The sequence below is a fragment of the Notothenia rossii genome, assembly GCF_949606895.1.
Source record: "Notothenia rossii genome assembly, chromosome: 1".
NCBI classification, from domain to species: Eukaryota; Metazoa; Chordata; class Actinopteri; order Perciformes; family Nototheniidae; genus Notothenia; species Notothenia rossii.
This window is the reverse complement of record NC_136912.1, coordinates 90,760,458-90,904,636: the sequence shown is the minus strand read 5'-3', so window position 1 is coordinate 90,904,636 and position 144,179 is coordinate 90,760,458. Positions and strand designations below refer to the sequence as shown.

The 144,179-nt window shown below is 41.0% G+C and overlaps 7 protein-coding genes and 1 long non-coding RNA gene across 20 annotated transcripts; 4 read left to right on the top strand and 4 right to left on the bottom strand.

The window, feature by feature from the left end:
• Positions 1-9,164: 9,164 nt before the first annotated feature.
• On the bottom strand, positions 9,165-10,614 carry LOC307020386. Its single transcript, XR_013802860.1, has 2 exons — positions 10,294-10,614; positions 9,165-10,221 (listed from the first exon to the last, which is right to left on the bottom strand). It is a non-coding gene; the product is annotated as an uncharacterized lncRNA (long non-coding RNA).
• A 16,489-nt stretch (positions 10,615-27,103) lies between these two features.
• Positions 27,104-28,717, bottom strand: LOC307019814 (general transcription factor II-I repeat domain-containing protein 2-like; the record flags this gene model as incomplete). Its single annotated transcript, XM_079650921.1, has 1 exon — positions 27,104-28,717. One exon carries the CDS (start codon positions 28,715-28,717, stop codon positions 27,104-27,106), a length of 1,614 nt encoding a protein of 537 aa, XP_079507047.1.
• A 23,862-nt stretch (positions 28,718-52,579) lies between these two features.
• LOC307021575 (calreticulin-like) lies at positions 52,580-58,792 on the bottom strand. Its single transcript, XM_079653788.1, has 9 exons — positions 58,549-58,792; positions 57,931-58,032; positions 56,469-56,672; positions 56,033-56,127; positions 55,520-55,729; positions 55,248-55,361; positions 54,740-54,883; positions 54,536-54,628; positions 52,580-54,317 (listed from the first exon to the last, which is right to left on the bottom strand). Exons 1-9 carry the CDS (start codon positions 58,640-58,642, stop codon positions 54,081-54,083), a joined length of 1,293 nt encoding a protein of 430 aa, XP_079509914.1. The 5' UTR covers positions 58,643-58,792; the 3' UTR covers positions 52,580-54,080.
• Positions 58,793-60,896: 2,104 nt separating this feature from the next.
• On the top strand, positions 60,897-65,885 carry fam32a (family with sequence similarity 32 member A). Its single transcript, XM_079656611.1, has 4 exons — positions 60,897-61,051; positions 62,253-62,388; positions 65,488-65,541; positions 65,658-65,885. Exons 1-4 carry the CDS (start codon positions 60,978-60,980, stop codon positions 65,724-65,726), a joined length of 333 nt encoding a protein of 110 aa, XP_079512737.1. The 5' UTR covers positions 60,897-60,977; the 3' UTR covers positions 65,727-65,885.
• Positions 65,886-66,002: 117 nt separating this feature from the next.
• Positions 66,003-68,105, bottom strand: fh (fumarate hydratase). The gene has a single exon (XM_079656504.1). The coding sequence runs from the start codon at positions 68,033-68,035 to the stop codon at positions 66,536-66,538; it is 1,500 nt and encodes a 499-aa protein (XP_079512630.1). The 5' UTR covers positions 68,036-68,105; the 3' UTR covers positions 66,003-66,535.
• A 1,057-nt stretch (positions 68,106-69,162) lies between these two features.
• On the top strand, positions 69,163-80,301 carry hdgfl2 (HDGF like 2). Of its 9 annotated transcripts, none has more exons than XM_079642663.1 (20): positions 69,163-69,423; positions 69,876-69,952; positions 71,343-71,484; positions 71,771-71,800; positions 71,955-72,137; positions 73,678-73,794; positions 73,874-73,948; positions 74,047-74,151; positions 74,251-74,361; positions 74,459-74,563; positions 74,662-74,842; positions 74,966-75,065; positions 75,664-75,961; positions 76,054-76,187; positions 77,104-77,171; positions 77,327-77,397; positions 77,497-77,598; positions 78,103-78,259; positions 78,350-78,467; positions 79,187-80,301. In XM_079642663.1, the coding sequence occupies exons 1-20, from the start codon at positions 69,352-69,354 to the stop codon at positions 79,284-79,286; spliced, it is 2,346 nt and encodes a 781-aa protein (XP_079498789.1). In that variant the 5' UTR covers positions 69,163-69,351; the 3' UTR covers positions 79,287-80,301. The 9 variants fall into 9 exon arrangements, with proteins under 9 accessions (XP_079498789.1, XP_079498794.1, XP_079498791.1 ...); XM_079642668.1 differs by having other exon boundaries at positions 71,768-71,800; positions 74,050-74,151; positions 74,254-74,361; XM_079642665.1 differs by having other exon boundaries at positions 71,768-71,800; positions 74,050-74,151.
• Positions 80,302-80,906: 605 nt separating this feature from the next.
• Positions 80,907-121,989, top strand: ap3d1 (adaptor related protein complex 3 subunit delta 1). Of its 5 annotated transcripts, XM_079664927.1 has the most exons (35): positions 80,907-81,234; positions 85,280-85,375; positions 86,229-86,309; positions 87,115-87,195; positions 87,322-87,429; positions 87,933-88,062; positions 89,296-89,435; positions 91,701-91,774; positions 91,871-91,920; positions 92,081-92,130; positions 92,510-92,558; positions 94,296-94,441; positions 94,697-94,845; positions 95,814-96,044; positions 96,670-96,892; positions 97,837-97,982; positions 98,516-98,657; positions 100,001-100,072; positions 100,704-100,779; positions 101,911-102,113; positions 102,424-102,497; positions 103,736-103,759; positions 106,310-106,475; positions 107,827-107,970; positions 109,437-109,490; positions 111,256-111,384; positions 113,229-113,399; positions 114,091-114,138; positions 114,809-114,829; positions 115,670-115,859; positions 116,466-116,554; positions 116,910-116,995; positions 117,354-117,475; positions 119,124-119,203; positions 119,323-121,989. In XM_079664927.1, the coding sequence occupies exons 1-35, from the start codon at positions 81,139-81,141 to the stop codon at positions 119,416-119,418; spliced, it is 3,837 nt and encodes a 1,278-aa protein (XP_079521053.1). In that variant the 5' UTR covers positions 80,907-81,138; the 3' UTR covers positions 119,419-121,989. The 5 variants fall into 5 exon arrangements, with proteins under 5 accessions (XP_079521053.1, XP_079521055.1, XP_079521057.1 ...); XM_079664929.1 differs by lacking the exon at positions 103,736-103,759; XM_079664931.1 differs by lacking the exon at positions 109,437-109,490.
• A 1,007-nt stretch (positions 121,990-122,996) lies between these two features.
• cdc34a (cell division cycle 34 homolog a) lies at positions 122,997-142,109 on the top strand. Its single transcript, XM_079665997.1, has 5 exons — positions 122,997-123,438; positions 135,419-135,505; positions 136,179-136,276; positions 138,356-138,490; positions 139,568-142,109. Exons 1-5 carry the CDS (start codon positions 123,256-123,258, stop codon positions 139,782-139,784), a joined length of 720 nt encoding a protein of 239 aa, XP_079522123.1. The 5' UTR covers positions 122,997-123,255; the 3' UTR covers positions 139,785-142,109.
• The last annotated feature ends 2,070 nt before the right edge of the window (positions 142,110-144,179 follow it).

Here is a 144,179-nt window from a genome sequence, read left to right as displayed (position 1 = left end):
CAGACGGCTGTTTTCTTTTGCAATGCATTACATGTCACTTGTTAGACGCTTTTATCCAAAGCGACTTACATACTCAATACTGAGGGCAATCCCCACAGGAGCAATTTGGGGTGAAGTGTCTCAGGGACACAACGACATGCTGACTGCAGTGGGGTTTGAACCTGTACTCCCTTGATCTGAACACCAACGCACTAAGCCACTGTGCCACACGCCTCCTTCTTAGTCTTGTTTTTCTGTCTCGGTGAAGTCTAGTGTGTGTGTGTGTGTGTGTGTGTGTGTGTGTGTGTGTGTGTGTGTGTGTGTGTGTGTGTGTGTGTGTGTGTGTGTGTGTGTGTGTGTGTGTGTGTGCACGTGTGTGTGCGTGTGCGTGTGTGTGTGTGTGTGTGTGTGTGTGTGTTATGATCATTAGTTTTACAGTTCCGCCAAACAAAGTCAGTTAGTCCTCGACTCAATCCAAACACCAGAGAGAGGGAGGGATGTTTTTTTGATGAATTTTTCAGAGGACAGACGTCTGCAGACTGGAATTTCCCAACGGTCAGAAACTCAAAACAAACTCCCCTCCCTCCCTCGTTGTTGTCTCCACCCGGCCGTTTGTTTGATTCCCGCCAACAGAGCAGGAAAACGTCCTCCTCAGCTGGTTCCTGCGTCAGGGAGGAGAAATATCTTTCTTCTATTCAAGAGAAATTCAAACTTCTGCATTGACTCAGAGTTTCAATCCTTACAGGGCTAGGAGTGCTCTGTAATCCTGCAGCCGGTTTGGTAAGAGATAATTACAAGTGCAACATACCTTACATAATGATCAGAGTGTGAGCAGGTGAGGAAGAGGAGGAGGAGATTTCTTGGTAAAAATAAACCTGAGATGCAGGATTCTCTGGAAACAGCTCAGAGGTTATTAGAAGAAACCTTGTGACTTGTAGGATCCTTTGTTTACTTTGTGAACATTATATAACACTTGCACTTGGTGTTCCAACACATTGAACGCTAAGGGGCTGGACATCTCTAAGCGGTTGACCAATCACAACAGAGCCGGCCAGCTAACCAATCAGAGCAGTCGGGCTCTGGTTTCAGACAGAGGGTGAAAATAGGTGCTGCAGCACAGGCAGTATGAGAAAAATAAAGAGCTTTTTGAGCATTAAACCATGGAGGCATGTCCGAGTCGAGCCTCGAAATATGTAACAGAAAAACTTCCAAAGTAGTTTCTCTTTTCTCTTCCGAGCATGCATATTTACCTAAGCCTTGCAAACCGTGGGATATGTGTTGCAAGTAAACATCAACTGAGTTTGAATTGTCCAATGAATACTCCTAACACCCGAATGAATCAGCATTTACCACATGTTTAATCGGAAATCCTGAATAATATGGCGTAATATGACCTGTACTAATGTCATAATATTGTCATATTTGGAGAAACAGTGGAATATGAGTGTGCCTGTAAACATCGTCAGGGTTTGTTGTTTCCCCCTGAGCTGCTGTAGCTTCCACTCATTCCTTCCTTGGTGTAGGTATGTCAAGTTATTCCGGGCGGTGTTGAAGCTACATTCCTGCGTGGTGACACTCCTCATGTGACGGGTCGGCGTGTGCTTAACACCAAAGCAAAAGCCAGAAACTCCTGCAGGAAACGGCAGAGACACGTTCCTCTGGTTTGAATGTGCTGACCTGATTACAGACAGTCCCAACAAACACAGGAAAGATCATTTCTGAGAACATCCAAATTCCTCAAATGTTATCCCTCTTTGGTGCAGAGACGTCCTGCAGCAGGAACACAAAGTGTCCCCTGAGGTTGAGCCATTGACCTGGACAAGCACATTACTTTAGACCTGACAGCCAATCAGTGAGCAGAGATTCCTGTCTGAGGCTGAGCTGCTCGGAAAACATCATCCAGCTGCCGAGCGTCCAGACATAATGTCATTGTGTAAGACGGACGGTTGCAGCGCTGCTTCCCTGGAATGATCAACACCTCAGACACCCCTACAAACACCCCTACACACACACACACACACACACACACACACACACACACACACACACACACACACACACACACACACACACACACACACACACACACACACACACACACACACACACACACACACACACACACACACACACACACACACACACACACACACACACACACACACACACACACACACACACACACACACACACTCTACTGTCTCGCAGACTTTTCCTCCCACCACAGAGACAGAACATTCTTTCCTTACATGGAGACTCTTTCCTCAACGTCCAAAACTTTATCTGCATCATCTCAACACTTTTGACTACACTTATGATAAGGTACATTAACTCAAGTAGTGTTCTTAGGTAGTATTCTAATTAGGGTTAGGGCTTTTATACATACTACAATATTCTACTTGAGTATCTATATCTAAACAACTTTGTATTTCAACTTCTACTACAGTTTTGTTTACAGTTTAACAAATCATCATACATTATCCTGTATTCATATAGATTATGCTGATTTCAGATATACACAGATTTCAGCCATTGCAGACAATTTAGATGCAAAAAAAACAAACATCGAACACAAGCAGGAAAGGGAAAACCCCACAAACCAAAACAGGGCCTCTTTAAGTAAGATTGCAAGTATTTTTGGATACAAATACTTTTGTATTTTAGTGAATCATCTGTGTGTGCCCCCACCTCTGATTAAAATAACACTTAAACACTATTCAAGTTGCCATTCACAAATCAGACCCTCTCAAAGCAAACCAAGCTGTTTCAAGGGGATTTATTTCCCCGACACTTGGTCTTAGCAGTGAAAGTGTATTTGCAGTATTTGGCTGCAGCTCAGGTTTATTTTTAGCTCCAGCTGCTTTCCCATTAAGCCAAGATCAGTATTTCCTGCAGCTCGTCCAGCTGTAACCCACAGCTTCTGGCGGAGGCCAAAGTATGGAAGCAAAGAAAGGCCTACAAAAATGCATGTATTTTTAGGTAGTAGAAAAAACATATCCTGTCATTATCCATTTTTCTCAATAAATACATTCCAGATATCTGACGATATGCACAGGTACTCTTGCAGTAACACGAGTAGTATTAAGACTAGCGTATGTGTCCAAATGAGATTAAGTACCTGATAAGAGAGTGATTTATGACCCTCATAAACCTTAGTCCCGCCCTCCAAATCCCTTTGAAGTGGCACTTGTCATCTTTGACCTTCTTATCTTTTACAACTTGTTTGTTTATAGCCCCTGATAAGGATATGTACAATGTGTTTCCCTGGATGATGGAAACCTGTTAGAGTGTTTTTAATAGGTCATTATTTGTCAATGATAAAACCAGATATAGTAAATGATGATAGTATGATTTATTTAGCTGTTTTATAGCCCCTGATAAGGATATTGCACAATAGGGGGTGATAAGACTTTATCACCCCTTTGATGTTAAACCTGTTGAGTGTCTTAGTAGGTCATTATGTGTCAATGAAAAAAACAAATATAGTTAATGAAGATAGTATGACTTGTTTGAGCTGTTTATTGTTGTATTGCCCCCCTCATAAGGATGTTGCTCAATAGGGGGTGATAAGACTATGGGCCCTTTGATGTGACACCTCTTGTAGTATTCCCCTAGTAAGCTATTATAGTCATTGGTGATAGTATGACTTGTTTCAGTCACCTGTTGTGGTTGTAATGGCCTATATAAGGTAATGTTCTTTAATAGTGGGTTAATATTACTTATTGACTATTTTGTGGTAATAAGGTTATATGACATTTTATTTTTTAATTACTTAATTAACTATAAGGAAGCCCCTTTGAAGTTGTGTTTCCCTGGATGATGGAATTAGTCTAAGTGCCATGTTAGGGGGACATTACGGAGCTCAGGAGTCCGCCCTTTGAGGCTCTTGGAGCGCATAAAGAGAGGTGTGTTTACTGGTGTATTTCCCTGGATGATGAAAATAGTCTAAGTGCCATGTTAGGGGGACATTACGGGGCTCAGGAGTCCGCCCTTTGAGGCTCTTGGAGCGGATAAAGAGAGGTGTATTTACTGGTGTGTTTCCCTGGAGGATGAAAATAGTCTAAGTGCCATGCCATGCACTTAGACTATTTCCATCATCCAGGGAAACACAACTTCAAAGGGGCTTGCTTATAGTTAATAAAGTAATTAAACAATAAAATATCATATAACCTTATATTACCACAAAAGAGTAAATAAGTAATATTAACCCACTATTAAAGAACATTACCTTATATAGGGCATTACAACCACAACAGGTGACCGAAACAAGTCATACTATCATCAATGACTATATTAGCTTACTAGGGGAATACTACAAGAGGTGTCACATCAAAGGGCCCATAGTCTTATCACCCCCTATTGAGCAACATCCTTATGAGGGGGGCAATAAAACAATAAACAGCTCAAACAAGTCGTACTATCTTCATTAACTATATCTGTTTTTTTCATTGACAAATAATGACCTACTAAGACACTCTAACAGGTTTAACATCAAAGGGGTGATAAAGTCTTATCACCCCCTATTGTGCAATATCCTTATCAGGGGCTATAAAACAGCTAAATAAATCATACTATCATCATTTACTATATCTGGTTTTATCATTGACAAATAATGACCTATTAAAGACACTCTAACAGGTTTCCATCATCCAGGGAAACACATTGTACAATATCCTTATCAGGGGCTATAAACAAACAAGTCGTAAAAGATAAGAGGGTCAAAGGTCAGATGTCAGAGTGACAGGTGCCACTTCAAAGGGATTTGGAGGCGGGACTAAGGTTTATGAAGGTCATAAATCACTCTCTTATCAGGTACTTAATCTCATTTGGACACATACGCTAGTGTTAATACTACTAACACGATAACTGCAGAAAAAACAACACCATGAATCGTAACAGTATGTACACAAATTATTTCAGTCTGCGACAGAATGTGCAGACTTTGTTGACTTGTTGACTACCAGGCAGGTCGGTCAAGTTCAATAACAGTCCCTGGAGGACGAGAATGTTTAGTTTCTCTGACCGGCTTCTCTGGTTTCACCGCTGCACTTTAAATTCCTCACATTCCTTTTTGCTTCATGCTGTCTCATGTTAAGCCACTATATTGTTTGCATTTGATCGATAGAATATGCAAAGCACTGATTTATTATTAGAGGAGCAGTTTCAAATGTTTACATTGTCCTGGGTGGATCAAGTTTAAAGGGCTGTTACATGAGGTTGTGTCTTGCTGGTATTGTTTTCATCTTGTAAGCTTGTGTGCACGGATTCCAATCTGCTCCCTACACCCTTTCACCCAGTGACACTCCGTCTGCAGTCACACCCTCAGCTGAATGAGACGTCTTATTTAAGGTGGAGGGTGTAAACACAGCGGCAAGCCTTGGGACATCATTTGCAAGAAACAGGAACTTTTTTAACCATCGCTTTGTATCAGCATATCTTGGGGAAAAATACATATTGAAACTCCTACAGTTCCTCAAGACATTTATTTGAACTGTCTTAGTTACATGAGACACTGTGAAATCATCTTTGGAGGTCATTAAAATAATAACTTGCAAATTAGACTGTACTGAAAGAACAGGGCAATCTGCGTCCTGCTCTGACATAAAATGAAACTTCTGTTTGTTTCTCTGTGGCAAACAAAAATCTATGATACTTACAGCATGGTCACATGATTTAACGTCACCACCGCTAAGCTAAAGGCGGCTAATAAGGAACTACATCACGGTCACATGACTTCACGACACCACCGCTAAGCTAAAGGCGGCTAATAAGGAACTACATCACGGTCACATGACTTCACGACACCACCGCTAAGCTAAAGGCGGCTAATAAGGAACTACATCACGGTCACATGACTTCACGACACCACCGCTAAGCTAAAGGCGGCTAATAAGGAACTACATCACGGTCATATGACTTCACGACACCACCGCTAAGCTAAAGGCGGCTAATAAGGAACTACATCACGGTCACATGACTTCACGACACCACCGCTAAGCTAAAGGCGGCTAATAAGGAACTACATCACGGTCACATGACTTCACGACACCACCGCTAAGCTAAAGGCGGCTAATAAGGAATTACATCACGGTCACATGACTTCACGACACCACCGCTAAGCTAAAGGCGGCTAATAAGGAACTACATCACGGTCACATGACTTCACGACACCACCGCTAAGCTAAAGGCGGCTAATGTTGGGCGTGATGACGTTTAGTCGTTTCCTTTAGACACTTGTAAGCAACCGCCATTTTTTAATCCACCAGTGGGGTATTTACTGACGTACTTTATGTTGTAGAACAAAACGTTAAAATCTCTTCAGCCTGTGTTAACCACAGACCGTATCTCAGGCTAACAACCGAAAACACATTCAGAAAAACCATTGGCTTCCAGACGAGGGGAGAGGAAGAGATAAAGTGCTGACTCATTTCCCTGTTTTACCCCGACTCATTCCTGTACCCCTCTATGAGACATATTGGTTGAAACAAAGAACATGTTGGCTCATGAAATATGTGCCCAATTCTCTTTTTTGGAGACTATGTTGGAAATAATAAGTCATATTCTGTGCTCATGTTCAACTATCCTGTTCTGGACTCAAATATATGTGCTGTCTCTTTTCTTAGGCATCTATGCCTTCGTCCAAATGCACCTTCTTATGAACAGGTCTCTGCAGAGGTTTTAGTGTATGTGTTGGGGTGATGAGCCGCTCTGAGATCATCCCACCACTCATCCACCTGCTGACTCAACTCTGCAGTAACCTGAGCTGGTAAGTGCTGCTGCTGCAAATCAGATCCTTCATACAACAAACTCCATCGTGACCTCGAAACACTGAGAGCAGAGAACGAGGTTCTGTAGTAGGCTACTAATACCACAGTGTAGGAACACTGACGTTAAGTATGAGCATCAATAAAGACTTATAAGAGCCCTATAATGTTTTTGGGGGTCACAGTAGAGGCACTAAATACAAATGAACCTGACAATGAGCAGAATATGTCCTCTTATATATCATGGAACGTAATGGAACAAATTAAATGAAATGTAACACAAACTGTCCTGTAGCTCTTCCCAGGCTAATGTGTTATCTAACGCTGATGACTCAGTCTGATGTCAAGCTTTTATACGGTGTGTGTATGTGTGTGTGTGCGTGTGTGGGTGTTTGTGTGTGTGTGTGTGTGTGTGGGAGTAGCATCAATGCATCAGAGTGGAGGAGGATCTGCTCACTGCACGATCAACATGTGGTGGATCTGAGTCGGAGCCCTGTAAACTGCTAACTGTTTGTCACTATTTTAAAATCTCCAAAACCAAAACTGAATTCATCTAACAGCCTGATATAGTTATAATATCTCAGCAGTTGAGTCGTGGTTTCCAACCTCTCTGCATTGTGACCTTGTAGAGTCAAACAATGCAGACATAATGAAACATTTTAATAAAATAAGCTAAACCTTTATTCATTCAGAGGAAATTCAGCTGTTGCAGATGCACAGAGAGTCAATAAAAAGGAAGTATTGATGTAAAATATAACATTTTCAAGTGCAATTAAAGTGTGTGTTCAGTGTTTTTTCAAGACACCGACATCATATAACATTTTGACATAATATACTATGATGAAGTACATCATAGTATGGGATATGAGATACAGTAGGTGCAATTTCCAATAAAAAATAAGGAGATTTATATAGATAATTTGATTATATATGTATTTTAAAGTATAAAAAACACTTTTTCACGCTTGCATCCATCATCCGTTGGTTTTCCATCCTAATTTAGATTTAACCGTATGATGCTACAACATGACACACATCAGCCCACATTACTCTCTCTTCACATCAGGACATCACAGAGTCGAAGTGACGGAGCTGATGGTTCCTCTGCTGGTGTCTCGACCTCCATCTTCCCACAGAGAGGCAGAAGCACCGGGCGGGGTTTCCCCTCCGAGCTGTCTCTGAGATCCTGCTGACAGTTTCAGGTTTGGTTTTAACCACACAGAAACGTTTCCTTCATCTTCCGTCGCCTACTGCTGTCGTCATGTGAAATCATCTTTTTCCCAGGCTGGTAACTTATAGTTGGTGTATTGAAATGTGCAAAGTCAGTAGTGTGTGAATGGCGATGTCTGTCTTGTGGGAAAAATCTGCTAAATGCTAAATAAAATCTGCAGATAGATGCATGCTGGATGTTTGATCTTTGGCTGACAGAGTTAATGTTCCTCTGTGGGTTCAGAAAGATTATACACCATGTTTCTGCACAAATCTTATCTTTCACAAGCTGACTTGTGTTTCTTCCCTTGGGATAAATGAGTGGTACCACAGGGGTCTGTACTTGGTCTGTTACTATTAACAATCTACTTTTAATATGACTTTTGATATCTTTTGCATTGATGTCTATGCATTTGAGTTCTCTTTAACATAAACTAAATCAAGATTACAATCTGCCTATAGAATCAATATTTGTATCCCTAACCCTAACACGAAGCGTAATATAAAATGTAATAAATTAAATGAAATGGCTTGAATTCCCATTAATTACAATTAATATGTAATTATAAAATACAATTTAAAAATAGAATAATTTACAAAAAAAGCTAGAATAAAATGTCAATTAAAAATGAAAGTGAAATAAAAGCTTTTTTATTTTTATATTATTATTATTATTATTATAGAAAATGCAAGTATCTAAAACAAATAAAACCACTATTTAAATAACAATAACATATATATTTGTCTTATCATTGTAGATAGTTAAAGTATCTTAATTAAAATAAATGTTACAATTATTCAAATAAAATATAATCTTTTTTTTAAGTGGAAACACATTTATTAATTACATTTTATAATATTTTTTGTGATTAAATAATTAATTATTGAATCTTAATTAAATAAAATGTCGATAATAATTAACAAACAATGTCAATAATAAATCAAAGCAATTGAAAGTGTACATTTGATCATTTATTGTTTTTTAAGTCTGGAGCGGCAACTACGTGGCAAAAATCCAATCTCACGCAAACACCACAAACACCTGCTGACTTTCAAACAGCTTGTAACAACTAGCTCAGATACACAAGATAAAAACTGGTTTCCTATATCAGAATAAAGTGTGTGTGTTAAAGAAATGATTGCATGTTATCAACTTGGACATTTCTTGATTCTCATGCTGCTGGCTTGGCCTAAAAATGACTTAATGCCGTCAATGTTTTGTGTTTTATTACAAGAAATAAATAATCTCATCCATTTTGGGAAGTAAAATGTCCTCGGCTCAGTCTGAAGGGAAGCTCGACTCCCTGGGAAACAAGTTTGGGCTGAGTTTCCTGAGAAAACACTCCCAGTGCAGACTCTCTCATGTCTTTATCTGCTAACCGACAGACAGACTGGCCTCAGATCAGATCAGAGGGAGAACATGAAGCTGGGTGGAGCTCAGTTTCTCTTTCTCTGGAAAATTAGTAGGCTGCTTCCAGGGAAACGATTCCTCTTCCCTTCATGTGAATCCCCCGAGCTGCACTTTCTCCTCTGCATCGTCCCTCCCTCCCGCAGGAATGTGTGGAGGTGAAACCAGCTCAGCCCAACAGGGACAGCATGACCTGATCCAGGAAATGGTGCAATCTTCATTTTCATCTCCAGCAGGGGCAGCGGAGGTCCAGTCGGTACATGCTGTGATTTCCTCTTTGCAGCGGCAGCAGTGTTTACCTGTTGGTGAGTCTGCACAAAGAAAAAAAACCTGGACTCTGATCCGAGCAGAGTCTGATGATCACAGCCGGGAAATCACACAAACAAGAGGCCGGGAAAAGAAAGATGGTGCAACAACAATAACATGTGGAGGGTCAAAACCGTCAAAACACACAGCAGGAATCATTAAGGTTCATCCTCTGGGGAGAAGAAACATGATCAATGCAAAAACTCTCCGGCTTATCAAGTCAATTCTTAGTACTCTTAACCTTTTGCTATGGTTGAGGGGTAGCCTATCTTTGGTATTTTTCAACTTGAAAATATTATTGAGTGGTGCATAAGTCATAAAACTAAGAAATTAGTCAGCTTTTTAGCATTTCCTGTTCCCTCATCTCAAAATCAATGGTTCTCTAAATGTGTTTTTAGTTGTTATCCGGAATTAAGGTCTGTGGTTTACACAAACTGCAGAGATTGTTATTGTACGACATAAAATACCTCAGTAAATACCCCTCTGGTGGGGTATATAAACTGAGGTTACTAACAAGAAGAGACAACTAACTTCATCACACCGAATAGTAGCCACCTTTAGTTTAGCGGTGGTGGCGTGAATGCATGTGACCGTGCTGTAGTTCCTTCATAGCTCAACATTAGCCACCTTTAGTTTAGCGGTGGTGACGTGAAGTCATGTCACCGTGCTGTAGTTCCTTATAGCCCAACATGAGCCACCTTTAGTATGGTGGAAGTCATGTCACCGTGCTGTAGTTCCTTATAGCCCAACATTAGCCGCCTTTAGCTTAGCGGTGGTGTTGTGAAGTCATGTGACCCAGCTGTAGTTCCTTTATAGCTCAACATTAGCCGCCTTTAGCTTAGCAGTGGTGTTGTGAAGTCATGTGACCGTTCTGTAGTTCCTTATAGCCCAACATTAGCCGCCTTTAGCTTAGCGGTGGTGACGTGAAGTCATGTGACCGTTCTGTAGTTCCTTATAGCCCAACATTAGCCGCCTTTAGCTTAGCAGTGGTGTTGTGAAGTCATGTGATCCTGCTGTAGTTCCTTATAGCCCAACATTAGTCGCCTTTAGCTTAGCGGTGGTGTTGTGAAGTCATGTGACCGTGCTGTAGTTCCTTCATAGCCCAACATTAGTCGCCTTTAGCTTAGCGGTGGTGTTGTGAAGTCATGTGACCGTTCTGTAGTTCCTTTATAGCTCAACATTAGCCGCCTTTAGTGTAGCGGTGGTGTTGTGAAGTCATGTGTCCCTGCTGTAGTTCCTTTATAGCCTAACGTTACCTTTTTACTTCAGAAATCATAAAGTGGTGTTAATATGTGGAGATTATCCTGCTGAACAAAAGGAGTAAGTATCATAAACGTTTGTTGGACACACAGAGATTATTTTCTGCAATAATCCCAAATCACATGGAGAAATCCCATTGGCTTTTTGTGCAGGGAACCAGGGAAGGAGATGTTAACTTTAAAATACATCATCACTGCACTGCTCTGTAATATTAGGCTCTGTAGAAAAGGGCACTCATTGGCACAGATTTCATGAATGTCTGCAGTTGTTGAGATGTGTCACTGGAACAAAGTGTTGGACAGATGAACAGCACACCGTCCTCTCAGCTGCTAACAGTGCAGAAAGCACAGATGGTAAAATAATGATCTTCCAAACTGCAGATTAAATGCAGATTGTGCAGAACAGTAGGATCAGAACATGCTGAGACGAAGTAATGCACAAAAAAAAGAAACAGAAGACCAGACAAAGTGCAAAAAAGCTGGTATGAAAGCACAAAATGTGATAAAAAAAGCCCCGCAGATAGACAAGTTCATAATAACAGACTGATTCCAGTAAGACGAGAGGAGAAGAGGAGGTCAACAACATGACTCAGCACACACTCACACACTCAGCTGCCAGTCTGCACAGATACACTGACAGTGAGTTCACAGAAAAATCACTGAAAAACAAAGCACACTTGTATGGCTGTGCAGAACAGCTTTAAGGAGTATACAGATAAAGACATGAGAACACAGATAACAACTCAACAACAAGCTGGTATTCATCTACAAACACCACCTCCAATACAGTGTGCATTTACACATTTAAGTGTTAAGGTCAAGTTAATAAATAAAAAATAAATAAATGAAAATTATATTGTTGACCTACAATTCATGCAACCTAACCCAAAAAAGCATTATTATTATTATTATTATTATTAATTTGTTCTCATCTTATTTAATTTTTAAAGCAACTAATAATTATTTGCTATCAATAGTATTTCTATAAAGTATAATGTTTATATTTTCTAAAAATACATTCGTTTTATTTCAAATGAAATAACATATGTACTTAAATTAGTTATTTAGGTTTAAATAGTAGTAGTTTTCTTATTTTTGGTGATACGTTTGAATATGGATATTTCACCTGTACTGTATGGGAACCCATTTATTTGTATTAAGGCAGAAATGATGCTTAAAAACTGTAAATGTCTTGTTTCGGTGACAGTTGGTGCTGAGCTGCGAAAGTGAAGTCAGCGGAAAAAAGTGTTTATGAGGGAGAAAGTGTGTCTGAGATTGACAGACAGTGAGTAGTCTGTCTGTGTTTCTGTCTGTGTGTGTGTGTGTGTGTGTGTGTGTGTGTGTGTGTGTGTGTGTGTGTGTGTGTGTGTGTGTGTGCGCGCGTGCGTGCGTGTCTGTTTTGTGTGTCTGTGTCTGTATGTCTGTATGTATGTCAGTGACTCATGTTGCTGTCTGGTTTCTTCATAATAAACTCTCAGCAGGTAAACAGCTGATCTGTGGAGTCACAGCTCCACCTGCTGGTCACTTACGGTATATAATTGTATACATTATTTTATATAAAAGTTTGTATCCTAATGCTGCATTAGAGATGACAGATTGTCTGCCTCAGGTAAGACTATGACATCTGGTGCATTCGGAGTAACATACGGTTTAATTTGTACATGTATTAAACTGTTTTGTAATACTGTAAAGTAAACCTGCACAGGGTTTTGAGGGTTACTTTAAAAATGTCTTCTGTTACTTTACTAGTTACCTGTCAAAAAAATACTAAATTTTAAGCAGGCTTTGAAGAAAGAGAATATTTATCCTCAGGAATGTATTTATTTATTTATGTATTAATCTACATTGCATTTTCTTGCATGTTGCTTTCATTCAAGACAACATTTTTACAACTATTTTTTGCTATATTTCAAGATTCTTTGAATATGTTCTGCATTTCCCCTCAGGTTTTTGTTTAATATACACCTACGTCATAATTTATCCACTAAGTCAAATTTACTTTGTATTTTGCTGCATGTTTCTTTCATCGATAAACAACAGTTTACACCTCTTTTACCCTGTGCAAAATCAAAACATCAATAATATAATTTTTGCACATTTTCAGCATTTCAACTCAGGGTTTTTCATGCACACATTTAGAAATGTGCATAACAACAGGAGCATGAAAACAGCTGTTAAAGCAGACATGTTATGCAAGCATTGAAGAAAGTACTTAATCTCTCGGAAAACTTGTGTCTTTTTTGTTGTTTTTATTTATGTGTTTAAATTGATATTATATTTGTACCTGTCATCTTATACAGTCAAATACAACAGAGTTAAAGGTCTTCTGAGTAAGAGCATAAAACACTGAGTCATGATGCTGCAGGACCAGTTACCACACACACACACACACACACACACACACACACACACACACACACACACACACACACACACACACACACACACACACACACACACACACACACACACACACACACACACACACACACACACACACACACACACACACACACACACACACACACACACACACACACACACACACACACACACACACACACACACACACACACACACACACACTTCCCGGAAACAGTGAGCAGAGGGGAAGGAGGTGGTGATGCTCGGCTCCTTCCTTCTCTTCCCGGCAGTCAGACCTCTTATCAGATGCAGCACCATCACCATGGAGCGAGCTCATTGGCTGCCCCAGAGCCAGACTACGGCCAATCAGACGCAGTGCAGCTCTGAGGTGTATCGACCAATCAGACGCAGAGTAGGGATGAAACTAAATGGAGAGAAAAATACATTCCTGTCATCAATGTCAGAGAGGACAGAGTGTATCCTGCAGTGTGTATGCGCCTGTGTGTGTGTATGTGTGGGTGTGGGGGGGGGGACAGGTAAATATTAGTGTGTGACGATAAGGGTTGTGTTAGTGTTTGATCTGATGTCCTGAGGGATGAGCACACGCTGAACACACACACACACAAACTGTACCACCTGTCCCCAAAACATTTTTGGGACAGTATGTTGTATTTACTCCATTTCATGCACCTTATTTTCCTTCTATCATTGCCTTTAGCAGATAAAACTTTAAACATAATATTTCAAACTGTTTTTTCCCTTTCAATAACCCTGAGCAATGTAATATAATATAATACTTTTTAACTCATGTGCATTGATATGGTGAGCCTCATAGAACAAATTACTAATTTGGGGCTAAAAATTGACAAACAGAGGTTATATAAACATTATTGATGAATGCATTGATCTGCAGGTCAGGAGGTGCTGATTGGCTCTGACAGCACATCAGAACTGGGGTGTGTTTCTGTAAATGTTTTGTGTTTCTCTCACTGTTTTCAGTAAGAAGGAAGATTTCTGAGCTCACTGGTTCTTTTTAGATTTCCACTTTTTTTGGAGGAAAATACTGAAAGCCTTGTTGCTGTCGATCTTTCCCTACAATACAAATTCCACTCCTTCTTCTGTAGAATATTTATCTTTTTAAAAACCTCACATTTAGCCTATATTAAATATGCATGTACCTCTTTGTATTTCACCTTAATTTAAATATGAGTGAGCAGAACTTCAGCTCTGACAACAATCAGCTCTTGTTAAATATTACTAAATGTTTAAAAGTGACTCAATAACTAGGGTGACTTTCTCACAGGACAAACTTCTTCTTTGTATTTCCTACAAACACTTTGACTTGGTTGAAACAGACTGTGTTGCATATTCACAGCTCTGACGGCAAATCACAGAGACATAAGCAGAACATTCAATTACAATATTTATTGGTATTACTTTGATGCATATTAGTTAACACATTTCACATAACTGTATTAGTTTAGTTGACAGACAATAATATAACATTAAAATAAAAAAGAATAGGTTCAACTTAATACTATGGCTGATCACCCAGAGGAAACCCTGAATGCATATTCACAGCACTGACGTCAAATCACAGAGACATAAAAAGAACATTCAATTATAATATTTTTTTTTTTACTTTGCGTAATGTGGGAAAAACCGGAATCACCCGGAGAAAACCCTGTCTACTGAATAAACTAAAAAGTTGACTTTAAATGTTTTAGGTCAACAAATGTCACAAACTGTATAACGTTAGTTGACAGCAATAATATAACATTACAATTTAAAAAACAGAAACACCCAGAGAAAACCCTGTATGCATATTCACAGCTCTGACAGCAAGCAGAACATTAAATTACAATATTTTTTTTTTTACTTTGAGTAATGTGGGAAAAACCGGAATCACCCGGAGAAAACCCTGTCTACTGAAAAAACTAAACCTCGACTTTAATTAAATATATTAGTTAACACATTTCAAATAACTGTATTAATTTAGTTGACAACAATAATTTTACATTTCAATTTTAAAAAACTGAAACACCCAGAGAAAAAACCCTCTACCCTGAGTGCTAAATAATAAATAATTCCCCTAAATAGTCCAAGCAGCTGCAGGAGAGCGTCTGAAAGGCTTCATGATCGCTCGGCCTACACCATGGAAGAACCTGCCGACGACGCCTCTCTTCTTTGGTTGGTTCATCAGGTGGTATTTGAAGATGGAGGCCACTAAATCATCCGCTAATTGTTCTCCTTCTTTCACTATAACCAGCACCCTCGCCGCTCCGTCCCACTGCTTGCACAGTTCTTTGTAAACGACCTTGTCTATATTCTTGAAGGTTGCTGGGGTGATTTTGAAATCTTCTCCCTCCACTTTGGCCCATACTCTCTCAAAGAGGTTGTCTGAGACGGCCTTTGGATCTCCAAGTGAGCTGTTCTCCTTTGATTTGTTATACATCCGTGAAACCAGCTTCATCACAAGTACCTTCACCGACATTTTGATTCTCTCTACCTCTGGAGATGTCTCCTTCCCCATTTGTGCACTTGAGTACGCAGAGTGACTGGCTCCAACAGATACAGTGTCTGTCATTAAGTCAGGTGCATTCAACGCAATCTCCACCCTGTCGCTGAGGCTGCCAGCCTGGTGGGTCATCCACCACCCGAACAGTCCAAAGAAGTGCAACAGTTTTGCTCTAATTTCTTGCAGCATGGCTTCACGCGGAGGGGCAACGAATATTCGTCTTACCCCTGGGATAATCTCTGGTTCTATCATCCCCTTTGTGGTGCTATTGAAGAGGAGATCGCTTAGCATTTTATTGAACATCAGGCTTTTTCCCTCTAAAAGGTTTTGTAGTCCTAAATACACCTCGACCTCATTGTCTTTTTGTTCCTCAGACTCGTTCCTCAGCAGCTCCTCTACCTCCTCAGTGAAGGACCTTATAGACTCCACTGTCTCAACGTGGGATTCAGGGCAGAATTGTTCCTTCATGTCTACCGCCATCCGATAAATTGACAGTTTGGCAAACTGTTTGGCAAAAAAGTGTTTGATCTTTGTGCCGACTCCTATCAAGCACAGTTCGGGCATATCTTCAGGCTCTAAAATGGGACTTTCAGAATCTCTAACCTCCAGACTATTAACCTCTTCAATGATGGACCTTACTATTTCTCCTGAAATACTATTGATCCACTCGGAGGTGTCAGATTTAAGAACCTCAATCTCCATGTCTTTCATATTATCTAGAAGAGGTTCTTCTATTCCACAGAACTCTTTTATAATGATATTCTGGACAGCTTCGGTTTCAATCGCAAAGCTTCCTTCTGACCCTGTTGAGACGTTTAAGTTCATGGACAGAACAGATCTGCTGCTTAAAGCTTTGGACTGAACAGATTCAATAACTGAAGCTCTGGACTGAACAGATCCAGTGACTGAAGCTCTGGACTGAACAGATCCAGTAACTGAAGCTCTGGAGTGAACAGACCCAGTAACTGAAGCTCTGGGCTGAACAGTAACTGAAGCTCTGGACTGAACAGATCCATTAACTGAAGCTCTGGGCTGAACAGTAACTGAAGCTCTGGACTGAACAGAACCAGTAACTGAAGCTCTGGACTGAACAGATCCAGTAACTGAAGCTCTGGACTGAACAGATCCAGTAACTGAAGCTCTGGAATGAACAGATCGATCCCCTGAGGCTTTGATTGAGCCTTTGGCTGAGGTCTCAGGCTGCCAGCTCTTGTTGCTGGTAACTTTCACCTCTAAACCGTTATCGCTTACCTCAATCAAGGCCTCCTGGCTTTCTGTTCTTTCTGGCAATCGGAAAATGCCTTTCATCTTAGCCAGGAAGGCTTTCAACATGTCGCAGGCATGACGGACCATAACACCAAGTCTGTTGGGGGGAGTGACACGCCTATATACTTCCTCAGAATTATCCGCAGTGGCATTGAGTACAGAGTTGGCGTTTTCCATAACCTCCTGGACAATCATTTCGGTCAAGCTTTTTGCGCTCTCGCAGTCGTCAGGAACTTTCACATCCAGGACATCAGCAAAAGTCTGAGGGAGTATGTTGCCCACACAGGACCGAACATTCTCCTCAGAAACGCCCGTTTTTTTTACATTAAAAATAGCTAGGAAGGCTTCTGTCACCAAATTGACACACTTCAAAATCAGCTCTGCCACAATCATTTTTACGGCATCGTCCGATGATCCTTGATCCAGCAAATCCCACTGCTCCACACTCATCCGTTTGCAAAAGTTAACAAACAATGGACGAATGTCGTCCACTGCGATGTCTGACATCTTCACTGCCAGAGAACTTCCTGCTCTAGACATGGTAATTATTTAAAATGTGTTAATAACTAACAAATTAATAATGTTATTAATTAATTCTATGGATTATCTGTGGATTCTGTCTGTAAAATGGTCTGCTGCTTAATTAATAATGCTAATAACTAACAAATTAATAATGTTATTAATTAATGCTGTAATGCTGGATTATCTGTGGATGCTGTCTGTAAAATTGTCTGCTGGGTAGAAATACGTCTGGCCCTCTCAGTAAATTGAGAAGAAGTGAACTGCAGAGGAACCAGGGTCTATTTGCAAACTCTGTTGTGACGTCATTTACACCTCAAAGCCATTACAGAACTGACGTCAGAGATCAAAGAACCAAAGAACGTTCGCTAGGCTCCGCCCCCAAACGAGGCCTGTCTGTTGGTTGCTAGGCAACGGCAGAACCATATTATTTTTTTCAGAAATCCAAGAATCTTATTTTTATAAAAATTGATCTTTGATTATGAAGACAAATTTCAATATAACAGATAATAAATACATATAACAATTACATCAATAGATAGATCTGTAATTATTTATTATTTTGAGTATTTTCATTTTATATTCTATATTGTTTTTGTGAGGCATTAAAGGCTTCTGGTGCACCCAATTGACCAAATCGTTAACTATTTCGAAGCGATACAAATTTAAGTAAGCATGGAAATGTAAAGTTTTGGTTTCAAATACTTCAATAAATAATGTAATAAGAGTAATAATAAATAATAATAAAGTAATCTTTCCCGGGTCGCCGAGGATGCTGGCATTGTTTGTTCGCCGCTCCTCCGCCCCAAATATTGTTATTTAGTCCAGATTAGAGCCTCTCCTGTCTGGCTCTCTACTTTGAAACGTCAGTCATCAGCAAAAATAGCAGCATCTCTATATCGAATCGACACAGATCTTTGTGTTGTCATCTCCTACCTACTGGCTCTTTCCTGCTCATCGGTCCCTAGCCCGCTTGCTAGCTATTATTATCGGACCTAGCAGGCTGCAACCTAGATGCTCCTCGGCTCCCTGAAGTCTGCCGAGCTAACAATTCTGTCTTCACCCCAACTCCACCCTAACTCCAGCCTAACTCTACCCTAACTCCGCGGCTCGTGTGGGTCTTCCCATCCCGCTGCGATCAGCCGGCTTCCCCGCTGACGTCGTCTCTCCCTGCCGCCTACAGCCGGTGGCTAACAAGCTAGCTAACAAGCTAGTAGGCTGGTCACCCGGCTCCCACTGCACCAGGTTGTCAGCCCCTCCTACGATTCTCCTCCGGAAACCACTGGAATCATTCTCCTGATATGCTGTTGATTATCACTCTCATTTTATCTGGACTCACACCGCTCCTTCTTCCACGGTCATCCGGCTCCTGGTCTCTGCTGCCCGGGTCCCCAGCATTAGCTAGCTCCGTGCTAGCGCCACTTCACGGGATCATGCCGCCGCTCTACTCCCTGTCAGATCTCCACTCCTTTAATAACCGCCTGCCTCCGGACTCCATGGACATCCTCGCAGATAATGAAATACTCCGCAAACGCCGTCCTCCACGCAGAGGCTCTGGCCGTAAGTTTTTATTTCATTCCACGTCTCCACACTCCATCCCGTCCATTCGGTCCTGTCACGCGCCCACACTACGCCATCACAACAAAAAACACGTGAATCTGGGGCCGTATTCACAAAGGATCTTAGGGCTAAAAGTAGCTCCTAACTGGCGAATTTAGGAGAAACTCCTAAACATAATGGGCGTGTCAGTCTTAAATTTAGGACTCCTAATTTTATTCACTAAGAGCAATTCACAAAGTATTTTAGGCCTAAAAGTAGCACCTAAGTTTAGGAGATCTTAAAAGTCCTCGAGAGGACTCCTAAATCAGTAAGACCTATTCACAAATAATCTGAAAATGGCTGCGAGACGAAATGTTTTGGAGACAATGGAAGACTGAATTGATCAAGAGATATAGGCTAAATCGTGAGGGTATCAAACTTGTTGTGGAATTAGTGCGGGATGCAATAACATCCCCGACTAACAGGAATAACCCGATTAGTCCGGAAATAAAATGTTTGGCAACACTGCGATATTTAGACTGCGGTCAAGCCAGCCGTCTTTCACTTTTGCGTGGTCAAACCAGCCGCCCCTGTATTTTGAGTGCGCGATTAGTTACAGGTTTACGGTAATGCAATAAAACAACTCTGGGAAACTGGATTTCAAAGTAAAGGATGGCATGTGGTCCATTTCTATTATTTGCGATTGAGGAACAGGGTAATTTATGAGAATAATTGTAGGACTTATTGCTGCATAAACTTGTTGCACAAATACTATGAACTACTTTTACTGTGTACTTTTTGAGAATGGCAAAATTCCCTCCAGAGAACAAGAAGGAGCATTTTTGTCTAACTTTGACGTGGGATAAAAAACATTTCTTCCATAAGTACTTTATGAAACTGCCATGTTTGTACTTAATACTTCTAGGACTACTTGCAAACATAATATGAACTACTTTTACTGTGTACTTTTTGAGTAATTTGAGTTTCAAAGTCCCCTCCAGAGAAAAAAGATTGAGCATTTTTGTCAACTTTAATGTGGGATAAAAAACATTTCTTCCATAAGTAGTTTATGAAACTGCCAGGTTTGTACTTAGTACTTCTTAGACTACTTGCAAAAATAATATGAACTACTTTTACTGTGTACTTTTTGAGTAATTTGAGTTTCAAAGTCCCCTCCAGACAACAAAAAGGAGCATTTTCGTCTAACTTTGATGTGGTCTAAAAAACATTTCTTCCATAAGTAGTTTATGAAACTGCCATGTTTGTACTTAGTACTTCTTAGACTACTTGCACACATAATATGAACTACTTTCACTGTGTACTTTTTCAGTAATCTGAGTTTCAAAGTCCTCTCCAGAGAACAAAAATGAGCATTTTTGTCAACTTTAATGTGGGATAAAAAACATTTCTTCCATAAGTAGTTTATGAAACTGCCATGTTTGTACTTAGTACTTCTTAGACTACTTCCACAAATAATATGAACTACTTTTACTGTGTACTTTTTGAGTAATTTGAGTTTCAAAGTCCCCTCCAGACAACAAGAATGACCACATTAAAATGGACAAAAATGCTCATTCTTGTTCTCTGGAGAGGACTTTGAAACTCAAATTACTCAAAAAGTACACAGTAAAAGTAGTTCATATTATGGTTGCAAGTAGTCTAATAAGTACTAAGTACAAACATGGCAGACTCATAAACTACTTATGGAAGAAATGTTTTTTAGACCACATTAAAGTTGACAAAAATGCTCATTCTTGTTGTCTGGAGAGGACTTTGAAACTCAAATTACTGAAAAAGTACACAGTAAAAGTGGTTCATATTATGTGTGCAAGTAGTCTAAGAAGTACTAAGTACAAACATGGCAGTTTCATAAACTACTTATTGAAGAAATGTTTTTTAGACCACATCAAAGTTAGACGAAAATGCTCCTTCTTGTTGTCTGGAGGGGACTTTGAAACTCAAATTACTGAAAAAGTACACAGTAAAAGTAGTTCATATTATGTGTGCAAGTAGTCTAAGAAGTACTAAGTACAAACATGGCAGACTCATAAACTACTTATAAAAGAAATGTTTTTTAGACCAAATTAAAGTTGACAAAAATGCTCATTCTTGTTCTCTGGAGAGGACTTTGAAACTCAAATTACTCAAAAAGTACACAGTAAAAGTAGTTCATATTATGTTTGCAAGTAGTCTAAGAAGTATTAAGTACAAACATGGCAGTTTCATAAACTACTTATGGAAGAAATGTTTTTTATCCCACGTCAAAGTTAGACAAAAATGCTCCTTCTTGTTCTCTGGAGGGAATTTTGCCATTCTCAAAAAGTACACAGTAAAAGTAGTTCATAGTATTTGTGCAACAAGTTTATGCAGCAATAAGTCCTACAATTATTCTCATAAATTACCCTGTTCCTCAATCGCAAATAATAGAAATGAACCACATGCCATCCTTTACTTTGAAATCCAGCTTCCCAGAGTTGTTTTATTGCATTACCGTAAACCTGTAACTAATCGCGCACTCAAAATACAGGGGCGGCTGGTTTGATCACGCAAAAGTGACAGACGGCTGGCTTGACCGCAGTATATTTAGCAATGTGGGAAAATGCAACTTTGCAATGCCGACGATTTAGGAATATTGCAACCATCAGTCAGCCGTGCCATAAACCAAACCATCAACGCGCTCTCTAGACCACATATCATCCAACAGTTTATCCGGTTTCCTTTGGACAATCAACAACTACACAGGACCAAAGCCAACTTCATGGCAATTGCAGGTATGCCCCGGTGTGGTCGGTGCTATTGACGGGACGCACATAAAAATAATTGCGCCATCAAAAGATGAGGACGTGTTCGTCAATAGAAAGAAAGTACATTCCATCAACACGCAGATTGTTTTCATTCATCATGATAGGGGGACTTGAACGGCGGTATGGGCTGTTATTGAAAGTGTTTAAGTGCTGGAAATATGCTCATTGGATAATAGTTTGCAGGGTGCTTTTAATTGCCTTCTTGATCTAATGCAATTTACGTATTTTTATTGTTTGCTCTCTCTCTCTTTAACGTGCATAACGTCATTATCGTGGTCTGCACAAACTTGTCATCATGCGTGTATTCTGCTAACTGCACTGTCCATAACTATTTGATAGGAATACATTTCTAGCCTAGGCTATTTCCTTGTTTTTCGGTGATTTAGTGGGCTCGTTTGTGGGATGTTGCGGATGAGTTTCAGTGAGACCGCCTGCTCTGAACAACCAATCACCGTACTGACCGCTTCTAAATTCATGCACGAGAATCGACGTAATCCATAGCAACGGCGCGTTGCTTTAGTGATTTATCCTTAGCAGTGGCTGCCGGCCCATAGGGGCGCTAGGGGCGCCGCCCCACCTCTTCCCAAATACAAAAAAAAATATTTAAAAAAATATTAAATTAAAAAAAATATATTAAAAAAAATATATATTTCAAAAATATATATATTTTATATTTTTTATTTTTAATGAACAAGGTAAATATCATACAATTGGTATCAGTAAAATGTATAACCTACAATAAAATCTTGTTTAAAATTGTGTTACGATGTCTAAAGTTACTGATAAGTCACATGTTTCCTGCCTGGCCTTGCCCTTGGCATTAGTTTATCATTACGGGGCGCTGCCCCCGAGCCAAACAGCAGCAACCAGCACTTTGCAAAAAAGTCTCAATAGTAAACTGTGCCGCCGAAACATAATTTCAGCAAATCAGCGCCGTCAAATATTTTGGTCACGAGGGCGCTCACTCGGCGCCCACGTTGCTTACGTGCGTTGACGTGAGTTGTTTTTTAGACTCGTGAGGAACTGGGGTAGTATCTATAGTAACGCAGTGTAGGCGGAGCCGTGACGTCATCTTCAATGAGCTCCCCAGAAAAACAACACAGCTGTTAGCTCTTAGAACTCAGAGCTCACAGCTCTTCATATCTGTTCAGAAACTAGACAAAAGTTAAACAAGTACAAACCACATACTGTCTGTGTCATGGCGAATACAGTCGCTGGTTTATTTATGTCTGTATAGGCCGTTGTTGTGAGTGTGGACGGTCGGAGCATTTACAACGTTAGCTTAGCCAAATCTCCATTAGAAAACACGCATTTTAAAAGGTTTTTCGCCTGCCGTCTGTCTGCAGACTTGTCAAAGCCTTAATTCATGGTTTTTACTATCCGGTATCAGTATGTTGTTACTTCGGCATCATTTTGAAACGTGTATTACAATTAAATCACGTTCAAATATGTTCATCTTGTTGTAGTTGTAGCCCCCTTGACAGCGATTCTCTCTCTAGTTTAGACTGTGGTCAAGCCAGCCTCCACTCGGAAAAACCTAGTCAAGCCAGCCCTCACGTGATATTGCGGTGCGCGAATATCCTATGCATTACGGTAGAGTAAAAAAAAAATCCTCCCTCTGTGTTTAGATGAGAATAAAACAAAAACTGTCCAGTATCAAAGACTAATTTCACTTCAGGGTGATAGCAGGACATCCCATCTAGTCACTCAGAAAAAATCAGGACATTCTGATGTAGAGTTTCAAAATAAAAGACCTTTGAAATCTCTATTGTATGAGTTATCATCCATGTTTTTAGATGAGAATAAAACAAAAACTGTCCAGTATCATAGATCCATCTCAGTCCAGGTTGATAGCAGGACACCCCATCTAGTCACTCAGAAAAATCAGGACATTCTGATGTAGAGTTTCAAAATAAAAGACCTTTGAAGTCTCATATATGAGCTATCATCACTGTCCCCAAAGGTCTTTTATTTTGAAACTGTACATCAGAAACTGTACATCAGAATGTCCAGAGTGACTACATGGGGTGTCCTGCTATCACCCTGGAGTGAGATGGATCTATGATACTGGACAGTTTTGGTTTTATTCTCATCTAAAAACAGGGATGATAGCTCATACAATAGAGATTTCAAAGGTCTTTTATTTTGAAACTCTACATCAGAATGTCCTGATTTTTTCTGAGTGACTAGATGGGATGTCCTGCTATCACCCTGAAGTGAAATGAGTCTTTGATACTGGACAGTTTTTGTTTTATTCTCATCTAAACACAGAGGGATGATTTTTTTTTTACTCTACCGTAATGCATAGGATATTCGCGCACCGCAATATCACGTGAGGGCTGGCTTGACTAGATTTTCCTGAGTGGAGGCTGGCTTGACCGCAGTTAGTTTAGCATACTCAGCCCGACTCAGCCTGGTTGTTCCTGGCCCTAGAACCACGATTTTATGGGGCCATTACATCACCAGAAGTCCCAATTTAAGGGGTTATTTCTCCCCAAAAAAATGTTTTTACTCACTATATCAACAGCCCCACCACAAATATTTTCCACCAGCCGCCACTGATCCTTAGTATGAGTAGGTCTCAGCGGCTTTGTGAATAACTTTTAAGAAAAAACTCCTACGTAAAATGTTTTAGCGCGAGTTAGGAGCACTCCTAGCGGTAAGACAAAATGCTTTGTGAATACGGCCCCTGATCTTTAAACTCTCTGGTCCCACTCCCCTGGTCACAGCCATCATCTACCGTCCCCCGAAGCCAAACCCCTCCTTTCTCTCCGACCTCTGACATTCTCACTCAGCTTTCTGCCATATCCCCATCTGTTCTCCTCTTAGGTGATTTTAACATTCGTATTGATGACCCGAGCTGCAACTGTGCCTCTGAATTTAAGGAAACCCTTCATTGCTGCAACTTCTCTCAACACATCAACTTCCCAACACACAGCCGTGGTCACATCCTGGACTTGGTCTGCTCCACTGCTCTCACCATCCATCATCTGTCCAGCCTCAATCTCCACGTCTCTGATCACCGGGCCATCATCATGGACATCAACATCCCCATCCCCGCCCAAAAGCAAAAACGCACAATAACCTACAGAAACCTCAAATCCATCTCACCTTCAGCAATCACTGCCTCCATTACCTGCAAGATGTCTTTCTCCCCCCCCCCCCCCCCACTTTCTGAAAACCCATCTGAACTTGTGGACTATTATAACAGCACCCTCTCCTTCTGTCTCAATGAACTGGCCCCCACAAAAACTAAAAATGTCTCTTTCATACACTCCGCCCCCTGGTATACCCCCGAACTCCGCCAAATGAAATCAAGGGAACGTCAACTTGAACGCCAACACAAGAAAACCACACTAACAGTCCATCTTCAAATCTACAAAGACTATCTCCAGCAGTACAGTAACGCACTCAACGCAGCCCGGTCTAATTACTACTCACAACTCATTCAGTCTGGCTCCAGCAACCCCAAGCGTCTGTTCTCCACCATCAGCAAACTTCTCAAACCCTGTGACAACGCCACCTCGTCCTTCACCACCGAACAGTGCAACTCCTTCCTTTCGTTTTTCCAAACCAAAATCAACATTTACAGCAATCTGACACCCTCATCAGCACCCCCCCACCTCCTCTCCTGGCTCCCCCCCCTTCACCTCACAGCCCCTGTCCCACTTCTCCCCTGTGACCCCCATGCAACTGTCCCACTTCATGACTGGAATTAACTCCACCTGCACACTTGACCCAATGCCCTCCAAATTTGTTAAAGAGAGCCTCCCTGCCATCTCCCAGCTCATCGCCACCATCATTAACTCCTCCCTCAGATCTGGATCAGCTCCCCCCTCTCTCAAACTGGCTGCTGTCACACCCATTCTCAAAAGACCTGGACTCACACCTGACATCATGTCCAACTTCCGGCCCATCTCAAATCTCCCCTTTCTGTCAAAAATACTTGAACGTGTCATTGCTTCACAACTAAAATCCCACCTCAGCTCCAATGACCTCTTTGAGCCATTTCAATCCGGTTTCCGATCAAAACACAGCACAGAAACAGCTCTTCTGAAAATCACAAACGACCTCCTCCTCTCCTCTGACTCCGGCAACCTGAACATCCTCATCCTCCTCGACCTCACCGCAGCATTCGTCGCCACAACCTTCAATTTCACTGCTACGCCGATGACACCCAACTTTATATCTCAACAAAAACCATCACCCCCACGACACACTCCACTCTCACCAACTGTCTCTCAGAAATAAATGCATGGATGCAAACAAACTATCTCCAACTGAACAGTGCCAAATCAGACATCATCATCATCGGCCCCCCATCCCGTATCAAAGACATCCAGAATTTCAACTTCAGCATTGACAGCCACACTCTATCTCCCCCCCCTCACATCCGCAACCTCGGAGTCATTTTGGACAGTCAGCTCAAATTCAACCACCACATACATCACATAATCAGGACCGCCTTTTTCCACCTCAAAAACATTGCCCGTCTCCGCCCGTCACTCTCCTCCTCTGCTGCTGAAACACTGATTCATGCATTCATCACTTCACGACTCGACTACTGCAATAGCATCCTCTATTGCAGGGGTGTCAAATTCAAACTTACTGAGGGCCATTCTGACGGTTGTGAATAAAATCAGGGGCCATGACATTCATTACAGTGATTCTTGTTATGGTTACAACTCATATACATGACTCAGAGATAACGTCAATGCAGCCAAACTGGCGTGTTTATTCACAATCAAACCAAACACATGACTGGCGAGAACCTGCCAGGAGAGGGCACATGGATGACAGGACCATAACAAATATGTTTAGAACTAGGCTAGCAAGTGGATTAAATAAAATAAAAATAGTGTGTTCCCCCTTCATATTTGTGGATAATTCTTTATATCAGCAAAATAAGATGAAAGTGCTGTCAATAGCATCAAGTGCAAAACCAATGCTGTTTTTAAAGATAATAATAATTTTAAAAAAAAAGAGAAGTGCACAATTAAACAAACTACATTAGCAGTCTAGCCTACAGTAGGTTCAGTTTATAACAAAATAGTTCACAATTAAACAAAACCATTAGGACTACTACTGTATCTTTCAACACAACAAATGTTTTCTGTGATAACACAAAATAGTCAGTGCAACAAGGCCTATCTGAAATGCATTGTAGTTTAACTTTTACCAGACACTCTGCACCTTTTCTTACAGATGATCTCATCTATTCTAGGCTTAATGTCCTTTGCTGTGGCCACTTTCAATACCGACGTCAGATGCTGGTCAGTGATCCGGGATCTGTGGGATGTCTTATTCAAGTTCATTATAGAGAACATCTGTTCGCACGAGTAAGTGCTCCCGAACATGGACATGATGTGTGCAGCATGAAGACGCAACTCTGGCACAGATTCAGGGAGGAGAGGTGCAAACTCAGCAGCCCCGACTGACTGGTACTGGGTCTTCAGAGCGCTGTTACATTGCAGTTCAATGAGTTCCAATTGCAGGTGCTCAGGGGCAGTGTCGACATCAATTGCAAAAGGATTTGCGAACAGGTCAATGTTGAATTTCTGTGATTCAAAATCAGCAAACCTGCTGAATTCCTCTTTGAGTGTGTTCAGTTTGTCAGCATACACTTGGGTCGGGAGTGGAATGGTGACGGTGGCGCTTATTGTTTGACAGGTAGGAAAGTGGGTCAAATTACCTCTACGCATCTGCCCCTCCCACAGACGCAGTTTCAGTTCAAATGCCTTCACGGAGTCCCGCATCTCTGTGATCAGCTGCTTTCTTCCCTGGAGTTTCACATTCAGTGAATTGAGGTGCTCAGTAATGTCACACATAAACGCCAAGTCGCCCAGCCACTTTTCATCCTCAAGCTCGGGGACGGGCCTCTGTTTGCTTTCCATGAAACGAGCGATCTCAGTGCGGGTGTCGTAAAACCTCCTCAGCACTTTCCCCCGACTCAACCAGCGCACCTCTGTGTGATAGGGCAGATCCTCTTGCACGGAGTTCTCCTCCTCTAAAAGAGCCCTAAACTGCCGATGATTCAAGCCCCGTGCACGAATAAAGTTCACAGTTTTAGTCACAACAGTCATGACATGTTCCATGCCCAACACCTTACCGCAGAGGGCTTCTTGGTGGATGATGCAGTGGTAAACTACCAAGTTTTCTCCTGTGTCCCCCATCGCCTTTCGGGTCAAACCGACCAAACCCCGAACTTCCCCGCACATCGCCGGTGCACCATCCGTTGTCAGTCCAACAAGTTTACTCCAGGGTAGCTCCATCTTGTTCACGCTCTGCTCCACTTGGGTGAAAATATCCTTTCCCGTTGTTGTCCCGTGAATCGGTTTCACGTCTAAAAGTTCCTCAGTGACGGACAGCTGACTGTCAACCCCGCGGATGAATATGGACAGCTGGGCTGTGTCCGTCCTGTCTGTACTCTCATCTACAGCTAGTGAATATGAAATAAAGTCCTTGGCTTTTGTTTTTAGCTGGCTCTCTACATCGGAGGCCAGTTCATCAACGCGACTAGCCACAGTATTACGGGACAGGCTGATGTTTGAAAATGCCTGCTTCTTGTCAGGGCATACAACGCTGCACACTTTTTCAAGGCAGTCTTTAATAAACTCTCCCTCGCTAAACGGCTTGCTAGCCTTTGCGATTTCCTCTGCAATAATAAAACTTGCCTTGGTAGCAGCCTCACTTTCACTACTGATGCGGGTGAACATGCTTTGCTGATGTTGAAGGTTGCGTTTCAAGTCTTTGGCTTTCTGCAGCCGCTGCTCCATGGACATGTTAGCATATTGCTCGCCATGTTTCGTTTCGAAGTGTCTGCGGATGTTATACTCTTTGAACACTGCCAGCGACTCTTGACATACGAGACACACTGGCTTTTGTTTTAATTCACAAAACAGGTATTCAGCTTCCCACCTCTCCTGAAAATGTCGATAATCTTTGTCTACTTTTTGTTTTTTCGCCATCGTTTGTTTATGCTAGATTTCAATCTCCTTTGCAAAGCGTACCTTCAGAGAAGGTTACTCGGCCGTTACTGACGTAGTGAGACGTGCGACAGCGCCCTCTTGTGTTTCAGCGTTGCATTGTCACAGACACAAGCTCGCGGGCCACATTAAATTGATGACCAGGATTGACAGGAGGGCCAGATTCAATATTGCAGAGGGCCATGTTTGGCCCGCGGGCCTTGTTATTGACACATGTGCTCTATGGCATACCATCCAACCTCCTCAATAAACTCCAACATATCCAGAACTCTGCTGCCCGCCTCCTCACCCACACCCGCTCCCGAGACCACATCACTCCCATCCTCCAGAACCTCCACTGGCTCCCCGTCCGTCAAAGAATCCACTTCAAAGTCCTCCTCATTACTTACAAAGCCCTCAACAACCAGGCCCCCCCCCTACCTCACAGACCTGCTGCACCACCACACCCCTTCCCGCTGCCTCCGCTCATCAGAAGCCAACCTCCTATCCATCCCCACCCGCACCAATCACCGGACCTGGGGGGACAGAGCCTTCTCCGTCGCTGCCCCCTCCCTCTGGAACTCACTCCCACAACCCATCAGAGACTGCACCGACCTCACCACCTTCAAAAAACTCACAAAAACTCACTTCTTCAATCTGGCTTTTCCTGTGTGATTGTTTTTGTATTATTTGACTTTAACTTTAACTATATATTTATTTGTTGTTCCTTTCTTCTCTTTTCTTTTTTCTTCTCTATTATCTGTAAAGCGTCTTTGAGCACCTGTAAAAGCGCTAACAAAATAAATCTATTATTATTATTATTATTAATAAAGAGGTATTTTTAGCTGCTTTGTAGGTCTTGAAGTTACCTGATCACGTTTTGAAACACACACAAAGTACTGCAAATGACCAACATACCTCATAATATTACATATTACATATATTGCAGAACATTCAATTACAATATTTATTGGTATTACTTTGATGCGTATTAGTTAACACATTTCAGATAATTGTATTAGTTTAGTTGACTGACAATAATATAACATTATAATACAAAATAATAGGTTCAACTTAAAACTATGGCTACATGGAGCAATGGGGTGAAGTGTCTTGCCCAGGGACACAACAACATGCTGACTGCAGTGGCGTTTGAACCTGTGATCCCCTGATCCGAACACCATAGCACTAATCCACTTCGCCACAGCCTCCCCGGCTTTTATTGATCCAGGTAAAAAATCTCATTGAGATCAACAATCTCTTTTACAAGGGAGACCTACTGTTTAAAACTCAGTTTTAGCTTAAAGAGGGAGATAATGTCTGTTCCTCTTCAAATGTTAATCAGGGTCCAACCTGTATTGAGGACAGCAAATTACGTAAGAATACAAAATAATCCAACCAAAACCAATACACAAAAGTAATATAAAAGTTGAATCCTGAACAGGGGCGCCGCCAGGGATTTTAGGCCCCATAAAAAGATATCACATTGGGCCCCACCACCAGGCACAGGCCGCGCCAACCAAGCACAATGCTGTAACCACACCTCCAGAACCCAACCGACTCATTTATGCTTTAAATAACTCTACCTGTACAGGCTTGTTGCATCTGTCTTGTAGTCCAATCCAGAGGGATGAGCACACGCTGAACACACACACAAACAAACTGTAACACCTGTCCCCAAAACATTTTTGGGACAGTATGTTGTATTTACTCCATTTCATGCACCTTATTTTCCTTCTATCATTGCCTTTAGCAGATAAAACTTTAAATATAATATTTCAAACTGTTTTTCCCCTTTCAATAACCCTGAGCAATGTAATATAATATAATACTTTTTAACTCATGTGCATTGATATGGTGAGCCTCATAGAACAAATTACTAATTTGGGGCTAAAAATGGACAAACAGAGGTTATATAAACATTATTGATGAATCTGCAGGTCAGGAGGTGCTGATTGGCTCTGACAGCACATCAGAACTGGGGTGTGTTTCTCTAAATGTTTTGTGTTTCTCTCATTGTTTTCAGTAAGAAGGAAGATTTCTGAGCTCACTGGTTCTTTTTGGATCTCCACTTTTTTTGGAGGAAAATACTGAAAGCCTTGTCTTTCCCTAGAATACAAATTCCACTCCTTCTTCTGTAGAATATTTATCTTTTTAAAAAACTCACATTTAGCCTATATTAAATATGCATGTACCTCTTTGTATTTGACCTTAATTTAAATATGAGTCAGCAGAACTTCAGCTCTGACAACAATCAGCTCTTGTTAAATATTACTAAATGTTTAAAAGTGACTCAATAACTAGAGTGACTTTCTCACAGGACACACTTTTTCTTTGTATTTCCTACAAACACTTTGACTTGGTTGAAACAGACTGTGTTGCATATTCACAGCTCTGACGGCAAATCACAGAGACATAAGCAGAACATTCAATTACAATATTTATTGGTATTACTTTGATGCATATTAGTTAACACATTTCACATAACTAGTTTAGTTGACAGACAATAATATAACATTAAAATAAAAAATAATAGGTTCAACTTAATACTATGGCTGATCACCCAGAGGAAACCCTGAATGCATATTCACAGCACTGACGTCAAATCACAGAGACATAAAAAGAACATTCAATTATAATATTTTTTTTTTTTACTTTGCGTAATGTGGGAAAAACCGGAATCACCCGGAGAAAACCCTGTCTACTGAAAAAACTAAAAAGTTGACTTTAATTAAATGTTTTAGTTCAACAAATGTCACATAACTGTATAACGTTAGTTGACAGCAATAATATAACATTACAATTTAAAAAAACGGAAACACCCAGAGAAAACCCTGTATGCATATTCACAGCTCTGACAGCAAGCAGAAAATTAAATTACAATGTTTTTTTTTTTACTTTGAGTAATGTGGGAAAAACCGGAATCACCCGGAGAAAACCCTGTCTACTGAAAAAACTAAACCTCGACTTTAATTAAATATATTAGTTAACACATTTCAAATAACTGTATTAATTTAGCTGACAACCATAATTTTACATTTCAATTTAAAAAAACTGAAACACCCAGAGAAAAAACCCTGTACCCTGAGTGCTAAATAATAAATAATTCCCCTAAATAGTCCAAGCAGCTGCAGGAGAGCGTCTGAAAGGCTTCATGATCGCTCGGCCTACACCATGGAAGAACCTGCCGACGACGCCTCTCTTCTTTGGTTGGTTCGTCAGGTGGTATTTGAAGATGGAGGCCACTAAATCATCCGCTAATTGTTCTCCTTCTTTCACTATAACCAGGACCCTCGCCGCTCCGTCCCACTGCTTGCACAGTTCTTTGTAAACGACCTTGTCTATATTCTTGAAGGTTGCTGGGGTGATTTTGAAATCTTCTCCCTCCACTTTGGCCCATACTCTCTCAAAGAGGTTGTCTGCGACGGCCTTTGGATCTCCAAGTGAGCTGTTCTCCTTTGATTTGTTATACATCCGTGAAACCAGCTTCATCACAAGTACCTTGACCGACATTTTGATTCTCTCTACCTCTGGAGATGTCTCCTTCCCCATTTGTGCACTTGAGTACGCAGAGTGACTGGCTCCAACAGATACAGTGTCTGTCATTAAGTCAGGTGCATTCAACGCAATCTCCACCCTGTCGCTGAGGCTGCCAGCCTGGTGTGTCATCCACCACCCGAACAGTCCAAAGAAGTGCAACAGTTTTGCTCTAATTTCTTGCAGCATGGCTTCACGCGGAGGGGCAACGAATATTCGTCTTACCCCTGGGATAATCTCTGGTTCTATCATCCCCTTTGTGGTGCTATTGAAGAGGAGATCGCTTAGCATTTTATTGAACATCAGGCTTTTTCCCTCTAAAAGGTTTTGTAGTCCTAAATACACCTCGACCTCATTGTCTTTTTGTTCCTCAGACTCGTTCCTCAGCAGCTCCTCTACCTCCTCAGTGAAGGACCTTATAGACTCCACTGTCTCAACGTGGGATTCAGGGCAGAATTGTTCCTTCATGTCTACCGCCATCCGATAAATTGACAGTTTGGCAAACTGTTTGGCAAAAAAGTGTTTGATCTTTGTGCCGACTCCTATCAAGCACAGTTCGGGCATATCTTCGGGCTCTAAAATGGGACTTTCAGAATCTCTAACCTCCAGACTATTAACCTCTTCAATGATGGACCTTACTATTTCTCCTGAAATACTATTGATCCACTCGGAGGTGTCAGATTTAAGAACCTCAATCTCCATGTCTTTCATATTATCTAGAAGAGGTTCTTCTATTCCACAGAACTCTTTTATAATGATATTCTGGACAGCTTTGGTTTCAATCGCAAAGCTTCCTTCTGACCCTGTTGAGACGTTTAAGTTCATGGACAGAACAGATCTGCTGCTTAAAGCTTTGGACTGAACAGATTCAATAACTGAAGCTCTGGACTGAACAGATCCAGTGACTGAAGCTCTGGACTGAACAGATCCAGTAACTGAAGCTCTGGAGTGAACAGACCCAGTAACTGAAGCTCTGGGCTGAACAGTAACTGAAGCTCTGGACTGAACAGAACCATTAACTGAAGCTCTGGACTGAACAGTAACTGAAGCTCTGGACTGAACAGAACCAGTAACTGAAGCTCTGGACTGAACAGATCCAGTAACTGAAGCTCTGGACTGAACAGATCGATCCCCTGAGGCTTTGATTGAGCCTTTGGCTGAGGTCTCAGGCTGCCAGCTCTTGTTGCTGGTAACTTTCACCTCTAAACCGTTATCGCTCACCTCAATCAAGGCCTCCTGGCTTTCTGTTCTTTCTGGCAATCGGAAAATGCCTTTCATCTTAGCCAGGAAGGCTTTCAACATGTCGCAGGCATGACGGACCATAACACCAAGTCTGTTGGGGGGAGTGACACGCCTATATACTTCCTCAGAATTATCCGCAGTGGCATTGAGTACAGAGTTGGCGTTTTCCATAACCTCCTGGACAATCATTTCGGTCAAGCTTTTTGCGCTCTCGCAGTCGTCAGGAACTTTCACATCCAGGACATCAGCAAAAGTCTGAGGGAGTATGTTGCCCACACAGGACCGAACATTCTCCTCAGAAACGCCCGTTTTTTTTACATTAAAAATAGCTAGGAAGGCTTCTGTCACCAAATTGACACACTTCAAAATCAGCTCTGCCACAATCATTTTTACGGCATCGTCCGATGATCCTTGATCCAGCAAATCCCACTGCTCCACACTCATCCGTTTGCAAAAGTTAACAAACAATGGACGAATGTCGTCCACTGCGATGTCTGACATCTTCACTGCCAGAGAACTTCCTGCTCTAGACATGGTAATTATTTAAAATGTGTTAATAACTAACAAATTAATAATGTTATTAATTAATTCTATGGATTATCTGTGGATTCTGTCTGTAAAATGGTCTGCTGCTTAATTAATAATGCTAATAACTAACAAATTAATAATGTTATTAATTAATGCTGTAATGCTGGATTATCTGTGGATGCTGTCTGTAAAATTGTCTGCTGGGTAGAAATACGTCCGGCCCTCTCAGTAAATTGAGAAGAAGTGAACTGCAGAGGAACCAGGGTCTATTTGCAAACTCTGTTGTGACGTCATTTACACCTCAAAGCCATTACAGAACTGACGTCAGAGATCAAAGAACCAAAGAACGTTCGCTAGGCTCCGCCCCCAAACGAGGCCTGTCTGTTGGTTGCTAGGCAACGGCAGAACCATATTATTTTTTTCAGAAATCCAAGAATCTTATTTTTATAAAAATTGATCTTTGATTATGAAGACAAATTTCAATATAACAGATAATAAATACATATAACAATTACATCAATAGATAGATCGGTAATTATTTATTATTTTGAGTATTTTCATTTTATATTCTATATTGTTTTTGTGAGGCATTAAAGGCTTCTGGTGCACCCAATTGACCAAATCGTTAACTATTTCGAAGCGATACAAATTTAAGTAAGCATGGAAATGTAAAGTTTTGGTTTCAAATACTTCAATAAATAATGTAATAAGAGTAATAATAAATAATAATAATAAAGTAATCTTTCCCGGGTCGCCGAGGATGCTGGCATTGTTTGTTCGCCGCTCCTCCGCCCCAAATATTGTTATTTAGTCCAGATTAGAGCCTCTCCTGTCTGGCTCTCTACTTTGAAACGTCAGTCATCAGCAAAAATAGCAGCATCTCTATATCGAATCGACACAGATCTTTGTGTTGTCATCTCCTACCTACTGGCTCTTTCCTGCTCATCGGTACCTAGCCCGCTAGCTAGCTATTATTATCGGACCTAGCAGGCTGCAACCTAGATGCTCCTCGGCTCCCTGAAGTCTGCCGAGCTAACAATTCTGTCTTCACCCCAACTCCACCCTAACTCCAGCCTAACTCTACCCTAACTCCGCGGCTCGTGTGGGTCTTCCCATCCCGCTGCGATCAGCCGGCTTCCCCGCTGACGTCGTCTCTCCCTGCCGCCTACAGCCGGTGGCTAACAAGCTAGCTAACAAGCTAGTAGGCTGGTCACCCGGCTCCCACTGCACCAGGCTGTCAGCCCCTCCTACGATTCTCCTCCGGAAACCACTGGAATCATTCTCCTGATATGCTGTGGATTATCACTCTCATTTTATCTGGACTCACACCGCTCCTTCTTCCACGGTCATCCGGCTCCTGGTCTCTGCTGCCCGGGTCCCCAGCATTAGCTAGCCCCGTGCTAGCGCCACTTCACGGGATCATGCAGCCGCTCTACTCCCTGTCAGATCTCCACTCCTTTAATAACCGCCTGCCTCCGGACTCCATGGACATCCTCGCAGATAATGAAATACTCCGCAAACGCCGTCCTCCACACAGAGGCTCTGGCCGTAAGTTTTTATTTAATTCCACGTCTCCACACTCCATCCCGTCCATTCGGTCCTGTCACGCGCCCACACTACGCCATCACAACAAAAAACACGTGAATCTGGGGCCGTATTCACAAAGGATCTTAGGGCTAAAAGTAGCTCCTAACTGGCGAATTTAGGAGAAACTCCTAAACATAATGGGCGTGTCAGTCTTAAATTTAGGACTCCTAATTTTATTCACTAATAGCAATTCACAAAGTATTTTAGGCCTAAAAGTAGCACCTAAGTTTAGGAGATCTTAAAAGTCCTCGAGAGGACTCCTAAGTCAGTAAAACCTATTCACAAATAATCTGAAAATGGCTGCGAGACGAAATGTTTTGGAGACAATGGAAGACTGAATTGATCAAGAGATATAGGCTAAATCGTGAGGGTATCAAACTTGTTGTGGAATTAGTGCGGGATGCAATAACATCCCCGACTAACAGGAATAACCCGATTAGTCCGGAAATAAAATGTTTGGCAACACTGCGATATTTAGACTGCGGTCAAGCCAACCGTCTTTCACTTTAGCGTGGTCAAACCAGCCGCCCCTGTATTTTGAGTGCGCGATTAGTTACAGGTTTACGGTAATGCAATAAAACAACTCTGGGAAACTGGATTTCAAAGTAAAGGATGGCATGTGGTCCATTTCTATTATTTGCGATTGAGGAACAGGGTAATTTATGAGAATAATTGTAGGACTTATTGCTGCATAAACTTGTTGCACAAATACTATGAACTACTTTTACTGTGTACTTTTTGAGAATGGCAAAATTCCCTCCAGAGAACAAGAAGGAGCATTTTTGTCTAACTTTGACGTGGGATAAAAAACATTTCTTCCATAAGTAGTTTATGAAACTGCCATGTTTGTACTTAATACTTCTAGGACTACTTGCAAACATTATATGAACTACTTTTACAGTGTACTTTTTCAGTAATTTGAGTTTCAAAGTCCTCTCCAGAGAACAAAAATGAGCATTTTTGTCAACTTTAATGTGGTCTAAAAAACATTTCTTCCATAAGTAGTTTATGAAACTGCCATGTTTGTACTTAGTACTTCTTAGACTACTTCCACAAATAATATGAACTACTTTTACTGTGTACTTTTTCAGTAATTTGAGTTTCAAAGTCCCCTCCAGAGAAAAAAGATTGAGCATTTTTGTCAACTTTAATGTGGGATAAAAAACGTTTCTTCCATAATTAGTTTATGAAACTGCCATGTTTGTACTTAGTACTTCTTAGACTACTTTCAAAAATAATATGAACTACTTTTTGAGTAATTTGAGTTTCAAAGTCCCCTCCAGACAACAAGAATGACCACATTAAAGTTGACAAAAATGCTCCTTCTTGTTGTCTGGATAGGACTTTGAAACTCAAATTACTCAAAAAGTACACAGTAAAAGTAGTTCATATTATGTGTGCAAGTAGTCTAAGAAGTACTAAGTACAAACATGGCAGACTCATAAACTACTTATGGAAGAAATGTTTTTTAGACCACATCAAAGTTTGACAAAAATGCTCCTTCTTGTTGTCTGGAGAGGACTTTGAAACTCAAATTACTAAAAAAGCACACTGTAAAAGTAGTTCATATTATGTGTGCAAGTAGTCTAAGAAGTATTAAGTACAAACATGGCAGTTTCATAAACTACTTATTGAAGAAATGTTTTTTATCCCACGTCAAAGTTAGACAAAAATGCTCTTTCTTGTTCTCTGGAGGGAATTTTGCCATTCTCAAAAAGTACACAGTAAAAGTAGTTCATAGTATTTGTGCAACAAGTTTATGCAGCAATAAGTCCTACAATTATTCTCATAAATTACCCTGTTCCTCAATCGCAAATAATAGAAATGGACCACATGCCATCCTTTACTTTGAAATCCAGCTTCCCAGAGTTGTTTTATTGCATTACCGTAAACCTGTAACTAATCGCGCACTCAAAATACAGGGGCGGCTGGTTTGACCACGCAAAAGTGAAAGACGGCTGGCTTGACCGCAGTATATTTAGCAATGTGGGAAAATGCAACTTTGCAATGACGACGATTTAGGAATATCGCAACCATCAGTCAGCCGTGCCATAAACCAAACCATCAACGCGCTCTCTAGTCCACATATCATCCAACAGTTTATCCGGTTTCCTTTGGACAATCAACAACTACACAGGATCAAAGCCAACTTCATGGCAATTGCAGGTATGCCCGGTGTGGTCGGTGCTATTGACGGGACGCACATAAAAATAATTGCGCCATCAAAAGATGAGGACGTGTTCGTCAATAGAAAGAACGTACATTCCATCAACACGCAGATTGTTTTCATTCATCATGATAGGGGGACTTGAACGGTGGTATGAGCTGTTATTGAAAGTGGAAATGGGATAATAGTTTGCGGGGTGCTTTTAATTGCCTTCTTGATCTAATGCAATTTACGTATTTTTATTGTTTGCTTTCTCTCTTTAAAGTGCATATACAAAGTCATTATCGTGGTCTGCACAAACTTGTCATCATGCGTGTATTCTGCTAACTGCACTGTCCATAACTATTTGATAGGAATACATTTCTAGCCTAGGTTATTTCCTTTTTTTTCGGTGATTCAGTGGGCTCGTCTGTGGGATGTTGCGGATGAGTTTCAGCGAGACCGCCTGCTCTGAACAACCAATCACCGTACTGACCGCTTCTGAACTCATGCACGAGAATCGACGTAATCCATAGCAACGGCGCGTCACTCTTAGTTCACTTTAGTGATTTATCCTTAGTATGAGTAGGTCTCAGCGGCTTTGTGAATAACTTTTAAGAAAAAACTCCTACGTAAAATGTTTTAGCGCGAGTTAGGAGCACTCCTAGCGGTAAGATAAAATGCTTTGTGAATATGGCCCCTGATCTTTAAACTCTCTGGTCCCACTCCCCTGGTCACAGCCATCATCTACCGTCCCCCGAAGCCAAACCCCTCCTTTCTCTCCGACCTTTCTGACATTCTCACTCAGCTTTCTGCCATATCCCCATCTGTTCTCCTCTTAGGTGATTTTAACATTCATATTGACGACCCGAGCTGCAACTGTGCCTCTGAATTTAAGGAAACCCTTCATTGCTGCAACTTCTCTCAACACATCAACTTCCCAACACACAGCCGTGGTCCCATCCTGGACTTGGTCTGCTCCACTGCTCTCACCATCCATCATCTGTCCAGCCTCAATCTCCAGGTCTCTGATCACCTGGCCATCATCATGGATATCAACATCCCCCCATCCCCGCCCAAAAGCAAAAACGCACAATAACCTACAGAAACCTCAAATCCATCTCACCTTCAGCAATCACTGCCTCCATTACCTGCAAGATGTCTGTTTCCCCCCCCCCACTTTCTGAAAACCCATCTGAACTTGTGGACTATTATAACAGCACCCTCTCCTTCTGTCTCAATGAACTGGCCCCCACAAAAACTAAAAATGTCTCTTTCATACACTCCACCCCCTGGTATACCCCCGAACTCCGCCAAATGAAATCAAGGAAACGTCAACTTGAACGCCAACACAAGAAAACCACACTAACAGTCCATCTTCAAATCTACAAAGACTATCTCCAGCAGTACAGTAACGCACTCAACGCAGCCCGGTCTAATTACTACTCACAACTCATTCAGTCTGGCTCCAGCAACCCCAAGCGTCTGTTCTCCACCATCAGCAAACTTCTCAAACCCTGTGACAACGCCACCTCGTCCTTCACCACCGAACAGTGCAACTCCTTCCTTTCGTTTTTCCAAACCAAAATCAGCAACATTTACAGCAATCTGACACCCTCATCAGCACCCCCCACCTCCTCTCCTGGCTCCCCCCCCTTCACCTCACAGCCCCTGTCCCACTTCTCCCCTGTGACCCCCATGCAACTGTCCCACTTCATGACTGGAATTAACTCCACCTGCACACTTGACCCAATGCCCTCCAAATTTGTTAAAGAGAGCCTCCCTGCCATCTCCCAGCTCATCACCACCATCATTAACTCCTCCTTCAGATCTGGATCAGTTCCCCCCTCTCTCAAACTGGCTGCTGTCACACCCATTCTCAAAAGACCTGGACTCACACCTGACATCATGTCCAACTTCCGGCCCATCTCAAATCTCCCCTTTCTGTCAAAAATACTTGAACGTGTCATTGCCTCACAACTAAAATCCCACCTCAGCTCCAATGACCTCTTTGAGCCATTTCAATCCGGTTTCCGATCAAAACACAGCACCGAAACAGCTCTTCTGAAAATCACAAACGACCTGCTCCTCTCCTCTGACTCCGGCAACCTGAACATCCTCATCCTCCTCGACCTCACAGCAGCATTCGTCGCCACAACCTTCAATTTCACTGCTACGCCGATGACATCCAACTTTATATCTCAACAAAAACCATCACCCCCACAACACACTCCACTCTCACCAACTGTCTCTCAGAAATAAAAGCATGGATGCAAACAAACTATCTCCAACTGAACAGTGCCAAATCAGACATCATCATCATCGGCCCCCCATCCCGTATCAAAGACATCCAGAATTTCAACTTCACCATTGACAGCCACACTCTATCTCCCCCCCCCTCACATCCGCAACCTCGGAGTCATTTTCGACAGTCAGCTCAAATTCAACCACCACATAAATCACATCACCAGGACCGCCTTTTTCCACCTCAAAAACATTGCCCGTCTCCGCCCATCACTCTCCTCCTCTGCTGCTCAAACCCTGATTCATGCATTCATCACTTCACGACTCGACTACTGCAATAGCATCCTCTATGGCAGGGGTGGGGAACCTTTTTCCTCTCAAGGGCCATTTCAATTTTTTCAACATCGAGGGCCGTACAAATGATTGACCTCTGCTTAAAAATACTAAAATCACAGCCCATTCATTTGGCCTTTCTTTCATGCTGTGCAAAGAAAAAGCAACGTTTTAATCCAGATACCTTACCATGACTCGCGCATGCATGTACGAGTGCCCCCGGGAAGATTTTTTTTAAATATTGAAGTTAAAAGCATAAACTGGTGCACTTTGAGAGCAACATTAAGCGATCTATGGATACATCTCTCAACAACACCCATATTAAACAGAACAGTAAGCAGATTTTATTTTTCTTTATGGATATTTTACAAATCACTCTCCTTTCAAACTGTATTTTTGTTTATTAATAACAACTTTTTTTTACTATCATATAGTATTTTATACCCGTTTACTTTATTCTCTTATTTTTTTTATAAATATAATGATCATATAAAGATGTGTCTTTACCTCACTGGTTGGAGGAAAAGCTTCTTATATTCGTTAGCATAGTTAGCTAACCAGATGCTAATAACATCAAAGTTATTGACTGTATGATCATTATGACAGATGAACAGATCGCCACTGGGCTTTCAACTAAAGACACAGCCACGCAAAAACTGCAGCATGTGTATGGCTCCTTATGGGTACTGACATTTGTGAAGTCCCGTCCCGCAGCGGCGTTCTGGTGCTCTCCGGCAGCTCTAAACCCCTGTCGGACGAGACATACCACGTGATGACACGTTAGGCTCTTGTTGTGTTCAAGGACCCTGACCTTGGCCAGGAAAAACAGGCACTTGCTTGTTTAATTATTTTGCGGTCTAGATTTCTTAATTTTTTTTCTTTTTTGCGTGTGTTACCTCGAGGGCCGTATCAAATTGTCTCGCGGGCCGTATACGGCCCTGGGGCCGGAGGTTCCCCACCCCTGCTCTATGGCATACCATCCAACCTCCTCAATAAACTCCAACATATCCAGAACTCTGCTGCCCGCCTCCTCACCCACACCCGCTCCCGAGACCACATCACTCCCATCCTCCAGAACCTCCACTGGCTCCCCGTCCGTCAAAGAATCCACTTCAAAGTCCTCCTCATTACTTACAAAGCCCTCAACAACCAGGCCCCCCCCCCTACCTCAGAGACCTGCTGCACCACCACACCCCTTCCCGCTGCCTCCGCTCATCAGAAGCCAACCTCCTATCCATCCCCACCCGCACCAATCACCGGACCTGGGGGGGACAGAGCCTTCTCCGTCGCTGCCCCCTCCCTCTGGAACTCACTCCCACAACCCATCAGAGACTGCACCGACCTCACCACCTTCAAAAAACTCACAAAAACTCAACTCTTCAATCTGGCTTTTCATGTGTGATTGTTTTTGTATTATTTGACTTTAACTTTAACTATATATTTATTTGTTGTTCCTTTCTTCTCTTTTCTTTTTTCTTCACTATTATCTGTAAAGCGTCTTTGAGCACCTCTAAAAGCGCTAACAAATTAAATCTATTATTATTATTATTATTAATAAAGAGGTATTTTTAGCTGCTTTGTAGGTCTTGAAGTTACCTGATCACGTTTTGAAACACACACAAAGTACTGCTAATGACCAACATACCTCATAATATTACATATTACATATATTACAGAACATTCAATTACAATATTTATTGGTATTACTTTGATGCGTATTAGTTAACACATTTCAGATAATTGTATTGGTTTAGTTGACAGACAATAATATAACATTACAATAAAAAATAATAGGTTCAACTTAAAACTATGGCTACATGGAGCAATGGGGTGAAGTGTCTTGCCCAGGGACACAACAACATGCTGACTGCAGTGGCGTTTGAACCTGTGATCCCCTGATCCGAACACCATCGCACTAATCCACTTCGCCACAGCCTCCCCGGCTTTTATTGATCCAGGTAAAAAATCTCATTGAGATCAACAATCTCTTTTACAAGGGAGACCTACTGTTTAAAACTCAGTTTTAGCTTAAAGAGGGAGATAATGTCTGTTCCTCTTCAAATGTTAATCAGGGTCCAACCTGTATTGAGGACAGCAAATTACGTAAGAATACAAAATAATCCAACCAAAACCAATACACAAAAAAAGTAATATAAAGGTTGAATCCTGAACAGGGGCGCCGCCAGGGATTTTAGGCCCCATAAAAAGATATCACATTGGGCCCCACCACCAGGCACAGGCCGCGCCAACCAAGCACAATGCTGTAACCACACCTCCAGAACCCAACCGACTCATTTATGCTTTAAATAACTCTACCTGTACAGGCTTGTTGCATCTGTCTTGTAGTCCAATCCAGAGGGATGAGCACACGCTGAACACACACACACACACACACACAAACTGTACCACCTGTCCCCAAAACATTTTTGGGACAGGGTGTTGTATTTACTCCATTTCATGCACCTTATTTTCCTTCTATGATTGCCTTTAGCAGATAAAACTTTAAATATAATATTTCAAACTGTTTTTCCCCTTTCAATAACCCTGAGCAATGTAATATAATATAATACTTTTTAACTCATGTGCATTGATATGGTGAGCCTCATAGAACAAATTACTAATTTGGGGCTAAAAATGGACAAACAGAGGTTATATAAACATTATTGATGAATGCATTGATCTGCAGGTCAGGAGGTGCTGATTGGCTCTGACAGCACATCAGAACTGGGGTGTGTTTCTGTAAATGTTTTGTGTTTCTCTCATTGTTTTCAGTAAGAAGGAAGATTTCTGAGCTCACTGGTTCCTTTTAGATTTCCACTTTTTTGGAGGAAAATACTGAAAGCCTTGTTGCTGTCGATCTTTCCCTACAATACAAATTCCACTCCTTCTTCTGTAGAATATTTATCTTTTTAAAAACCTCACATTTTGCCTAAACAAACTGTCCGACACCTCAGGAGGGGGAAGCAGGGAACCATCCAAGCTGTGTACAGTAAGGATGGGACGTTGTTGACCTCAACTGATGGAGTGTTAGGGCGTTGGAAGGAGCACTTTGAGGAACTCCTGAACCCGACAACTCCGCCCTCTATGTTAGAGGCAGAGCTGGAGTATGAAGGGGGATCGACACCAATCTCCCGGGGGGAGGTCACTGAGGTCGTCAAACAACTTCACAGTGGCAAAGCCCCGGGGGTGGATGAGATCCGCCCAGAAATGCTGAAGGCTCTGGGTGTTGAGGGACTGTCATGGTTGACACGTCTCATCAACGTTGCGTGGAAGTCGGAAACAGTACCGAAGGAGTGGCAGACCGGAGTGGTGGTCCCCCTTTTCAAAAAGGGGGATCAGAGGGTGTGTGCCAATTACCGAGGCATCACACTACTCAGCCTCCCCGGGAAAGTTTACTCTAAGGTACTCGAAAGGAGGGTCAGGCCGATTGTCGAACCTCAGATTGAGGAGGAACAATGCGGATTCCGTCCTGGTCGTGGAACGACGGATCAGCTTTTTACTCTCGCAAGGATCCTGGAGGGGGCCTGGGAGTATGCTTATCCAGTCTACATGTGTTTTGTAGACTTGGAGAAGGCGTATGACCGGGTTCCCAGGGAGTCACTGTGGGAGGTGCTGCGGGAGTATGGGGTGAGGGGGTCTCTACTCAGGGCCATCCAATCTCTGTACTCCCAAAGAGAGAGCTGTGTCCGGGTCCTCGGCAGTAAGTCGGACCCATTTCAGGTGAGGGTTGGCCTCCGCCAGGGCTGCGCTTTGTCACCAATCCTGTTTGTAATATACATGGATCGGATTTCGAGGCGTAGTCGTGGGGGAGGGGGTCTGCAGTTCGGTGGACTAAGGATTGCACCACTGCTTTTTGCAGATGATGTGGTTCTGATGGCTTCATCGGTCTGCGACCTTCAGCACTCACTGGATCGGTTCGCAACCGAGTGTGAAGCGGCTGGGATGAGGATCAGCACCTCCAAATCTGAGGCCATGGTTCTCAGCAGGAAACCGATGGACTGTCCACTCCAAGTAGGGAATGAGTCCTTACCCCAAGTGAAGGAGTTCAAGTATCTCGGGGTCTTGTTCTCGAGTGAGGGAACAATGGAGCGTGAGATGGGTCGGAAAATCGGAGCAGCGGGAGCGGTACTGCAGTCTCTTTACCGCACCGTTGTGACGAAAAGGGAGCTGAGCCAGAAGGCAAAGCTCTCTGTCTACCGGGCCATTTTCGTTCCTACCCTCACCTATGGTCATGAAGGATGGGTCATGACCGAAAGAACGAGATCGCGGGTACAAGCGGCCGAGATGGGTTTTCTCCGCAGAGTGGCTGGCGTCTCCCTTAGGGATAAGGTGAGAAGTTCGGTCATCCGGGAGGGACTCGGAGTTGAACCGCTCCTCCTTCGCGTCGAAAGGAGCCAGTTGAGGTGGTTCGGGCACCTAGTTAGGATGCCACCTGGGCGCCTCCCTAGGGAGGTGTTCCAGGCACGTCCAGCTGGGAAGAGACCAAGGGGTAGACCTAGAACCAGATGGAGGGATTATATCTCTTCTCTGGCCTGGGAGCGCCTTGGGATCCCCCAGTCAGAGCTGGTTGATGTGGCCAGGGAAAAGAAAGTTTGGGGCTCTCTGCTGGAACTGCTACCTCCGCGACCCGACCACGGATAAGCGGCAGAAGATGGATGGATGGATGGACATTTTGCCTATATTAAATATGCATGTACCTCTTTGTATTTGACCTTAATTTAAATATGAGTGAGCAGAACTTCAGCTCTGACAACAATCAGCTCTTGTTAAATATTACTAAATGTTTAAAAGTGACTCAATAACTAGAGTGGCTTTCTCACAGGACACACTTTTTCTTTGTATTTCCTACAAACACTTTGACTTGGTTGAAACAGACTGTGTTGCATATTCACAGCTCTGACGGCAAATCACAGAGACATAAGCAGAACATTCAATTACAATATTTATTGGTATTACTTTGATGCATATTAGTGAACACATTTCACATAACTGTATTAGTTTAGTTGACAGACAATAATATAACATTAAAATAAAAAATAATAGGTTCAACTTAATACTATGGCTGCATGTAAAGTGTGAAAAACCGTAAACACCCAGAGGAAACCCTGAATGCATATTCACAGCACTGACGTCAAATCACAGAGACATAAGCAGAACATTCAATTATAATATTTTTTTTTTTACTTTGCGTAATGTGGGAAAAACCGGAATCACCCGGAGAAAACCCTGTCTACTGAAAAAACTAAAAAGTTGACTTTAATTAAATGTTTTAGGTCAACAAATGTCACATAACTGTATAACGTTAGTTGACAGCAATAATATAACATTACAATTTAAAAAAACAGAAACACCCAGAGAAAACCCTGTATGCATATTCACAGCTCTGACAGCAAGCAGAACATTAAATTACACTTTTTTTTTTTTACTTTGAGTAATGTGGGAAAAAACCGGAATCACCCGGAGAAAACCCTGTCTACTGAAAAAACTAAACCTCGACTTTAATTAAATATATTAGTTAACACATTTCAAATAACTGTATTAATTTAGTTGACAACCATAATTTTACATTTCAATTTAAAAAAACTGAAACACCCAGAGAAAAAACCCTGTACCCTGAGTGCTAAATAATAAATAATTCCCCTAAATAGTCCAAGCAGCTGCAGGAGAGCGTCTGAAAGGCTTCATGATCGCTCGGCCTACACCATGGAAGAACCTGCCGACGACGCCTCTCTTCTTTGGTTGGTTCGTCAGGTGGTATTTGAAGATGGAGGCCACTAAATCAGCCGCTAATTGTTCTCCTTCTTTCACTATAACCAGCACCCTCGCCGCTCCGTCCCACTGCTTGCACAGTTCTTTGTAAACGACCTTGTCTATATTCTTGAAGGTTGCTGGGGTGATTTTGAAATCTTCTCCCTCCACTTTGGCCCATACTCTCTCAAAGAGGTTGTCTGCGACGGCCTTTGGATCTCCAAGTGAGCTGTTCTCCTTTGATTTGTTATACATCCGTGAAACCAGCTTCATCACAAGTACCTTCACCGACATTTTGATTCTCTCTACCTCTGGAGATGTCTCCTTCCCCATTTGTGCACTTGAGTACGCAGAGTGACTGGCTCCAACAGATACAGTGTCTGTCATTAAGTCAGGTGCATTCAACGCAATCTCCACCCTGTCGCTGAGGCTGCCAGCCTGGTGGGTCATCCACCACCCGAACAGTCCAAAGAAGTGCAACAGTTTTGCTCTAATTTCTTGCAGCATGGCTTCACGCGGAGGGGCAACGAATATTCGTCTTACCCCTGGGATAATCTCTGGTTCTATCATCCCCTTTGTGGTGCTATTGAAGAGGAGATCGGTTAGCATTTTATTGAACATCAGGCTTTTTCCCTCTAAAAGGTTTTGTAGTCCTAAATACACCTCGACCTCATTGTCTTTTTGTTCCTCAGACTCGTTCCTCAGCAGCTCCTCTACCTCCTCAGTGAAGGACCTTATAGACTCCACTGTCTCAACGTGGGATTCAGGGCAGAATTGTTCCTTCATGTCTACCGCCATCCGATAAATTGACAGTTTGGCAAACTGTTTGGCAAAAAAGTGTTTGATCTTTGTGCCGACTCCTATCAAGCACAGTTCGGGCATATCTTCGGGCTCTAAAATGGGACTTTCAGAATCTCTAACCTCCAGACTATTAACCTCTTCAATGATGGACCTTACTATTTCTCCTGAAATACTATTGATCCACTCGGAGGTGTCAGATTTAAGAACCTCAATCTCCATGTCTTTCATATTATCTAGAAGAGGTTCTTCTATTCCACAGAACTCTTTTATAATGATATTCTGGACAGCTTCGGTTTCAATCGCAAAGCTTCCTTCTGACCCTGTTGAGACGTTTAAGTTCATGGACAGAACAGATCTGCTGCTTAAAGCTTTGGACTGAACAGATTCAATAACTGAAGCTCTGGACTGAACAGATCCAGTGACTGAAGCTCTGGACTGAACAGACCCAGTAACTGAAGCTCTGGGCTGAACAGTAACTGAAGCTCTGGACTGAACAGAACCATTAACTGAAGCTCTGGACTGAACAGTAACTGAAGCTCTGGACTGAACAGATCCAGTAACTGAAGCTCTGGGCTGAACAGTAACTGAAGCTCTGGACTGAACAGATCCAGTAACTGAAGCTCTGGACTGAACAGTAACTGAAGCTCTGGACTGAACAGATCCAGTAACTGAAGCTCTGGACTGAACAGATCCAGTAACTGAAGCTCTGGATTGAACAGATCGATTCCCTGAGGCTTGGATTGAGCCTTTGGCTGAGGTCTCAGGCTGCCAGCTCTTGTTGCTGGTAACTTTCACCTCTAAACCGTTATCGCTCACCTCAATCAAGGCCTCCTGGCTTTCTGTTCTTTCTGGCAATCGGAAAATGCCTTTCATCTTAGCCAGGAAGGCTTTCAACATGTCGCAGGCATGACGGACCATAACACCAAGTCTGTTGGGGGGAATGACACGCCTATATACTTCCTCAGAATTATCCGCACTGGCATTGAGTACAGAGTTGGCATTTTCCATAACCTCCTGGACAATCATTTCGGTCAAGCTTTTTGCGCTCTCGCAGTCGTCAGGAACTTTCACATCCAGGACATCAGCAAAAGTCTGAGGGAGTATGTTGCCCACACAGGACCGAACATTCTCCTCAGAAACGCCCGTTTTTTTTACATTAAAAATAGCTAGGAAGGCTTCTGTCACCAAATTGACACACTTCAAAATCAGCTCTGCCACAATCATTTTTACGGCATCGTCCGATGATCCTTGATCCAGCAAATCCCACTGCTCCACACTCATCCGTTTGCAAAAGTTAACAAACAATGGACGAATGTCGTCCACTGCCATGTCTGACATCTTCACTGCCAGAGAACTTCCTGCTCTAGACATGGTAATTATTTAAAATGTGTTAATAACTAACAAATTAATAATGTTATTAATTAATTCTATGGATTATCTGTGGATTCTGTCTGTAAAATGGTCTGCTGCTTAATTAATAATGCTAATAACTAACAAATTAATAATGTTATTAATTAATGCTGTAATGCTGGATTATCTGTGGATGCTGTCTGTAAAATTGTCTGCTGGGTATATACGTCTGGCCCTCTCAGTAAATTGAGAAGAAGTGAACTGCAGAGGAACCAGGGTCTATTTGCAAACTCTGTTGTGACGTCATTTACACCTCAAAGCCATTACAGAACTGACGTCAGAGATCAAAGAACCAAAGAACGTTCGCTAGGCTCCGCCCCCAAACGAGGCCTGCCTGTTGCTAGGCAACGGCAGAATCATGTTATTTTTTGCAGAAATCCAAGAATCTTATTTTTATAAAAATTGATCTTTGATTATGAAGACAAATTTCAATATAACAGATAATAATTACATATAACAATAACATCAATAGATAGATGGATAACTATTTATTATTTTGAGTATTTTCATTTTATATTCTATATTGTTTTTGTGAGGCATTAAAGGCTTCTGGTGCACCCAATTGACCAAATCGTTAACTATTTCCAAGCGATACAAATTTAAGTAAGCATGGAAATGTAAAGTTTTGGTTTCAAATACTTCAATAAATAATGTAATAAGAGTAATAAAGAGGTATTTTTAGCTGCTTTGTAGGTCTTGAAGTTACCTGATCAAGTTTTGAAACACACACAAAGTACTGCTAATGACCAACATACCTCATAATATTACATATTACATATATTGCAGAACATTCAATTACAATATTTATTGGTATTACTTTGATGCGTATTAGTTAACACATTTCAGATAATTGTATTAGTTTAGTTGACAGACAATAATATAACATTACAATAAAAAATAATAGGTTCAACTTAAAACTATGGCTACATGGAGCAATGGGGTGAAGTGTCTTTCCCAGGGACACAACAAAATGCTGACTGCAGTGGCGTTTGAACCTGTGATCCCCTGATCCGAACACCATCGCACTAATCCACTTCGCCACAGCCTCCCCGGCTTTTATTGATCCAGGTAAAAAATCTCATTCAGATCAACAATCTCTTTTACAAGGGAGACCTACTGTTTAAAACTCAGTTTTAGCTTAAAGAGGGAGATAATGTCTGTTCCTCTTCAAATGTTAATCAGGGTCCAACCTGTATTGAGGACAGCAAATTACGTAAGAATACAAAATAATCCAACCAAAACCAATACACAAAAAAAGTAATATAAAGGTTGAATCCTGAACAGGGGTGCCGCCAGGGATTTTTGGCCCCATAAAAAGATATCACATTGGGCCCCACCACCAGGCACAGGCCGCGCCAACCAAGCACAATGCTGTAACCACACCTCCAGAACCCAACCGACTCATTTATGCTTTAAATAACTCTACCTGTACAGGCTTGTTGCATCTATCTTGTAGTCCAATACTAACCGCACAATATTTACTGAAACTGAGCGGTGAAAATATAACACTGTGCAGACTGCAAATTCTACTGCAACATTCTGCTGCAGTAGAATTCACTATTTGATATAACACTAACATTCCTGACAATAGATCTCAATAGTCATCTTTTATGGTGTACATGCCTTTTTAATAACATTTTTGAATGGAACATTCATAAATCAAAAATAAATATAACTTAAATATACATGACCTCTGAAATAAAAATAAAGTGAACATTAACACCAATATTCTCATTTATAAAATGCTGTAACAAAAAAAAAAACATAAGCAGCAGATTTTTTTATTAAATATACATACCAACTACAAAATAAGCGGGTATTAAAGTGTAAACGGACAACAAAGAGGAAATGGAAGTGAAAAGGCCTGATGGTGGTGCTAAATCAGAGCCTATTACCTGTTCTCAGTCTTTTTCTCATCATGCATCTTCTGTGTAGTGATCCAATATCGTTACCATAGCCTTGCCCTTTAACAGTTATTACGAGGCCTTGCTCAGCCTTACTCACCAAGAGCCCAGCGCCTAGCCTTCCTACAGGCAAAGTCACTGATCAAGTCCTTGAAGTCCAGCTTTCTAGCCAACTGGCTTTCAATGGACAGCATGGCAAGACTGCAAAGCCTTATGGGGGGACAGGGCTGCTGAGCCTAAATATGGATCTGTTGGTCCTGGCACTAGGGGGAGGGACAACTGATTTAGTATGAATAGCTGCTCAAAATGTACCTGCATTTATTAAATGTCAGCTAAAAGAGTGAAATGAAAAACCTCAGCATTTTCTGTGAAGATATTGACAGTACTTAATGTCAGCAAAACATTACAATTATTATTTACAATGGACTAAGCTTAGCTAACAGAGTAATTTCCACCACCCATGGACCACACCCACCTTTTCTTTGAAAAACTGGGTGACATACTGTCGTCCTTTAGTCCCTCTCTTGTCTTTCTCTCCTTTCTTTTCTTTTTTGAAAGCCTGACTTTGTGAGTGGTTGAGACATGGCACACATGTAAGTACTAGCATCCCTCCTCACATGCTCTCACTCTGCTGCTAGAAAGTGCGGTGCCGCACAGCGTTTGGAGGCAGGACCAAACCATTACATGTAAATAAAAGGTGGTGTACAGAGTGTAATGTTCTAAAAATGTTTGGGGCCCCTGTCAGTCACGGGCCCTTAGAATCATCCTAACTGTTCACCCCCTTACGGCGCCCCTGATCCTGAAATAAAAAAACGATTTCAAAACATTATATTAAACAGGTGCTGTGGCTTAGTGGGTCAAAGTGCCTGTCTAGTAAACAGGAGGTCCTGGTTTGAAATCCCGGCAGAGTTTAACTGAAAAACCTGAAGATGCCTCTTTAGATTTGAGATCATTCTGCTCAAGATTAACCAAAAACTCTCTTTATCCCAAGTTTATAAAACTACAAGTAACGCTCAAAATGAGATGAGAAACAGCTGTTAATTATATTGAATATTATTACCAATGATATTAGTATGAATATTAATAAAATAAGAACCCGGACCCATTTCTACTTTTGGGAAAATTAAAGGGAACATAATTTAACACATTTCTAGTGCCAAATATCTGAAATGTGACACATATGTCACATTGGGCTTTAATGGTAAAATAACTCTTATATATAACTTCATTGACGAGAACGATTTTTTGGTTTGAATTAGTTTGAAAATTCTTTGAATTGAAGAATAAGAGCATATCAACTCAATATAACTGAATCAGCTAAATTAACTGAGCAGATCATAATCATATTTCTAATTGTGCATATACATGTATGTCACTTTGGGTTTGCTGTGAAAGTTTAGGGTTAAAGTCCCGATGTGACACCAGTGTCACAGCGATGTTTGTCTCATTTGTTTCATATCAATTTGATCAAGACATTTTTCCACAACAGGTTAAATGTAATAAAGGACATGTTATGTAAGCATTTTAATTCTTAAATGGCTTGAAATTTCCCTTTAGCAACAACAAAAAAAGCCTTTGAAATGTAGCTTGTTCTGTCACATGTGTTAGCCTGGCACATGGACATCTTGGACATGTTGTCATGGGAACACAAAATCACATGACCTGGATCATGACCCACCAGACTGTTCAGTGTGTGTCACCCAGGGGCCGACTGGCCATTGGGAATACCGGTACCAAAGTGGCCCTCCCCTCGTTGGCAATTAACTAGCGGTACCGAGTTGGGCCGGTTGGCCGGTCGAGTTTCCCGGGCTGATTTTTAGTCCCAGTCCGCCGCTGGTGTCACCTAGGGCATTCATGAGATAAAATAAAGTCTAAAGCTGTATAAGGAACTTTCCAGAACATTTAAAGTTCATGTGACACCCGGTGGGTCCTTATGGGTTAAAATATGGATGGAAAATAATTAAACAATATTAAGAATGGTAATTATAATCATAAGAATAATACTTACACTATTAAAATATGTATTACAATTATTATTATTAATAGTAATAACTACCTTAAAGTTCATGGAGAACAGGTTTTATGTATACACACAAACAAATGTAACAAGGGAATATACTTTGTTACTTTCCACTATGAAAAATAGATCAAATAAAAAGCTATTTTAAATTTAAAAAGGAAATACACAAACCCTTCTGATATTTTCCACTGGTTGGTTTTATTGAGCAGAACACCTGTCTTTGTTTTTGCTTTTTTACACAGCAACATGAAAATCTTCCCACTTCCACTTTTACTAGCATTAGTACAAAATGTGTGTTTACAAAAGGATCCTCTCAGACAGGGGGGTCATGTGTCGGGGAACAGCAGTGCAGAGATATCAATAATAAACTCTGTGTACACGTATTATGAGAAAAAACAAAGTGAATGAAAGCTAACCTGCTACTGGAGTGCTCTCAATGTACGTCTGAGATTCAGCACCGTTTAATCAAACACACAAGACTACAGTATGTGCATTGAAGTCCAAAAGCTATACAGTACAAAACTATGGAAGGGATTTCATTTCACCCCGATTAACCATCCGATTGACTTCCCTTTCAACAAGTTGTCAAATATCTTACATCATATTCCTTGTTTTAATCCAGAATTGTAAATAAAAGCAGGTAAAATAACCCGCATATTGACATCTATTAATGTCCTTTGAGATTGACAGGTTTTAAAGGGGTAGTTACATGACAGGCAGCAAAAAAAGCAACAAAATAAAACACATTATTAAGACAGACAAATGAGGTAAACAAAACCATGGTATTATCCACATACCAAATACAGTCTTTCATTATACTTCATAAAAACCTTTGTGTTTTTCCATGAATGACAATTTATATCTTTTTGTTTGGGTGTAAACCGATTGAATTCCTGGTCTTTATGATTTTTTTAAAAATGATTTCTATCACTATTCCTCGTTTTATAATAATTATAGTAGTAGTAGCACATGGAACCAGAACAATAATTGCCCTTTTTTTCATCTTCTTCCTTATTTTGTAAACAAACAAATGAAAAAACCCCTCCCACCCCAGGGTGTCAGTCATGAGGGTCGATCATCTCCTTCCTATAGAGTGGTGCAGGGATATCGTATTTCTGTCCGGGACCATGAAGGCAGCATCTCCCCGATTCCCTCAACTAAAAAGCCAATGGAATTACTCCATGTGATTTTGGATTATTGCAAAAATAAACTCTGTGTCAAACAAACGTTAACGATACTTACAAGTTTTGTTCAGCAGAATAATCTCCACATTTTAACAACACTTATGATTTCTGAAGTAAAAAGCTAATGTTGGGCTATAAAGGAACTACAGCACGGTCACATGCCGTCACACCACCACCGCTAAGCTAAAGGTGGCTAACGTTGGGCGTGATGACGTTTAGTCGTCTCATTTATACACTTGTTAGCAACCGCCGGTTTTAAATCCACCAGTGGGGTATTAACTGACGTATTTTATGTCGTAGAACAAAACGTAAAAATCTCTTCAGCTTGTGTTGACCACAGACCTTATTTCAGGCTAACAACCAAAAATAAAAAAAAACATCGACTTCCAGACGAGGGGACAGGAAGTGCTAAAATGCTGACTCATTTCCAGGTTTTGCTGACTCATCCCTGCACCACTCTACGGCTCATTGACAGAGTCACTTCCTGCGTTGGAGTTTATAACTCATCCTTGAGTTTAGAGTCTGTGTCCTCATCGTCCTCTTCTTCCTCCTCCCGCTCTTCTTCATCTCCCTCCTCATCATCTTCTTCTTCGTCTCCTTCCTCCTCCTCCTCATCCTTCTCCTCTTCCTCCTCGTCTTCCTCCTTCGCCTCGTCCTTCCTCTGATTGTCGTCTTCCTCGCGCTTCTTCCTCTCCTCCTCCTCTTGGCTTTCCTTCATCTTCTTCTCCGCGTCCTGCAGAGGATTCACATGATGACAACGATATGAATCAATAAAATAACGTATAATTGATGATTCTGTGTTTGAATGGTCATTCAAATATAACCACTCTATAATGAAGTACATTGATTTAGTTTAATAAATGCTTTTTCTTTCATTAGAAAAATGAGAAACTACTCAATAGACAAATGCATGAGCGAGATACATGCAGTCAAATCAAACTCTGCACTGACCTTAGTTTTACCCCACATGTCATTTCCCACTTCCTCTGCCAGCTTGGGGTCGTTGGTGATCAGGAAGTTATCAAAGATGGTGCCGGACTTCACCTGCGTCAACAAGAAATCAACATTTACTGTTAGGAACTTCATAATAATAATTATAATAATAATAAATGAAATTTCTCAATAATAAGACGATCAGCTGCAGTTTCTTCTCACCTGCCACAAGTCGAGTCCGATCACGCCGATGCTGTCGTACTTATAGATCTCAGAATCAGCGGTGTACTCCGGGTTGTCGACCTCAGGGTGGACCCACTTGCCCTTGTAGGCCGGGTTAGTGATCTCTTTGGGGTTCCACTCTCCCTGTGAACAGCAGACAGAGAGGGGAATGTAAACGTTTTGTTCTACAACAGAAAATATGTTGGTCTCCAAGTCTCTAAATGAGACGATTAAACGTCATCACGCCCAACATTAGCCTCCTTTAGCTTAGCGGTGGTGACGTGAAGTCATGTGACCGTGCTGTAGTTCCTTTATAGCCCAACATTAGCCGCCTTTAGCTTAGCGGTGGTGACGTGAAGTCCTGTGACCGTGCTGTAGTTCCTTTATAGCCACCTTTAACTTAGCGGTGGTGACATGAAGTCATGTGACCGTGCTGTAGTTCCTTTATAGCCCAACATTAGCCGCCTTTAGCTTAGCGGTTAGTGGCTTTTAAGTCTTTTTCTGTTACCTTGTATTCAGGGTTAGCGACCATGGGCGGCTCCCACTCTCCGTCCATCTCTTCGTCCCAGTCTTCGGGCTTCTTAGCGTCGGGGTCGGGAATGTTCTCTGCCTTGTCCCAATCCTGACAAAGTCAATGAAAGAAGACAATAATTTAAACAACATTACTTCAGGACCCCAATATATATTGTCGTTGCCTACATTAAAATTAGGTGAATATAGTCCATCAAGCCAAATATAAATGTGTACTGTTAAAAAAAACAGAGTTTGAAATGTACCGACCTCTGGTTTCTGATCTTCCGGGTCTGGGACCTTCTCCTGGTCATCCCAATCCTCCGGCTTCTTGGCTTCAGGGTCTTTCACTTTTTTGGGCGGCAGGACGTCCCAGTCCTCCTCCAGACTGCCAGACTCCACCTTCTTGTTGTCGATCTTCACCTCGTACGTGTTGTCGGGGTTCAGGACCAGCGTGTACAGGTGGGAGTACTCATCATCCTGCAGGGAATAAAGTAAATCTTAAAGAGGCTCTATTCTGCTTTCTGTGGTGTTCCCTTTCCTGTAGTTTGTGACTGTGTTATAGGTTTCTGTACACGTAAATGGTCTGCAAAGGCTAAGATCCCCGTGTTCCCTCCAGAGGGAGTTTCTCTCCCACCCCCCCCCCCCCCCCCACTGCCTTACTGTCAAATATAGGCATTGTTTACATCAAAGCAAATTCCCTATATCTGTAAACCTGATTCTGATTAGAAAACACGTTTGACATGTCCCAAGTTAATATAAAAACAATAATGGATTACTCACCTTGCACCTGATGTCCTTGTTGATCAGATGGTTTTTGCCTTGGTAGTTGAAGATGACGTGAACCTTCTTTGTGCCGGGGCCGCAAATGTCCGGACCTGAACAAGAAAACAAACAAATAAGTAAAATACGTTTGAGTTTTTACAAATCCTTCTTGTAATGCACTTCATCATGCCTCTGGCACTGAAGAAGAAGGTATATAGAGCAATTTGTATTTTTATATAATGTGGTTTGGATTTAAATTATAATAAAGAATCAGACATATTGAAAGAAACACACAAAGTGCTTTACAAATATGGAAAATACATCAAAGATAAATGGAAAAATAGGGGAAATGTCATAATAGGTTTTTTTTTTTTTTTTTTAAATGGGAAAATCCACAGATTACTTTTACTGTTATCAGTGTAGTAATTAAGGAGATGCGTTTGTCCTCACTGACCGAACATGAGGTTGTAGACGGAGTCTCCGTGCATCTCCTCCTGGTTGAGGCTGGAGGGGAACAGCTTGATGTAGCCCCCCCCACAGTCGATGCTCTGCTCGTGCTTCACGCTGAACTGGATCACCAGGGGCTCGCCTTTATTGCTGAAGTCATCAAAACGGGATGAGGAGGCGTAGAAGCGAGCGTCCTGACTCGTCTGCAGACCTGCGGAGATAACACAAGGGTTATTTTAATTCAAATAAAACACCGTCAGGTCAGATTGTTTTAAAATGTGTGTACTTGAGCTAATTTCACAAACATGTCTGCACTTTTTCCCCAGCTGAATCCATATAGTAAAACTATATGGATTCAGCTGGGAATACAACATCTGAAAGAAGATAAGAGAAGAAAATTGTGGATGTCTTTTTTTGTTATAATAATAAATTCATAAAAATCACTATAATATACGTTATAAATAAATAATAATCAAAAACCAATACATTTAATAATAATAATAATACATATAATGAAATTATAAGAATAGTAAGGATAAGAATATTATTAATAATAATAACAATACTAATAATTAGGGACGTCAACGTTTACACTCGATTAATTTCTGGGAACCTCGAAAAAATACCCAGAGGTGGGAAATAACTAAGTATATTTACTCAAGTACTGTTCTTTAGTACAATTTTGAGGTACTTGTACTTGAGTATTTCCATGTTAGGCTACTTTGTACTTCTACTCCACTACTATGTATTTAATAGCTTTAGTTACTTTACAGATGTGAAATATAATCAAGTGTTAAATCAGACTTGAGTTCCACCTGGAGTAAATCCACAAGCTACCCTGCAGTATACAAAGTCATTCAAACTAGCTGCACCTTTACCAGCTTTGAGAACACTTTAATGATCAATCATTATAAAACACATCATATATATTATTCTGAAATGGACCAATGTGCACAAGGACTACTTGTAGTACTTTAACTATATTCTGATGATAATACTTTTCTACTTCTACTTGAGTAACATTTTGAATGCAGGACTTTTACTGTAACAGAGTATTCCTACACTCTGATACTTCTACTTTTACTCAAGTACAAGATCTGAGTACTTCTACACCAAGTAATGCAAATTAACAAGTTTGACCCCAAATGCCTCTAGTAATTATATATCTCCAATCTCCGTTCTGAGAGATAAAATCACATACACTTGGACTTAATTTAAAAAACTTGTTTGGATAAAACCATATGACTTCTATTAAAGAATATATAATGCCTCAGTACTTTGGCTCATAAAATAAGCAAGTAAAACATTTAAAGTAATGGCCCTCATCAAAACCTTTATTTACTTATATAGTTCAGGCTCAGACAAAGCTCCCCACACCCTTCTTTCAAAACAATGTGGGAGTTAACTGCCTTGCACAAATCCACAGAGGGTGGATTAAACCTAACCTCTCCCCCCCCACCCCCCTTTACCTTTGTCTTGCTCGGCATCTCCGTAGAACTTCCCTGCAGTCAGGACAAACTGGCCGTAGTCGGACTTGTGTTTGGATTCGACCCAGCGACTATTCCAGGCATCTGCAGGAGGAAAATAAAAAATTAAATGAGGTTCAGCTGCAAGGAAACACTCACAGGCTCCACATCCACCTCTGGTGATGCATGTCAGCAGGTGCAGATGTGGATATGGTGCAGGGACAAATCACTGCCTGTGTTTTCTATAAGGAAAAAGGTGATAAAGACAGCAAGAAGGGTGACTGAGGAGGACCAGGGGAGGGACGTGCAGGGGGGAGGGGGGGATGGGGAGTCAGACTGATAATAGCTGGGGGGTAAAATGGAGAGAGAGGACAGACAGGAAGGGAGGAGATAGGGGGTCAAAAGATGAATGAAGCCCATGGACACCTAATGCATATCAAACTGAAGCAGAACATTAAACAGAAATGCTGATTTATGACCTGTCATGCAAAAAAATCTAACAACCAAATATGAATATAGCCACCACCACTCATGCACTGATACTGTATTGTTATATTGAATGAAACACATAAGCATAAATGATGTAGTTTGGACTAATATAATGAATAAAAAGGATCTTACCCCCATCTTCAAATTGCTCTCGCATATATATATTAGAGTCGGCCAGTGCTGATACGGCCGACACCGCCATCAAAAGCAGCGACAGGGCGGTCATTGTGCAGAGTTAAAGCACCCTGAGGAATAAGAAACACTAATTTAATCACAAATAATTCTAAATAACCGAGCAGCAGGAGTTGTTATTCGGCGCAGTCTCTCAGTAATGTGAAAAAGGCTGAGGCTCTCCTCTCGGCTCAGAACAGATGTCTGAATCTGATTGGCCGCCGGCTCCGAACCTCAATGAGGAAGCGCCGCTGCTTTCGGCCAATCAGAGGAAGGGGAATCTTGACGGATTAATGCCGTGGCCAATAGGAGAAGACCACGCGTTTGCTTAATACACGCCCAGGGAAGAGCGATGATGCGGCGTAGGTGAATGATGTGAATGGAGGAAAAATCACAATTCAACATGGTTTATTTAATGGAAAATGAGGAATATCACCGTTTTTAAATGCATCTGAGGCCAAACTAGATGTAATATGTGCAATTATACTGCCTAAAAGAACAAATGGGTTTATTTTTTAAAGCGTTTGTTATATATTCACTGTTTTAATTTCATAAAAAAACAATTTATTTGATCCTTAATTTCAACTGTTTTTCAATCTTAAAGAAGTAAATTATTTTTATTTGATTTGACTAATTTGTACCCTATATGCAGTCTATGAACGTATGTGAATAATGTAAATGGAGCAACATCTAAATAAACATGATTATTTAATGGGAAATCTGAGATATACATTTTTTTGAATGCATCTGAAGCCAAATTAAGTGTAATATTTTTTTGACGTATACTGCCCTGAAGAACAAATGGGTTTATTCATCTCAAATATACATATTAGGTTGTACAATTTTTCTGTTTTAACACTGACTTAATTCCACACAAAACAACTTATTTGATCGATCGTTTCAATTGTTCAATGTAGCAGTGGTCTCTGTTCTTAGTATATCTGTATTATAGTTTGATTTATGTTTTATTGTCATTTCCAATAGGATTTAGCATCTGTCCGTTATTAATTTTTCTGAAACCTTGATGTGAGCATTCAGTGTTTTTCTTTAACATCAGTCACTCATTGACACTCATGTAACCTGCAGCACAGAAACACATACATACATAAATACATGTATGTGAACGTAAATGTAGAAACACATTAACATATATATATAAATAATGTGTGTTTTGTTTAATTATCTTCTTTCATTTTTGTATTTATTAAATTCCCATATATTTGCATTTATTTATTCATGTATTTATTTCCACATTTATCTATGTGTGAGTGCTAACAAAATGAGTTCACAAAAACAAACAGTCAAAAATTATGCAAAAGTAAATGCATAAAGAGAAATAAGAAAATAAATGTGCAGAAGATATTTTGTAATATTTTTAAATAAACAAAGCACATTTATATATACATTTTCAGTCAGTGTAGTTTCAAGCCTTATTCTTTATTAAACCAGTGAACAGAGAAGCAACTGCAATGTGTTTTTGTTTGCTTTTTACATTTATTTTATACATGACTGAATGGGTCTTTGGAGCAATTTCGTACAATTTTGTTTGCAGAATAAATCCACATGAAGCGCAGATATCGCATTTGGGATACCAGCTTTAACCACTGAGCTATCCAATGATTTATAATCCAACATTTGTAACAAGTATATGTACAGGTCTAAAGTATTAAAGTATTAACAATATTAGTCAAATACGACAACTAGTATTAAATTCATTAATATAAAAAAATATAAAATATCCATTATAAAATCACTCAAAAATGATTCGATAAACTAGGCAATACAATTGAGTAATACGATTAAAATAGATGACTAAAATAAACTAAAAGAATAATTTGCATTAGTATATATTGTATATTTCTATAATTTATATATAATTAAAGCAATATAACTATGGAAACTGTTACTGTTGCTGAGACAAGGATTTGACAGCAGCATAATGACAAAAATGATGAGAAACATTCAATCGACAGATACATTTGTACATCAGATTTAAAAAAAGAGCAAGGAACGTGTTGACTCGTGCATTACAAAACATTTCACTTGCAGTTGCACTGCACCATCTTGGTTTTCTAAGCAGTATAAGCAAACAATCATTATAAGCAACCTGGAGCTTCTGGAGGCTCGTCTTCTTAAACTTGACCCAGAAGGGGGCACAAAGGCGGTGTGCATATTTTAGCCAATGCTGTTTGGTGACAGCACAGATAACTAATGTACTTTCAATTCCTCTGACAAGTTTCAACGAGTGTATCATCACAGGTGTCCTGTTTTGGGGGATGACATGAGACCAGGGCGTGTAAAACCGCCTCACTCCGCCGGGTGGTAGTAATGAGGCAGTGCGTCGATTACTATAATAACATCGTAGAAGAAGACGTGGGAGCTTCTCTAAAATGTCTGAGTACGCTGCATCTCAGAAGAGTGCCCTGAATTTAAAAGGCCTTGGGTCCATTTCAGCTGGAAAAAGGTAAGTGTTGTTCCATTTGTGACATGTTTCTGTAAGAGGCGATCCTTTTTAATTTGATAAAAACCCTTACATAAACAGTTGGAACTGCGAAAACCGTCTGATATTCAGGTGAGGCTAAGGTTAGCATGTATGCTAACAGAACAACACAGTTGTCACGTAAACATGTACGTTTAGGATGTGTAAACGATACAGTAATACATGGGGAAAGGACTTGTCAAATAGCGTCGTACAGTAGAAAACCACACTAGCCTCAACTGGGACCTGATTACAGTTTACGGTGACATTATGGAGTGGTACATCTCTGGCTAAAAACATTACATCAGTGATTTAAATGTAGGTAACGGCACGTTAAAACAGCTTCAACAGTTCCCAGAGTCATTTGTATGTATATATATTTCAATCCCTCTGACACATTCACAAGGCTTTTTGAAATACTCCCATACTGGCATATAAGGGCTGTAATTGTTATACTATCCTTTTCTGCTGCTGTATTATAAGTCTATATTTCTGTTACTGCAATATTTGGTGTTTTATAGAAAGACTTTCATTTATCCAGAATATTTTATATTGTGTATTATTTGGGATATGTCTTTTTGTACTGTAGATAATGTTTATAATTGCTGTTTTTACTTTATTCCATCTTTTAATGCCTGAACTAACTGCTGCTATAACACAAATCATTTCCCTATTTGGGATGAATAAAGTATCTATGTAAGTTAGGGTGGTCCTTCTGCCATGCATATTTTCGTATTCATTCATTTTAAGCTCCAACCACCGGAATTCGTTATGATAGTCAAGAAAACTTTCCTGTTGAATTTTATTCAAATTCCAACAACATTTACCCCTCCCTCATCAACCTTTAAGTTTAGCCTCACGTAGGGTGGTCCTTAAACTTGAAAGTGGGAAAGTCTAAGCTCCAACCCCCAGAATAAATTATATTAGTCAAGAAAACTCTCCTGGTGAATGTTTTCATCATGGGGGGGGGGGGGTCGTAAATGTTGTCAGATTGAGTTTTCTTGACTAATAGAATGAATTCTGGGGGTTGGAGCTTAGACTTTCCGACTTTCAATTTTAAGGGCCACCCTAATGTAAGTTGCCTACATTTGATCATGTGTCTGTACAATATGTTTTTCATTCCTTATTGAGTAAAGTGGTTGGTCTGGAAATCCTCTGATCAACATGCTCTACTATCTTTTTACAGGAAGAAGAAGAAGGCCAAGGAGACTAAGCGTCTCTTAGAGCAAGCCGCCCAACAAAACGAGGAGGAGGAGAAGAAGACATATGTCGACAAAAGAACACCGGCTCAAATGTCCTTTGATAAGATGGCGGAGAAGAGGGTAAGTTATCGTTCTCCAGCATTAAAGACCTGCAGCGAATGGGTCAGGATTTGACGCAGAGACCTGGCTAGGGCTGGGCGATATATCGAGTTTTGAATTTATATCGATATATTTTCATGCGCGATATAGGATTAAATCATATCGTATATATCGATATATATTAAAACAAGCTGCAAGTTGCTGCAAACTCCGCTGCAAACTCTCTCTGCCCCGCGGCCCGCCTCTCTGTATCTCCAAGCAGCAGCAACGGCGCCCTGCCGCCTCCCCCTCACTACCCCCTCGCCCTCACCCCCACCTCCCGACATTTGCATGAAGAAGCATGGCAGCAGCAGCGAACAATCCGGAGATAGAGGAGGAGACAGAAAGGAGAGAAGGTGATACAGAAAACGAGGATGAACTGGTTGTTAAGAAGAAAACAAACGGCTCTCTCATTTGGAGATGGTTTGGTTTTCAAGCGGCAGACGTGGAGCAGAAAAATGCACTTTGTAGACAATGCCGGAAAAAAGTTGCAACGAAAGGGTCGAGCACAACAAATCTCTTCCACCACTTACAACAGAAGCACAAAGTGCAGTATGAGGAGTGTATTAAACTGCGTGCTGCAACCCAGACCGTGAAGACTTGTCAGCCTCCTGCCTCAAAGCAAATCACGCTACACAACTCACTCACACGTGGTGTGCCTTATGAAAAAAAAAGCGAAAAGTGGCGTGAAATAACGAAGGCAGTGGCATATCACTTAGCCAAAGACATGGTCCCCACGTCGACTGTGGAGCAGACCGGCTTTGTAAAGCTGCTAAAAGCTGTTGACCCCAGGTACGAGTTACCTGGTCGAAATTACTTTGCAAGAGAAGCCCTGCCCTGCCTTTCCAAAACTGAGCTGCATAGCCAAGAAATTCCTCTGTGTGCCAGCTACCAGCTCCCCTTCAGAAAGGGTTTTTAGCTGCAGTGGAAACATTGTAACCTGCCACAGGGCTTCTCTGAAGCCTGACACTGTTGACAGGCTAGTTTTTCTGGCACAGAATCTGTAAGATATACAGTAGTAGTTGGTCTGGCCTGTTATTTTTCATCTCTTATGTTCGTTATGCGAGATTTGCACCCAGATAAAAGATGCACTAAGTGATTGATTTATGTTCAAATCTGCTAACATGTTTAGTTTACAAAGAACTGTCTACCTCAGTTACTTTAATTTACAAAGAACTGTCTACCTCAGTTACTTAAAAGAACAAACCAGTCTTATTTTTGATCTGTATGTGCACATTTTGCACAAAGTTATTTATTTTAATTTATTTTATTTAAGTGGTAAGGCACTAAAGACGCAAGTAAGGTGTGGGTGAAAGAAGGAATTGAGGGAGTGATGGAGGAAGGAGGGAGGAAAGGAAGGTCAGAAGGAGTGAGGGGAAGAAGGAAGGGTTTAAGGAAGGAAAGAAGCAAGGAAGGAGGGGGAGAAAGAAAGAATTGAGGGAGGAAGGATGGAAGAAAGAAATCAGGGACAGAAAGAATATGAAATGAAGGTAGTAAGGAGAAAAGAAGCAAGGAGGGAAGAAATTATAGAAGGAAAGAAGCAAGGAAGGAGGGGGGGAGAAAGAAGGAACAGAGGGAGTGAGGGAGGAATGAAGGACAGAAGGAGGGAGGGAAAGAAGGATTTGAAGATTGAAGGAAGGATGGGGGAGAGAAGGAAGGAAGGCAGTAAAGAAGCAAGTAAGGCGGGGGAGAAAGCAGTAATTGAGGGAATGAGGGAGGATGCAAGAAAGAAGGAAGAATGGTATCTTTATTTATTTATGCTGGTAGTTTTTGTTCCTGAATTATTTCATGCATGTTGATGTGCAGCTTCTAAACGTTAAATAAAGTGCCTGTGTGAGGTTTGGCTTCAAACTAGGACTGTCTGTTTTTTTTTTACTTTACGGAAAAAATATCGAGATATATATCGTATATCGCCATTCAGCTAAAAAATATCGAGATATGAATTTTGGCCCATATCGTGCAGCCCTAGACCTGGCTAATCATTATAAATTAGCAGAAGTAAACAAAAAGATCTACTGGAAGACTGTACCTTATGTCGTTTGTTACCAATCATCAGATGCACCAACCTAGTCTCACAGCATTTAATCTATTGATTCGTGTTCACCAGCACAATTTTAAAAGCGATGTATTTCTATTGGTAGTATGTTTTGTGCCTGCACCTCGTCTTTTTGTGCGGTTGGGTCTTGGAATACCAGAAGCTGTGTGGTTCATAAAAACATTTTCTTACTCAATATCTCACCCTAAGCCTAACCCTTTTATTTTAAATTATATAATGTCGGAGTTGTTTTGCCGTCCGCGAGGAAAAGAAATGGGGCTCAGAGCCTCAGAATACTGAGATCTGTATTTTTTTTAAATATTTTTTTCCTTCTAATTTGTTATTATTTGGTGCAGGCACGAAACATACTACCAATTGAAATACATTGCTTCTAAAATCGTTTTGTGTCAGAATACTGAAATCTGTTTTTTTTTTTTTTTTTTTTTTCCTTCTGATTTGTTATTATTGACATTGCTTTTAAAATGGTTCTGTGTGACATGAAAAAAATGGCGAAATCGTGTTGGTGAACACGAATCAGTAGATTAATTTTGTTACTATAACACGAAATGCCGTGAGACTGTGATGGATGCGCACAGAACAACCCTTTTTAAATAGTATTTTTACAATAATACACTTTCAATTTGTCATACTATACTACAGGATGACAATTTTGCACACTTAGCATCACAACCAGTAATGCTATAGTGGAACCGTAATGCCAACATATCCATAGGAGAGTTGTCAATTATTAACTTATGTGTCTTTAAATCTTACACTGACAGTGTTTATCAGCCCCTCTCTACCCAGAGGTCAAAGTTCATTGATTGAAGTGGTGAATGTATTTTCAGCTACAGCAGGAATACATGGCTCTATTCCAGTATTAGGATGTCATATATTGCAAACAGGTGATGCTGTCAAAGAGAAAAATAGCCGTTAACCAGTTCTTAACGTTTCGTGTGTTTGGGTAGATGTGTTGTAGAGGTGTATACAGACAGAGTGACTCATCGGAAGTGACTAACGTTCACTTTTTCTTATCTTCCCTAAAGCAAATGGAGAGGATTTTGAACAAGGCATCAAAGACTCACAAACTGAGAGTGGAGGTAAGTCATGGCAAACATGTCATAGCACCATTCAGTGGACCTATTCGTTGCATTACATTACAGTTGAATAATGTTAACACAAATAAATATATTCTATTGTTTTTGTTCTTTTGCAGGACTTCAATCGGCACCTGGACTGCCTGACAGAGCATTATGATATTCCCAAGGTCAGCTGGACCAAATAGAAGAGGAGCAAGCGGTCTCTATTTACTTTTTACTGATTGAACTTAAGTCATCACATTTATTTGCTTATTTTATATATTTACAATTAAAAGTCCTTCAATTGGCCTCAAGTAATTCTCATGTTTTACTTCCGTGTGTATACAATAAAGGATTTGAGTAATCTTGTGTTTCCCTTTGAGTGCATATATTCTGTTGATTTAACCCATAGATCAGCTTATTATTATATACATGTAGCATGCGTGTGTAAACTGTAAATCATGAGGAGGAAAGCCAGAAACTGGAATATAGTTGCTTTTTAATGAATACATCATTAAATTGGAACAAAAAATGGCACACGTGCTGTAAACCAGAGCACACAGCGGTCCCTGTTGAATCCTTTTGGATGGCAAAGTGTGAACTTCTGAACAACCATAAAGATACCAACTAATAAGTCAAATTCATTTAAGACTTCAAATACCGAAACCAAGAAAGTTGGTACACAAATGACACTTTTAAAAAAAAACTCATTTCAATCAAAACGGTATGTTCTCTCACAGTTTTTTTTTTGGTGAAGGATCATCTTTAAATATGCGTCAATCAAATCGGTGGCTTTACTGATACAAGTGTATGACAGTGAAATTAACCATCACCATTAGTCAACTGAGAAAGAAGCTGCAAAGCATTCTCATATTTTTTTTAAAAGATGAGATGTTCAGGATTCAGAGATGTTGCTCCATACATTTCAGTCTCTTTGATTTATTTGTAGATAGTCTTTTCCGACACTAGAAAAGGTATTTCATTTGTCTTGTAGTGTTTCTTGTGCTGTCACAGTTCACTTTGGCCCCAGCATCTCACTCGGCTTCACCCACTTGTCAAACTGCTCCTCGGTCAGATAGCCCAGCTCCACGGCCACGGCCTTCAGCGTGGAGCCCTTCTTGTGCGCCGTCTTGGCGATGGTGGCCGCTTTGTCGTACCCGATGTGCTCGTTGAGAGCGGTGACCAACATGAGGGACTCGTTCATGAGCTTGTTGATCCTCTCGATGTTGGGCTCGATGCCCAGCACGCAGTTGGTGGTGAAGGACACGGATGCATCTCCGAGAAGTCTGGCTGAGTTCAGCACGTTCTTGATGATCATGGGCTTGAAGACGTTGAGCTCGAAGTGTCCGTTGCTGCCTCCGATGGTGACCGCCACGTTGTTCCCCATGACCTGGGCTGCCACCATGGTGATGGCCTCACACTGGGTGGGGTTCACTTTGCCCGGCATGATGCTGCTTCCTGGTTCGTTCTCTGGTAAGATGAGCTCTCCCAGGCCGGAGCGAGGTCCTGACCCCAGGAATCGGATGTCGTTGGCGATCTTCATCAAGCTGACAGCCACGGTGTTCAGAGCTCCACTCAGCTCCACCATGGCATCGTGGGCCGCCAGAGCTTCAAACTTGTTGGGGGCGGTGATAAATGGCAGGCCTGTGAGAGAGGAAACGGTGGAGGCGATTTTCTCAGCGAAGCCGATGCGGGTGTTGAGTCCAGTCCCAACTGCTGTGCCTCCTGCTGCCAGCTCGTACACTCGGGGCATGGCAGACTTGACTCTCTCGATGCTGTACTTCATCTGCTGGACATACCCACTGAACTCCTGCCCGAGGGACAGCGGCACAGCATCCTGAGTGTGTGTGCGTCCAATCTTGATGATGTCTTTGAACTCTACAGCCTTTGCAGCCAGAGCATCGTGCAGCACCTGCAGGCCGGGCAGCAAGACGTGGTGGACCTCTGTGGCTGCAGCGATGTGCATGGCGGTGGGGAAAGTGTCATTGGAGCTCTGACTCTTGTTGACGTGGTCATTAGGATGGACGGGATCCTTGGAGCCTAGTTTTCCTCCCAGGATCTCAATAGCCCTGTTGCTGATCACCTCATTTACATTCATATTGCTCTGAGTGCCTGATCCAGTCTGCCACACCACCAGAGGGAAATGATCATCTAATTTACCAGCTGACACCTCATCTGCAGCCTGGATGATTGCATCTGCTATTTTAGGGTCCAGGCCAAACTCCTTGTTCACCTCAGCCGCTGCTCTCTTCAGGATACCGAAGGCCTTGATCACTTGGATCGGCATTCTCTCACTGGGTCCCCCAATTTTGAAGTTCATAGTGGATCTGACAGTCTGGGCTCCGTAGTACTTGTCAGCTGGGACCTTTAACTCACCGAAAGAGTCCCGCTCGATCCTGTACTCTGAGGCGGCCATTCTGGACGTGCAGATGAGCAGTTTCGAGTTGACTCTGACTCTTTTTAAAGCCAGGAGGTTGCAGTTAAACTGCTGTACGCGTCTCAAAGACCGAAACATGGCTACGCATTAGAGGTGAATCCGGGGGGAGGTCAATGCAGCCCTCTACTTTAGGATCTGTCATTGGGTGGAGAGGAAACGGATCGAGTGTCAGCCAATAGCGAGGGGAGGGAGGCGGAACTTCCGCCGTGGTTGTCGTATCGCGTGGAGCCGATCAACCTGCTTCATCCGGATTAGTGAAGCTTCTGAGAACGTTGGAAGATGAATTTCCGGTTTGACAACGAAGGAGAATTTACTTTGTAGAATAAAACTCAGAAACTTTATGTAACCTTTTTGTTATTAAAAAATGTACACATTTAATGTATCAATCCAAAAAACTTTAAAATACATTTTGATAATATGGGCACAACTATCTAGCACTAATTCATATTGCCTTATTATATTTTGTATGTATTCTATGTATTTTGATTTTGCTTTCTTAATTGTATGAGTATTGTGAGAGAGAGCCTGAGATCCAAGACTATTATTGACATTGACTGCTCTCTAATGATTGTGAATATGACCATAAAGAAGTATACGTATGCAAGCCTGTTTATTATTTGTTTATTATTAGATACGTGTAAGTAGGTAACAAATATAGTTGCACATACTTGTTTAATTGTTTTTGAAGATTAAGATCCTGCATCATGTGACGTTTCTGGTGATATACAGAGATGAGATAAGGGGCTATATTGTCATCAATCTATATACAGTGCGCACCGAGTTGTGTTTGCATGTTCAGAAAAACAAAATAATGAACAATAAAGAGAAGACACAAAGACAGATAATCTACAGAACAAGATACAAGACATGGTATAACAAGCGCAACACATATTAGTTATAGAAACACTGTACAAAGTATTTAACTATAAATACAGCTAATGTTAATAATTGTTAACTCATAATGTGCAAAAGAGTAAAAGCAGTTTATTATAAATCAGAAATGTAAAGTTAAACTGGGGGATTGGATTAGTGTAATAATATTAATAATGATGTTAACGCTGGAAATGTATGATAAATGATGATTGAGGTTAATTTATTTATTTGTATTTGTTTATTTGTTGGATCAATTTAATTACAATGTTTTTACATTGAGTAGAGGTCCTTTATTTAGAAGACATAGAACATTCTCTCACCGGAAGTGCTTGGTACGTTACTACCATCTTCCCTGAGCCGCTTGTTCTCGCGGTAACGTTAGTATACTGTTAGCTTAGCTAGCTAACACCATCGTTTCTAGGTTTCGTGTCGACCTGAAAAAAACAGCAAACCGAGAGAGACACAGGAAGGCTACGCCGCCGAATACTTTCTAAATCCCGGCTGCACCGAGGAGTGGGACAATGCCGCACAGCTTCCAGCCCGGAGACCTGGTTTTCGCTAAAATGAAGGGGTACCCCCACTGGCCAGCCAGGGTAAGCAACGCTAGCAGCAGCCGGAGGGGCGGAGGGGATGAGCTGCTCTGCATGCAAAGGCTCTCTGTGTATCCACTGTCTAACATGTATAACCATCCCACAAATGCACAAGTTAATATGTGGTGGAGCTGACAGGCTGTGTTTCAGGCCTCTATGCAATGCATTAGCTGCATAATTTGCATGAGATACTGCTGGCCTAACGTTAATCTGCATGGGAATGCACTGCTGCGAAGCTAACGTTATTTTGGAAATGACGATTCATAATTCTAGATAAGAAAACACTTGACTCAATATAAAACCACCACATATGCATCCATACAAAGTTAAATCAGCTTCACTCTGCAATGTTATGTTTTTCTGACACAACCTAAATGAATACATGCTGCCACCATGTTTGAATGAATTCTATAATGTTTTTATTTGCCACTTTGTATTTACTTGCTTGTTTGCAGATTGAAGATGTGGCTGATGGGGCAGTGAAACCACCTCCTAATAAAATCCCAATTTTCTTCTTTGGGACACATGAGACGTGAGTACAGTTTTGTAATTATCTTTAGTTGGAGAAACAAAAAACCAGCCTACCTGCTTTAACCTGAAGGGGCCCTATAATGCTCCTTTTCAGGTTCCATATTTGTATTTGATGTCTCTACTGGGACATGTCTCCATGCTTTAATGTTCAAACATCTCTTTACTTTTCTCATACTGCCTGGGCTGCTGCACCTCTTTTCACCCTCTGTCTGAAACCAGAGCCCAGTCTGCTCTGATTGGTTAGCTGGCCGGCTCTGTTGTGCTTTGTCAACTGCTTAGAGATGTCCCGCCCCTTAGTCTATTATGTACTACAATGTAGTAGAGCACTAGCCAATACAAGAGGTTGTGTTACGTAGTGATGTCACAATGTTGCGGAAGTAAACAAAGGACTGCAATCCTAAGTCTCTCTAGCTAAACTTGGTGATGTTAGCCTTTGCAGACCAGTAAAATGCACACACATCTTTTATAAAACACTACAGTGAAGGGAAAACCCAAATAAGCATAATAGGGCCTCTTTAAATGACAGCAAATACTTTTCTGTAATCTACTGTAAGCATGGAATTGTATTACAATTCTGTCTGATATTAAGTTATTCAAGTATTGTTTCATTTTTGTCATGCTGCATATCTGTTTGTTAGCATTATATGCTCTTTGACAGCTATGCTATGAGACCACAATGCTCTACGTTCATCTCGCACAGTTGTTTGTCAGTCTCCTCTCTTAAAGGTGGGGTAGGTAATTTTGGAGAAACCAGCTCGAGTGCGCTAGAATTAGAAAATACACAGCCGGAAAAAATCTGCCACTTCCTTAAAGAGCCCCTCCTCCAACACACACGAACGCGCACATGACCAATGAGGGCACGAGATAAGTTTGTGCACAGATGAAAGGCTGACAGGCAGGTAGGCCATCCAGTTATTTTAGCCGGGCCGGCTCAGATGATTGGTCGTGCTTTTTACAGCGCCACGGCTTCCACAGATGACATTTTTTTATGGATTTTTTCTCAAAGCTCTTAAGATATTCATTGCTATCGGGATGTTAAGAGCATTCCATGGAATATAACAGAAAGTGTATCTCGAGCCGGTTTCTCAAACTTACCTACCCCACCTTTAAGCTTTATTCTTTTCTGATGGTTTACTCACTGTAGACTTTTGTCAGTCTGAGTTAGCAGTATGTTTTCGAGAGATGTGTTTATATGTCTGATATGGCATCAGACACCATCTGTTTGACAATATGGCACCTGCAGTTTAATAATCCATCACTAGGTGGCACAGTCAAGTGTTTCAAGTCAGTCAGTGTAAAGCCTATATCATGCCAACTTGTTCAATAATAACTGTATGTCCTTTTCGAAAATTGTACAGCTTAAATAATACTTCAATCTTACTGCTTCACAGAGCATTCCTTGCAGCAAAGGACCTTTTTGCCTATGAAAAGTACAGCGAACGCTATGGAAAGCCCAACAAAAGGAAGGGGTTCAATGAAGGTTTATGGGAGATCCAGAACAATCCACATGCATCCTACAGCGCACCGCCAGCAGTAAGATACCATTATTTCAGAAATCCTAAATCCTGAAGCAATTTACGTTTAACTCATACTTGTAAAGAAACTGTAAATGAGGAATTTGAAGTCTTTATTAGTGTCAAACATGGAGGTGTTTATATTCATTCCTGCTCAGCTCTTGCACATTAATACATTTTTCTGTCCATTATTTTCTAACTAACATGCAGATATTAACTTTTAAAGCACTTTCAATTGTCTGCTTGTTTAAAAGTGCTTTACAAATAAACATTCCTTGTCTTTTCTCTGGAATAAAACGCAGCAGTTAGGGAGTCCTGATGGCCAGCAGTCTAAGGTGTGATGCGTACTGCAACATTTGTTGTTCAATTCTTACCAGGGGACTTTGCTGCATTTCTGTCCCCATTTTTTATGTCTCTGTCTAAGACAGAAACCGTCAAAGAAAAAGAAAATTGTTTTGACATTTTTTAATTAATCATCTTCCTTTGCAGCCGGCCAGCTCATCTGACAGTGAGGGCAACGATGCCGGGCGAGGAAGTGATGAAGATGAAGACGAGGGAGAAGCAGCCCCAGCGCCTAAGAAAGCAGATTCAGCTAGTGTGGTGGACTCAGATTCTGGGAGTGAAGATGAAGGAAAGGGAGTAGCTGTGAAGAGAAAGCCACCTCCTGCTAAGGTAATGGCCGTTAAAACATAACATTGAGCTGTCGGTCAAGGCCTGTTTAGGGATTTGGCTAACAAACCATTTGCTGATTGGATCAGACTATCTGTTGTTGAGATGAATGGAAAATGATATTCTTGTTTATAATTATGGGTACAATGCCACCAAGTTTAATCAGCAGCATCAAAGTTACCATCACAATTTACAATGCTTAGGTCTGTTTTGAGAATTTGTGTGTAAGGTATGAATTAAGAAAAACAGGACGTATCAACAAAATACCGCTGATGACTGTTAACTTCCTTTTTTGTTGTCATGATTAATAATGATACATGTACAAGTTTGACAGGTCGAGCTGTACATTCAAAGTTATTTTTAAATGTTAGGGACGGTGCAATTCAACATATTTCCAATACAGAGCATGAAACTCATTTTCAACCCTTGTCCATGATACAGTACAATACACAAATACACAGATGGACTACTCTATATACTCATTTTACTGTAACTCCATCCAATGTTGTTGGTTTTTAATCTGTAAAGCCCACTGAGACAAACGTATTTTGTGATATTGGGCTATACAAATAAAGTTTGATTTGATTTTATACTGCACTACAGAAACACTTATGCATTAATGCATCTTTGTAAATGACAATCACTGCCATGAATAAATGGAAACTAATTTGCTCAATTGTAAATGTGTTGACAGCCCTTTATAGAGATTAGAGTTGCCTTTCACCATCACCATGTTTGGCTGAAAACAAAACTGACTGTGTATAAAAACAAGCTGCAGTGAAATACTTGATAAAGACACACACACACAACAACACTGACTATAGAGAGGCGAAGTCCCTCCCTTTCCGGTGGACCTCCATGGGACCTTATTTTGGAAAAATCATGTATTGAAGTCAATGGAGAGAGAAAGATGATCTTTTGATCCCGTTTGAATTGTGCAACGAATTACACATAAGATGTTTACGTATTTTTCATAGTCTTATATTTCAACAGTTTTATGACAAACTGTGACTTTTTTGACATGGAAATTATTTTTTAAGATTGACAAACATCATATGTGTAATTCATGGCACAATTCAAACGGGATCGAAAGATAAGTTTTCTCTCTCCATTGACTTCAATACATACTTTTTGAGAAATAAGGTCCCATGGGGCGGAAGTAGATGGGCGTGACTTCGCCACTCTATAACACCTCTTGTTGTTAAATACCAACTATGTGCAATATATATATATATATATATATTAAATATATATACATATATATATATATATACATATATATATATATATATATATATATATACCTGGCTGCTAAATCCTCAGAACTGTTACAGGATGTGTATTTTTGTAAAATGTGTGACTTTTTTATTATTATTTCTTTTTTTATCTTTAGTACTTCTGATGCATGCTTAGGTAACATTAAACTGTCTTTGGCTCTTTTCTGCTGTAACAATGTAAATGTCCCCTCTGTGGGACTAATAAAGGTATTCTGATTCTGAAAAGTTCAACTTGTTTTATTGAAATATGTGTGTTTCTATTTTAGCGGCCTCCACCTCCAAAAAAGGCTCGTGGCTCGTCCAGTGAGCCAGACAAACAGGAGAGTGGATCTGACTCAGAACCCACACCTTCAGAGTCTGAGTCCGGCAAGAATAGTGACCAGGTACTTACACACACAGATGCACACACCACGTTATCAACAAAAGCCAATGAATGTTACTCATTTGCATTTTTTCCAACAGGATTTTACTCCAGAGAAGAAAGCGGGTGGTGGAGGACGAGGTGGACCGAAAGCAGGAGGCAGAGGGAAGAACAAGGTGAACCATCGGCATCACATTAAAAACATTTTTTATGGCTTGGCAGTTTTTGTATTATTCATTTATCTCTAACTCCAATTTGTTCTGTCATGCTGAAGAAGGGTATGTCTGGCTCAGACTCGGACTCAGGATCAGAACCGGAGAAGAAAGCAGCTGGTGGAGGACGAGGTGGACCGAAAGCAGGAGGCAGAGCGAAGAACAAGGTGAACCATCGGCATCACATTAAAAACGTTTTTTTATGGCTTGGCAGTTTTTGTATTATTTATTTATCTCTAACTCCAATTTGTTCTGTCATATTTAAGAAGGTTGTGTCTGGCTCAGACTCGGACTCAGGATCAGGATCAGAACCAGAGAAGAAAGCGGGTGGTGGTGGACGAGGTGGACCGAAAGCAGGAGGCAGAGCGAAGAACAAGGTGAACCATCGGCATCAGATTAAATATTTTTTTATGGCTTGGCAGTTTTTTTATTATTCATTTATCTCTAACTCCATTTGTTTCTGTCATGTTGAAGAAGGGTATGTCTGGCTCAGACTCAGACTCAGGATCAGAGCCAGAGAAGAAAGCAGCTGGTGGAGGACGAGGTGGACCGAAAGCAGGAGGCAGAGCAAAGAATAAGGTGAACCATCGGCATCACATTCAACATTTTTTTTATGGCTTGGCAGTTTTTTTATTATTCATTTATCTCTAACTCCATTTGTTTCTGTCATGTTGAAGAAGGGCATGTCTGGCTCAGACTCGGACTCAGGATCAGAACCAGAGAAGAAAGCAGCTGACAGCGAGTCGGAGGACGAGAAGCCTCGACCGGCTGTGTCCGGCTCCGAGTCTCAGTCCGGCTCAAAGTCGGACTCAGACTCAGACCCTCCTCCTAAAAAAGCCCCTCAGGCACGCAAGAAAGGTGTGGGTTCATTGCTGTTCATACATTTCAGCTTCCAATTCTGGAAATAAATGTTTCTGGACTTAGATTTCAGGCCCTTTCCTTTTAACCAACGTACATTTATTTAATTTGCTTTGTATTTAGCACCCACAGAGAAGCCCGCACCAAAGCCTCGTGCACGGAAACCCAAACCCAAACCCACCCCGGCAAAACGAACACCTTCATCTTCATCCGACAGCGACAGGTAAGACAGTACATAGATATTATACACATTATACATATTACAAGCAGTAATGTTTACAAACAAGCTCGTTATAAAGAGGGCATTACAATGAATCAAATAAAGTTAACTTTAAAGGTGGGGTATGTCATTTATTTTAGAAACACTTTTTGTTATATTCCATGGAATGCTCTTAACATCCCGATAGCAATGAATATCTGAAGTGCTTTGACAAAAAATACATAAAAAATATCATCTGTGGAAGCTGTAGCGCTGTAAAAAGCACGACCAATCATCTGAGCCGGCCCGGCTAAAATAACTGGATGGCCTACCTGCCTGTCAGCCTTCCATCTGTGCACACACTTATCTCGTGCCCTCATTGGTCATGTGCTCGTTCGTGTGTGTTGGAGGAGGGGCTCTGTGAGGAAGGGGCAGATTTTTTTAAAGTTGTGTATTTTCAAATTCTAGCGCACTCGAGCTGGTTTCTCCAAAATGACCTACCCCACCTTTTAAATCATGAACAAAGCTCCAAAGCAGTCTGTGAGTCTGTTTCCCAGGCAAAGTCCCTATATACTGCCAAATGTACCAAATTGCATAAACGTTGCTCTGTTTCTCCCCACAGTGACAGTGGCCCCGACCGCATCAGTGAATGGAAGAAACGAGACGAGGAGCGTAAGCGAGAGCTGGAGGAGCGCCGGAAAAAAGAAGAGTCAGAGGAGCTCCGCAGGCTACGTGAGCGGGAGAAGGAGGAAGATGAGCAAAAGAAAAAAGACAAAGATAAGGGTAAAAAGGAGAGCGACAGCGACAGCGACAACAGCTCAGATCAAGGCGTAGAGGAGCATCCATTGAAGAAGTCCAAGAAACCCCCCCCAGCCCCCATCCCCGCTCCCTCAGACTCTGATTCTCCGGCACCTACTGAGGTACAGACGCTAAAATGAATTTGTTGCCTTTGATTTAGATGAATAGGGCTGTAATCGACTTTTGAGTGTTCTTGTTTTTTTCACATCAAAAGTCGAAGAAGTCATCCAAGAAGCAAGACAACCAGAAGAAGGCCAGAATAAAGAAAGAGAAGGAGAGAAAAGATAAGAAGGAGAAAGAGCTTAAACAGAAAAAAGCCAGACGGTCAGAAGAGAAGACCAGAGCGAGGTGAGTGCACAAAGGGGACCAGACTACAGCAGGGGTGTCAAACTCAAATACACAGAGGGAACACTAATGGGTACGAGTGGAGGGCCGGACTGGATCAATGCTTATTGCAGAACTTATTGAAATGAACTTATTGCACATATTAAACCTGGAACTAACAAAGCTTCAATTATTGCCTATAAAAACAACATTAATAATAATAATAATAATGCATTACATTTTTTATTTTTACAGGTGCTCAAAGCGCTCTACAAGTACACATTACACATATTAGACATGTAAGAGCCATTACTGTGGACATTACCCACAGGAGCAAATGCGGGTAAAGTGCCTTGCCCAAGGACACAACGGCCTGACGCAGTGGCGGCCGAGGCGGGTTTCGAACTGGAGTTCACCAACGGCCCTTGATCTGATGATTAAATAATCAGTTGCATTCATTTCTTATGGCTCGATCTGCAGCTTTTCCGTTGTCATTTCTTATGATTACATTTCTCCACAGGCCAAGAACAGCTTCACAAAAACTATTTCCCTCAAAGAACAAACTAAACATGCCCTGTTGTCTCAAGAAAGAAAGTGCAGAAGGAAACATCCATTAAACTCAGTGTGCTGCTCTGTGATGCTAGTTCAGATACTTGGCATCTCATCTTGGGTGCAAGTTCATCAATGTTTGGGCTCAGGCTCTGAGCTGAGGAGACCCTCAGGATGGAGTGAAGGTGTGCGTGCAATATACCGGAGAGCCAGATCTAATAGTAATTTAGAATGATCCTGCGGGCCGTAATTAAATCCACCAAGGGCCTGATTTGGCCCCCGAGCCTCGAGTTTGACACATGTGGACTACAGTATGCAAAAACTCATTAGAAGAACCTCATTAACATTTCATGTACACAGATCACAGAGTTCCCCCGTCTCTGTCTCTCAGGTCTAAGCCTGAAAAACCAAGACGCAAACCAGAGAGGCCGCCAGAGAAGAAGGTGGAAAAGAAAAAGGGTAAGTGCCTCATACAGTCAGTCTGTTTATTGAAGAGTACTCGTCAAAGGTGTTTGCATAGACGGTTGAAAGATTCATATCGAGGGCAATCATGTCTGTTTCATTATTTTAAGTAGTTATTCAGCACCAAATATTGACTCTAACTTCCCACGCAGAGCCATCACCAGATGAAAAGCTACAGAAACTTCACACTGACATAAAGTTTGCACTCAAAGTGGACAACCCGGTGAGTGACATATATGATTTAAATCAAGCAACATTTGATCATGTCTTTGTTTTAAAGCCAGCATGAAAAATGAAATTGTGTATAACTGTGTGTTTTCAGGACATAGACCGGTGTCTACAGGCGCTGGATGAACTGGCTGCTGTGCCCGTCACCAGCCAGATCCTCCATAAGAACGCTGAAGTTATTGCCACACTAAAAAAGGTGTGTTTTCTATGATAATCCTTTAGGTTCGTAAACTTATCTTGCGACAGGATAACCTGCATGAAATACATGGCATAGTGTCCTCTTTTAAACGTGTGTACTTTTTGTGGTAACGTACACCGCATTAGTCAGGAAATGACAAATATTTCCCAGAAATGACATTACGTTTTCTTGGGGTTACCATTGGTTTTTTAGAGTATTGATAATCAATGAACAATGCACTAATCCAACACTTGATTGTGCCTCTGAGGTGATTTCTAACGACACAATATAAAAATGTGGTCACTTTACTTTACTAATTAGATCTTATTTATTAGACTTAATTATTTATTTCACTCAAATGTTGATTTACACCATGCTGAATACGTTTGATATCGACCTAACTTGTTTTGTTATCCTAAAATCAGAGCTGTCATGGCAGTCCTGTATTTTTCCTATTTCCATGATCATTTGTATTTCCAATTTCTTTCATGTTTTTTTTTCTGTGTGTTTGGGACAATATAGATCCGACGGTATAAGGCCAGTAATGCAGTCATGATAAAAGCCACTGAGGTCTACAACAAGTTAAAACTACGCTTTATGGGAAAGTCTGAGGAGGCAGCTAAACCTCAAACAGAGGAGAAGGAACCAGAAAATAACGAGAAGGAGACACAAAACACAGGTAAGAAATCACACCGTGATATTACCTCCATCTGGGTTTAATGTGGTTTAGATTTATTTTGTATTTTTATGTTAATTTGCATTTTTTTAGACTCTGCTCCAGTGAATGGGGATTCACAAGAGAAAAAGGATGATATGGAGGTGAAGGAAAATCCAAAATCACCAGCCAATGAGGAAAATAATGACGATACTGCTTCAAGTCCAATCAGGTATGCGTCCCATGTAAACTCAACTAATTAACTAATGCTCTTGTAATTGGAATGGGCAAAGATCATGCTATGAAGGCAGAGCTTGGCTCAAAGAAAAAAGACAGGAATCTCTGTTTCAAACACATCTGCATAGATTTTGTTCTTCTCCTGAGAGCCTCCAACAATCAACAAATGTAGCTACTTATCAAGACAATCAGGGAAAGAGCAAGAACTATAGAAATAAAATACATTATTATTTATTTTGAATGCTGCTTAAAGTAATCTGTCTTTAGTTCTTGCGAGCAGCACCTCACCACGGTACACCAATATGCAAATGTGCGTATATGACTTTACCTGGTGACTCGTATCTTAAGTTGATGCTAGCTACTTTCATTGAAAAAGAGTTGGCAACAACCATAGGACACACTACATGTTGTTTTACACACATTTTTGCTGTAAATCAGGCCATTATTTTCTGTTAGGTTGTACCCGGTGTCAGACAGAATATCATCGTAATAGTGAGATTTTTAGAAAACCCATCTAAATGCAGATGGTGTCATTATGCAATCAACATTTACTTCATAATAATACGTAGGTTAAGGAAAAAGAAAATAAATAGTTTGGAGAAACATGACCCATTTGCTAGCCATTGCAAAGCTAATGGTAGCGTCCACTCTTTAGTTACTAATCATATTTGAACCACAGCAGTGTTTGTGACTGATGATGTACTTTCTGTTCAGACGGAGCCCAGAGAGCCCTGCTGAACCACAGCTTCACAAGTATGAAGAGGCAGACAAGTCCATCTCTGCAGAGACGGAACCGCCAGCTGTAGAAAGCTGAAAGACCTGAAACCCCACTGCAGTGGACCAAGTGCTGAAGATGGTGGCCTCTTTGTTTGACGTCATACAGTGCCCCCTGCGTTTCCTACAGTATCTCTTACGTCAATGTTGATTTATAGACATTTTGTACGATATCAAACGAGAAGGCCCCTGTTGCTCAATCCATTTGGTCCATTATTTAAGACGACAAAAGGAAAGCTTGTTAGTGTGGTAGTTTGTGGCCCTGCGCAGACTCCTTTTTATTTCAGAAAATGTACTTTTGGTTTTATACAACACTCGGCCCGTCCTCGGTCTTCCCCCTGTACTCCTGCTATTCTGTTCTTTCTACCACATGAACCATTACTTTGGTCTGTCACATGGTATTTATATTGAATGATTACATTTTTAGCACTTCTAACCTGAATTTAGGTGGGGGTTGTATGAGATGAAACTTCGATGTATTGTCTTGGGAAAATGGAGCCATGCCGCTCATTTTTTTTCTATTGGAAGATTTTGTGCATCCTTTACATCTGTTGGCTTCATTTTGATAAAGCCTACACAACATCACCAAGGCCTCCTTTCTGTGTGTATGACATTGTAAGAGTGGTAAAGTACTATCTGTGAGTCTTTTATGTTAAGCTTTTTTATTAATATTATTATCTGGTCTTCATCCAGTCTGAAATGTAAAGTCAATAATTGAGTCACTTAAAAATGTTATTCAACTGAGGTCCACCTACTTTTTATAGCCTTGTTTGCAAATATGTGCATTTACAGTTTTGTCTAAAATATCAACTGCTGTGGAGTTAAACACCTTGCACTCTCGTCTCCCTATAGTGTCTGCTTTCAGTAACTTGCATACTAAATGGAATAACTGTACAGATTGAAAACTGCCCTTAAAAGCTATTGAGATCTCTTGTAGCTGCAGCCTATTTTGACATGTCCCCGTCTTATGCATACAACAGGTGTTTTTAGTGCTATGTAAATTGGTAAAGCATTTCTATGACTTAGTTGAGACTTGAATAAAAATCTCAGCATGGTTTTGTTTCTCATTTCTGGATGTAAAACACCCTTAATTTGCTGTGTTTGTACAAAACATCACAATATAGTTGGTTATTCTAGGTTATTGGTAGTTAGTACATAGTCAACCTTGTATCATGTAATAAAGTTCACTGGTATTAAATACTGAACATGCTGTAGGCTTGTTAATGTACGCGACAGGATAAGGAGCACATGAGAAAAAAACATTTAGGTATATATGAACAAAAGTTTTTTTTAAATCCGACTTTAATTTCAGAATTCTGAGATTTAAGACAATATTTTGAGGGGGGAAAAAGCACAATTCCGATTTAAAAGAATATATATAGTGATTTTTTTTCCTAAAAAAGATCATTTATATTTTCTGAGAATCCCTCTCGTGCGATTTATTTTGGGGAAAATCTGACTTTGACCGAGAATGTTTACTTTGACATTTCATTGGAATAAGAAGAAATAAGTTGACAAGATTATGAAGAATTCAAGGACATACATTTAGAATGTCTAAATCTGTCATCAAACAGATTTCTATTCTGAAGGGAGCGCTGGACCTTTAATTCCACTGATTGCTATGAGAGTCTCGCATAATACTAAAGTCAGCTGACTTAAGACGCCATTTTGTCTGCCATTTCCTACACTGATCCATTCCCAGCGTCTCTGCACAACACAGGACGACCCGTCCGGCCTCAGCTTCATCTGCCCGGGCTTGGTAAACAACAGCAGACCCTGCACATACTCGGTACCCGGGTGGATGAGAGACAGTCCAGAGGGTCGGTCGGCACCCACTTACTCCTTTCTGCAGACGCCCCGCAGGACACAAGCGGTACAAGTCACAGGCAAACATGGCTTTGAAGATTGTCAAAGGGAGCATCGATCGGATGTTCGATAAAAATCTTCAGGATTTAGTACGTGGCATCAGGAATCACAAGGAAGAAGAGGTAAAACAACCCCCAGTGTCACCGGAACAATATTTAACCTGACATTCATTCATGTGTTTAACTCAGCACACAGTGACATTACCGTTATCGCTGAGCAGCTAGCTAACGTTAATGGCTAAAGCTAGGTGAATTAACGTTAGGTAGGCTAGCCGGCTAACATTAATAGCTAACGCTAGATGAATTAACGTTAGGTAGGCTGGCCGGCTAACGGTAGCGTCTGCTCAGTCATTTCACCAACAGTTACTCAAAACAATTGCTTTTAGGCGGTGAATGATATTTAAACGTTTGATAAATAACTGTTTATTTAATTAATGTTGATGTTAACTTTATGGTAACGTTACATGTTAGGTTTTAAGCAATGAGACGTTGTAACTGACAGCTAGCAAACCTAGCTAACTGACAGCTAGCAAATGTAGCTAACTGACAGACGTTGGAGGATAGATGATCAGAATTCACCGGGATATTAATCTTCTATTTCATCCAGATCATACCAGAGATTACTGCTAATGAGAGATGTAATTTCAGTTTTACCAATAGGCCTCTTACCATGACATTATCAATTATTCGCCTTTTGTATTTCATAATAATAACAACTGTATTTATATACTGTAGCACCTGGTGCATGCAAGATGCATCCCAAAGCGCTTTACAGATCAAGATAAGACACAATAACAATGAGTAAAGATGAAGAGTAGGAAACATTGAAAGGGTTACCCCACAAAACATGAGCAGTGTTACCACTAAAATTATCCCAAATGTTAAGCCAAATAGAAAATATAGGTTGTATAGTTTTCTGTTCTAAGACCAAAGGGGATTTCTTGCGAAATACTTTACGTACTCCAGCAGAAAGGCATTGAAGGATCTGAGTAGAGATTCATTTTTGTAGGAAGTATCCAGTGATATGTGTCTCTTGTGAGTTGAGGACCCTGTTGAATGAATGATGCTCCAATTACATGGGCACACGAGTGTCAAACAGGCCTTAACTTCTCTGTCTGGTTTAAAATGAGTTTACAAATGCAGGTGTGACTGTGCGTTTGTTAATTAAAAAAACAGCACATCTTCTGTAAACGGGTAAATCATGAGAAATGAGTCAGGCAGCCAGCAGCTTGTTTTATACAGCCCCACAGTGATTGAAGCTGATGTCATCCTGTCACAGCTCTGTGAATATGACAGGCTCATCACAGCACAGACCTGAGAGGGAGGAGGGGGATGGATGGACCATTAGAGGGCTTTCACTGTTTGGGGACAGTCACGTTTCCATCTCTCACATCAGCTTGTTCTTTTAGTTTTATTGTCCCTGTGTTCACTGTGTCTAACATTGTTACTGCTGTTAAACATGTTAGGTTGTTGGAGGGGTTGGATGTGAAATGCAGAATCCCTGGATTGTTGTTGCACGAAGCTGCAGACGAAGCTGCTGTGTGTGTGCACACCAGTTACCAGCTTTAGGTCAGATGTGAAAAGTAGAGGTAGCGTGTCTAACCTGAAGGGATCTTTGGGATTTTATCAACGTGGCAGAGTTGTAGCCTACTGCTCGCCAACCCGCTTGAAAACCAAATTTAAAAGCAGGAGCAAAACCCCCACATCGTATCAGCTATGTAAACATTTTGCTTGGAGATTAATATATTTGTGTTTCATTAAAGTTATACCTAACCTTCTAAAGGACCGTTTGTTATGAGTTAATAACCCTGTGAAAACTTGCATGCCAGAATACAAATATTAAAAACATTTTTAATGAATTGAAGTAAGCTATAGCAAAACATCTATTCACCAACACACAAGTACTCATTTCTGTATGTATTTTTGGAAATCTCGCATTTAGATCGGCTATGTTGTTCGAGGCTATCAATTCTTGATCTCTTGATTTAATGTATGGGCCTAGAAGTTCTCGAGTTGTAACCCAACCTGGGCTGCCTGGATAAGGTGGTGGTTGCCAAGTCAACAGTGGACAGTTTGCTGAAATATTAATACGCTATCGTGAGTGTGTGTGTACGACTCAGTGTGGGACTTTTTCCTGGCCGGCCCACAGTTTGTTTCTCACGTGTGTGCTGCGTTTTTTGTACGGTTCATTCATTCATTCTCCCTCACATGCCAATTGAAAGCAGCCATATTGAAAGAAGTTTTCAGGATGTCCTATGTTATAGATTACCAGTAAGAACTTTAAGCATATTTCTAATATTGTAGAGTCAAGTTTTGGCTTCAGCAGACACTGCGCCTTCTTGTTTTTCTTTAAAGCACAGACCTTCCTGTTTATTTCTAGCTGAGTCTGCATTGTTGGCTGAAGAGTGGCTTTGTTGGCATTATGACAACAATTTCAGTTATTGAAACAATCGTTAAGAACAAGTGTGATGCAGCACCGTGTGTGTCTGGTGATCTGCTGTTGAATCACTCCTTGGTAGCCTCAGTTTCTCCAGGAAAGCATCAGAGCTCAGTCCCCCCCTCCCCCCCCCTCTCCCCCTCTCCCCCTCCTCCAGACACTGTGCTGTCTCATGACTGCACACACATGACCAGCACACACTCTCACTCTACAGAGCTATATGTGTGTGTTTGTTTTGCTGGTCTGCTCCTCTCAACAATGGTTGACTGATTTCTCTAACATGTGGTCTCACTTAGCTCGCCCTCCAGTGTTGAATGAAATGAACATCCTGCTCTCTCTATTTCAGGAGTTTATTGAAGAGCTATTTTTCACTCATTCATTCAGGCGCGAAGTCCCTGGAAACGCTCTTTTGTTCAAATGCTTCAGAGGATGGAAGAGAGTCAGCTTTTAGCCTTCGACTAGCATAAAGAAATGTTCAGCAGCTGTGTAATTTTAAAGTGGTACAATTTAATATTTTACTCGTGTTTACAAGGGTCCTGCTGATCCTTAAAAAGTGTTAGGCATTGAATAAATGAATCTAAAAATATTAATTTGTAAAAAGTCTTTGAATCAGTTTTTTCAACTTTCCTAAAAACGCCAAAAATACTGGAAGTAGGGTTTTATGAATGGTTCTTTCTGACATTCATTGTTTCATTTATATCAAATTAGAAACAGCAATTTTTTTTGATCAGAAACCTCTAGCATAAACATTTGCAGACCTGGATAGCAGGATAGCTGTGTGTAGAATTGCTCTTAAATATCTTTGGCAATTAACAAAAAGTCTTTAAATATAGTTTGAATTGAATTCTATGAAACCTTTGTTTTCATATTTTTTATAAATCATATGCGTAGACAGTGTTTAAGTGTGTTCAAGCTCATAGACAAGTGGTACATTTCATGTGTGTCAAGATCCCGGACGGGACATTTCTTGGTGTAAAAGCCAAAACCACATGCAATATCTTTCTGGGACTTGGAACAGGACCTCAACATTTTGTATTTTACATTCAGAAACTGGCTGGCCCAGCTGGGGAGCATACTCTGACACACGCCAGGAAATGAATGACATTATACTTTTTGATCCAAAACCAATGACTTGTGATTTGAGTTTGACCTACACGAAGAAATGTAGGCCGACGCAAGGGGCACATTCAGGGTTAAAGCCTGCATTATTTGATATAAATTGTTTGATAAAGTTCAGGACCTTTTTGACTTTATCTGACTTGCAAAACAATCATTTTGCTAGGGTTTTAACTAACAATAATTGTCGTTATCGAATAATATACCGTTTGTTTTTGTAGACTATTAATCGTCAGAAAGTTATAAACGATGTCCATTCCAGTTTTCCAAAGTCCAAGGCAGTTTCTTGTTCTTCAGTCCAAACCCCAAAGATATTCTGTGTAATAGGATAAATAATAAAAACCGGGACACTCTGGATATCTTTATATGCGAGGGCCTAAAAACTATATAATCTACTACTTTTGCATTTATTTACTGAAACAATAGTATAGTTGATTATATTTAATTGCAGCTTTACATTCAGTTCCTCCTCTGCTGGGTTGGATAACAGCCACAGACTGAACAGAAATCTTCCAGCTTGTTTCTGGGGCCTGAAAGCAGCCTTCCACTGCGGATATCAATCCTCCTAATCTGATCTGATGTCTGTTGTTTGTCCTCTCCTTTGTCTGCCCTTAGGCCAAGTACATCTCCACATGCATCGATGAAATCAAACAGGAGCTCAAGCAGGACAACATCGCTGTCAAAGCCAATGCCGTGTGCAAGCTCACCTACGTAAGTTCTCCCAGCACCCTCCACACAATCACTCTCTCTTTCTACTTTGATACACACTATCATTTTCTGTCTCTCAGTGGAAACCCACCTGTGTTTCTCTGGATAGACACACACGACAAGTCTCTGCTATTGGGAGCAACTCACTAAGTCTAAGCCAAAGTCTCTTTCTTCTTACAATGCTATCAGGGAAACCAGTTCAACAATCAACACCCAAGACAAACAAAGAGAACAATTAAACAAACAAATCCGATATGATCCGATTCATAAGAAATAATTGTGGTTTCTCACATGACCCCCAAAGCAGGTCAGAAATATAATCTTATTTATATATCCTGTCAAAAGGAATATTTCGTTTAAGGCAGGCATTACATTTGATGCTTTCAAATATGATTACAAATGTTCCGACAATATTGACGCATGCACGCAATAGAAAAATCTCTTCCATGGTAATAACTGAAGAAGGGACGAGTCGCACACACAGACTCTTTGTCCTTTGAATATGATCTTTTCTGTTCAAATAGCACCATGTTGAATCAAAGCCCACTGTTTTGGCTCATGGCTCGTCAGGGGTAAATAGAAGTGACCTGCTACAAACCACTTCATGCATTTGTATTAAATGGAAGCAAACCTGCATGTCCACATGTGGTTTTGCAGATGAAGAATGGTCACTACACAGCATAATGGCTCACAGCCGCACTTATTGAGCACAATCTCTGTAAAAGCACTCTTTCTATTTATAACCAACGAGGCCCACGTTTAGTTTTAGAGGGCTTGTTGCATCGAGCCTCTCTGTGAGCCACAGGGACATCTTACTTTTATTCACCCACTGTCTCTTCTCTTTTTCATGTTACAGCTTCAGATGCTCGGCTATGATGTCAGCTGGGCCGCTTTCAACATCGTTGAAGTCATGAGCTCCTCCAAGTTCACATACAAGGTACGATTAGAATACATTTAGACGTCTTGCAAATGCAGAACTTTCTGGATTAATGGTCGTGATCCCTTTTCCTGTGGATCCTCTAAAGCAGGGCTATTCAATTAGTTTGGAATGGGGCCGGTTGAAGAAAATGAACCAAAGCAAGGGGCCGGGAAAAAGATGGCTTGAAATATGAGCAATCCTATTAAGATCTTCAGATCCAGTCAATACTCCAACAGCATAGTGGAGTGACTATATTGTGTTTAATTCAATCAAACAACATGGCCCCAAGGCCTTCATATATCTAAATGGCAAGTTCAGAACTCAGTAGGCCGACGTGTGAAGCTCATTTAACCATCAACATCATTTCATTTCATTTAGGTGAAATTATCTAATCATTCACGCAGAGATGCAATCAATGACAGGAGTTGTCACTACAGTAGCTAGTAGGTGGGTTCGAAACCCGAGCCCGCTGAAGTTTTCAGGCATTGTCTTCCCCTCTATCTCTCAATGTAACACCCTGTCTTAAATAAAGGCACTCTGGCCCTTTAAAAAAAATTAGATTACTTTTTAATATTATACTCAAAGGGCCGGTAAATATCACCCCGGGGCCGCCAATTGAATAGCCCTGCTCTAAAGCCTTCAAAGGCACTGAATTCACCAGGTCTTCATGGTATTAAAATGTCCTAAAATCCAAAATTAGAACAGAATACCTCTGCTGCAGGTTGATGGGTGTTTTTAATAATAGCATTGTGCTGACATATACAGTTCTAACACAATACGGCACAGTATGTAATCATTTCATTTCTTGCTTTCATTCCTGCAGAGGATTGGCTACCTGGCGGCATCGCAGTGCTTTCATGAGAGCACTGACGTCATCATGCTGACAACCAATCAGATCCGAAAGGTCAGTGACGTTCTTCTTCTTCTTCTTCTTCTTCTTCTTCTGGGAATCTGATGGTATTTATCCCTCAGCCAACCTTTTCTGTCCTTTGGTCTCTCTCTAATATCTTTCTTCTCCTTTCCCCCCCAGGATCTCAGCAGTCCCAACCAGTACGACACAGGTGTTGCCCTCACCGGCCTCTCTTGTTTTGTGACCCCTGACCTGGCTCGGGACCTGGCCAATGACATTATGACACTGGTGAGTCATAGGGAATATTTCAGAAGGTTTCCCAACAATGACTCTTTAGGTTTTCTTTTCATATTACAGTTATTTGTTTCTCCGTTCACTCCTCCTGTGTCTCAGTATTTCGCCTTCAAGATGTCAGGGTGTTTAAAAAAGTATTAAAAGTTGATAAATCAATTTAGTGAAAATGAAGGCTATTAAATGGCATTTTCCAAAGTATTACATTTTGTAGCTTGTTTTCAATAAGTATATTTACGCCGGTTGTTAAACATCATCGTTATGGGGAAATGCAAGTTAGCGTCCAAATGGTTGGAAGATAAGGAGGAAGGACAATCAATACTGTGTATAGTCAATGTGAGGCAAAGTGTGTCGCCAAGGTAACCGGTTAGAGCTCAAAGTGGCGATGAGGTCTTAAAATGTAGGAAAGGGTCTTAAAAAAGGTCTTAAAAGGAATTACATTTAATTCAGGATTCCTGCATACACCCTGCTTTATAAACTGTCTTTACTTCTCCCCCCAGATGTCCCACACTAAACCGTACATCAGAAAGAAAGCGGTGTTGATCATGTACAAAGTGTTCCTGAAGTACCCGGAGTCCTTGCGACCTGCTTTCCCCAGGCTGAAGGAGAAACTAGAGGATCCAGACCCCGGTACCGAGACACTCTGCATTCAGTCTGTTACGCAGGAAGCTTGTGCTCTGTCACCTGAACCCTATGAATTATTCAGCACCTAAGAATATGAGATTAAGGGAGGCTCATCTGTGAGAGTGCCAGGGCTGTCTGGGAATATTCAACAGCTCGGGACTATTTCTGTTGCACCGACTAAAACCTCTCGCAGGACATTTATCCGGCTTTATGGCATGCCAGTGTGGTGTCACACTTATTTATTGAACATCGGGCACAAGAAATTGCTGCGCACATTAATGAAACAAAATAGATAGATAGAATGGGAGGGATGAACCCCTCTTTAATGGCCTCACATGGAGAGCACACCGCACACACAGTGAAATGTGTTCTCTGCTTTTAACCCATCCTAGCACCAGGAGTCTAGTACTAGGAGCAGTGGGCAGCTAGTGTACCGCGCCCGGGGAGCAAGAGGAGTGAGGGGGGGTGCCCGGTGCCTTGCTCAAGGGCACCACGGCAGGGCAGGAGGTGAACTGGAACCTCTCCAAGTAGCACACCACACTCCATATTTAGGTCTGGTCGGGGACTTGAACCGGTGACCCTAGAGTCCAAGCCCCTACTGACTGAGCCACTGCCGGACAAAAAAAAATGCATCTAATGAAGATATTTTGTCGCTTGTAATAAGAGTCCTTACATTTTACAAATGCAGGGTTTGGTTTATATTTTGGGGTTAATGTTTGTGGTATATTTTGGTTGAGAAAAAGGAAAAACAGGAGGAAGAATTTCTGGGGTTTTATTAAACCTCAAAAATACTAAGGTAGATTCACCTTAAAAATGAATTGAACATAGATGTGGCTGACAATTTACTTTGCCCATGAACTTTGAAATGTAACAACTATCTCAGTTTTATAAGCCATCCTGAGAGATTTTTAACACGCATATAATAAAAAGCATGTCTTTGCCTGTGTTCTGCTATATCATACACATAAGATAAGACAAGATGGAGCTTTGTTAATCCCCGTGGGTCAATTCAGTCGTTCAAACAGCAACAGGGTACAGCACACATTCACACGGGTTAATAACATAAAAAAAAAAAAATGTAAAAAGTAAGAAATGAATGAAAATGAGCATATATATATATATATATATATATATATATATATACATACATACATATTGGGACATCATTGTTTTAGAGTCTTGACTTAATTCATTTATTTGGATTGCTTGCTATCTTCTGATCATGTTGCTCCTCTGCAGGGGTCCAGTCTGCAGCAGTAAATGTTATCTGTGAGCTGGCTCGGAGGAATCCTAAGAACTACCTGTCTCTGGCCCCGCTCTTCTTCAAACTCATGACCTCCTCCACCAATAACTGGGTTCTCATTAAGATCATCAAACTGGTGAGTCAACAGGATACAGGGAAGATTCACTTTTCAGAGTTTCTGGATCAGTGTAAACATGTGCTCTTGTATTGCTACTACAGGGGGTCCGCGGGGTCTTAACAAGTATTAAAAGTTGATGAATTAATTTAGCGAAAATGAAGGCTATTAAACTGCATTTCCCAAGGTATTACATTTTGTAGCTTGTTTTCAATAAGTATATAAATGGTCCAAAGAGGTTGTATTCTACAGTCTGCCTGAATGTAATCATGGCGTAGGTGTGTAGTGTGATTCTGTGGAGTTTATTTCTGGCATCCCGTGATAGCGCTCGAAGGTCCGTTTACGCCGGTTGTTAAACAACATCGTTATGGGGAAATGCAAGTCTGCGTCCAAATGGTTGGAAGATAAGGAGGAAGGACAATCAATACTGTATATAGTCAATGTGAGGTAAAGTGTGTCGCCAAGGTAACCGTGGCGATGAGGTCTTAAAATGTACGGAAAGGGTCTTAAAAAAGGTCTTAAAAGGCGTTACATCTGACTTCAGGATTCCTGCATATACCCTGTACTATGCTCTTATCACAATGGATCAAAGGCATTCATTATATATTGTGATCCACCAAGCCACGTTTTTTATAGCTCATAGTATTGCACCAATAACACAAGGATGAATCCATCATAAAAGAGAAAAGCGATACTAGTTGCTTCACCAGCATTAACCTCAATTGGCCAACATGTAGTATGGTCATGTGACATGCTGCATGGCTGACCAAATCTAAACAAATACGCCATTTCTTTTAAATAACAAGTTCACATCACTTCTCCTACATGTGCTATAAGTTCAATACAAGTGAAACTATAACCCTTTTTCTAAGGATGTATCGAACAGTTAGAAGCTTTATTCTAAACCTGCAGGTCCGCTGCAACTCTTACTACTTTTAAATCCACGCTGAAGACTTTTCTTTTTGTCGCTGCTTTTAATTGAACTATTCACATCTTAGACTTCACTGTAACTTTTATCCATGTATTTTTTCTTTTAATGTTTATTTTATTATCTTTTCTTTTTAATGACTGATTTTAAATGCCATTTTCTTAATGTCTTTCATTTTGTGTAAAGCACTTTGAATTGCCTTGTGTTGAAAGGTGCTATATAAATAAACTTGCCTTGCCTTGCCTTAACGTTGGCACTGAAATTGAGCTATTGATTGTGTTTTAAAGGTGGTATTTTGGTAAGTTGTAGCAATAGAAGCAATTATTCTCTATGTACCGTAATTTTCGGACTATAAGGCGCACTGGACTATAAGCCGCAGCAGCTAAATTGAATGATGTGTACATATATAAGCCGCACTGGACTATAAGCCGCAGGTGTTTTAATGTTTCATTACCATATGTAAGGCTCGTGCACAGAGGGGATTGTCGGGAAAGAGATGGCTGTTTGAGGAAGCTCCCATTTATTAACATTTCAACAAACAAGTTGCATATTTGCATAACGTATTCAAGTGTTAGCATTTAGTGCAATAGTAGCTACAGAACATGTGCTGTGTAAACTGTACTGTATCACATAGCGTTTCAGACACACAAACTTTTCAACTTTCAAACTTAAACGGTGCGCTCCCAGCGCACGTACCGGCAGTGATCTACAGCAGTGGTTTTCAACCAGTGGTACGGGGACAAACTGTCTCGCTCTCGTAATGTCTGTCTGTCTTGCTCTCGTTCTGTCTCTCATACCACTCTCGGTTCCACTTTTACTTTTGCGCGCTACCTGTCTCACTCTTTTCCGGCCTCCAGCTTTTCCTGCTGGAGCCCGCCGCTTAAAGGTGGGGGGCGCGGACCGGCCATAGAGCCCATAGAGTTAAAGGTGGTGGACTGTAACCTGTAAAACCCATAGATTTAGGAGGTCCCCTAGTGGCCGTTAGCTGTAAAAATCCATAGATTAGCCGCACCGTTATTTAAACCGCAGCGTCGAAAAATGGGGGAAAAGGCGCGGCTTATAGTCTGAAAATTACGGTATATATGTTTTTACCTAAATAAATATTCTGCTTCCATTCCTATTTGTTGGTGTTTAGTCCTTTTGCAAAATGTCACTTTGTAAACTGCTCTACTACTTGCAGGCTGCAGCGCGCACACATAAAACGCTATACATTTCTTACGACAAACAATTGATGCTCGATTCGAAGATCTCAATAAAAGCTTTAGACGTGTACTTGATAAAACATTTTGTAACTCCTTGAATCCATCAATTCTGATGTGACGCATAATCTACTGTCTCCTCTTTGTGTTTGTTTACAGTTTGGTGCGCTCACACCACTGGAGCCACGGTTGGGGAAGAAGCTGATCGAACCTCTGACCAACCTAATCCACAGGTTAGATGAGGAACATTCCACAGATGGTCAAGTCTGTTTGATTTGACAGATCTATCATATATATATTTATCTCTGCTTCTCCCCCCTCTCTCACAGTACCTCTGCCATGTCTCTGCTGTATGAATGTGTCAACACAGTGATAGCAGGTCAGTTCTGGTTTGAAATGTGAGCAGTAACTCTTATTCACTTTGAAGTGTTTTGTGCTCTATTCCAGTCCCTCTGTATTAATGACACATCTTGAATCCTTCATTTCCTCACAGAATGTTTAGTTTTTCTCTAATTCCTCTTGTTTGTCTCACATTGCAGTGTTGATTTCGTTGTCCTCGGGGATGCCTAACCACAGTGCTAGTATCCAGGTAAGTTCATGGGTTCCACTTCTCCTTCTGCACCTTCATCTGGTTTCACATTGATCATAACCATTTCCACCCCGATTGAACCACTGTGTTTTCCCCCATGTTGTTTTTTCTGTTCAGACACATGTAAAGTAGACACACATCAGTGATTATACGTTTGCACGATTCACACATCCTTTTCTCTCCTGCTTTTTACTTTGGATTTCAACAAATGCATGCACCATCCATTGTTAGCCCAATGTCCTCCTTCTTGTTTGTCTCATTTATGTTTTGTAGGACTAGACTGAACCTGTTGTGGAAAGTGATGTTAATGGCTCTCCCTTTCTTCCCCCCCCCCCCCTTTCTATTGCTTCCTCTCTCTTTCTCTGTTTCTCTGTTTCAGCTCTGTGTGCAGAAACTGCGAATCCTGATAGAAGACTCGGACCAGAACTGTGAGCCCTCTGTCAATGCCTGCAGTGTGTCATTTTCTCATTGTCTGCGTGTTTCTGAATATGGAACAGTCCACCCTCTTAGACGAAAAAGTCCCCCTGACTCTGGATAACTCGAAGCCTTACCATACTCCCTCCCTAATTTAGGAGGCCTGCTTAGAACACCACTTCACTTAAGTGAATACCTTTCACAACTAATCCTGTGCATGATACAGAACATGGGTTTTTCCCAGGTTTGTTGCTTCGATTTGAAAAGGATAAGAGTTTCCAGTTTGCAGTTTATTCTCCAACATAAGGCTTGCTTCTATAAATACACTCCCACACACACTTCTAGTTGGAGCTGAGAATACTGCATTTAGCCATTCGAGTTATCTGGACACCCATATATAGATAGTTCTGTGTGTGAAGTAGAAAAATAGACATTTGATGTTCCTAGAGCAGACTGTGAACCTGTGGTTTTAGCTTTTGGTTATCCTTTCAGCGCATCTCATGCTTTAGGTGAACCGCTTTCAATACTTTGATACGGTAATGATCTAAAAGATCAGGACATCTCTGGATTGTAAAGATACCATCAATCAGTCAATAATTGTCTAAAGACATTTTGTGCAAGCGAAATATACATCAGCATCAAGTTTAACTGAGATATCTGAAAGAAACACACCTGCAGGAATATGCTTAATGCATCGATTAGCAATACATTTATTATATTATCTTTAATGCAGCAGACATTATGCTATATGTTATCTCAGTTTTTAATGACAAAAATAGCGCTGTACACAAATTGACTGAAAGCAGCAATTCAGTAAACATTCTTTGAGATGTTTATCAGTTTCCCATTTCATTACTCGGTTAGGCCTTCCTCGCTGAGATAAAGAATCAGCTGAAGGAACATCCAGTGTGCTCCTCTCCTCTCCTCTCCTCTCCTCTCCTCTCCTCTCCTCTCCTCCTCCTACTGCTGCTGCACTGACTCCCCGGTCACTCCTGCAGTGTTCCCTTTCAGCCCGCCTCACCTCCAGGGGGACTGCCACACGCATTGATCCAACAACCTGAGAGGCATTTGTCTCTGTCGAATTAGATAATCGACACAAGGCCATGATTCAGCAGATTTCTGAATCGTTAAAAATCTTTTTTTGGTTAGAAAGAAAAGCTGCCAGGCTACTACACAAGGGAGGATAAAGCAAAACAAAACGACTGTTTCCAGTGTGTGTGTTGTACCGTGTGTGTTTGTGTGTCCTTTCCATTGTGCTGCATGTTTTGTGTTCCTTTCCTTTTTGATATTTATTTTGTGTCATTTACATTAGATTTTGTATTGATTATTGCCTGGAAGATAACACAACAATAGATAAACAGCATTTTTAATAGATTCAGTTAGCAATGTTTTTGAGTAGTAGTAGTAGTAGTATTATTATTAGTAGTAGTGGTAGTGGTAGTGGTAATGCATTTCTCTAGAACAGTTTCAAAGAGTTCCTCATCTTCTGGAAACCAAAGTACATTTCTACAACCAGGTATTTGTGGTCTAGCTGCAGACACAATCAAGTAAGGAAAGTCTGGTTTCCAAATGATAGGAAGTTGAAATGGAAATCCTGAATAAAAAATATTATAACGACATACTTGTAACGTGAGAGAATAATATCAGCTGATAGAAAAATATATATATATTTTACTCGCTAGGGTACGAAAAGCTAAGGGTGCTCTTTTGTCTGTGATGAAATATACGCTGATGTCATGTTTGTTTTTCAGTGAAGTACCTGGGCCTGCTGGCTATGTCAAAGATCCTGAAGACTCACCCCAAGTCAGTGCAGTCTCATAAAGACCTGATCCTCCAGTGTCTGGACGACAAGGACGAGTCCATCCGACTCAGAGCTCTGGACCTGCTCTACGGCATGGTCAGTGTTACTAGAGCTACAGTGATGATCATATCTTTAGACCCTCTGTTCATTAGCATTTGGTTTTCTGGGATAACAAAATATATCAAGCCTTTGTACAATTATTTGTTTCACTGACTGTACAAGATATTATATAGCCAATCGTTATTTTAAGGTCGTTTTGAAGTTCGGCCTCAGTCGACCTAATGACATTTAAAAGATTTATGTTCATGCTTTTAAATCCGATCGTGGATAAACTGGTGTCTGCTCTTCCAGGTGTCCAAAAAGAACTTGATGGAGATTGTGAAGAAGCTGATGCTGCATGTGGACAAAGCGGAGGGAACCACCTACAGAGACGAGCTGCTCACCAAGATCATCGACATCTGCAGCCAGAGCAACTACCAGTACATCACCAACTTCGAATGGTCCGTCCCACAACTTAGTTTCTTCTTACTGTAAATTAGGATTTAGTATTAGATACAGTCTTATGACTATGATGCCATTTAGTTTAAGTCATCTAAAGTTTTTTCTTTCTTATCCAGTTGTTTTTTTGTTCACTAAATATCATAGGAATTTAGTAGCCTTAAACCTTAAAGGTGGGGTAGGTAATTCACTTCAGAAACACTTTTTGTTATATTCCTTGGAATGCTCTTAACATCCCGATAGCAATGAATAAATTAAATGCTTTGACAATAAATACATAAATAAATGTCATCAGTGGAAGCCGTAGCGCTGTAAAAAGCACGACCAATCATCTGAGCCGGCCCGGCTAAAGTAACTGGATGGCCTACCTGCCTGTCAGCCTTCCATCTGTGCACACACTTATCTCGTGCCCTCATTGGTCATGTGCGCGTTCGTGTGTGTTGGAGGAGGGGCTCTGTAAGGAAGTCTGAAGGAAGAGGCAGATATTTTTCCGTGTATTTTCAAATTCTAGCGCACTCGAGCTGGTTTCTCCATTCTTACCTACCCCACCTTTTTAAGGGTTTTATACGATTTTAATGAACTATTTAAGGGTTTCTGTAGAATTTCCAAACTCATTTTTCCTGGAGGATATGTCTATCAACTTGTTATTGTCTTATGGTATTAATGTTTGAAGATGCAATACAGATGTATCTGAAGTCACCTTTAATTTATTTAGCTTGAAGTAAAATACACATATAACCATAAAAGACCAAAACATAAATGCATCAAACTTCTGCCCTTTGAGGTCAAATGTAAGAAACTAGCTCTTATGTTATCATACAGTTGTTTTTATTTAATTACCGGTATAATTTTTTTGAAAAATGAATACTGCCAGTTACTTAATTACGCCAACAGTGTCCTATATTTCACACTTCTTACTTTGTTCACCTCCCTCTGTTTGACATTATGTGGCCCCTCTTCCTCTTGACAGGTACATCAGTATCCTGGTGGAGCTGACCCGGTTAGAGGGCACACGGCACGGCCATCTCATCGCCTCTCAGATGCTGGACGTGGCCATCCGGGTCAAAGCCATCCGAGGATTTGCTGTCGCCCAGATGGCCACTCTGCTGGACAACGCTCACCTGTTGACGGGCAACGTGCAGCGGAAGGGCATCTGCGAAGTGTTGTACGCTGCAGCCTGGATCTGCGGGGAATTCTCAGAGTACGTTGATTCATCTCTTTGAAGTGCACACTTAACCAAACTGGTATAAACTGTCATAAGAAAAAAACAAAAACATGAATATACGAAGGGGGGGGGAAACCATTCAGTTTTATGTCACAGTAACATGAAGTAATTCAACAACACTTCATAAAAATTGCATGACCATAATGACGACCATAAGGTGTCACATGACCCGGGGCCTCTAACAATGAATCCATAGGGGGATGATTGACAGTTTGGTAAAGATACTGTGCTTTCCACCTCTGTGTTTCCTTCCTCTTATATCATCGGAGTAAACTTACCTAAATCACATCATCATTTTTCATCACATTAATCTATTTGCAAATATGTCTCTCTTACTTGAACTCAATGACACTTGCATTATCTTTTTACCTTTCAAAAGTAATAGAATTTCTTTTGTATGAATTGGGTTTCCATGTCTGAAATCTTTTAGGGTCAGATGTGTGTGTCACTTCAGTTGATGGAGGCATTTTCAAACCTCTTTGACACACTTATCGCTTTATTTTTAGAACTCATTATTTCTGAGAATGCGTCTAAGTATGTAATATGGATCAATGTAGTTTCCTTCTGTTCTTTATCTAACTCCCCCTGCTCTCCTCCACAGACACCTGGAGAACCCGATGCAGACGTTAGAGGCCATGCTGCGGCCGAAGGTGGCCACCTTACCGGGCCACATCCAGGCCGTGTACGTGCAGAACGCAGCCAAGCTGTTTGCCACGGTGCTGAAGAGCGGGGAGGGGAGCGCAGACAGCACGGCAGCGCAGGAGATGATGATCGAGAGGCTGCCGCTGTTCGTCCAGAGCGCCAACCTGGAGGTGCAGGAGAGGGTAAGAGATATATGACACACAACTGCCTAGGGCTGCACGATTTGGGGAAATAATACGATTTGGGGAAATAATCTAATTGAGATTTTTCTGACAGATATTGCGATTCGATTTGCGATATTTGTTTTTAAGCGACCCAAGAAGTTTATTGTAAAATGCGGCAATATCTCCGGCTAGGAAGGTCGTATCAACGTGCTCCCGTCTCTAGCACCCCCGCTGCCCGAGCTACGAGTGAAAGAACTAAACTTACATGAAACTTCCGTTGGGTTGCTTTAAAGTCAAGCTTCAGTTTAAGACTCACCCTGTAATAGAAACATGTGATGGAGCATTACTAACCTGACTCAGTTTGTTTCACCAAACCATCTAGGAGAGCTCCATTGGAAGCCATTTGGAAAAGGGCAGGCACTTTCAAAAATACTTGGCAGGTGATTGGATCAATCTGTCGATCATCTATCATGGGCCACTTCTGATTGGTTAACATGCTACATGTGGAGCACAGCACTTCTGATTGGTGTGGATGACTGACACACAAGAAGAACAAAAAAAAATGTAGGGCTGAAAAAAATGGTTCAGCCCTACAAGTGCCTTTCTTTTTGCCAAAGAAAAAACAAAGATTTGTTTTAAACTTTGACTCTGTCGTCATATACCTAAAAATAGGGCTGCTAGATTATGGCAAAAATCATGTTTCTTGAAAGAACACACAATTTTTAAAGTCATCAATCTTGTGTCCCTGGCCTGCCTAGTGTCAAGGCAACAAAAATTCATCATGCGTCACAATAATCTTGTTATCTCTATAATCTTGTTCTCATAATAGTTGGAAAACAGATCGTAATTGAAATACAAACTTGATTGATATCTCTGCCCTGCCTCACACACTACGTACAAATCTGATAAATTACACTGCTGATCCCCCCCCCCCCTTCCCTCACCTTCTGTCTCGTCCTCAGGCCTCCTGCATCCTGCAGCTGGTCAAGTACATCCAGAAACTGCAGCAGAAGGACGTAGAAATAGCGGAGGAAGTCATCGCTCTGTTCGCTGGAGAACTCAACCCTGTGGCCCCCAAGGCACAGAAGAAAGTGCCTGTTCCTGAAGGGTGAGTGGGCTCCGTACATGAGGAATAAACACATTCAAATGGTACATCATTTGACAAAGGCCGTATCCAATTTTTATATTTTATATTTAAATCCTCTATTGCGATACATTTTTATAACACCGGCCTTAAAGTGCTTTGTTTCATTTCTTTGACTGCAGTAAAAACTTTTATTTTTTTGATAGGCCCAGTGCAAACAAGTATGGATTAAAGCAGTATATTTTATTATAAAAATGCAAGTTCTGAATAAGTAAATGATTACATAGATATTGTTTTCAATATATTTGTACCTTTTAGCCTTTTAAAGTGTTCTAGAGTTATGGAAATGTTTTGATCACACAAAAAAAATATCCTACGCAGCAACTACTTGAATCTGGTTTAAAATGTCAATGTTATGAATGAAGCGTTGATTTCTCCCTAGTTTGACATGACTGTGTATTTAGTCTCTCGTCTCGTGCCGTTGTGGTCCACCATCGAGACACACGTGTATGTTATTGAGTCTTGAGCGCTGAGCTGTAACTGGGTCTGTTGTGCAGTCTGGACCTGGACGCCTGGATCAACGAGCCGCCGTCTGAGAGCGAGTCTGAGGACGAGCAGCCCAGGGCGATCTTCTCCAAGGAGGAGCCCAAATACTCCCGCCCCCGCCACACAGAGGTGGACGAGAAGGAGCTGGCAAAGGTGGGCCGGTCGATGATGGGAACATTTCTGAAAAAAATAACTGGGCTTAGATTTATGAGTTTTCATGAATCTCAGAATCAGAATACCTTTATTAGTCCCACTGAGGGGACATTTACATTTACTCAGTGTGGAGCAGGGTTTCTGCTAGGATTTTTTTCTTGCCGGTTAAATGTCCAGAAAGAATTAATGTTACCGGACAAATGTGAAACTTACCGGTCATGTTTCAATAATAAGAATTGCGTAGCAGAGTTTCCGTTAGCAGGTAATGACCGGATATGCTGATGTTTTAAAACTCAGTTAATTTATATTGCTTCAGTTTATAATCGTAAGAGATCGAAAAGCTCAGATTCATTTTTCAATAAATGATGCGCTACAACAAACAACATCATTATTACATTCAAACAAACTACTTGTAGTAGATGAAGTACATTATTCAAAAGTTTACATTAACTTTGAATAATAACACGGGAGAAACAGAGCCTCTCTCTCTCTCTCTCTCTCTCTCTCTCTCTCTCTCTCTCTCTCTCTCTCTCTCTCTCTCTCCCGACAGCCCGTCAGTTTCTCATGCAGCTCGCTAAACAGTGGGCGGAGCTTCAGGTGATCATGCAGAGCTGCGTGTCGCCGTCAGACTCAGCAGCTGATCTGATCTCTCCGGTTACACTTCACTCGCGTATATGTCCATATCGATCAGATCCAGCTCTCCTGATCGGCCTTTATAGAGAGCACCGATCAAACTATCAATCAAGAGTGAATATCGGCCGATAATGACCGGAGCCCAATCGATCGGAGCATCCCTAATTATTACCAGACATTTTGAACGGCAGGTTTTGAATTGACCGGTTTTTAATACATTTTACCGGCTAAAAAAACGGTAATTACCCGCTAACGGAAACCCTGGTGTGTGTGTGTGTGTGTGTGTGTGTGTGTGTGTGTGTGTGTGTGTGTGTGTGTGTGTGTGTGTGTGTGTGTGTGTGTGTGTGTGTGTGTGTGTGTGTGTGTGTGTGTGTGTGTGTGTGTGTGTGTGTGTGTGTGTGTGTGTGTGTGTGTGTGTGTGTGTGTGTGTGTGTGTGTGTGTGTGTGTGTGTGTGTGTGTGTGTGTGTGTGTGTGTGTGTGTGTGTGTGTGTGTGTGTGTGTGTGTGTGTGTGTGTGTGTGTGTGTGTGTGTGTGTGTGTGTGTGTGTGTCCAGAGGTGGTTCTCAGTCTAGATATAATCATGCAGTCATTTTCTTCAAAACAATATTGACTTATTCTGAGTCCCACCCTGGATCTTCTTCCCACGTGGTCCCCCTCTCCTGCTAGGCTGTGTCTCATTGATTAATTCATCGAACTGTTTTTTCATCCAGAGGAGAGAAGTCAGAAAGCAGGAGCAAGCCAGCAACCCGTTCTACATCAAGTCCTCCCCGTCCTCTCAGAAGGTTTGTTCACCCGTCATCACAGCGCTGTCTGTTTCTATATGTTCATGTCTCTGTTGAAACCAGTCTGTTGTATAGGGGAACATAAGAGCGTTTGCGAAGTAGGGGTTTAATGATCTATTCATTTTTGGATGTGTATTGATACAACAATACAAATCATTTAAGAATTCTATTTTAAATATTTTGCTTCTAAAGAATTGAGTCTTAATCATTTAAATGTCTGAAAATGTGACTTTGTAATATATATATATATATATATATATATATATATATATATATATATATATATATATATATATATATATATATATATATATACTGTACATATTTCAGATTTTTTTACCAAAGTATCAAAAGGCAAGTTTATTTATATTGCACTTTTCAACACAAGGCAATTTGGGCTTTACAAAAATGAAAGACATTAAGAGCATAAAACACATTAGAAACATTAAAAAGCAAAGATAATAAAACATGAATAACACAGGTTCATGAATAAAAGTTACAGCGCAGTGTAAGATGTGAATAGTTAGATTTAAAAGCAGCGGCAACAAGAAAGGTCTTCAAAACAATACAATGTTTTCCTGATGAAACTTTTGTTAAACTCTGTTTTTAAATGAACGTCTCCTGTGTGCAGGTGTACCAGGAGGGCCCCGGAGTGGAGCACATCCCCGTCGTGCAGATTGACCTCACCGTGCCTCTCAAAGTCCCAGGTAACGCACAATGTTTAAACATTACCATAAAACATCATTTCAAACACAAAACGATCCAAATCTGACAAATCTAAATGGCTTTCTTTACGGCTGATGTTATAAAAGTCTTTCCATTAAAAAAAAGTTGTCAGTTTTTTTCTTCTCTCCTGTTTTTGCCACGTCGTCTGTATTACTCATTGTAAGGGCAATTTAAATGTTCCAATGTCCTATATCCTTCGCCATTACTTCACAGGAGGGTTTAGATCAGGGGGGTCAAACTCAAATACACAGTGGGCCAAAATAAAAAAAAATGGGTACTAGTCGAGGGCCGGACTGGTTCAATGTTTATTGCAGAACTTATTGAAATGAACTTATTGCACATATTAAACCTGGAACTAACAAAGCGTAAATTATTGCCTATAAAAACAACATTAAACATGAAATAATCAGTTCCATTCATTTCTTATGGCTCTATCTGCAGCTTTTCCAGAGTCATTTCTTATGATTACATTTTCCCACAGGCCAACAACAGCTTCAACAAAACTATTTCCCTCAAAGAAAAAACCAAACATGCCCTGTTGTCGTGAGAGAGAAAGTGCAGAAGGAAACATCCATTAAACTCAGTGTGCTGCTCTGTGATGCTAGTTCAGATACTTGGCATCTCATCTTGGGTGCAAGGTCATCAATGTGTGGGCTCAGGCTCTGAGCTGAGGAGACCCTCAGGATGTGAAGGTGTGCGTGCAATATACCGGCGGGCCAGATCTAACGGGAATTAGAAATTATCCTGCGGGCCGAAATTAAATCCACCACGGGCCTGATTTGGCCCCCGGGCCTTATGTTTGACACATGTGCTTTAGAGTTATCCAGACGCAGACACAGACGGAAGATTTCCGGTCTTTTCCTGCACTTTAGAATGATGTGTATTTAGCTTTACATACCCAGGTTTAATTATGCTGTGTCAAAGGTTGTGGTATGAACATCTGCCGCGCTAGTGGAATCGGTATGCTCTTCCTCCTGTGTCCTCGTCCTTTCCTGTCACCTATGACCCCACTATAAATATAAATAAAGTAAACTGAGACACCAACAACACCCATAAAATGGCTCCTACACTAAAATCTTTACTGAAACACGTTGCTGTGTTCTGTCCCACAGGTCTGCCTATGTCCGACCAGTATGTGAAACTGGAGGAGGAGCGTCGGCAGAAGGACAGAGCCGATAAGAAGAAGAAGGAGAAGAAGAAGAGGAAAGAAAAGCGCGGCGGCGGACGAGGGAAGAAACATGACTCGGGTCCAGAGAGCGAGGAGGACATCACGCCCGCGCACATGGTGGACATTGTTACAGAGGAGATGCCAGAGGTACGCTGGAGCTGTGACAACATCACAAAGAGTTTTGAATTGACAGCCTCGATGTAAAAATACAATTCAGCTCTATGCTAATCTGTACGAAACACAATATTGATCATTTGTGCCTTGCAAGACTTTAATTTAGTGATTTAAGATATATCAGTTTTCCTCTCTGAATGATAGTGCTGTGGACACATTACTCTGACCTTGTTATTATTGATCAAAGCACAATTCAATAATGAATTACGTTTGTCTTGTGGATTACAGACTTATATAGAAAGTTATTCACTCTGTTTCATTGATTTCATCTTCATTATTTCAGAATGCCTTACCCAGTGATGATGATGACAAAGATCCCAATGACCCTCATAAAGCCCTGGACATCGACCTGGACAAGTGAGTCCTCACCACGTAGATAGATGTACTTCAGTTCTACTAAATTCGGAAATGATTGATATGTATATGTGACCTGCTCTATCGAAATCAGTCGTCGCAGTGACCCGAAGAAACATTTTGAGTTGTCACGAGTCATCACTTCTCTCTCTCTGTGTGTGTGTGTGTGTGTGTGTGTGTGTGTGTGTGTGTGTGTGTGTGTGTGTGTGTGTGTGTGTGTGTGTGTGTGTGTGTGTGTGTGTGTGTGTGTGTGTGTGTGTGTGTGTGTGTGTGTGTGTGTGTGTGTGTGTGTGTGTGTGTGTGTGTGTGTGTGTGTGTGTGTGTGTGTGTGTGTGTGTGTGTGTGTGTGTGTGTGTGTGTGTGTGTGTGTGTGTGTGTGTGTGTGTGTGTGTGTGTGTGTGTGTGTGTGTGTGTGTGTGTGTGTGTGATATATATTTATCATCTGAATTTGCCGAAACAAGTTTAATATTCTGAAAGCAAAGACTTTGTTTAGTTAAAATTAAACAAAACACCCGAACCCCGAAAAACTATCTTTTTACGCAAATCCACGTTTATTTTGAAATGAGCCGTTGAGACTTCCGACTGATTTCGATAGAGCTGGTCACATATGTACTCAAAATCTGCTGAGAAACATTAACTAATTACATAATTAGCGTTGTACCAAGTAGTTTGAAGCTTCATTGATAATGTTGTCATGTTCTGAATGCTGCACAGCTTCTTTGTGTTTTTTTCATTTCTATTAATTCTGTTAAACCTGGTATTTCTCCACAGTTTTAGAATAAAAAACAGTTTTAGTTGAATTCATTAAACAAGTCGATTTCATTTAAAAAAAAAAAGGCTAACTCACTAGCTCTGATCAATCAGTTTATTTAAAGTGAGCACTTTGTCTGAGGTCTTTTCGGGTGATGAAGTCATAAAATATTCATTTGAAATTCTTGATAGAATCATTGAATACATAAAAATCCTTTTGAAAAGCTCTAGATTTGATGTTAAGGTTGCTGATACTCATCGTTTAAGTATCTGGCTGAGCTGACTGTCCAGTGTAAATGTAGAGCTTTGAGTTGAATCTCATATGATTTGTTTTACTAACCTGAATATCTGTCAGTGTAATTACTTCCTGTAGCGTCACAGTCCGTGTGACTCGGCCCTTTCCCTCCTCTCACTCCTCCTCATGGTGATTTGCTTTCTGCTTCCTCTTCTCTCTGCATCCACACACCCATCACTCCTCTTTGTGTTGGCAGTTTGGTGCAGAAGGCTGTGATCAGGTGAGTGCCCCCCCCCCCCCCGGCTGCAGGACCGCGGCTGCGACTGCACATGGATTGTCTTTCTCTCTTTCTCTCTCTTAATAGATGTCTTGCTGCTCTCACTAACATAGATCTCAGTTATTTCTCGTTTGGAGTTTGCAGTTTGCAGTTTGCCGTTCCTCCTCCCTCTTTCTGCTCTTCTCTCCTTTCATCGCATTTTTCTATCGTTATCATTGTAGCGTTTGACCTAGTATGATTCAGGGTGTTTCTCAATGTCAAGGAAGAATGCTCCAGAGCCACTATTTCAAGGACGCTACGTCATCGAGTCCCACCGAAGGACTATTCCAAAGGCCAGGCTCCTTGGAATTCTACCTAGCCCGGCGTCCTTCGTAGCGAGACATTTCGAGGCTGCACATGTGTACCCTCCACGGTCTTAAAATCCCCACAATGCTTTGCGCACGGACCAATTTCCCCAAATGTCAGACGGGGCCTCTCATATGACGCACACTTGCTCGCCTGTTCCACTCTTTGTTTTCGAATGCCAGGAAAGATTCTTGCCTAACTTCTGAAGGAAGTGACTCGGAAGACATGTCCTACCAAGGAAGCGTCCTCGACATTGAGAAACACCCGTAGTATCCCTTTCCTCTTATCCTGCTTCTTATGTAACATCTATAAGCTTGACAATATCAGCAGCATATCACTATTTCCAAACAAACTGTTCTGTGAATGTTCTGTCCTTCAAAGAAGAATATTTATCTTAAAAAAATATATATATCTTTGATAAGACTTTTAGAGTTTCATAGTAAACGAGATAAAACATTTGAACTGGCTGCTGCTGATGTTCTCACGGCTTAAATCTTTCCCAACCTGTCCTCCTGGAAAAGGCTCTTAAAAGCATTTTGGCTCTTGCATTTCTTCCATCAGCCTTGAGTTGCTTTTAGGAAACAGAACCCAGGGGTCGGGTACTATCATTATTTTGCTTACAATTCCCAGATCCTCCTCAGTTCGGCAGACTTGCCTCCAAATTCTCACCAGATGTTTTTTAAGTGGATACTTGCCTTCCCTTGACTGAAATAAAAAGCACATGTCCCTTTAGACCAAAGCTATGCAGCTAGCTTTTTATATATAGTACATTATTTCCCAATTGTGTTTAAAGGTGGGGTAGGTAATTCACTTCAGAAACACTTTTTGTTATATTCCATGGAATGCTCTTAACATCCCGATTGCAATAAATATATGAAATGCTTTGACAATAAATACATAAATAAATGTCATCTGTGGAAGCCGTGGTGCTGTAAAAAGCACGACCAATCATCTGAGCCGGCCCGGCTAAAATAACTGGATGGCCTACCTGCCTGTCAGCCTTCCATCTGTGCACAAACTTATCTCGTGCCCTCATTGGTCATGTGAGCGTTCGTGTGTGTTGGAGGAGGGGCTCTGTAAGGAAGTCTGAAGGAAGAGGCAGATTTTTTTCGGCTCCGCACTTTCAAATTCTAGCGCACTCGAGCTGGTTTCTCCATTCTTACCTACACTACCTTTAATTGGTATGGGTTAAACTCATGGGTAAGAATAAGAAATCAAGAAGAGTGGAGATTATGCATTAGTTATTGTAAACTGTCACTTTGAAATGTAGAACATACGTTTCTGTCATGGCTTTCTTTTGCTAAAGTTCCTTCGATTTACAAACAAACAAAAAAAAAAAAGCTAACCCAACTAACTCGGGTAACTATTTATTTGAAGCTAAAACAATAAATACATATTGAAAACATCTTTAATCAAATCATAAAAGAATAACTATCCAAGTCTGGGCAATTGACATGGAGCTGTGTGCCTCTGTAGATAATAACCAGCAGGGGGCTATACTGCACGTTATTGCTTTAATGGCCAGCCTTTGAAAACAAATGTTCAGAATCAGAAACAGGTTTATTGCCAGGTAGTAGCAAGGAATACATACGAGGAATTTGACTTGATGTCATAGCGCATACATCAAATATAAAACAAGAATTATTTAAGGACACCGTAATAAAATATAGTTAAATAGCAATACATTAAAGCAGTAATTTACATGGAAATAGAATGCTATGAATGAATGATAAAATAAGCAGTATGAACATTGTGTGCATTAATGTAATGCATATAGAGACTACGTTGTGGCTGCGGTAAGTGTCAGTGGGGGGGCCGGGCCTTGTTTAAGAGGCCGGTAGCAGAGGGGAAGAAACTGTTCAGGTGGCGAGAGGTTTTGTTCCTGATGGAGCGTTGACAGGTGTTATCAGTTTAATGTGGAGGAATTTATTGGTGTCGTTTCTAGATGGAGTCCCAGTGCTTTACCCCTGCCAGAGGAATGGCTTAACGCTTTGAATGAGCCTTGGCTGCTGCACAGTGCAGAATATGTGACTGAAAACAGAGTTTTGCTGCACCCCACAACCCCTGTCCACCTTTATTCTAACGGATTACTACTACAAAATAATACATGAAGATGTAAACATGTGTTTTACATGATCGCACTAAACCCAGGCAAACCGTATGTCGTAAGTTAAACAAAGTGTGTCTGTGCCTTTTTTGTTTGCCCAGGCCCCTTGCAGACAGTGAGAAGCTGCCCGTCAGGTCACACCGTGCTGCGGAGGTTCTGAAAAGCCCGACTGAAGATGTAGACGCAGAGAGGACCGTCGTCTCACAGGAGCCCAAGAAGAAGAGCAGCAAAGAAAAGAAAGAGAAGAAGAAGGATAAAGAACGGAAGGTGAGGCGGAAATGTCAACAGGGCTGTGCTCCTTTTCTTCCTGGAAACCACTCTAACCTCATTCTTTCTCGTTGATGAGACTTTGGGTGTTTCTCAATGTCGAGGAAGGCTGCTCCAGAGCCACTATTTCAAGGATGCTACGTCATCGAGTCCCCCCGAGAAATTTAGAGGCTGCACATGTTTATCCTCCGGTCTTAAAATCCCCACAATGCTTTGCGCACGGACCAATTTCCCAAATCTTTGTCGGAAATCGCACTCCATTTAAGGCGGGACTATTTTTTGACTCTTGTTTTTGTCTAAATGGATAATTTGGACAAGAACATTTTGAATTTTCCCCCAAATGCTACTTTATTTTTTAAGTTGATTTTAGACATTTTATTTAGATTTTATTTACAAATTGATTTGAATTTATACAAATACATTTTTGTGTATTTTTCTATTTTCACCAATACATTTTATGGTTTTGTTTTTCAGAAAATAATTCAGAAATATTTATAATAATTCAGAAATATTTTTTTTGTATCGACAAATACATTTTATGGTATTTCTGTATTTAAAAATATATATATTAAGTAATTAAATCAAAACAAATACATGTTAGGTATTTCTGTATTTAAAATATATATATATATATATATATATATATATATATATATATATATATATATGTGAAGTAATTAAATTAAAACAAATACATTTATTGGTATTTAAAAAAATATTTCATTTCATTTAATCGTTTATTTGAACAGGGACAGTGCACATCGATGAACACTTTAAAACAAAACAATGCTTACAAGCATAAATGAGCCCGATTTTAGCTTTAAGCTAATTTCCATCCGCAGTCCCCTCACATACAACATACAAGATCATGACATTTATATACATAGCAAAAATAAATACATGACATGCAGAAAGAGCATGAGCAGCATACAAGCATTTACCACATGGCAGTACAATGTAGCAGCTATGATATATAAAGTACAAGATAAGATAAAAGTGCTACATAAAGTGCAAGAGGAGATACCCCTGTATTAAAGTGCATTTAGCGGTGATTACACGTCTGTTTTTTGCGCAACCATTCTTTAAGTTGTCCTTTAAAACTATTGAGAGTGGGACAATCCCGTATCTCAGTAAGGAGGCTATTTCTGTATTTAAAAAAAATATGAAGTAATTCAATTCTAAATTTAGTCTCGCTGATGAAACAGCTTCTTTAGACCGGTAAATCACATTTATGATGCGGGGGGAAAAACAAGAAGCTGTCAACCATTGTAAAGTGATGAGTCAGAGGTGGTGGTTCTCGGTAAACCGTTTCGTGACACGGTGCTGAATTTATTCTCCTGTTTTCTTGCAGAAGAGCAAAGAAGAGAAGAAGAAGAAGAAGCACAAACATGAAGACAAGGGGGAGGATCTCCTCGGGGGTCAGGAGGACAAGCCTGTGGTCCAATCAGAAGAAACCAGTGTGGTGGCGGCTCCGCCCACATCCACCACCGCTGAGGTGCGTCCTTACAAAAACGTAGAGGCAACACTTGTTACCACTTAGCAACGGAGCTTATTTTCTAAGATCTGATTTGACCCAGAATTCTGATTATCTGATCTAAAATGTATGGTGGCCCTAAAGTGCAAGTCAAAACAACATTTCAGAAAACGCTACAGCATTTCAGAAAACGCTACAGCATTTCAGAAAACGCTACAGCATTTCACAAAACGCTACAGCATTTCAGAAAACGCTACAGCATTTCACAAAACGCTACAGCATTTCACAAAACGCTACAGCATTTCAGAAAACGCTACAGCATTTCACAAAACGCTACAGCATTTCAGAAAACGCTACAGCATTTCAGAAAACGCTACAGCATTTCACAAAACGTTGCAGCATTTCACAAAACGCTACAGAATTTCACAAAACGCTACAGCATTTCAGAAAACGCTACAGCATTTCAGAAAACGCTACAGCATTTCACAAAACACTACAGCATTTCACAAAACGCTACAGCATTTCACAAAACGCTACAGCATTTCACAAAACATTGCAGCATTTCACAAAACGCTACAGCATTTCACAAAACGCTACAGCATTTCAGAAAACGCTACAGCATTTCAGAAAACATTGCAGCATTTCACAAAACGTTACAGCATTTCACAAACGCTACAGCATTTCACAAAACGCTACAGCATTTCAGAAAACGCTACAGCATTTCACAAAACATTGCAGCATTTCACAAAACGTTACAGCATTTCACAAACGCTACAGCATTTCACAAAACTCTGTGTGCTAACAGCTAACGGCTGATGTTTTGGGACATGTTGAGCTGTCGGGTGCTGCCAATCACGAAGCGTAATTTCTTGATTGGCAGCAAAAACAACCAATCACAGCAGTGCTTCTCTGACTGGCTCTGTCCAATCACAAACAAGAAGTCTTCTCCCTAAAGGAATACCCTTTCTGTAAAAGTTGAAATGCTGTAGCGTTTTGTGAAATGTTGAAGCGTTTTCTGAAATGCTGTAGCGTTTTCTGAAATGTTGAAGCGTTTTATGAAAGGTTTCAGCGTTTTATGAAATGTTGAAGCGTTTTATGAAATGCTGTAGTGTTTTCTGAAATGCTGTAGCGTTTTATGAAATGTTGTTTTGACTTGCACTTCAGGGCCATCGTAAAAATTCATGATAAAAATGGCTTTAGAACATCATCAAAAAATAGTCAACAGCTTCTGCTAAAAGGTAACATGCATATAGAAATCTTTGATCATTTTCATTGACTCAACGCTTCCATTGCTTCCTCCCAATCAGCTTTAGTGATCAAGTATCAGTTTCCCCGTAGCCGACTCTCGCCAAATACTTGATTTATTCATGAAATAGAACGGGTTAATGTCTGTATCCATTTTCATGAATAGTAGAAAGATACTGAGCCCGGTTGGCCCTCACCCCTCTCACCTCCTGGCACTCCTTTTCCCTCCCTCCCTCTTCTAGGTTTCGGATCTGGATTTCTGGCTCTCAAACGCTCCAGTGCCCTCTAACGCCCAGGTTGAGTCTCCCCCCTTGTTCCCTTGTTCCCTCCCTCCTCCCCTCATCTCCAAAGTTTCTCTCTCTCTCATTACTCCATTTTTTTTATTGATCTACCTCATGTTGGTTTTAGCCTTATGTTCTCCCATTATCACCTCTTTATTTAGATCAGTTTTATTTCTTCAGCAATCACCTTTTGACACGACTTGCTCTCTTTCACAGGTCACATAACACCTCTTTTTCATTCTCCAGCCTTTCCTCTGTTTTTCAGCATGTCTGTATTTATGTCAGTGTTCACGGTCTGTCTGTATTTGTCTCACGATGCCAGTGGTTCTCTCCCGCAGCTTTTCTTTTTTTTTGCTTGCTGGGTGTTGTGTCGGTCGTGAAGTCAAACTAGAATTGGTTATTGTTGTGTTTGGAGGTGTCGACAAGTTAAGCGAGGAATGTGGCCTGAAGTCTGTTTACTTTTGTTCCTGTCGTCCCCACATGTGTCCTCCGACTGCTTCTACCACGATCCCATGTTGGGTCATCTTTGTTTCTGTTCGACCTTTTGAGTGTCACGACTGCGAAATCTCAACATTTGGGCTAGAGTTAAAGCTGCCCTGTAAATATGTTTGACCACTATTAGTGCTACTGAGCAACTTGTTGAGTGAGTCCACATTTTGTTTGTCCTGGCGGAGATTTCCAGACTGCAGTAATCCAGCAAAAGACAACTGAAAAAGACAAATAATGTTAAATAGTGAAAATCGATGTAAACAATTCACGATTAAAGATATTTTTGAAAATCGGATTTGCAGTAGCTGAAGAGAAAAAAATTAATTGAGGACGTTTGTAAGACCTCAATATTTCACAAAATACCATTGGTTTAGATTTTAGTCTTACCTTAACACTGACAAAATTAGATTTTTTTTATTATTTGACTTTTATTAAAAGAAAATGTCTGCCATTTTAATATTTTGGAAAATCACTTGTTTAAAACCTATGGAGAGGGCCAGGCTAGCTATATCCCCTTCTTTCCAGTATTGATGCTAAGCTATGCTAACAGACTGCTATCTCCACCTATTGATTTTCTAATTTAACGCTCAACAATAAAATATTAAGCAAATTCACAGAAAAAAGGTCACACTATCCCTTTTATCATTCCCCCTTGTTTGACATTTGACACAGATTAGTTCAGATTTCTCTGGACAATTGAGAGAATTCAGGCATGTGAGGGCCAGGTCTTTCGTTTAATTGTGAGAGCACTAAAAGCACTTTTGACCCTGAAACATGACCCTTTGAAGACATGCCTTGACATGTCTGTGTGTTAGACTTGTTTTCATATTGGTTGTCACAGTTGCATAAGAGATCAGATATTGACCTGCAGGCAGCTCACAATAGACTGCATATAGGTTGTCACGAGGATCCTGTAAATCAGGATCTTTATTCTGTTAGCAACTGCTAGTGATATCCAACAGAAAAAAACAAAGCCACTGCACATGTGTAGAGACCTACAGACATAACAGAGTTGTTTCTCAGACAGGCACTTTTGTGATTTAGCTCTTTTCTGGTTAGTAGTATCGCATGTGACGCACTTCTTTTAACAAATCAGGTTTACGTTTGTGATTTCAAACAACTCGTAGGGTGCAGCTGATCAAAAATGACTTTCTTTATGAATGAGTGCACTCCCTAACTTCACTTAACCTCAATCAACTCCGAAGTGGCACCAAAGTGTCTGTGTTTAAATGCTTTGGTTTCTCCCTGCTAACCCTGTGGTGTGTGTTTATGGTGGTGTGTGTGAAAACAGGAAGCAGCACCAGTAGTAGCAGCAGCAGCAGTTGTTGCAGCAGCAGCAGACCCTGTGCCTGAGGCGGCCTCTGGAGCGGCGCCAGACTCCGAGCCTGAAGAGCCCAAAGACACCGAGGCGGAGGAGACGGTGAGTCACTAATGACGAGGCGATCATTAGGAAGTGGAGAGTTTGGCTGCTGTGCTGCAGATCCCAGATCTCAGTGATCTGATAGGATGCAGCACACTGGCTTCTTTTTAAGTACCACAGACCTGCCAGTTCCTATGTGGTCTTCTCATTAAAGGTGGGGTAGGTAATTCACTTCAGAAACATTTTTTGTTATATTCCATGGAATGCTCTTAACATCCCGATAGCAATGAATATCTTAAATGCTTTGACAATAAATACATTAAAAAAAATGTCATCTGTGGAAGCTGTGGCGCTGTAAAAAGCACGACCAATCATCTGAGCCGGCCTGGCTAAAGTAACTGGATGGTCTACCTGCCTGTCAGCCTTCCATCTGTGCACAAACGTATCTCGTGCCCTCATTGGTCATGTGGATAGACTGTATATATAAAGGTCATGTGCCAATGTGTGTTGGAGGAGGGGCAGATTTTTTTCGGCTGCGTACTTTCAAATGCTAGCGCACTCAAGCTGGTTTCTCCATTCTTACCTACCCTGCCTTCAGTGGCGGCTCCAGAGTATTCGTGTTGGGTAATCTATGGTAGGGCTAACCCATACAGTGGTGGGGCTCAAGTCAGTATTTGCAATGTAATTACATACACGCTCCCCTTGACAGTGAAACGCCACGCGTGAGGTTTAGATTATTTCCCTGTCTCAATCCAAATTGAACTGTATGAAATAAAGACACATTTGTCTTGTAGTAAATAAAAAGGGCGAGCTGGAGCCAATCCTGAATTTCCCCACAAATGAAAGAGTTGACATGCTGAAAACCCAACCCCTGCAGGAGATTTTTTGAAATACTAACATAAAATACACATTCTGGTACTCTCTTGAGAAGAAAAATAAATAAATCTATTACTACACGACATATTTAAATTAGTTTTTTTGTTACTTTGTTGTTGAAAGCTGAACCTGCTGCTTACATAGAGAAGAGGGAAGAGGCTGTGTGAATGACTTTACTTTGTGGATAAGGGTGGTTAGCCCCCATTGTTCTGTGTGTCAAAATGAAAAACAGCCCACACACCTATCAATCATCAAACCGTGGGGTCTTATTTCATTACGTGTTGATTTCTATCAACACGTAATGTTGTATCGATGTATATCGAGATGTACTACAGCAAAAGTATTCTCCGTCGGGACTTCCTGCAACAACACCACGCCGTTATCTTGATTCTGATTGGCCAGAAGACATTATCAAATATGTTTTATTGAGAAGACGATCACTACGTGACAAAAGTTTTCAAAACCGTTTCCAGTCTTCGGTATTTCCAGAGAAGTGGCTACTGAAATCAATCTCACTAACTGCTGTCTGTGCAATTTACTCCGCGAGTTGGCAGACTTTATTTTGCTTACTTTAACATCATTTTTCATGGTGGGGCTAAGCCATTTCTTAGTATGGCTGTAGCCTACCCCAGCCATACCTTGGCGCCGCCAATGCCTACCTTTTTAACAGTGTAAAAAAAAAAGATATTTTAAAAAAAAAAGGCAAAGGCTACAGCAAAATGATAAGATGGCAAGCAAGACGGAACAAAACTAGGCACACATGAAGGCAAACATAAATAAAAAAGCGAGAAAATGCATCTAAAGAAGAAAACAAATAATTAAGTAATAAGCAAAAAATACATACATTTAAAAAAAAAAAAAAATGTGTTGATGTTCGAGTGTCTGAGATCAGAAGTTCAAAACATTTTTGAGAAAACCCCTGCTTTACATTTCTGAGGAATGTTTCTACACATATGAAATAACCAATTCAACCTCGTAGCATTTCTAATAGATTCTGTCCTTTTTCATTGTGTGTTTTCGATGATAAGAAGTCCTCAAAACACAAGAAGAAGAAGCAGAAAAAGGAGAAGGAAGAGAAGGAAAAGAAAAAGAAGAAGAAGCATCATCACCATCATCGCCACAGTGATGCAGGAGGGGAGGAGTCGGTGCAGAACGGCACCGTGGAGGAGGAGGAGGAGGAGGAGGAAGAGCCGCTGCCGGTCAGTGTCATCAACAGCTTTACCTCAACCAGCACTGTGAATGATATAACATTTAGCTCACTCAGCATAGCATGTTTTTATTTCATGATCGGGGATAACAAGTCACTGACGACTCAAGTCACTGACATCACAAGTCACTGACATCACAACTCACAAGTCACTGACATCACAAGTCACTGACATCACAAGTCACTGACATCACAAGTCACTGACATCACAAGTCACTGACATCACAAGTCACAAGTCACTGACATCACAAGTCACTGACATCACAAGTCAGTGACATCACAAGTCAGTGACATCACAAGTCAGTGACATCACAAGTCAGTGACATCACAAGTCAGTGACATCACAAGTCACTGACATCACAAGTCACTGACATCACAAGTCACAAGTCACTGACGTCACAAGTCACTGACGTCACAAGTCACTGACGTCACAAGACACACAATTAGCTAATAAACGCAACATTGTTTATCATGACTCTGATCTGTGCTTCTGTACTGCAATGTCTTTACTAAACCCGCTGACCGCTACACACACACACACACACACACACACACACACACACACACACACACACACACACACACACACACACACACACCATGTGAAGCAGCTCCTGTTGCCTAGTTAGCATACAGAGCGACAGAGAATGCCTGATCTGACCTGAGCTCCTCTCTCCTTTCAGCCCATGTCCAATTACTGCCTGCTGGCGGAGAACTCCTACATCAAGATGGTGAGTGATGTGGAGATGCTGCTGAAAGAGGGACCTTACCACTGGGCTCGGGGAACTCTGTTTTTTACGCATGACACAATTTGGGTCACATAAACATTTAATCAGCTAGTTGAAATTGGGATATCCAAAGCTTTTCTGAGCTGTGTATGTTCAGATTGGGCAGCCCTTATCTACCTGATGTAATGATGTTTACAATATAGAGCAATAAGAAAAGGATTGCTTTGTTTGTCAGATAGCACACACTTTTTATTTGTGTGTTGTTTTTACGTCTGATTGCCCTCATTTGATGTTTGCCCTTAATAGACGACATTGTCAATTGCTTATCTCTGCAATAGAAAAAATAACTAAAACGTTATTTCCAACAAAATGAGGAGGGGGATTCCCTAAATGAATAGAACATGTTTTGCTCCTGCCCATAATCATCACCACATTTTTACATTTGCACTGAGCGGAGCTAATAAAACTATAATTCATCTGATACATTTTCTAAATTTCCCCTCTTTTCCAAAATTATCCAGATAAAAACTTCCACAAACTCGTAATCATTTCTAATTGAATCCTCTACTGATGACGTAACGAGTGAAATATACTTATACTTCTAATATAGCAGTAGCATTCAAATAAAAAGCAAAGTATGCAGAACTTTGATTTTCTCTCCCTCTCTTTAAAGATGTTGGAGGATGCTGATCAGGTACTGGTTGAAGTTCTTCTGTCAGTGGCAGAATCTAAATAACACTCCTTTCTAGATGTGTTTCTCTCTGTTCGTGTTGCTCTTCACAGCCTAGCCTCCGGGGCACACTAAGTTCCTGTCTCTGAAAATGGTTCTTTCTCCGTGTGACTGGTTTTCTTGGAAACATCAATGTGTGGTGATGGCTTCGTGAATCAGATTTGCTCTGTTTACTGTGTGTTTCTTTCTAAATAATCATGGCTCAGTGAAATACATGAGAGTAACAAATGCATCGCTTCCGGTGACGCTCCGCCCACTTTTTGGGGAAAATAAAGCATGGCGGTCAATACAAATTCTGAAGTTTTTGCCAATCTGATCAGAAATATAAGAAAACTGTGGATTTTTGGATCTTCAAAAAACGATGGCCAGACAGGCAAACGATTACATTAAAACATTGGAAATTGAAGATCGGGCTCGATATATGGTTAAATATAGCAGTCGGCGATCGATGTCCATATATGAGAGTAACATCTGTCACTTTACGGCCCCGCCCACTTTTTGGGGAAACCAACGCCTTCGAAAATGACAGCCTCGCCTACTGATTTTAATTTAACCATATATCGAGCCCGATTGTCGATTTCCAAAAAATACCGCCATTCAAATGACAGCTTTCTTTTCCCCCAAAAATGGGCGAGGCCGTAATTTTCGCCCAGAAGTGACGTAGGTGTTACTCTCATCTATACATGGAGAGGGGCTTAGAGACAGCTGATCAGTCTTTCCCCATGCAAATAAATGTATTATGTGATGATGATAATAATAATAATAATAATAATAATAATAATAGAAAGGTTTCCTCCCACAAAGGTGAACGACATCCAGGGAAATCTGCAGGACGGTAGTCAGGTGGTGGTGTCGGTAATCTTTGAAAACAAATGTGAGAGCTTCCTGAAATCCATGGAGTTCAACGTCCTGGACTCTCTGAACTCCAAGCTGCAGAGACCGGAGGGCTCGGGCGCACACGACGCCCTCTCCGTGCCCTTCCAACTCCCACCTGGTCAGTGAGCATCTGAAATAGGTCTAAGGACGAGAAGCATTCGTTTCACTAAATCACTGATTCCAAACCTAGGGAGGTGTTGTTGATTCTAAAAGGTGTCGACACTTTTAATAAACAGTTTGCATATATCTTAGGACTTCATTTGTTCCTGTGAAGATACCTTTTTAAAGTTTTCAAATTTGAATGATGGATTCAGATAATAATAATAATAATAACACAGGCCAAAATATGTTTTAAATGGTTTCATTAAAATAAAAGTAATGCTAATCTTTAATGCAATATTCACATTTACATAATTTGCTCAAAACTCATTGGTTAATGCACTATCCTGCAGTTATTGAGTTCACTATTTGGGTTTATTGTACAGTTTCACCAAATGTTTAGTGCTGTCAATGTTATGCATTGACTTATAATAAAGGGGCCACTTAATTGAAAGGGTTGGGAATCAGTACCCTAAAATATACACATAGAACATGTCACTGTGGTCACTGTAGTTCTCTAAAGTTGTGTCGGTTCTCAATTGAATGATCAATCTAATAAAAACCTCACTTCGGGTTGTTTCGTAAAGTCTGATCACTTATCCGTGAACTCTTCTCTGTGCTTCAGGGGTTTCCAACGAGGCGCGGTTTGTCTTCACCATGCAGAGCATCGTAATGCCACAGAAACTGAAGGGAACCCTCACCTTCATCGTCAAGGTGTGAAGAAAGAACAAATACACTGGAAAATATAAATAATATGTATTCCTGAAAACAAACCTGATCTGTTTTGGTAGCATATTTAGCATAGCTTCTATAAAGTGTTGTTAAACTGTCCATGCTTTTTTTTCTTTAACACTCTGATATGTTAGATTTTTAAGAAGCATTTTCAACGCAGTAATTTGCCGTCATTTACAGAAGCTGTGTACTTCAAGGGATCCTAACCAGCTATACGTTTCATCTTGGTAACTAACGCTTTCCCCCAGAGCTCTCTGCAGGCCCCTCAGGCCAGAAGAGAATTGTTAAAGTGCCACGTTGCTTTCTCATTGATGATCTGTTCTTGTTGTTCCCACAGAATGAGGACTCCTCCACTCACGAGAAACTGGAGTTCAAACTGCACTTTACCTGCACCTCCTACCTAATCACTACTCCCTGCTACAGGTTGGTTTGTTAAGTGTCACACAGAATTACAACCAACATTATAAAGGAGGAAAAACTTCATTCTGACCATTTTTTGCATTCTTCATAGACTCCTTAAACCCGTCTTTAAAATAAACTTGAAGGGTTGGCAGTGTTGCTTCAGGACAGTGCTTGTTGAGAGCCTAAAATGCAAAACATTTGAAATGTATGATTGACTGTGACGCTAGAGGAAAAGTCAGTCGGTGGTCAACCACAATTTATCATCTGAAGATAATTAAAAAATGCCACAACTATAATAGAGATCTGGGTATTGGTTCCTGAGTTGTCTTGGCTCTTCCTCAAGTACGAATTGAATACTGAGTTTGTTTTGTTTGTCCAGTGATGCGTTCGCTAAGCTGCTTGAGTCGGGCGACCTGAAGTGCAGCTCCGTCAAACTGGAAGGAATCAGCATGCCCTTCCACCACCTCCTGGCCAGGATCTGCTTCCACCACCATTTCTCTGGTACACACACACACACACACACACACACACACACACACACACACACACACACACACACACACACACACACACACACACACACACACACACACACACACACACACACACACACACACACACACACACACACACACACACACACACACACACACACACACACACACTAGGGGTTTCACAACTACCAATATTTACTAGTCGACACATTTTTCAAAATAGCAGTCGACTAGTCGTTACGTCATAATAGAGACACACAAAGAGAGGTGTACAACTGTATTTTCTATTGGAACTCATACAGTAACATTAAACACTGCATTTTAATTTGTGTTACATGGCTGAGTAAATAACAAACAGTAACTGGACTCACCAAAATCGACAGCAAAAAACTCTTGTTTACATAAATGCCACGTAAATCCAGTGCGCAACACTTTATTCGCTGTCCTCCACGATAACGTCCACCTTTCCATATTTTTGGTTTGGTTTGAACACCAACGCATCGACATGTGAGGGAAGGAGGCTTGACCGCTTTCGGGTGACAGTGTTGCCTGCCAGGGAAAAAACCCTCTCACTCGGGGTGCTTGTGGCTGGAATAGCCAGGTAGCTCCTCGAAAGCGGGGGAAGCGGTGCACGTTTTCTGCCCACCACTCCAGTGGATTATCCATTGTGGGGATATGCGGTGTCCGCTGGCAGTGATCCCGTAGCTCATCATCCGCATCACTGTTGACCCGTGTTGTCTTGCTGTTCGTTTGCCTCTGTTCAGTGCTGACGCCGGTCCGTTGCTCACTGGTGCTAGCATTACTGCTAGTGCTAGCTGTCGGCAGCGGGTGTCTCATCTTCAGATGGTTGCGCATAGCAGATGCATTTGTATTGTACTTCAGTACAGCTGTACACAACTGACACTTCACTGTGGAGTTGGTTACATCTTCGTTGAAGTACTGCCATACATAAGAATGTCGGACGTGTTTTGGAGCATTTTGCAGCACCTCGTTTACCTCCATTTTTTTCACGACTAGTTGACTAGGGCCTACAGCGCCGACTAGTGGTAAAGGTAGTCGACTAGTCCACTAGTCGATTTGTTGGTGAAACCCCTAACACACACACACACACACACACACACACACACACACACACACACACACACCCACACACCATATTTATCTAGAGATCTAGACCGTTGACTTTATACACCGTGGTGCCAGACTTGAATTGTACACATACAGAATAAAAAAAGTGTTTTGCATGAATCTTTGTGGTGGTTTCGTTTAGTGGAAGACTATTAATCTCCTTATTGCTATTTTTAACTAATCAGTATCAACCATATAAGCAAACATAGACAATGCAAACAATATTAATCTTAAATAAATAGTAATTTCATGTTCATTTATCTGGTGACTCTTTTATAATTAGTTAGTTTGGGTATTTTTCCGATGTAAAAAAAACCACAAGCCACTATATTTCTACCATCGGCCGCCATGCTTTCCAAAATTCAGCATCAAGCATGGAGAATGAATCCTGTCTGTAAACCACTAGTTTGGTTTATTTATGGTTTATGTGGTAAACCGTGTATATAACAAGAAACACGAAGAATATTCAGATCACATGACTCCTGCATGCAGAGTGTTTCTGACCCGTTTCTGTTTGCATGGTTCAGTTGTGGAGAGGATCGACTCCTGTGCCTCCATGTACAGCAGATCCATCCAGGGTCACCACGTCTGTCTGCTGGTCAAAACTGTGAGTGAACCAAAGAACCTTTCATCCTCTGCAAATTCTGATTTTCATAACCTATAATTGTGGTTTCCTTTTTAAAGTAAACTTAGATTGTGAGCTTGATTCTCTCTCTCTCCTCCCAGTCTGAGCAGACGGTGTCCATTGACGCTAAATGTGACGAGCCGACGCTGCTCGGGAATGTGCTGGATGAGATCAAGCAGACCTTCTCTCAGTGCTGATTGTGTCCGACAGCCCCAGGGTGCCCCCCGACCTCTCCATGCCCCCCCCCCCCCCCGCTGCAACACAACATAATCATGTTACGAAACACTGCGGCTGGCACTCCAGTATCGCTTTATTTATTAGTCCTCAGATTCGCAAGATTTCTATCCCCTTACCTCCTTCTTTTCACACTCTGTTGTTGCGCTGAGCTCTGTGGTCACTCCCCAACACTCGATGTTGTTTTACAGACTCACTGTGTAAATTCGCCCGTCTTCAACGCACTTTCATCTTTACTTCCTGGTTCCCTCTGACTGTAATGAGCTCCTTTTTCCGGATGCCCTGTGTCCTCTGCTCCTTCCTGTGTTCCTACACTCTGTCGGCAATTCACTCTGTGACAGTCATGTAATGTAACGTTGAGAACTGGACTTTTGCTGTTGATGGTTGAAACGTGATTTTACTGTTTTGCGGTTCTTTTTTTTGTCTTTTGGTTTGTTTGTTTTTTTTGTCTCTTTTTATTTGTCTGAAACCTGTCTGCGCCTTTGTCTCGCCCCTTTTCTCTCTGCCCTCTCCACATCAGTGTTTGTGCTGCTCAGCTTTGTAGACCTTGTGACGGACATTTCTCAAACTGGAAAATGGGGACTCTAACCTCCTCACAGTCGTGGGGAGATGTAACCAAAGCTACATATAAGGCATGGATTTTAAACTTCTTTCAGAGCCGTGGCCCTACTTGCCTTTTGCCAAGGCTCAGAGCAGATCTGCTGGTGTTAGTTCAACACAATCCTTGTGATTAGTACAGTAGATGAGTGGTTTTGCTCTGTGCCTTAGCTGTGCAGTCTGACCTACTAGAGCCCCCTCTCTCCACCCAGTTGATCTGCTCCCTAACCAACTGTGCTAAGCTGCAGTTTGACCCCCGAAGAACTTCCAACATATCATTCCTCTCTAAAATCAAAGATTCATTTGAAGGTGTCAAAAATAATTACATTTAACCCCAGAGTAGAAGTGTGCATTCTAACATGAGTTTTCTGGACAGTCCCACCTTTATCAGCTTCCTCTTCAACTCACAGATAGATTCGTCAGTTAAATAGAATATGTTATTTTACTGTAATACCCAGAAGGATACTGTTATTTCTATGAAACTGATATGGTGCTGAGGGCCTTCATTTGTGTCACCACGTGGTAAAGTTAGGGACAGAATAATCTGGCATGAAGCGAGCTGCCCATGTTACATCGCTGTACTGCCTCCTTTCTATGGGAAAGTCACATTGGACTGGCTAAGAGATGAGAATGAGTCTTTAATGTTAAACCATTCAGGTTGTTCTCTGTAAGCAGAAACTCTTAAGTGGTTTCAGGTTACTTTTCAATCAGTATTAGGCAACATGGCTGCCAACGAAAGGGAGCCTCCACCCTGTAAACAGCAGCTCTGTCTGTCTTCATGTGGAATTATGTGAGACATTTACACCTGTGCCACTTTGACTAGCATCGCAGGAGCTTTACTGACATCCAGATAAACCCCGATGTTTCCTTTCCCTTCAGAAACTGCCTTGCCGTTTTTTTGTGAATTGACATTATGATAAACATGAATGGGCCATTTTAATCTTTAAATGGCTACCTCTTGTTAATCTCTCAGAGGTACTTGTGATGTTTTACTTCATGTCTGAGGTCACTACCTGGTCCAGCACGACTTAACCTTGTAGTAGCAAGATAAAAACGGACTCGGTAGCGTCTCTGAACACACATACTGGTAAGGCCCTCTTCATATCTGTCTGCTATTGTAGATAACGACTATGATAATGATGTCTGTGACCTGCAGATCAGGTCAGCCATTCCATGGGATCTTCTGTCCTGTAGTTGAGTCTGAATGCTGAATTGATCCGCTGTATTTCAAGACTGTCGATAGAAAATAAGTATGTATGTATTCCCTGTTCCTGAAAATGACTGATGTAAGAGAACCTGCAAAAAAAAACAATTCCCCTTATCATCCATTTTCCTCATTCTGATCATTATCCTGTGCATATTTGATTAAAATGTGTATATTGCATGATTAGGAATGTACACTTTTTATTTCTGACATGCTTACAAAGAGAAACTTGTCATTCCAGTTTGTCCTTTTTCTTTATTGTTTTTTTTTTAAAGAAGTTTACTTGACCATTCTCTATTTTTGATGGTGTTGTGTTTTTATCTACAAGTTCAGACTATTAAAAAGAAAAAAAAGTGATATTGTTGAATGTTTTAAATTATTAAACACAGGGGAAGGAAGGGGGTTATAGTTGGTGTCATTACACTAAGGGCATGGGGCTCCCTATAATAAGTGGAATAGAACAGGTCATGTGAAGCAGTGTACTGAGAGGCAACCCACTCTGTCTTAATTTTCTGTTGGTTCAGTTGTAGTGAGTTATAATACCAAGTTTGGCTTGTGACTTTGAAATATACTCTGGTATGACTCTGACTTTGGAAGGTCCTGTCTTTTTATTTCTCCATATTCCATTATCAAGCTGTACAATGTAAAATGTTTTAAAGGGTACAACATAAATTATCTACATTCCCTTTAAAGAAAGTCCACCCAAATTAAAGAAATAAAGGCTTTAAGAAGCTTCTGTTGTACTTTTTGTGTTTGTCACATATATATATTTTTTTAATCTACTGTTTTAACAGATTGCTCACATAATAATGCGTGTGTTGAGGTGTGGTGTTTTTGTATATTTTAATATGTATAACACAGAGATGTAACTTGGCACATTATCACTCATGTGTGATTACTTAGACATCTAGCTGCATTGCTTTAAACTTCAATTCCCAGAATGCCTTGCGTATAAGCAGAAGTAATCGACCCCCATAATGAATGACAGCGAGCAGCTGAGTTTAGTAAAGTTCAGCTAACAAAGCCGAGAGTTTTCCTTTTTTATAGATGTATGTAGAATTAGTTTATCAAACTTTAAATGTTGCTTGAGACCACCTTTTTTATGTGTGATAGAAACAACACTCAATCGAGGAACCGTGCTAGCTTTCGTTAGCATCACTAACAAGCTAACCAAACTGGGTTTCCTGTGTTTGCTTTCAAAATAAAAGCTTGTGAATTTAATATATTTTGGAGAATATGTTCATTTTCAGGTGCAAGTAATTTGGCATCTTTCGCTAGGGGATGCCTTTTATCTAGACTAGAGCTTAGTTCCAACCGAACAGCAATTAATTTGAAACTAAAAAGAGAATACATACAACTGGGATTTAGATATTTAGATAGACTGATGATAGATACTTTATTCATCCCAAATTTATTTTGTGGGTATTGTCAAGCATTACACACGAGTAACAATTTAACATCCAAGGTGCATTTCGGAGCTGTATAATGTGTTCCACGTGTTCCAACTTGCTATTGCTATTTTATTTCTACTTCAGAAATATTTTAGATTGTTTATTTCTTGTGTCTTCATTTCTCTTATGTACATTGCCTTGTTTTTCATCCTGCTGCAACGCAAACATTTCCCAAATTGGGATCAATAAAGTACTTCTCTATCTATCAACAATATTCGTTCAACCAGATTTTAAAAAGGGCCTTATTTTGAAAGCTGTACCGGAAGTGCAACATGCATGGTATCTGACTTTAACAGCAGGTTCAGATGGATGTTAATAACTGGGGCTCCCCGGGACTGTTCACAACAACGGAGAGGAAGCCGCACGAGCTCTGACCAAATAAAGACCCGTTTTCAGATCCTGTTTTGGAACCAGACTAACGGAAACCAACGGAAACTCACGTTCTTTCTCCACTGATAGCCATTGTTTGTTCGTAGCTAGCTTTGTCCTTCTTCCCCGTCACAGCTGTGGTGGGTTGCTGATATATTTACACAGATCGTTGTAGGAATATGGCTCAGCATGGACACCATGTAGCCAGTTCCCAAAAAGCCCTGATGCTGGAGATGAAAAGTCTCCAAGATGAACCGGTCGAAGGGTTCAAAATAACTTTGGTGGACGAGTCGGACATGTACAACTGGGAAGTGGCGATATTCGGACCCCCGAACACACACTACGAGGGTGGTTATTTTAAGGTGAGTAGCTAATGTTAGCTAGCAGTCGGTCTATTGTTCTGTAGCTGTGAGATTTAGCCTGTGTTTAAGTAGTTTACTCATGGAGAAGAACCCAACGGTTAACATTGGCCTCCAAGTTACGTCTTCATACACAGCAGGTAACAGTTTAAAACGTTACATTAGATAATTAGCAGTTGTTCTTTATTACTCGGATAAAACAGGCTCTACTGCTTTGTTTAACTTTAAATACACTCTACTCAATCAGGATTATTACGCTTTCGAGCTTGAAAACATTAAAACTTTCCCCATGTGTCTTATGTATACTGAAAACTGGGATTGATTAAGGTCCTTTATTTTATCTGAAAGTTAGCCAATGTGGTAAGAAGATATTTTATTCATGTCAAAGTAGAAATACCAAAGTGTAGGAATACTCTAAAATTAAAAGTCCTGTATTCATTGTGTTACTCAAGTAAAAGTCCATATGCAGATTGCCCCATTTCCGAATCAAATCCACCGTGCTTTGATTATAGTTATTGATGTTGTGTTTATCATAGATGGTAAAAGTGGAACTAGTTTGAATCACTTTATGTACCGCTCAGTAGCCTTTGAATGTAATCCAGATGTAACTAAAGTCATATTTAAGTGATTATATATGCAAAGTAACTAAAGGTAGCGCAGTCAAAGTACATTATTTACCTATGTATTTTTGTAGTCTAGAAGTACAAAGTAGCATAGCAATGGAATTACTCAAGTAAAGTACCCATACATTGTACTAAGTTATGTACAGTACTTGAGTAAATTATAAATTAGTTACATCACACAGCTGACTTTAAATAAACTCCACTCAATCAGGATTAACACCTTTTTAACCCTTAATACAAATCTAACAACTTTTTTATTTCATGTCCTTTTTTATTTATTTAAACTACTTAATTGAGGGGATTTATTTATGGTGACAGTTGGTACATGATCATGTTTTATCTTGTTTTAATATGAAACACAAGATGGTTAGCATAGCCACCTCAAGCCTTAACGTTACTATGATAAGCTTTATCATTTCATCAGTTCCTTGGTGTTTTTACAAAACAAGTTGTACTTTTAAATATATATCTAATCAATCCAAGATGTATGTCACTTTTGAAACGAAGAACCTACATCTAAGCTTATCTAAGTTATGGTAACTGAAAATACATTTAAATTGTTTTTCTTGCACTCTTCCTCCCCCGAGAGTGGAGATACAGATGTGTTCCTGTTTGTGAGTGTTATCGACGTAGAGGGTTGGCACTTTACAAAGCAGCTGCTGATTTGTGTGTTTTTAAATGTATTTTCAAGGCGCCGTGACCCTTGACCTTTATAAAAACTGGTTGTTTTCACGGTTTTGGTCCTTTGGTGTTACAGTACCTGGTTACCGACTCACTTTAAGTCTCAGTGGAAAACACACACCTACATTGTAAATATAGAAAAGCATATCATTTGTTGCCATAGCAGAGCTGTTGATTAGTCATAAACCTAATGAACATGTAAACATCAACGTCACACATTGCAAATCACTGAGTGGATTGTAGCTCACCCGAGGCCTATGCTAATGTTGTTATTCATCCTTGTAAAGTAGTTTGATTTATTACTTCGTCTGGCGAATTCAAATCAATTCCTCTCACTGCTGCTTCAAAGGTGTCCTACATTGTTGTTTTATTGGATATCAAACGTAGGATAATGAGGCTCTATTATTGAGGAAGCATGATGGTCTGTCTTTGTGATTTAACCACAATAATAATGTAGGTAAGGACCCCGAGAATACACTTAATTCGTCTTTGAGTTGCAATAACAACATATTCATATAGTAAATGGTCCCTTTTAGCCATAGTTGGTTCCATATTACAGCTCAACTGTAATGTATCAGTGAAGGATCCCACTGTGTTCAGATTATCCAGCATATACATAACTGCTCTGTGTAAACCGTCACGACAGCCGTACAGCGTTTTTGTTTTTCCAGTTCTTGAGTATTCATTTAGCCTCTGGTGTTTTCGGGGCCTGTGAATACAAGCTGCGGGTCAGGCGACCGTAGATGGAGCTCAGTGTATCCGTGTGGGTGCTGCTGTGTACAGGATTCCTTTGTCGGCCAGGAATGCACAGCCTGGCTGTGAAATCCACCGCATGGTTGTGACTCATTGTTCTCTGCTGGGTTTCCATCCAACCAGTTTGCCTTATTCCCACAAAAAAGAAAGAGAATCCCACCCTGTTCTGATTCAGGTTACTCAAACAGCCCTGACCTGCTGCAGCCGCCGGGTTCACCTGAAACACGGCGACTGAACGACGTCATATGTGAAAACCTGGCTGAGTCAGATGTTCTTTTTTCGTGGGTGGTGCTCTCGAAGAGTCACACCATCACAAAATATATTCAGAACTGCAGTAATATTGCAGTTTCATTCAAAGAACATTCGATTACTGTCCTTGATCTACAATAAGCAGGTCGTGTTTATATGTTCACCCTCAAATTGTAAAATTCTTGTGAACTGGTTATGGTGTGTTTTAGATACGACATCTATTGTACGTATGTCTGTGTTGGAGAGTGAGCCCTCCGTATGAATTATTGTGGAGTTTCTAGGTTTAACAGTCTGTAAAGCTCTCTGACAAATGTCTAATTTCTTATTGGTCTATAAATGTGATGGGTTCTGATAGGATATTGCCTATAGGGGTGTCCAAACTTTTTTCTCCGAGGGCCACATACAGAAAAAAATATACGAAGGGCTGGACCACTCACTAGAGGTATATTACCTCATAAGTTCAGTTATAAGTTAGCAAAATCAATCAAATGTAGGTCAATGATGTGAGTGTTGGCAGCTCATCCCTTAAAACAGGAGCCTCAGATTGATTATAATAAGAGGAAATAGAAAGGGTGTGTTTCAAGCTTGTAAATAAGTTATTGGGCTTTTTTCTTATCAACTAAGATATGTTAGAAAATGTTTCCAACTTGAATTGAATGCATTTATTTGAAGTGGTGTTATTAGCACATGAATACTACTGTGTAAGATATTTTAACATGTATATTTAAGAAGTACAATATAAGACAAGCACAAGTTAAATTTGTGGGCCATATTCTATTATACTTTTTGAATTCAAAATGGCCCCCGGGCCGTAGTTTGGACACCCCTGGCCTAGATGGTAACCCTGCTAAATTTTAAAAGGTTATTCAATGCTTTAATGTTAGGACTAGGCTTGGGCGGTATGACGGTATTACGGTATACCAGGGTATTTCGAAATACCGTCGGTATGATTTTCAATACCGTGACGTCACAGACTGTGCGCCAAATCACAGATGCGTTTCATTCTATTACACTGACACGGAGTTTTGACAGGGACGACATTGGTTGTAATGCACAGCACGCGCCAGCAGAGGGCAGGGGAGGGCAGTCCGTCTTTCCCGCTCTCAGAGCTCAGCAAAGAGCTGAGCTGAGCAAGATGGCGGCAGCATTTGTCGGCCCCGAACTCGGACAACTAGTAAAAAAGAAAAATGCCTCTGCGCCTGTTTGGGACTATTTTGGGTTTACTCGTCGCCAGTGACTTCATCCAGCACAACGAGAGACAGAGGCACTTCTTTGGGAATGTTTAAGACGGGGTGAGTGAGTGTTGACATTTTTTAATCCTATGCAACTGGTTGATGGTTTTGTAGTGGAGGTCGGACGGTTTTAAAAACGAAAGCATTTACGTGCTAAACATTCACGCGAGTAATCCAATGAATCAAATGGAAATAAGGTTTTTAACACATGCACGGAATAATATTGCCAAACTAGTTGGTGAATATAGCAAACTTTATTCAATAAGTCAAGTATTTACTCCCGGAAAATGTTTATGTATGATGATATATTGTTAACTTAGCTCACTATGGAAACAACGTCGGACATCTACAAACGCGTCCTGTATCCGATCTCAAAATGTGCCATTTGCACAATGTGTCATATATGCAGCCCTTGTTTTGTAATAGCGCGCACGTCGCGGCACTTTGCGAGCGTCTACCGGCTCGGGCTGCATTTTACACCGAACATATAATATACCGCTCGAAACATCTATTTGCCGCCGAACGCCACCTCACTCAAGTCGACCCACGTCATACCGTCAGTGGCGGCTGGTGGAAAATATTTTTGGTGAGGCTGTTGATATAGTGAGTAAAAAAAATGTTGGGGGGAGAAATGACCCCTTAAATTGGGACTGATACCGTCGTATACCGTATACCGCGGTATGATGTCAGCAAGGTATGACGGTATGCAAAAAATGATACCGCCCATGCCTATAGGACAGGTTGTGCATCAGCAAATACCACGAGAGTTTTCACAACGTTTTGACAATTGTTTGTTACCATCAGATTCAAAGTCATTTTCCGACTTCAGTGTGTTCATGAGCAAGTGGTTGTATGAAAACAACATTGAAGATGTGTTGAACGTATTTATTAAGAGGGATTTAACACCAAATAGATAGCCGAGACGTACATTTTTCAATCTGGGATTTATTTTGGGACAACATTCCGACACCACGTGAATACGGTACATTTACCAATTTCTCAATGCTAACGGAAGAGAACAACAGTTTTCTATCTGCCACGTGATTCGGGTCTGCTCCAAAATGTCGGTTCTTTCTTGGCCCATGTTAAACCCTTTCACTAAGTTTCATGAAATCAGGCTGCAGTTTTACAGGCAAACTGAGCCAAGATAATACTTTGATCATTGACATGTTGGTCTCACAGGAGCTGATACTGACTAGGGTTGGAACAGTGTGGCGGTTATCATACCATGTACCTTTTGGTTATCTACTATATTTAAAAAAAGAAAATGACACAAGTGTGAGTTAAAGGTACAGACAGGAGTCCCTACCAGATATATATATAACATTAAATAACATGCTAAAGTTCTGCTTTTTTGTTCAATATTACAATTCGGTTCTCATTCTTTTTTTAGGGATTATTGTAACTGATGACAATAATAGTGTAAAGCTCTTGGTTTTTCTTAGGTGGTTGTTCTGCTGTGACAATCTCACACCGTTACCCCCGTTAATACTGGCATTCATTCATTGTTTCTGAGCCCTTTCCAAGCTGAAGGTCCTTTGTGTGTGTGTCATGTGAAGCATCCCTTCAGGCTCAGAGTGTGTGAGGATTCCTGGCAGAAGGCCCGTCTGCCCCGCAGCCAGCAGTGGTCCTGGGACACGTTTGAAGCAGATTGACTGTGTGGTTTTCACCCAGAGATCGGAATTTACAGGAGTGTTCTCACACTGACTCGCTGTGTGTGTGTTGTTGTTGTTGTTGTTGTTGTTGTTGTACATGTTTAGTTTGATTGCCGAGACGATACCATAACTGAGGTTTTATTTGCTTTTTGTAGTTTAATACAGAGTTAATCTGGGGTTTGAATATCTACTTTAACTGGTTAATGGCTGCCATTAACAATTCTATTATTTATTGATTTATCTGCTGATTATTCTCTCTTTGCTGTCGGGCAGCAGGAGAACAGAAAGATGTACAGTGCCTTCAGTGTCTCCCCTAGCATGGAGTCATAGCAGCGGTGCTAAGGCACGCAGGCCCAGCTAAATGTGAGCACGGAGCGCATGGAATTGTTTTGTGCGTGCAAAGTGCGCCCCGCCAATATGTTTCTATGTGTCTGCCAGCACAAGAAAGGCTCTTGAGGCCGAGTACATACTGTGGCAAGGTCTCAAGATTTAGCAAAATACACCTTTTGTTGAACAAACAGTAACACAAATACACATCACAAACAATCAAAAAGGGTCGCCACTTATTATTATTTTAATGAAAAATAATGTTTTAATATATAACTGTTTGTATATAGGGCAAACACTGGCTTTGTATCCAGATATTTAAGGTCACAATGAGGTACAACTGTACTACTGTGGTAGAGCCTGGGGGTCTGTGAAAATAAATGTGACCCTGTTTTGAAGTACTGCTGTGTCAGCACCTGGCAGCTTTAATTAAGCTTTTTGTTCCATGTCATTCTGACGTAAACGGGGTTTCTGCAACTCCAACAATCGTATGGAATGGAAACATCTTTCATATTGCACTCAAGTGGTTTTCTCCTGTGGCTTCAAAACACTGACAAACCACTTCTTCACAGCAAACATGAAACAGACGGGTGTTGCCCTCTGCTTTTGGCGCGGGCCTGGCTGTGTGTGTTTTCCAGACAATCAGTCAACACTCGGTTCTGTTGAGGCTGGGTGGATGCTTTGTTACGTGTCCCAGCGCCATGTTAGTAGCGGTGGAGGGGCGAGGGCCGAGCTGTCCGACTCATGTTTCCCCCACTGGCTGTGTCACAGAGAAACGAGAGCAGGGCAACGCAGTGGGAATACAGAACCTGCCATGCAAGAGCAGGCGGGCAATTCCTCCAGGGTGGAGCCTCTTTTCAATGCAGAGCCTGCTGTGAATAGAGGTGAGCGTGAGGCCCCAGTAGACGGTTATAACCGTCCCCTGGAGCCCACGTGTGCTTCTCCTCTTCCTGTAAGGGGCCACCAGTGAAGTACCCTTTAACACAACGCTGTAGAAGTTGTTTGTTTCAAAGTCCCATTTGTTGCGTTTAGGGATTGGACGATATCGGATTTACCCAGGATGGCAATAAAAACACTAGTAGTAGTTGTAGTTGTTGTACATGGTGAATTATCATTATCCAGGATAATCAGGAATATCCTCAAATGAGTGACTTGAAAAAACCTGTCCAGCTTCCTGTATTGGCAGAGACCATTTAAATTAAGATACAGGAATTATCGTTAGACCCTTAGGGCCTTTGCACACCATGGACGTGACCAATAAACAACACGCCCAATGCGTAATACTCTCCTTCGAATATGACGACTTTTATGGTTAAAAAAGTTTGGTGTGCTCTGCCTTTGTGAAATGTTGGGGTTAGGGATGTCCCGATCACCTTGTTTTGCTCCCGATCCGATTCCGATCATTTGATTTTGACAATTTGCCGAAACCGATTTTTCCCGATCCGATCTTTATGCAATGCATTAAGAGAAAAAAAAATCATTCAAGTTGTCCCTTAAGGTTATTTTTTTATTTAAATTGGATATTCTATCCAACATGGATATAGCTTCTTTCTTTCACAGCAGCATTGGATCAGTTCAGTTGTGCAGCATTGGATCAAAACAAAATAAAGCTTTCAGTACTCGTTAGCTTACTGCTACAATTAGACACTGCGCCCACTCTGTTGCCAGATTTGAGAGAAATAAGCAACCAGGTCTATGAAAACAAGCCCCAAAGAAGCAACACATACAAGATGTTCTGTAATTTGAAAGCAAAACTAAGGCCCTCAGGATGATTTTAAGACTTGAACATGGTCATTTTTGTTTTGTAACATTGAATACAAAATTTTAAAAAAGTATATATAAAAAAAAAAAATCCCGATCCCCAATTTTTTTTCTTCCGATCTTTTGAAAATCACGTGATCGGCTCCGATCCCCGATCACGTGATCGGATCGGGACATCTCTAGTTGGGGTGTAACAAAACTTGTTTCGCACCACAGAGCCCCCAATTTGATATTTCTAATTGTGAATGAATATAGACGCGACTCAAATCATTTATAACGTGACGGTATGATGCCTTTGATTTGAAATGCAAAAGACCAGACTACTGTTGCTATGAGGGTTAAGTCTAAACCAGGAAATGAAGCTTCAGTATTTGATCCTTTCCTTCTCATCCACTGTAACCTTCTGAGTTAATGAGGTGGGGGACCGCTGGGTGCCAACATGATCATCTCTGGGACCTCCATGTGTGTGTGTCAGTGTATGGAATTTGCTGTACCCAAGGACTTTGGTGTGTGAGGATAAGGTCTGTAGGGAAGGCAAAGAGCTGCTCAGGGAGAACTGAAGGATTTGTTCTGTTCAGGGTCTTTGCATTGACTTGGTTCACTTCTCCTTGCTGTCCCTTTCCACACGGTGGGCACGTTCACTCTTGTTCCTGTTCTCTCTTCAAGGCAGCGTTTTAGCGCCCAATCCAAAAGAGATTTTCACAGATCTTCTCAGTAAGGAGTCTTTTTTTGTGCATGCTTGACAGGAAACTGGCTTCACTTCAAATGAGCTCTTCAGGGTTGCTCACCTCCAGACTGTGGATGCTGTTAATTCTTGTCTTAATCCAATTCTGAGGCATGACATGCAAGTCAGCTGTAGCATCTTGAAGCAAGTGAATTGAAGATAGCACTCTGTGATGGGCAGAGAGCTTTTTGAGCTTGTGTTGTGGAGACACTGAGAATGAAGCGAGTGGGAGTTGTTTGGTAAAAGTACTGTAACAGGAATAGATCTATTCAATGCACCAACATTTTCTTTTGGGATTAGAAAGAGAAAGATGATACTGGCCTTTTTAAGACCCTCCTGTATCGTTCTTTGTGTTTCTTTTCTTCTGTCATCATCAATCATCCACCTCCATCACACTCCTCTCCTCCATCCCTCTGTCTATCCAGGGTTTGGTGTCACCTGGGTGGGCAGGTCCACCGTTTCATTCCTGCCCCCGGGAGGCCTAGTCCTCACGTCAACAATTGTCACAAAGTAGCTTTTTCTATGCCTTTTTTTTGTGTACCTTTTTGTCCACACATTAGCAGCGCTTGAGGTTACAAAGGACCTTTTGTATCGTCAGTTTGAGCCGCCAGCTTCTTTTGTGATGGGTCACACATGAGGCAACATTTTGTGTAATGACGGGCGTTGACAATATAGTGCTGTGTCTCTCATCTGGCCAACAGATATTTGTTGACACATAAATGTATAGTCATTTATCAACTATATTGATCATGGTCATAACGGGCAACGTCCCCAGTTTTAGACCTGTCGTGGGGCCCATCCCGACCCCTGGCCTTGACAGTGCTTCAAAGGTTTATTTGCTTTTTCATTTGGAACAAACATTTTTTTATATCTTGTTTTTTATATAAATATATATTTATATAATAAAGGACGTTTCGGGGTCTCCAATATGGCTTGTTGTAACCTATCCTTTGCCTGGATAGACCTCACAGACCTTTTTCTTTCAATGTTTTTAAATCTATAGTTTTTTCTACTATAACCAGAAGGAACACACATTTATCAGTTCTTCACCTGCCTACTGACTGCATTGTGTTTCATAATATCACGGAGCTCTAATATTTACTGTACCCATTGCGTGGTATACAGTTTGTGAAATTGCGTTAAAAGGAATACGGTTTAAAGGCTCCTGGTAAGCTGCATTGTGAAACCGTGCTCTTACCTTCTCAAAGGGATCAATCCGTATCCTTAATGCATATCCCCACCTTCCTGTAGCTCGCATTCAGACGGGCAGGATCGTGATGAATGGAGCTTTGTTGTGGCAAGTGTTGATGCCTCATTAGACATGGGACAAGTTAGGGGCTTAATTAATAAAAGCGACGATAAGTATTTGGAAACATTTTCCTGTGGGTCACCAAAGAGATGTTTTTGTTTTTGGTGTCATATCCTTGATTTTCAATCGTGTCTTGTATCTAAGATATCGTTTAGAGTTGAGTAATGAAACTGGATTGATAAACGGTGCTTTGCTAAAATAATAATTTTTTGATGTCTGGGGCTTTCCAGCTGCTCTAGACCATTTCCTCACACGCTATTTTCTTGGAATACAAACTTGGAAGACAAACAAGCATACACCACAGTTTCTACTGGGAATGACATTTAACCTTATACGCCCTCTATGTATTTAACACCATCTCCATCCCCTTTTGAATTGCACCAAATGAAGTTCATCTGAAGCGCCACGGTTTGTTGGACATGACGCAGATTATCTTCCAAGCCAGTGGCCAGATTTCATCATGATGTGGAAATATTGTTTTGGAAGACAAACTAAGCTCTCACTGTTGTTCCCTGGCCCTCCCCCCCCCCCCCCCCCCCCCCCTTCTGCTGGCTGCTATGGGTTGCACTGTTTCCAGCCTGTAATGTGTACAGCGTTGGCTTGCACCCTGCACTCTGAAGGGCTGCCAGCTTTCTGGCTGGGTCAGGCAGAACCAGGGATTTCGTTTTTTTCCCCTAAAGCATCATTCTCTCAGGCCTGGGTCAGTGTTTCTTCCCTGCTCTGGTTTTATATCATGGGAGTCGTTTATTTAGCAATTCAGGGCCAAAAGAAATGACATTACTGACCCCCCCCCTTTACAGACCTTGAAATGCAGCAATCTGATGGCACTGAACAGTTTGGTGTTGACTTGTTCCCGTTACATCCAGCCTGGTTTTAATGCCACATTGCATGCAAAGCGGGATAAGACCTTAATGTTAAGCACAGTTATTATATGGAGCACAACCCCTTTTTATACAAAGTGAAATCCCCCCACTCTCCACCTCCCGCTCGTCGGCTCACTGTGGCGAGGACCAGCTGACCATGCCGAATCAGCAAATGTGAGCAAGTGTGTGTATGTATGTGTTGTGGGGGGGGGGATAAGCAGAAGGTTTCATGCAGTGAGTGACGTGCGTGTGTGTAATCAGTGTAGTCGGTGTGTGCATGTCCCCCGTCCCACCCATTGCACTCCTTCTGTAACGGGAGGAGGGGTCCGCCACACACAGGAGCATTTATACAGTGTGAGTGGGGGGGGTGGTGTCAGCGTTAGGACATATAATAGCAGAACACGGGTTTGAGCAGCGGATTGTCTTGGGTTGCAATGACAGCTGGAGAGGACAAACCCCCACAATGTCTCTATACCAACCCCCCCCCCCCCCCCCCCGCACACTCGGCAGCTGAATGCACTGAAGCCTCCACCCTGCCTCCACACCATATTACATTACAACGTCATTAGCTCCTCCTTGCCCAGCCACCTCCATCAGGTTTGCCATGACTCTTCAGCTGCTATTTATAGTGTGTGTGTGTGTGTGTGTGTGTGTGTGTGTGTGTGTGTGTGTGTGTGTGTGTGTGTGTGTGTGTGTGTGTGTGTGTGTGTGTGTGTGTGTGTGTGTGTGTGTGTGTGTGTGTGTGTGTGTGTGTGTGTGTGTGTGTGTGTGTGTGTGTGTGTGTGTGTGTGTGTGTGTGTGTGTGTGTGTGTGTGTGTGTGTGTGTGTGTGTGTGTGTGTGTGTGTGTGTGTGTGTGCCTGCCCCACCTTTACCAAGTTAAACAGTGAAGTGATGAGCACATTAAAGCACCAATGATTTTAATTAAAAAATATCTGGTGCTTAAAAAAAGCCATTTTGCATAACTTGTAATCAAAGTATTTTCTAATGCTAATACTTTTTTACTTAAGTACAATTTTGAATGTACTTACTTGTTTACTTGTACCAGAGCATTTTGTAGTATTGCTACTTTAACTTAAGTAAATAAGTACTTCTTCCACCTCTGCATTTAAGTAAAGTTGGATCTGACCACATAACAGAGGAATGTCCTTCTGATGCTGCATGGGGGTGAAGCTCCAGTCAGCAGTGTCAATAACATCAAACTTCACAGGATTCATCTCAGAGAATAACAACTCAACCAATTAAGAAAAGCAGCCCTGGGAAATGGAAACTAACAAAGTGAAGAAGAAATACGGCTAAATGTACAGGAAGCCCGCTCCACCGCCACTAACGTGTGCTTTAGAAGAGATTCCTGCTGGAAAACCTCAACACTTTCTTTATTACCACTAAGTCCAATATCTCAACAATCCTGCTAGAGGGAGTGTGGATCAGCTTCTGGGGACCATGCACGTGTTTTTAAATCCACAGAAAAGTACTTTTTGACATTTAATCTCAGAGATTCTACACCTGAAACCGTCCCAGTCCACTCCTGACCTGTTCTATGTTAGATAAATAAAAAGTATGAACAAGAAAAAATGACGTCGAACTTACATTGATGTCAACATCGCATGACTAACACAACAGATAATCTTCATGTTTCACAAGACGTTATTCACAGTGTTTCCAAGCTTGATTCAGAGTGCTGTCAGCCGGTGGGAAACGCTTCTCCCACGCAGCGAGCGTTTGGAGGGACGCAGTCCTGACTCGTCTGCGGTGTTTTAAACTGCCTGCCTCTCATGTTGCTAGTATGTGTCTTCTCTCGCCCTCAGGCTCGGATCAAGTTCCCCGTCGACTACCCGTACTCTCCACCTGCCTTTCGCTTCCTCACCAAAATGTGGCACCCCAACATTTATGAGGTAATTGTGAACCGTATTAATGATTGGACAAAACCTACACACACTCCTTATAGGCCCTATGAATACACTAGTGATCTATTATCATTTCTTTAGGGTTTTAAATTAGTATATGAAAACACGGGATCCTGGTTGAGCTCTATTTTCCTTTTTAAGGATTTTAAATGTGTGGCTCTGGATGAGTATCTTTAAACCCATTTGTGCCCACAACTGCATTTTTAAAATGATTTATTTTTGGTATAACTTAAAAAAATAGGTTTACTGGATAAATGTTTCAGAAAACATAAATGTGTTCTTATCATATATACTTTGTGTTCGGGCACATGTAAGTAATGTGTTGCTATATATTTCAGTTTATAAAGAAAAAAGTCTGAATATAATACTGTAAGAAAAGGGCTGTCTAATAATAACAGGGAGTACAATTCAAGTATTTGATATCAATGAGTCATGATGAAAAAATCCTATTAATTCACACATGCATGAAATACAAAAATTATAATAATATTGAAGACATTTAATAAAAACAATTTTCTCACTGACTTTTTTATACTGTTAAGAAACTTGCCCAGAGTGTGTTGTGGCATTTATCCTTATGGTGCCTAATACATGTGAGGTGGTAATAACTGTAGTAATAACTATTTTCTGAACACGGTTGTGTTTTCTCCCGTCTCTGTAGAACGGGGATGTTTGTATCTCCATCCTGCACCCCCCTGTGGACGACCCTCAGAGCGGAGAGCTGCCTTCAGAGAGGTGGAACCCCACGCAGAACGTCAGGTACTAAACATCCATTCATCAAGCCTAGATGATATCTTAAAGAACAAGGATTAAATAAATAGTTACCAGGGTCACTCTACTTCTGTCCCTTTACCCATCTGGACAGACAAAATCGATATCGCCTAAATACCCTTCTTCTTCTTCTTCTTCTTCTTCTTCTTCCGTCCTTATTTTCCCTGCTGCTCGTTGTCCACCGATCAGTACAGACTAAAAGCTTAACCAATCATGCAGCGATTGATGCCGCTAGTTGCTCACATTTTTACTGATTGCTGGAAGTGAGCGTTACCAAAGTGAGAAGTAATTAAGCACGCGATGTATAACGGCTTCAAGTCCGTAATCAAGGAAAAACCTTTAAAGGTCACCTATTATGCAAAATCCACGTTTTCATGTCTCTTCTACATCAACATGTGTCCCCTCTTCTTCATGTCTCTTCTACATCAACATGTGTCCCCTCTTCTTCATGTCTCTTCTACATCAACATGTGTCTCCTCTTCTTCCTGTCTCTTCTACATCAACATGTGTCCCCTCTTCTTCATGTCTCTTCTACATCAACATGTGTCCCCTCTTCTTCATGTCTCTTCTACATCAACATGTGTCCCCTCTTCTTCATGTCTCTTCTACATCAACATGTGTCCCCTCTTCTTCATGTCTCTTCTACATCAACATGTGTCCCCTCTTCTTCATGTCTCTTCTACATCAACATGTGTCCCCTCTTCTTCACGTCTCTTCTACATCAACGTGTGTCCCCTCTTCTTCATGTCTCTTCTACATCAACATGTGTCCCCTCTTCTTCATGTCTCTTCTACATCAACATGTGTCCCCTCTTCTTCATGTCTCTTCTACATCAACATGTGTCCCCTCTTCTCCATGTCTCTTCTACATCAACATGTGTCCCCTCTTCTTCATGTCTCTTCTACGTCAACATGTGTCCCCTCTTCTTCATGTCTCTTCTACATCAACATGTGTCCCCTCTTCTTCATGTCTCTTCTACATCAACATGTGTCCCCTCTTCTTCATGTCTCTTCTACGTCAACATGTGTCCCCTCTTCTTCATGTCTCTTCTACGTCAACATGTGTCCCCTCTGTGGAAAGAGACTCTGAAAGTCTCAGGAAAAAAGATTCTCTCTTTTCGTCCTGATCCATTTCTATAAAAACCTGTCTGAAAATGAAATAAGAGAATAAAGTAAACAGGTATAAAATACTATATGACAGTAAAAAAAAGTTGTTATTGATAAACAAGAATACAGTTTGAAAAGGGAGTGATTTGTAAAATATCCATAAAAAAGAACAGTTGTGTTTCATATGGGTGTTGAGAGATGTATCCATAGATCTCCTAATGTTGCTCTCAAAGTGCACCAGATTGATGCTTTTAACTTAGGTTAGGTCCCCCCCCCCCCACTTACATCTTGTGTCCAATATCTTTCTGTTTGGGTGGTCATGCCACACCGTGCACGTGAATGAATGGGCTGTGATTTTAGTTTTTTTTTTAAGCAGAGGTAAATCATTTGTACGGCCCTCGGAGGATGTTGAAAAAATTGAAATGGCCCTTCAGAGGAAAAAGATTCCCCACCCCTGCTCTAAAGTAACAGACAGAGAATCAGCTCTTTTGAAACAGGGCTGAAACAGAGGGGATTATGGGTAATGCTGCAATGTTCTATATATTAATATATATATTGATGAAAAACAGTATAATAGGAGACCTTTTTAAAACCAGGCCTATTACTTTGTGCCGTATTTAAAACAACATGTCAGCCGTTTAACAGTCTTTGATAAATAATGAACATACCATTTTGAATTTCAGTGTTTAAGGATGATCATCAGTTCAGCCTGTTAGAAATTGGAGTTGTTCCAGGAGGTTGTTCATCTCCAGCAGAGACGGGTGGATGTTCTGGGGTCGAGCCGGCTGCTCGTCTGACCCTCCGTCTCCCCCCCCCCCCCCCTCTCCTTCTCTCCCATATGTCCTCTCTGTCTCTGCTCACTTCTTTGTCCTGCTTTCTCAATGCCCCTTGTCTCATCTTACCTCCATCTTCCTCTGTCCTCCTCCCTAATTGCTCTCCTGTATTTGAATCCCTCTTCCAGGACCATCCTGCTCAGCGTCATCTCTCTCCTCAACGAGCCCAACACCTTCTCCCCCGCCAACGTGGACGCCTCCGTCATGTACCGCAAGTGGAGGGACAGCAAGGGCAAGGACAGAGAATACATCGAGATCATCAGGTTGGAGGAAAAAAGACCACTTCACTCTTTATTAGGGTCACCATTAGCGTCCCATTAGCACTAGCGTTAGCATTGGCTACTCTGCCTTGGGTCCAAACACATACAGGCAAACACATTTACACACTTAACACATTTTTGCTCTTGTAAGTTTTTTGTTTTACTGCCATGAACCTGCCGGAGAATGCGGATTACTGAATAGCTATGTTGATTCATGTGCATTGTTCTTTCTTACATAAAGGAATACAAACTCAAGCACAACAAAGATTCTGGTTATTATTAACAATCAAGTATGGAAGTAAAACAAAAACAATAATCCTTTCAAGCATCAATAAGTCAAACATAATATTAACAATCAAAGCATTCCTCAAGGTTAATAACACAATTATACTACGAATGAATATTAATTCATCCATAAAACACAAGTCCTTGTCCTAGTTAAACTTGTATATTTTAGTATAGATTACTATTTCCACCAGGCAACACATAGCTCATATAACACACAGCACAGTTCAATTATAATGACAGAATCTCAAATCCTGTATAAGTCCCATAGCAGGGACATTTACAGCAAAGGGGCCAGAGCAGATAAAAAAAAAAGGCAAAAATAAAAAGAGTAGTCTACCAAATTAAGTATAGAGACAAGCACACGTAAAAACCAATAAGCTCACGTCCAATAGTACATTTAAAGTGGACATATACATGTGTTGAAAAGGTATTAAATGTAATGTATGTACAGTATAGCACAAACAGTGATTATTGTGCTATTTCTGAGTGAAGCAGCAGCCAGAATAATACAAAAATAAAAAATGGATTCCTAGTTCAGATATAAAAAATAAAAACAGTGACAATTTTTTTAATTAATAACAATAAGTAAATAAAATGGCAAGTAAAAACGGATCAGTAAAGACAAATATAAATGTGTAAAAATAAATAAAAACATTAAAAGAGAAATCAGTCCCCCATCAGGTCGGGAGCGTTTGAAGGTTGTTGAAATAATCTAGTTTTTAGAAAGAATCAATTGTTGTTCTGTCATGAAGATATCTTTTTGAACGCTTTCTGTTCCCCCCCCCCAAACAGGAAGCAGGTGGTGGGGACCAAGGCGGAAGCAGAGCGGGACGGAGTCAAAGTCCCGATCACGCTCGACGAGTACTGCGTCCGCACGCTGGTCCCGCCCACAGACGACGGCTCCAACCTGCTGTACGACGACTACTACGACGACGAGGAGCTGGACGACGACGACGAGGAGGACAACGAGGACTGTTGCTACGACGACTCAGGCACCGAGGACTCTTGACAACTTCCCCTTTATGCTCCTCCCCCACCACACACACACACACACACACACAGACACACACACACACACACACACACACACCCCCCTCTCTCGTCATGGACTGAACTTTAATTCCCTCCCTCGTCGTCCTCACTTCTGTCTCGTGCTCTCACAGTATGCGCACTAAAACCTGATTGCATCGAAACAAGCTGCAGTTGTTTTTGTTTGTTTCTGACATGTTTTCATTTTGTTTTTTGAGTAGAGGTTACACATACACAGCAGCACAACGTACAGTAACAGCTTCTCTTTGTCTGCACTGATACCTGTTTAAACGTCCTGCGTCTTTACTCCGAGACCTGCTCCTTTTTGTCCAGCTTTGAACAAAGATGGCCACGTTTCCTCTCAGAGAATTTGGAGAGCTCGCGCCTTTTCTCGACATCAGCGAGCTGGAATGTAACGTCACAGCTCCGATCAGATCCGAGTCAAACGAGCGCGAGGCTAATTTAGAAAGAAAGTGTGCACACATGTGTGTGTGTTTTTGAAAAGCTGAGTCACTTCTGAGCCATGTGTGTGACCTCCTGTTAGCGGGCTGTTTGAAGCCCTGCCTCTTCTTGTTCTTTTTCTTTTGAGCCCCAGGGCTTGTGCTGCTCCAAAAGTGATCCATTAAAAAAAGCTGTTCACACTCCCTCGTGCCTTCCCCTCGCTCCCTGACACCACAGATCTGAAAGACTTGTTGGAAAGACAGCAGAGGGGGATATTCGAGCTCACAAGGCCTCAGGTGGGGATACTGTGACTCTCAATGGGATTTATTAATAGCAGCATCCGTCTTGATTTGTCCGAGGCGTGAGAGAAAGATGTAACATCCAACATCCGAGCTACAAAGCCGGGAATGTAGATCAGAAACGTCCTGCCACGCAGCCTTCATCACACGAGCACGAGCTACTAGTGGCCTGGAATCATTCAGAAACATCTAGCTGCTGAAATCCAATGTACTGTATTTTTTAAAAACACCCTATGCAGTCAGTGCTACTTAATACGCAGTGCTTTAAACGTGGCAGGAAAGCTGATGGGGAGTGTTCCAACCGGTGGGGCTTCGGACTGTCTCGGTTCAGAAGTGGACGTTTGATTTATCCATCTTCACGTCTGTTATTCTAACTCCAGAGCACTGACCTTCATCAGAGCTCGCCCCCTAGTGGTGGCTCTGAGGCTCTTGTTCCTACCCCCCCCCCCCCCATTCCTCTGAAACGCTCCACTGGGCTACAGCCATCTTGACTCACCTGAGTGAATGAACCCTGTGACCTCAGAGGAGATCAGGTAGCAGTGTGAGTGATACAGACTGATGGGGGGGGTGCGAGTGTTTCCAGTCCACACTGTCAGAGGCCTCTCCTAACGGGACACTCAGACACGCGTTAACACCCAGCAGTATTTTTAACACTTACGTTCTCGCTGTTTCCGTTAGATTATTGGCCGACTGCTTATACGGTGTGCTGAGGAGAAATGGGGGAAGGGTTGAGCATGAGTTTGAGAACGGTTCTTCAGTAGATGTTTGACACCTTTTTGAGGTTTTAGATCAGGGTGGGGGTCGTGTCCAGGGACAGAAACTCCATTTTATCTAAAGCTGTTGCATTGTGAATGGGCTGAGGGGTGTCTTTTTTTCTTTTTGTTATTTTGAAGGGGGGGGGGGGTTTGTTTGCTTCTTTTACTGTTTTGATGTAATCTTTTTTTTTTTCAAATTGTTTTCTTTCTCACATGTATTAAGTGCTACGGAAATTGACCTGATGGGGGGAAAAAAACCAGGATTGTTCATAAAAGAATGAGTTCTACTTAAATATAGCAGCATTAATCGACACCACACAGACGCATACATTAGTTATGAACACTTGTAATAATGATAATGACTGATGTTCATTACACAACCTATGAATGACCCCCCCTTCCTTTTTTGTGTTCGGTTTCAGGGTGAATGGGATTTCATTATTTTTTTGTCAAACTGCTGTTATTTCATCGTCTTTCCTCCCCACTCGCCCCCCGGTTCTCTGAGCTCTGTGTCGGCATCACTGAGGGATAAAAATAAAAAACCCGGCAGATAATTACAGAAAACTACAAGAACCTCAGGAAACGACAAACAAAAAAAACAACAACTAAACAAACAAACATCCTTTCTGGCGCTGAGTGAACCCCGGGGAGTCTCGCTGTTCGGCTTCAAAGGACTGTTTACAATCTACCTTGATATGCACATGTGGATATTTGACGATCACTTGATGTGTTTTTTTTCTTGTTTATATTTTCTTTTTTTCTTATGGTTTGTAAATCTATTTAAAATCTGAAATAAAGATCTTTATTAGATATTGACTGTTTCTTTGTCTTATTGAAGTGCAGAGTAAATGTGTGACTTGAGTTTTAAATATCTCATTTTCATTTCTTGTGTTGAACTTTCAACTGGAATGGTTAAGGGGTTAGCTCCGTTAAAGGTGGGATAGGTAATTCATTTCAGAAACACTTTTTGTTATATTCCATGGAATGCTCTTAACATCCCGATAGCAATGAATACATTAAATGCTTTGACAATAAATACATTTAAAAAATGCCATCTGTGGAAGCCGTGGCGCTGTAAAAAGCACGACCAATCATCTGAGCCGGCCCGGCTAAAATAACTGGATGGCCTACCTGCCTGTCAGCCTTCCATCTGAGCACAAACTTATCTCGTGCCCTCATTGGTCATGTGCGCGTTCGTCTGTGTTGGAGGAGGGGCTCTGTGAGGAAGTGGCCGATTTTATCCGGTTGTGTATTTTCAAATTCTTTGTTTCACTTATTTATTTTATGTATATCAAACCTTTTAGTGGTACAACAGAGAGGAGAGTGCATGTGGTCATCCTTCTGCGGGTGGTGGAGACTTTTAAAGTATTTTCTGATGCTTTCCATGTTTTCATGTTACAAGTGGGAATTTCGGAAATGCACATGTTTCCTTTCCCCTTATCTTCTACAGCTCTCTTTGCACTTAAACATGTAAAGTAGATCTACACACGTTGAGTCTATATTAGTAGTAGATATAGTAGTCGTCCATTTTGTACTACTAATATTTACATTATGTGACCGTCTATGTTTCCTGTAGATATTGAATTGCTCTTGTTACTGCACTTTCAGTGTACATATGTACTATCATGCTGCTGTGTTTATGTATTTTTGTAACTCTGGCACAACAAGTAAAATCTTTTCTTATCGGCAGCAAAACTAGAATATCCATTCATCTTTTAAGTTATGTTTTCAGCCTCAAAGATGAAGAAGTCCTGCTTTTCTCTGTTTTATATCTTATACAGTAAATATTGAGTTTTGAGCTGACACATTTAAAAACATCCCCTTCAATCTGGAGAAACTATTTTCTGAATTTTTTTAGACACATATCTCTACTTCTTCCAAGTCACAATTTCTGCTGGGCTTTTATAGAAGTTGCATAATGAAGAATTTTACTTATGCAGCTTTACTGAAAGTATAAAGGAGTTTTTTGATCATTTGCAGGAATTTGTTTTTTAGGAGATCAAGATGATTAGGCAGTGCAGCTTTATAAAAAAGGTTTCCTGTCACTGTTTTTTTTTTACAGATGCTTTTCAGTGGCAAATCCTGCAAGTAAACTGACATCAGACTACACAGAGCAAGGCAAGGCAATTTTATTTATATAGCACTTCATCACGTGGCGATTCAACGTGCTTTACAGATTAAAATCAAACAACATTTAAGAACAAATACAGCACAAATACATTATTAAAAAGGCATTTAAAGACACAGAGCAATAACCTTTTCTTATTGGAGACACATAAGCTCATACCAAGTGCTCTTGTTTGCATATTTTTTATCAGCGGTTTTCCTTTTTTGAATGTGAATTACAGCTCTATCTGATATGTATTTGCATGTATTTATAATGTGAATGCTTCGTGCCTCTAGAGGGCAGCAGCAGCCTGTTTCTGGCGTGTCTGTGGTCTGTAGAAAGACTCAATGACCACAGAAATAATACATTTAAGAGTCAAAACAGTCCCTCTCATGACTGTTATTAAAAAGGTACTTATTTCCATAGCAGTGTATTAAAAGTGTGTGGTTCTCTGTTGTTTATTCAGCTCAAATGTCTGCTATTCTGCAATCAACGGCATAAGATGACGATCACAATATTTCCATGGCTTTCTCTTCCAGCAGGTGGCGCTGCTACAGTCTTACATATACAGATATTAGGAAGTAATATGGGCCATATATTCCGCTTTCTCATATCAACGTGCCAAAATATCCTCTGGTCTTTTTCTCTTCGCTGTAGACCCCCAGTTTAACTCACAGTGCCCTTTTATACTGCACAGGTTATTATCAGCTGTATTGCTCTCCACGTTCTTATTCTTCCAGTGGAAATTGACCCATGATCTGGAAAATGAAAAC

What these genes read in the sequence shown, in the direction of transcription:
- LOC307021575 (XM_079653788.1), bottom strand. Translation starts at nt 58,642, where the DNA reads ATGACCGCCCTGTCGCTGCTTTTGATGGCGGTGTCGGCCGTATCAGCA. An exon ending in CGGAAGATCAGAAACCAGAG is followed by an intron (nt 55,362 to 55,519) that starts GTCGGTACATTT and finishes TGACTTTGTCAG; the next exon opens with GATTGGGACAAGGCAGAGAA. An exon ending in TCGCTAACCCTGAATACAAG is followed by an intron (nt 54,884 to 55,247) that starts GTAACAGAAAAA and finishes TGCTGTTCACAG; the next exon opens with GGAGAGTGGAACCCCAAAGA.
- fam32a (XM_079656611.1), top strand. Translation starts at nt 60,978, where the DNA reads ATGTCTGAGTACGCTGCATCTCAGAAGAGTGCCCTGAATTTAAAAGGC. An exon ending in TCCATTTCAGCTGGAAAAAG is followed by an intron (nt 61,052 to 62,252) that starts GTAAGTGTTGTT and finishes ATCTTTTTACAG; the next exon opens with GAAGAAGAAGAAGGCCAAGG. An exon ending in CTCACAAACTGAGAGTGGAG is followed by an intron (nt 65,542 to 65,657) that starts GTAAGTCATGGC and finishes GTTCTTTTGCAG; the next exon opens with GACTTCAATCGGCACCTGGA.
- fh (XM_079656504.1), bottom strand. Translation starts at nt 68,035, where the DNA reads ATGTTTCGGTCTTTGAGACGCGTACAGCAGTTTAACTGCAACCTCCTG.
- hdgfl2 (XM_079642662.1), top strand. Translation starts at nt 69,352, where the DNA reads ATGCCGCACAGCTTCCAGCCCGGAGACCTGGTTTTCGCTAAAATGAAG. An exon ending in GAGGCAGAGCGAAGAACAAG is followed by an intron (nt 74,152 to 74,250) that starts GTGAACCATCGG and finishes GTCATATTTAAG; the next exon opens with AAGGTTGTGTCTGGCTCAGA. An exon ending in GAGGCAGAGCAAAGAATAAG is followed by an intron (nt 74,564 to 74,661) that starts GTGAACCATCGG and finishes GTCATGTTGAAG; the next exon opens with AAGGGCATGTCTGGCTCAGA.
- ap3d1 (XM_079664927.1), top strand. Translation starts at nt 81,139, where the DNA reads ATGGCTTTGAAGATTGTCAAAGGGAGCATCGATCGGATGTTCGATAAA. An exon ending in CAACCAATCAGATCCGAAAG is followed by an intron (nt 87,196 to 87,321) that starts GTCAGTGACGTT and finishes TTTCCCCCCCAG; the next exon opens with GATCTCAGCAGTCCCAACCA. An exon ending in ACTAGAGGATCCAGACCCCG is followed by an intron (nt 88,063 to 89,295) that starts GTACCGAGACAC and finishes GCTCCTCTGCAG; the next exon opens with GGGTCCAGTCTGCAGCAGTA.
- cdc34a (XM_079665997.1), top strand. Translation starts at nt 123,256, where the DNA reads ATGGCTCAGCATGGACACCATGTAGCCAGTTCCCAAAAAGCCCTGATG. An exon ending in ACGAGGGTGGTTATTTTAAG is followed by an intron (nt 123,439 to 135,418) that starts GTGAGTAGCTAA and finishes TCTCGCCCTCAG; the next exon opens with GCTCGGATCAAGTTCCCCGT. An exon ending in AACCCCACGCAGAACGTCAG is followed by an intron (nt 136,277 to 138,355) that starts GTACTAAACATC and finishes TCCCTCTTCCAG; the next exon opens with GACCATCCTGCTCAGCGTCA.